A 144,179-nucleotide genomic window follows, 5' to 3' on the forward strand; every position below is an offset into this window, starting at 1 on the left:
TTGAGCTCTTACTGTATAGAAAATTGTATTTCTTAGATATTACCGAATTCCATTTACACTTTATTGATAAAATCTATTTTCATCAATGAACGTAGTTACCTACTGGATTTGACGGAAATACATTTGGATTTTTACTTTTTTCGCCTCAGAGTCGTAGCCTTCACCGTGACCCTAAGGCCACGTAGTAAATTATAATTAAGGCAGTTATAAAATGATGTTATAGCTGGCTAATTAAAAAACAATACCAACAAAGTATTATCAATATCAATTTTAACCTTTGATATTTGCATAACCAGCCAATACCTATACAAAACTATTAATGATTTGCGGCGTCCTAAACAAACGAAAATACGATAATTACTTATTTATTAATCAGCACGCGTAAACAACCCAATGAATTTGTCAAAAACATATGAAAGCTTCTGTAAATACTTACTAATTGAGGTTACCAAATATTTGATCTAAATCGTACTAATGTAACAAAATAATTCAAAGTTAACTACCTATAATAGTCTTGGACTGTGGAAATAAAATGATGTGATTTTTTTGTGTTGATAATACCAAATAAAGGTCTTAAATAATTTTATTTCAAACTAGCTGATGCCCGCGACTTCATCCGCGTGGAATTAGGTTTTTAATAATCCCGTTGGAACTCTTTGATTTTTCAGCATGTCACTTTGACAGCAAAGCAACAAACAAACACACTTTCGCATTTATAATAATAATATAATAATAATAATAAAAATATATTTATTTAAGAAAAAATATTTACAGGTTACACAAATTCAGGTATAATCATAAACTCGAAGATTCAGTTTTTCCGTATACCGAAGCCGTTAACATTAGGTATCTACACGTCACACATATCTTATTAAAAGCTAAATAACAATACTTATAACTAACAACATTGAACCAAATGTAGGATATTTTAAAAACGCAATTATTAAAATTATAAATGAATGTAGGTAGGCAAGTAAAAAGTTCGTTGCCGCAAAGCGGAGTACCTAGTTAGGGTGTAATTATCGTGCTACGAGCGTAAGACGCTCACTCACACTACTTCATGTATGGTATTTTAAATTCTGGTACAGGGTGATTATTTTATTTAAGTTTAATATTTAACTCTTATGATATACTTATCTCTTAATTATGTTGCTGATGTATAAGGGTACTGATACGTATTAGAATTCAGTGAAGTCAAGGATTAGGTAAACAAACGTTTTCCTACGAGCGCAGTTTGCCTTTGCCAAAGTTAGTGGTCCGCTTCAGTTTCGTTTACTGCTGCATAATAAACACTTGGCCGTATGTATTTTCCTTATTATAATATTATATACAACTACGGTTATATGGACAATAAATGTCGTTATTACCATAATTTTGTAAAGCATTTGTTTATATAAGAACAAGTTTTATGGCTATTTTTGTTTCAGATGTACTCAATGTTACAGTCAGTAGCTACCGATTTACAATTTAGGCGTGTGGATCTTCTTACAAGAGTCAAGAGACTTATGTTTTATATGACGTAAACATCCGCTAATAAAGGTTTTAGGTTCTAAAGGGGTACAACAGTGTCTTGAAATTTGTGAAGTCCACGCGGATGAAGCATAAGCATATGCGGCATAAGCTTGTTTGATATAAAGATTGAAGATTTGTTGATCTTGAAGACTTGACGCATTTCGTCGCCGGGGCACCGTTAAAAACGACATTAAAATTTGAGAATAGCTTTAACATGGAAACAATTTATCTACATAATAAGACATAAAACTCAATTTCCCGTCAAAGTTTGTCCATATTAATGCTGTTCAGGAATAGTCCAGGTGACATTGTTTCCACTTGTACAGTGATAACACACATACACACGTATTATTATACACCTAGCTACTTGAAACCATTAAAGATGTGTGATGGCTTGGATATGGTCACAGAATAATATAATAGTCCTAATAAATTGATGTTACTTAAGAATAATATGATCTTTAAAATAAAATCTTGCTTTGATAAACTGTAGACTCTACAACGTGAAATTATAAATATTACTAGCTTATGCTCGCGACTTCGTCCGCGTAGACTACACAAATGTCAAACCCCTATTTCACCCCTTTAGGGCTTGAATTTACAAAAATCCTTTCTTAGCGGATGCCTACATCATAATAGCTATCTGCATGCCAAATTTCAGCCCGATCCGTCCAGTAGTTTGAACTGTGCGTTGATAGATGAGTCAGTCCGTCACCTTTTCCTTTTATATAGGTATTTAGAATATTTAGAATTTAGATAACGCGTAAAATGTAACACCTCACGCGCCAGAACTTAGCACAATAATTGTATTGTGGCTTTTTATTATTAGTTTCGATTTTTACGATAATAATTATATTGTATGCATAGCTTTATGTGTTCTGTTATAAAATGAAATATTACGCGTTAACAGTATGGCAAAAAGCCAAAATTATTTGTACAGTCAATCTCAATATCACTAATCTGATGTGATCCCAAATCGATAACGAATTATTGAGTTCTGATAATGTTTTATCATTATTATCTGTACTAAATACGTACCTCATTTACTATCAGCCTTTTTCCAATCAGCCAGAAAAGATTTAATTTTGAAGTGTTCCGTACCCAAAGTTTGTTTTAAAGGCATGATGGTATCAAGTTCAAGGCTATCCTGTAATAAAAACCACTACGGTACCGTACTATCATACAAAAAATAACACTTTTTAATTTTTTTGTGATTCACAGTTTTCGGATTTTTCCTTTACTTGTGCTTATCTGCCAAATTTCATGATTCTAGGTCAACGGGAAGTACGCTATAAGTACCTAAAAAAATAAACAATAGGAAATGAATATGAAGAAGTAGATTCCTATCCATTTTCTGCTTCGTAGCTCCAGCCCGGCTCTCGCTGGACAAGTTTGTAGCGCGTTATTTAATGAAGTTACTTTATTAGTTGCCGCTCGCCGGTGTAGTTGATGCGATTTCACGAGCTTCTAGCTCTTCTTATATACTGGAAATTATTGCTATATTGTACTAAAAGTAACTACTTTAAGGTATCTTTCAGGATATAGTCATAATAGTAGCGTTAGAAGACCTCCTACCTGGATAGACAACGTCAAATGAGTCACAGTAGGAAGCCGCTGGATTCAGGCGACGCAAGACCGTGGCGTGTGGAAGTCTTTACAAAAGATCTATGTCCAGCAGTGGCTGCTTGATCCGTTGATACTTGATAATGATGATGATGATGAATTTTTGGTTACATTAAAGAGCGCCGACGTTACTAGGTTGTTAATTTTTACACTAAACATCGTTGATGTTATTTATTTCAACCCCCGAGCCTCTTCTAACCGTAAGGTATATGTTCACACCCCCAGCGATCAACATCAAACCATTCGAGTGGACTCAAGTGCTGTTACATCCCCCAGTTTAGCAGATTTCAGGGGTTGGTTTTACTTTTTTACAGCATAATAATATAATCCTATTAGGAAATCTTAATAAACTGGTGAATATGTTTAGTATGTATACATATGTAGCTAGTCTAAGTATCATAAATGCAAAAGTGTTTATTTCTTGGTGAGTTGGTTTTTCCTTCACTCACGTCACAATGGAGCAACGGATCGACACGATTTTTGCATGTATATTATGGTTAAAGATCTGAAAAGTAACACAGGCAATTAAAAAATCAAAGATTTCCTACGAGATTTAAAAAAAACGTGAATCTAGCAAACGAAGTCGCGGGCACTATATTTTGTGAAAAAATAAAAAAATACGCGGGACTTTTTTTACTTCTTGAATATTTTATTTGTAAATTAAATATTTACAATATATTATTTAGCTTGTGTTACTATATTTATCAATATTATGTTTCAAAATGTATTTCAGCTGTTTGGGATTGTCTTTAGTAGATTTTAAATACATAATATTATTTAGATAAAAATTTAATACCTAGCCTGAACCCAAAAGGCATATTAAAAAGAAATAGGCCGAAACAATGGCTAAAACTAAATGCTTTTTAAATGCTGGTGAAGTTTGAGGAATTATAGCTATTTTAATACTTTAAAGTACACTTAAAAACCGCACTCTCCCGGCAATAAATTCGAAAATAACATTCTCCGTGAATTCAATTCGCAGTATATCTTCTATTCGAGTCGCCTTCAAACTAAATCTTGACATATAAAGCGGTTGATGTTGGTAGGAGATTGCAATTTTGTTATATTTCTTGAAAATCTCTTTATGTTACTATTTGATGGTTATCCTATTCAACATTGTCTTCATTTTGAATTCGAAAGGGATTGGAACCTACTAGAAGACGATTATTTTATTTATTTTTATTAAATACCTTGTAAATACCTTTATAAAAGAAAAAGTTGACTGGTTGACTGGCTGACTAACTGTCTAACTGACTGATCTATCAACACACAGCTCAAACTACTGAACCGATTGGGCTGAAATTTGGCTTGCAGATAGCTATTATTATGTAGACTTCCGCTAAGAAAGGATATTTGAAAATTTAACCCCTAAGGGAGTAAAATAGGGGTTTGAAATTTATATAATAATAAATTTATATAATAATAAAAATACAGGTTTGAGTAGGTACCTAATTTTCTGATTTACCCAGTTATCCACAAAGGCACAAGTTCTGGTACAAAATAAACTCTCTACACACAGAAAATTAGCTACGCGCGACACACAATTCCGCTCTGATTTGCTTATTCTCGAACCAAAACATACTTAGCTGAAGCCTCTTCAAAGTTCAGCTACTGAAATTTTGAACATAAGTCGAATTTAAATGAAATTCTAAGAGAAAGCCAGCGCGTGCCAGACCTTCTTTATTTTATAAAAGCTGAAAGTTTCTCTGCGTATTGCCCCCAACAGTAGGAAAGGCATTCCGAACCAGTGGTAGATGCATCCGACTATTCGTACAGATCGCGCGGCGAGAGTTTGGCTTTGACCTTCGGGTGGAGGGGATTACTGCGCATGGGTACTGTCACGCACACAATACTTTTCCTTTTTTATGTACCAGGTTGGATATTTGAGTGGGTCAAAATTCATGTACAGTGGTAATAATGCTAGAAAATAATACGAAATAGATAAACTTCTTCATTTATTAAAACTATTGATAGTTATTTTACTTATATAAAATGTTTATTTCCTTTTAAAGTTTACAGAGACAGCGATGAAAATTCTAAATAATTGTTTTTTAATAAAATTATTTATTCCAAGATACATGTAAAATTGGTACATACAAACAAAAGAAAACTTAAAATAATTATTAAATACAAAAGTTAACATTAAAAAAAAGTCTTAGCAGCAGTGCTATTCAGATTCTTATATAATAAACAATTAACGAAAATAGCAATTCACTTGTGAACGTGATTGTACAAACAGAGGCAGGGAACGACTGGAGCAGTGGAGCGCCAATCAGAGCACCGCGTGCGCCTACACACCCGCCCCGCACCCCACTAATTGCCCGTTGATACCCAATTTCTGATTTCTGCGCAATAACGGTCAAAGCCAAACTCTCGCCGCGCGTACTGTAAGTGCTTGTAAAAGTTTATACGAATAAAAAAGATTTTTATTTTATTTATTTATTTATTTAAGACTGGGAGGAATGTTTGTTTGGATCATGGTGGCTTTGGGAGATAACAGGTAATGAAGGTGTAAAAAATCTTGCTTCAAATTATGAAGTATAATTTTTTTATATTTTGTTCGGAGTAGTATTAGAAATCGCGTCATGCATTGCCAGACACTTACCTAGTGTCGTGGGAACCCCTGCTAGACACCCTTAAACGTTAATAATAATCTATTAAACTACGTTTGTAATAAAGGAAAATAATTACTTAGCAATAAAAATAAGAGACATATTCCTCTGTCAAAATGTAGGTTTAACTATCTAGTACCTATCATTTCTGGGTTTCTGCACATGCATTTTACACAGGTTTGTCTAGTCTGAGAGCGGTATCTTAATACCAAGTAGACCTTCGTAAATTATGTGTATTTACATTATTTAATTAGTACACCCCTTCCGCTTTCTTTAATTTTTTTATTATATCCTCTACCCTAAGGTTGCCTGGAAGAGATCGCTATTTTAGCGATAAGGCCGCCTATTGTACTTGCAAACATTCTTGTTATATTTATATTGTTTTGATTTTGGTGTAATGTTTTACTTTATTTTTACCTTCCTAGCAGCACGGTATAGAATGTAATTTCCTCTATAAGGACGCCGCTCCGTTCTAAATGTATATTATCTACCCGTTCTAAGTTATTGCGCCTGTATATGCATATTACACAACTGTACCTTCCTGTCGTTTCTGAAATCATAGTAATCTGGTGACTTGTACGCCAAATTTAATTAAGTCAGAATTTAAGCAAGTAAGTAGTTTCAGCAGGCCCTCCCAGCCGGGGCCGTTCAAGAGGCACGGTATAGAATGCAATTTCCTCTATAAAGGGCCCAGCCCTGTCCGAAATGTACACGTGATTGGAGTATTTGACCGCCAGCGCTCGGATATTTCATTTCTATTTCGATTTTACTCTCTCTCCTCGCTTCTCGGGTCCTTGCAAATTGCTACAAGGATATCAAATATTTAAGCGAATATGATATAGGAGCTTTCTCTGTTTTCATTTCCTTATGAAGTTTTCCTTCGAGCAATAATGAAATGTTCGCTAAAGCCCGTGACGAGGTATTAAATATCCACAGATTGTATTATTAAAAGATTGAAATAATGATATTACCACTGTATGAAAATGAAAGAATATGAAGAAAATCGAAACCTCACAACTTATAGGTTGAACTTTTTGAATGAAACCTTAAAACAAGGGTCGAATATTCTCTTTAACTACTGGAAACTAAATAGGTAAATAAAATCTATAAATAGTTAATTGTGTTCTTTTTTCGGGCTATACACTACACAAATACTCATTCTTACTTATGTATTAACTTCTAAAGTATTTCTTCTAGTTTATTCTTATTTAATACATACATACCAGACTATATTATTTGCCTAGTGATCCGACTTGGCATCGCACGGATATAAGCTGCTACCCAAGTCGCGTTACAGTTTTTGTAGGGATCTCTAATTGTTTTAAAATAAAATGTAGGCTATGTCACTCAGGAATAATGTACCCAGCTTTCTGCTGGTGAAAGAATTTTCAAAATGGGTTCTGTAGTTCCAGAGATTACTTCCTATAAACAAACTTACAAACTTTACCTCTTCATAATATTAATATAGATCATGTGGTTAAGATAAGTAGTGATCGCTTTACTCCCGTAGAAATGTCAAAAAATCTACCTTTATTTCTTGTCTATTCCTATTGTAAAGGAACCCCTACGCAATATTTCAGGTCCATGGGTTTGTATTGAGTGTTGATGAGTCAGTCAGTGAGTGAGTCGGGACTTTTCGTTTGATATAGGTAGGCACCTATATAAAAGACCTTTATATAGGACGGCTTCGGTCATTTGCTTGTTTTAGTAAGTAATAAGAAGTTTTTATATCGCTTTTAAAGTTGATGTACCCACTATACATTGTAGCCATACCATCGGGTCAATCAATTTGATAAATAATAATCCCCAATCCAAAATCATTCCACACTAAACGCACAACTGAAATATTCATAACAATATACACTCGTCGTACCTGAACCATAACTTACGGGCTGTCAATTGAAATGAAAAGCCGAAATATTGATTACCCCCCATGGGTCAATGACCGTTGATTGCCCTCATTGAAGCTTGCCGGGTGTTGCTTATAGACACAAATTTGTCTGTCACTCCCCCCTTTTCAGTTTATATTCATCAAACTCTGTTTGACTGTATGAGTTTGAATTTATACTTCCTTATCATTGACTTATATATTACTACGTATTGGACAGGGTTATTGAACAAACAAAATGGCACCGACTCATTGGTGCTTATGCACCAATGCAACCTCAGTGATGTCTGGATTTCAAACGGGTCGTTCATTAGTGTCTAAGACCTCTTAGCTGATTGACGACGCTGATTTATTTGGTTTCTAAAGCGCGAAAATTTTTGTTCGCTTGACCATATCTTGTCATTTATATCGATGTCCTTTATGCACGTTTTCTATCGTGCTGAGCCGATGGCGAGATGCTTGGCCCTTAAGGGGAACTTGTAAGGTTGCACTGATACAAGACAAACTTAAGAGAATAGGCTCTGATGGTATAGGCATGTCATTCGAAGTGAGGACTACCCAGGAAGACCCACATGGTGGTCTAATTTCGAGAAGTATAATGGGCTGATTACACCTACCGAGTAGTGAAGCGAGACAGTAAAATGTCACTCGGCCGAGACAGTGCTGTGGTGGCCGTTTATACGTATTTCGAAATTGCGCCGAGCACTCGTAAGTGTTTACACCAACCGAGTACTCGGCCGAAGACACTGACTCGCCACTGTACTCGTTAGGTGTAATCGTACCATTACATCTTGCCATCTTGACAACTCAGAAATGAATGTTCAAGCACTTGCGTACAAGAAGGAATAAGCCTAAAATATGAAATGAAACTAAAATGCACAGGTGCGTCTGACTTATTATGCTTATAGCTTATACTGGCGACTTCGTCCCCGTGGACTATACAAATTTCAAACCCTATTTTACCTTCAAGGCTCAAACCTCTCGAATAACAATATTCATAAAATATAACTAGGTATAACCTATCTAATAGTCATTTTGAGTGTTACTTATTAGGGTAATAGCTTTCCCTGTCTACTATGGCATTACAATTTCAGGAACTCCCATTTAAAACTTTACAAAAATCAAATAGTTTCTACGAGTAATAAGTACCTACCTATCTACTTAATTACTCGGACAAGTTACGAGCCTCTTTCAGTTAAATTCCTATCTCTGTTTTTTTTAAATACAACTATAAGTATAATTAAACAATTAAAAACACAACTGCCCAGCCATACTGTTTTTGAAAAAAAGTCAAAATCAGTATCGATCGATAAAAAGTAAAGTAGATAGCAGATTTGTGGAGCATTTTCTCTGTCGTTGAGACCGACAAAATGTCATAGAGGTATAAGTGACAGAGACAACGCTCTACAAAGCCGAAATGTCATTCTAAAGGCCGATGAACATTACTTTCTCCCGCGTACTGTAGATACAAATTCTTCATCGAAGCCAATGTCACTCGAGATGATATAACATAAAACGTAGTGATTAGGTACATATTACTCTTTGATATAAGAATTCTAACGAAACCCCTAGTACATCCAAATCTCTTCAGGCATGTAGAAGTTATGGTGGAATAAAGAAACTAGAGCCTACATACATACCTACAACAACCTTGAAAAATTGGGTACAGGTACCCTCCTTTTTTAGGCAATCGTTTAGTTATATTTGTTCGTGACAGGTTGAAATGGCAATCGGGGAGGGAAACACCCGCACAACCCCCGCGCTAACCAGGTCCAAGCGAGCGCGGATGACGTCTAGGCACGGTGTGCGGGGCGTCCCCCCGCCTTATACCCCGATTGCCATCTCGACCTATCGCGGACTATAGATATGTACTATGGCAATCTTTAAGCTTTTATTTATTATCTTATTTTAAATTTTTTTAACAAGAAAATGTTTGAAGTTATTAACGTTATCCTATTACGGAACCACTTAATAGTCATTGTCTACAAAGACCGACTATTATCTAGACTTCAAAGTAAAGACAATGAGACCTATTATCCGCTATTACGCCACATTACAGGAGGAATTGTGTCACAGCAATTTGGATCAAATATTTAAAGTGTAAACGAAAAAGGTAAGGACATGAGTTGTTGAGAACTTGTAATTGTCACTTACGAATATAATAAAAGTGGCTAGGAAAAAAATGTTTTTAGGGTTACGTACCTGAAAAGTAAATAGGAACCCTTATAGGATCACTTCGTTGTCGGTCTGGCTGTCTGTCTGTCCATCTGTCCGTCTGTCCGTCTGTCCGTCCGTCCGTCCATCGATCCGCCCGCGCCCGCCCGAAAATCCGCCCGCCCGGAAGTCTGCCCGCCTGCTCGCCCAAGCAAATTGCAGTATTTAGTACTACGATATTCTCCAAAACACAGGCAATAACATAGCTGACTTCTCAAATCCCAATTCCCGGCTACCACTGAGAACATCTTTAGAGAAAAATCCAGTAGATAAGCTTGTGGCCCGACTTGGGAGTCGAACCCGGAACCTCATTATCCGTAGTTGAATGAGCTAGTTACTAGACCAACGAGGCGGTCAGAACTCAGAACTCAAATTTCAGTTAAAACTCCCACTAACATAAATATTCCACAAAAACACCTTATCAGGTAAGGTATGATTTATTTTTATTAAAATACAAACAAAATAAAATTTACTTTAACAAATCATTGCAAAATATTTCCCTTTTATGCATCGTTGATATCGCAATATTAAAGTATACCAATTGTTTCTGTATATCTTTAATTACTCTTACATTGGATAAATCATGAAACGTTACAGTGCCTGAGAATTAATGAACCTCGGCGAAAATGAATCGTTATTGAGAACGGCCAGTGAACGACCAATTAAAGACAATAAAATATACAGTGAAGCTTCAGTCAAACTGAACTGAATCCCGCACGGAATGCAGCAAGCAAACTTTTTTAAATTGGCGCAAGTTGCATACATTGCAATTTGCATAAGGTAGCGCATTCCACGCCAGATCTGCCACAGTTTGACCATGGCTTTATTTTATACATGCTTTTTTAATAGTGATTATAGATCACAGTTCATTCAGGATGTAGTGAAATAAGTTCTTAACTAATGTGCATTTATAATTATTTCGATTTCTTCTCGGTAGGAAAGGCATTCCGAACCAGTGGTAGATGCATCCGACTATTCGTAAGTACTTGTAAAAGTTTATACGAATAAAAAAGATTTTTATTTATTTATTTATTTCTGTAACAATAGATAGACTAACTTTTCAATTTAATAAGGAAAATGGAGATAGGCTGAAACCGACTAGCTTAGTACTCAAATAAAAGCTCAAAGTGCCCAAGATTTTACCTTTAAGAAATTACCTTATAGATGTGATTGTATTCTAACACATAGTCATTGCCTATACCCACAGTAAAAAGAAATCCTACCTATCTAGAAATAAAAGAAACCTTTTCTTAGGCAAAAGAAATACAGGTTGTTAGAGCAAGATCCAATTTACTTAGCACTGATTGCTAGCGTCGATCGATTCTAATCTAATTCAAGAAAAAACCTAAGCACACGTTATCGAGCTAAGTGGTTCCGCAAATATTGCCTTAATACACAGTTTCCTTCGATATCAAATAAGTCTAGACGCTACCAGTCAACCAAGACCCGTGTATCTTCAAACATTGACACCTCTCTTGGGAAAATTTATGTAGGGTAATCTGGAATGGCAGGTCATCATTAAATGGTTAGTTCGAGGCGACAAGGGTGCATTCAGATTAACGGGGAGATCGACAAAGAAATGCAATTAAATGTAAAATAGGGGCAGTTTCACACGATTGTTGACATGGTGTGACGAATGGGGATAGGTGCGTCTGTCAATCGCGTCGAGTTTCCACCCCCAATGTAAAAGAGGAAAATTAAAAACGTAAATTGAATATCTCAAGGAGATATTTACCGTCTAGTACTCGCTCATTGATCCCTAAACTGCATTTTAAACATAACAAGCGGTTTTCATTTTTTTTAATTCCATTTTAAGTTAGCCCTTGACTGCGATCTTGACTGAAGAAGTCGCGGGTAGGTATAATCTATTTGGATCAGAGATAGCTCGCATTCTGGAGACATAATATGTAGGCTACATTTTATCCCTGTAAAATCAAAAATTTCCAAGAATTTTACAAAGCCTAAACTTACGCGGACGAAGCCGCGGCCATAATCTAGTAATAAATGAATAATATATTATATATTTTTTTGAGTTGGAGACGAAAAGTTCTAGAGTGGAGACCGCGTATAAGTAAGCGTAGTGTGGGCATCCTTCAGCACCTTGGACCGACGATACAAAGAATCAGCACACAATATTAAATATTATATATTATATTATTCTTTTAATAAATTTATTATTTTATTATTTTATTAAAAGAATCTGGCGGGAAGTGACTGGATAAGGAAGGCTGAGGACCGGGTGTGGTAGTGTTCATTAGGGAAGGCCCATGTCCAACAATGGACGTCCACAAGCAAATGATAATAATTATGACGAAATAATACTTTATTCGCAGGACTGTGGGATTGGGAACACAAAAAGGTTTTATAGTTGAGATACACACAATTCTACTAGATACTGAGGTATATTTTGTAAGTCTTATCGTATCGAAATCGCATCGCTGAATCGAAACGACCTGGAATACTGCAGGTGTAATTTAAAATGCATAAATCTCCTCGGCTCAGGCGCTCCTAACTGGACTCCCTTGAGTTTTAACTTTGCGTTGTATGAATAGGTAACCGCTAGCTGATACGATACCGGAACATAGATTTTAAAATTTCTTACCTACTAAAATTGAGTCGAAACTTTTTCAATTTCAGAATTCTGTTTACTTGACTGCGATCTCAGGTAATGTTAAGTTAGTAAAATGAAAGCTAACTTAGTTCAGGTTGAACCTTAGAACGTCTCTATACAAACGGAAATTTCACATACTAATCTTTGACACTGCGTAACTTTGAAATCACACACGAGTAAGTATTTTACAGGAATCTAACAAACTACAATCTAAAATCGTAGTCCACACGGACGAAGTCGCGAGCATAAGGTAGTTCAAGATATTATTGTAGAACGTGTCTACAAAATTTTATTGAGTTTGCTGGTTAAAATTTAAATAGCAATCAAACTCCGTTTGTAACGAAAGTGAGTACTTTGAATACACTCCGCCCTCCGGACTCTTAAATTCAAGAAACTTGAAATTTTTGCTTGGTGGTATAACTTTGTTAGTAGAGGGGTAAACAAGTATAATAAGACGAAGTAGGCACCTCACATCAGATCAAAATCTTTTTAGGAATCACTAATTTCTTAAATAAAATCAAAAAGTTATGACTTAAATGTTTTTATACTTTTATGGTTCTTTATTATTATGGTCCCGGTCCGTATCTCCAGAGATAACAGGAACCCTCAGATTACTTCGTTGTCTGCCTATCTGTCTGTCTTGTGTGTCAAGAACTGTCAAGGGAATCAAAACCTTCAGGGTACTTCCCATTGACCTAGAATCATTTAAAGGTAGGCAGTACAAGTAAATACCTATGTAAGTGAAAAAATCTAAAACCCGTGAATTTGTGATTACATCACAAAATAAATTAAAAGGTGTTATTTCTTGTATGATGGTACGGAACCTTTCGTGTGCGAGTTGAACTCGGACTTAACCGGTTTAATTATAGGTAATGTCACAGAATATGTAATAGTACTAACGTAGTAATGTCTTATGACCTACATTTTAGGGCGTAATATTATAATACATCGTGCTCAATCGCTTACCCTTACCCAGCTGAAGACGGTCAGTGATTGATGGAGTGTCAGCAAGAGCGATGCAATGCCCACCCGACCTTCGACCCAGGATCTTCCATCAGCCTTGCATTAGATTATTGGGGAATCCAATATACAAGGAACTTTCCTCGGCCTTAATAGCATTTTGTACATAATCTTTCTTGCTCAAGGAAAGTTGTGACGTTGTTTCATCTTAAGCTTATTACAAACGACACCATTTTGTCCATCGTAGATAGAATATTTTAACACAGCAATTCATAGTCACGATAGGGGCTTCTTTAAAGGGGATTCAGACGACATATTGTGTCATATACAACCTTAATGCAATGCATAAAGGTTGAATATGACCATGTCGTTTGAAGCACTGATAAAATATAAAAATACATGTAGGTACGACCTACGTATCTACGCTCCGGGCCAAGTTTTTAGCGTAAAAAACTGCTCTAGTGCGTGTCAGAAACTCAATACAAGCTCAAAACCTAAAATACAAATAAAGTAGGGTTCCGTAGCGATGCTACAGCTTAATGTAGCAAAATTTACGTAATTTTACCCAACAAACGATTTAATTCCAACATTTTAAATGGAACTAAAACAGAAATTCTATTCAAAAGCTCAATTTCAATGTCATTATGTTCTCGTTTCGCTAAAAAAAAACGTAATTGGAAAAGAAAAAAATGAAGGTGTATTTACACGGGGGAAGTGATTTCGCTTAGCAAGAAGGTGAGGGGCAGATGCACCCCTTGTTCTGCGGGGTTGATATTAACTGGCGATGAGATAGCTGTAGAGCTTAGTGAGGATAAGGCAGTATGAATTTTTAGGCTAAGCGCGCACTACGAAAATAAATCGTTGCGGTACATCGTACAAGAAATAACACTTTTTTATGATGTTTGATGTATGTCAAGTTTTTTTGGAACGAATTATTTGTGTAGCTTAGCCTAAAGCTACGACCTCTTTGTGGTAGGTACTACGCTACACAAACGCTACGCTACTTTTTTTGCTTTGTCGGCGGTAGTGGAGCGGTGCAGGAGGGAGGGGTGACAGTTGTCACAAGTTGACGATTGTCAGTACTAGCTGGTGCCTGCAAGTCTGTATGCGTGGATTTAGATTTTCAAAAATCCCATGGGAACTCTTTGATTTTCCGGTATAAAAAGTAGTCTATGTCACTCTTCAGGTCTTCAAATATCCATGCAAAAATCAGGTTGATTCGTTGCTCTGTTGCGGCGTGATTGAAGGACAAACCAACATACCAACAAACAAACACACTTTCGCATTTATAATATGGGTAGTGATTCTAGAATATCCATACAAAGACATCCATTTCTGTCCGGTAATGCGTTGAGAATTACAGTTTGATTCACTTAGCTCGCGTTACGCTGTATAAACGCGCCAGCAACGCCAACGCGTCGGGGCTAGGGGCGGTTTGGGAAAGGGCTACAATTCATTCATAGTCTTGAAATTTCTGCCAAAATAGAAAAAGTAGGAATATTCGTGATTTTTGATAGGATCATTGATTTGCCTCCTCATTTCTAATTCGAACCGCTAAGATTTAGAACAACCTTCCAGCATCAGTTTTTCCCTACAATTATCCATCTTGGGCTGCATCATCACTTGTCGCCGGGTCTGATTGCAGCCAAGCGCTAGTAAAAAAAAAGGATCATAAGTGTGACAAATATTAAACACTTGTAAAAAATAATCTTATTTTGATAAAAATGCGCAGGCCAACCCCAATTCTAATTTGTAAAAAGACAAAAAAATGTTAAAAATAATAAAATAATAACCAGCACCAAAGGTTATCTTGATAATATTTTTATTGAAAAACAAAGGTTTCAATAGGCTATTGTAATAATTTTCATTGGTGTGTTTGGTTTTGGTAGAAGTTCTCATATAAAAAAAAATAAAGTACCTAAGTATGTACCAGGTATTCATTCTTTCGAAAGAAAAAGTACATAAACAAAGGAATTATTAAAATGAACATAAAGGTTATTTTTATTAAGAAATTTACTAGAAGGAATCGTAGTTTGAGTAGCACAAAGTGTGATTTCAAGCAAAAACATCCTTTTGTCGATACAATTTCATGTCAGAATAATCACGAACTTAGAAACAAAGGCTTGTTTGACAAACGTTTTTCACCAATTAAAAGACTGACTGTACGGTACGCAGACTAGGTGGTATGCAGTAAAGCTTGATTCACACTGTTTTCAGATTCAGGTATAAAATTAATTTCAATAGTGTGTTTAGTTCAAAATTATATTTTGAGCGACCCGGTCCAGCTTCGCAAGGGTCATCATCATCATGATCAACCCATCGCCGGCTCACTACAGAGCACGGCTCTCCCCTCAGAGTGAGAAGGGGTTTGGCCATAGTCTACCACGCTGGCCAAGAACGGATTGGTAGACTTCACACACCTTTGAGAACATTATGGAGAACTCTCAGGCATGCAGGTTTCCATACGATGATTTCCTTCACCGTTACAGCAAGTGATATTTTATTAGAGGACGCACCTCTAACTTTTCGGGATCGAACCCTCGACCTCTGATTGGAAGGCGGACGTCCTAACCACTGGGCTACCACAGCTATATTCGCACGGTAGCTTTTTACAATTTTCGTAGGGATCTCTATTTTTTTATTGAAAATAAAATATAGCCATGGCACTCAGAAATAATGTAGCTTTATACTGGTGAAAGAATTTTATTAATTCCAGAGATTACTTCCTACAAACAAATTTACAAACTTTACCTCTTTGTAATATTGCATTACCCCCCATGTTGAATAATTTACTATTACTCCATTCAACAGTACATACATCAGTTTTCGATGTGCACCTAGTATGCACCTAGCTTGAGGCAGACATCAACAGCAGAGAGAATCGCGCTCGCGGTTTTGCAATTTCGCCCGAACACTCCGCGCTGTCCGCAGGCGACGATAGCTTGGCGTCTATTACCTCCCAGTCGCTATCGCAATCGATACAATCAACTAGTTGAATAAAGAACGTGATTCGGAAGCACAGAAAATCCAACCTCAAGAGTACCTTGTTTTCATGCAACACCTTGTATATGCATACAAGGTTTTGCATGAAAACAAAATCGTAAAATGTTGGCGGGGAACAGGGAGAATGCTTTGTTGTGATTGGTGGACTCAAAAGTCACGTAATCAAGACAATATGCGGAATGAGGGTTCCGAACGGGCATGGGCCGACTTTTATGCTAAGCAACTACCTAAGCTTGGTTATCGGTGTTGTCCGGCTATTAGGCGTCCATAGGAAATCTGCATGCCTGAGAATTCTCCACAGTGCATAATGTTTTCCGCTCTTGACATGTGATCATCGCTATTGGTGGACGATGGCCTAAGTCCTTCTCACTCGAAGAGGAAACCCATGCTCAACAGGTAATGGGCTGATGATGACAATGACGGTTTCTTTAAAAAACATGCAGTCAGTATGAGCTGTATAGGTAATAGAAGCCTTTAGCCGGGTTGTCCGCAGGCGTGGATCGCTGGGCCCGTCAGCCGTGAAATCCTTTGGCTTAAATCGCTTAAGCGTCCAAGCAATGCCTCATCACGCCGCGGTCGCGCGTATATTTTATTTGTTCCGTGCCCTGAAGGACGGAACTGCCCGTCTTTGATTCTGCAGGGAATTTATATGGCGATTGAAATATAAGAAAAAAAAATCCTACTTTCAATTTATGTAATCGATTGTTTTAATATCATGTCAATATATATCGGTATTGAATGGCGCTTAAGCTTTTTTAGGGTTCCTCAAGATTTAAAAAAGTTCAGTTATAGGATCACTTCGTTGTCTGTCTGTCTGTCTGGTCGTGCCTGTCAAGAAACCTGTTGACCAGGTTGAGGTAGGTAAATTTCATGATTGTAGGTCAACGGGAAGTACCCTATAGTTTCTCTTGACAGACACGTCACACGACAGAGAGACGGACAGACAGACAACAAAGTGATCCTATAAGGGTTTTTTTTCCTTTTGAGGTACGGGACCCTAAAAACAAAAAATTCGGAAACAGTTAATGTAAAAAAAATAACTAAAAAGTACAAGGTTGTACAACTACAAGTATGATGAATAATGCAAAGCACTACAGTTTGTAGGCACTCAAGGGAAGATAATTAAAAGTATATACTCCTTATTAAGCTTTAGGCTCCTTATTATTAAGGGAGTATCTTCTACGTAAAGTAAAGATACATACGGGGAAACTTTCATGTGAACTAATTACAGGAAGTTAAGAAATTCAAGACTTCCTCAACTCATAGTGGAGGCATTACGGGCACTTAGAGAATTTATTTACGAAATTTAAGTAATAAAGACGTGTTTGAGTTTCTAGAGTGTCGACATACTTAACATTTATTTATTTACTTGCTGATGCCCGCGACTTCGTCCGCGTGGAATTAGGTTTTTTAAAATCCCGTGAGAACTCTTTGATTTTCCGGGATAAAAAGTAGTAGATGTCACTCTCTAGATCTTAAACTGTACTCATGCAAAAAATTACGTCGATCCGTTGCTCCGTTGCGACGTGATTGAAGGACCAAACCAACAAACAAACACACTTTCACATTTATAATATGGGTACTGATTCTAGTGTAGTTTTAGTGCTCAATCAAACCTATCAAAATATCAATATCCGGTAAGTAAAATTGCTACCAGAACTCCACATCAGCACAACCTATTTAACTTGCGTTCCATTAATACCAACGCAAACAGAACAATAGCCGAGGCGTTTACAATAATTAACAACTGAGAAACTGAGTCAACAGCCGCCTCCTCGATTAACAATAAGATATTAAATTGCTATCAGTAGGCTTAGTACAACTTTGCACATTTTGACAACGTTTATAGATTTCAAGGTTCAAACCACTGTACCTACCTATTATCAGAGTAAAATGAACCTTAAGAGTGATCACGCACCCATCCGATCCGGATCCGTGAAAATACGGATATAAAAAATATCTAAGTCAAAGGTCATAAGCTACCATACAAATATTTCTATGACTACTTCGGAACGTATTTTCACTGACTCGGATCGGATAAGTGCGTAACCGCCCCAACACTTCACTTCACTTTCCGTCAAGAGTAATTGTGGTCAAGCTTGTGCCTATAAATAATAAATAAATAAAAAAGAAAAAACTCCCTTGAGTTAAATGCACTACTTCACGACCATGTATTTGACTAGTGATAACCTTTTTAACGGACTTTCAATGAAGAGCAGGTTCGCAATTCGGTGCGAATTTTAATATTAATTCTATGCTCGCATCGCATTTTACTCTGACGTTATAGTGTTTCGATACTCGAAATCTATCGACGTTGTCAAGTTGTGCAAACTCGTAATAAGGGTACTGCCCTCAATGCAAACAGAAATCAATCATCGTTTCCTAGAAGAGGGTTTACAGTTATTCAAACAGAGCGAAAATTGAAATGTTTGGTCGAGCAAAAGTATTACAATTTATGGAGCTCTTTACCCGGAGAGCAAATATAAGAGCGTTCATGTACTTATTTGAATTTATTCTTTGCTGCGAGAGTTTCATAACCAGACATTTTAATATACTTACCTATTATAAAATTAGCTTTGCCAGCAACTCCGTCCGCGTGGACTACACAAATTTCAAACCCCTATTTGACCCTCTTGGGTGTTGAATTTACAAAAACCTTTTCTTAGCGGTGTTTCGTCATTTTATCTGCATGCCACAGCCCGATTCGTCCAGTAGTTTGAGCTGTACGTTGATAGCTCAGTCAGTCAGTCAGTCAGGTTTTCTTTTTTATATATTTTAGGTAAAAAGGTCACGGGCAAGTTGCTTTTGCACAATGTATCGTTTTCCTTGTTTCCACAGTAAAAATCTATCAGGAGTTTTTTTTGGAACTGAGTTTTCTACAAGTATGTGCTAACGCTTTAGAATTTTTGGAGATTTCAGAAGTGGCTTTCCCGAAAAACAGCCACTACAACGGTGATTTTTCAAATCAAATTTTGCCTCATAATAAATTTAAAATACCTATCCAACGGGATACTCCTCAAAGGGTTGCGACTTTTAGGCTTTCAATTTCCATATTCTGGAGGTACCTTGACACAATTTGAAAATGTGGTTGCGATATCGAGCATTGCTATGCTCTTGTTTAACTTATTCGTCGAATATGTTTATACGCGAGGTTTCGCCTTTAGCAATAAACGAGAATCGAGTATTTCTATGTTCCGGTATGAAGTTTGTTCGTCGAACATGTTTGTGCGTGGGGACCCAGCTTTGCAAGTAAATGAGAGCGTCCACATGACGCGCGTTAATTGAGATGGTGTCGGAGACAGGTGACCGCACGTTTGCGCCACACAACCACATGCGCATTGTGCATGCAATAGACCCTATCTGCCTTGCGGTTACTGCGTCCACTATGTTATACTTTGGAAATTAACGTTGTATAAGTCCCGCAAAATGCTATTGCGCTGAAACCATGTCTCGATAACATCGAGATGACGTCATTTTGACGTCAGCTGAAATAAAAATATTGCATCGAAACTTCAGTCTAGTGCTGACGTCACTAAAATGGCGGCCACGCGCATTAGCAATTTGCAGGACTCATACACACAAGAGCAGTGAAGGAAAACATCGTGAGTAAACCTGAAATCTGCAACTATAAAAGCAAAACATTCTCTTTTCATTATTTTTGCGTTTGTATCATCTTCATTATGATCAATTCATCTTTGGCCATTAGTTTTGGCCAACCATTGGTTTAGGCCATTGTCTGCTATGCTGGCAGTGCGGTTATTACCACTGAGTTTGACAAACTTTTTGAAAGATTCTTTGTTCATATTCATCACGGAGAAATTCACGACCTAAGTAGTCATTCATCATCATCGTCGGTATCTTTTGGAAGTCCACTGTTGGACATAAGCTTTTTCTAATGAGCGCCTCCCCGCCCATGTCAGACTCTCTCCAGCTACTTCTATCAAAAACTAATTATTTCATTCATGAAAATACATACTTCGTTACCTACTGTATGAACTATGAAGCCACACTCAAAGAAATAATCACATTAGTGTTATTGCGATGCAAGGCGGAAAGTTTGTCCATTAGGGCATTATTGATGGGTTTTAAATTGCATCGGGTCCGTTGGGAGCGAGACGGCCCTTCAGGTTGACATCGGATGGGGTGACAAGGCTCATATTTTTGATTTCTATGGCTATTGATTCGTGCTTGTTCGCACTTCGGTCGTTTGGCTATTAGTAGCGTTTTCTAGGTATATAAAAGGAAAAGCTGACTGACTGAATGACTAACTGTTTTTTTTATTGAAATTTATTTTTATTTGCAAGAAACATTGTACATAATCGATGTAATATTATTAACAATCCAACAAGTTTCGTCAATTGACATGCAAAATATGTTATAAGTTGTCTACATGATCATTATTGACCCATTAAGATTACCTCCCCTTTTTTGCACAATTTCGATAATTAGGTACATTGAATTATGCTCAAAGTACCTACACAGTCATACTGAAACATGTCGGATTTCACAATGCCATTGACTGATCTATCAACGCACAGATCAAACTATTGGACTGATCGGGCTGAATTTTGGCATCCGCTAAGAAAGGATTTTTGAAAATTCAATTCCTGAAGGGGTTTGAAACTTTGTAGTCCACGCGGACGAAGTCACGAGCATAAGCTAGTATATCTCTAAGTTGGGAGACAATAATATATTCTTAGTAACTTTTTATGCAAATATTTTGCAAAAATTTTTTTTGGATAGATGCAGGCGATACTTTGCGGAAGTTCATGATACAAGTATACAAGGAATCACAAGCCAGTTATAATACGCGGCAGAAAGTAATGTACGTCGACCTTTAGAAGGAGATAGGAGATTTTTAGAGCATTTTCTCTGTCGTTGAGACCGAAAAAACGTCATAAAGGTATGAGTGACAGTGACACACTCTACAAAGCCGAAATGTCATTCTAAAGGCCGATGTACATTACATTCTGCCGCGTACTGTACACAGGTGCTGTGTATATTGTGGACTAAGATTGTGGACAGCCGGGTAAACTCTAGTACAAAACGCGAGCGCAAAAGTGTGCTCATTTCATTTTCTTAGTGTTCTAAGATTGTGGAATAGCTTCAATCACATTTCGATGGCTTGAAGTGACAGTAGATGGTACAAAGGTACGAGTAATATGATACGGCTAATTAGTATGTATTCAGTATTCAGCGTGTATTGTTGCAGCTGTGCTATCTGTACCCGTAGTACAAGATTTTACGTCTCACCAAACCAAACCAAATTCGAGAGTCGAAATACTTCCGCGTTACAGTAAACTGGATCTTAAATGCCTTGTTTTAAAGCTCAAGTTTGTCTTCACTTCTACAGCCAGCGCTCCAAGCGGAAACATTGCGAAATTAAAATCAGTGGCATTGAATATTTGACTTCAATTCAAGGCTGTTTAGGTCTATTTTACTGTAACGCGGAAGTATTTCGACTCTCGAATTTGGTTTGGTTTGGTGAGACGTAAAATCTTGTACTACGGCTACTGGCTGCAAACTGCGCCACAGCTGCAATCACAGCCGTATGTAGGCTAAGAGGCTGCGTCAATTTCACGCGTACGAAGTATCATTTACTTGAATATTATTATTAACTAGCTGATGCCCGTGGCTTCGGATTTAGGTTTCTAAAAATCCCGTGGGACCTTTTGATTTTCCAGGACAAAAGTAGCCTATCTAAGGATATAACTTATATACTTATATATAACTTATATTAACTACAATTATACTAAGGTATAATCATCATTACCAAATTTCGTAAAAACATTTAAACGCATGATGAGTACGACGGTTTAGGAATGCAATCCCTTACAGCAAAGGGCTGAGGAGCTGGGTCCTCGAGTTCAAAAAGTCTTTACTTGGTAGGTAGGTACTTTAAAAATCAATCATTTATAACCGACAGTTTCTAAATCCCATCAATTTTGGTGATCAGGTCCCGTACAGCATCAGGATTGAGGAGTTGTTTGCGGCTGAACTGGCTTTGTGGTCGTACTGTCACCACTCAAACTCATATTATAAATGCGAAAGCGTGTTTGTTGTTGGTTTTTGTTTTGTTACTTTGTCATGCAATAATGCTGCAACTCAGTAACAGATCAGCGTGATTTTCAGCATTTCTTTCAGTGAAACAGTATCTTTAGAATAAAACAAGAGCAAAGCCATGATTTAAATATTTGAATGTTAAATATAATATATAAAAAGGATTAGCTGACTTATTGACTGACTGACCTATCAACGCACAGGTCAAACTACTGGACGGGACTGAAATTTGGCATGCAGATAGCTATTGTGACGTAGAAATCCGCTAAGAAAGGATTTTTGAAAATTCAATTCCTAGAAGGGTTAAAAAAAATTGAAAAGAAAAAATTTTTGGGGGGGTTTGTTTGCGGAGTCCAAGCGGACAATAAGCTAGTCTAAAGAATAAAACGCGAGCGAAACTGTGATTTAAATATTTGTATGTTGGTCATAATATTTTCAGGTAAGCGCGACGTACGAAATGGATGCACGCTACCTGCCCGCAGTAATCTCGGCTGAATCTGTGCCAAGTTCGCAATCATGCCTTATGTAGGCCAAGAGACTGCGCCACATTCACGTGTATTATATCATTTAAACTAGTTATATTTTATATCATTTTATTTCAAAATCCCACACGATTTTTCATGGAACTTATAGGACATCTGTAGCATAGCCTAAATACTTACAGTGAGACGATGTCCTTGATGTTTGCGGCCGAGCTGGCTCAGTACCCGTAGTATAAGATTTACGTCTCACCAAACGTTACTAGAATTCGAGAATCGGAACACAATAACATCAAAGTAAAATGGACTTAAGGAGCCTTGAATTGAAGTCAAAAATTCAATGCCACTGATTTTAATTTCGCAATGTTTCCGCTTGGAGCGCTGGCTGTAGATGTGTAGACAAACTTGAGCTTTAAAACAAGACATTTAAGATCCAGTTTACTATAATGAGGAAGTATCTATTTTGACTCTCGAATTCTAGCAACGTTTGGTGAGACGTAAAATCTTATACTACGGGTACTGTACTCCGCGTTAGCGTTCCGGTACAATGTCTTGTAGAAACCAAATTGGTGTGGGCTTAATAAAAACTGCCTTATCACTTCCAGGTTAGCCCGCTACCATCTTTGACTGCATCATCACTTTGTAACGTAGCGTTACATGAATTTATTATTTACATTATTATTTTATCTAATTTATTATTGTAAATCATATTTTTAAACGTAATTTAGTATATTTTTAATTAATTAGCATTCTTATTAAATTTAGGCGTTGCGAATAGCAACACCCATTTCCAAACGCAATCTTTGCTGTTGCTTGTTTTATACTTCAGGTCGAATAGAACGACTTGAAGTTGGTTTGATTGAGAGACCGCCATTATGCACCCGGCGCGTCTTGACGCTGGGTGTGTAAGTTTTTTGTTGCGTCCACCTTTTTTATGGTGGACGCGACGCCTTTAAAATGTGCGTTCTTGAAATGTTTTCTTTAATTTAAATATATTATGCAGTGCTCTTACGCTCCCGTTTACGGGTAAGTTTTGGATGGTACTCAAACATGTAAATCGTAATTGTTTCATTGTCATTTTTTTCACCACGTTTCATACTTAGTTATTTTTTCAAATTTCGATTATTCTACTTGCTTATTTTAATAATCATAACCTTAGTAGTTAATTTCAACCTTTGCATTAACGATTAGCGTAGTTTATTTGCCAATTCATTAGTAATTTTCAATCTAGATTGCATCATCATTGTAAAATTATTTTGACAACCCTCTTTTTTATATTTTTGTGAATAATTTCATTATTTTCAATATTTTGGGCCTTCAGCCGTATATTTAGGCAAATCATTGTAATCTCCGTTCTGATATCGCCACACCGGCAATTCTGTCATGTCGAAGTACTTACCTTCTGTGTTCGACACGGACCCGGGTTCGATTCCAGAACGGAAATTTATATGCCAGAGGATAACCCACCTTGGTTATCATTTCCAGGGGCGAAGTTTGGATTTAAAGGCGGGTTTAAACCCCATCATCTAGTCAGCACCGTCGGGTACCCACGGCAACATCTGCTGACACCGAACTCCCGGCCTCACACCATCTACGAGGCCGACAACACGAGGGGAGTACACATTACTGCCGCTAGGGCAAAGGCCGAAATCAACGTTACACCACGACCCTACAAATTTTGTGTGCCGACCCATGAGCTAAGCCGCGGTAGTTTTTCTGTACCAACATTTTTATATTATTAAATCCTACCTACCGTGTGCTATTTACGCAGTTTCATTTCAGTCATTTCTATCATAAATAATTTTTTTTAACACCGGGTGAGATTGCAGTCAAGGGCTAACTTTTATCTGAATAAAAATCAACAAAAAACCAACCATAAAATTGACCATAATAATAAAATATCCATACTTGAGCGACATCTAGCGAGGTTAGTTCCCCATCTATAGCCCCATAGTACGCTCGCATGACGTTCTCATTCATGGTTCGAGACCATCTCATGCGACGCTCTACACCACTACATGGCGGCGGGAGCAGTCCCAGGAGCACACAGCTCCTGTTGTTCCAAGCCATTCCGTGGCGGGCGTATTGCTCGTCGTCGAGGTCTTTGCTAGCAAGTGGTGAGTGCAAGTACACATCGGTGCTTGTGGTCGAGCGTGACAGAGACCGACTCTTACTAAATTTTAAATCCCACAGTGGCTTTATGTAAAATGACAAATCACTAAGTACGAGAGCCAGGGGAGTCTGGGTAGAACTCCCGTAGAGCTTAAAATAAAACCAAATAAAAGAACTCAAATAGTGAATTTCGTTAAAGCAAAAGTCCCTGATATATTCAACACTATGTGCTTGGGAATATATTAAAACATTCCTGGTTCGTGTTCTTACAGGGGTGTTGGCAAAGCCTTTTTTGCAGATATTTGTCGGCGAACCTGTCTCGCCGATCAAACAACATCTCCGATGGAATATTTGCCTGTGTCGCTCGACATTCTTGTATTATTTGTGACGTAAGTAAGAAGCGAAAGGCGAATCAAATTTATACAACGAACCAAAAGCCTTAATTTGCTATAATCCGCTGAAACAGATCAAATCTGTATGGTGCAACATGTAGTATGCGACATGCACTGTCCGCTTTCCCATGCTAAACATGCAGGAAAAGCCAGGCACCAAGCAAGCAATACGCATCACCACCACGCAGCATTCTTTATCTATACCCATGCAAAAAATCACGTCAATCCATTGCACCGCTGCGGCATGATTGAAGGACAAACCAACAAACCAATAATCCAACAAACCAACAAACAAACACACTTTCGCATTTATAATAAGAGTACTGACTAGGTGGTGCCAACAACTCTTCTGGAATTTTACTACACCCGGAAAAAAATCACGTCGATCGTTGCGACGTGATTGAGAAACAAACCAATAAACCAAAAAGCCATCAAACAAATACAAGCGCATTTATAATATGGATAGTGATAACAAGAAGAAAGAGATGCTTTAAAGAACCAACATTACTGATATTATGTGATAACGCTTAAAACATTGTGGATAAGTCAGGTGTTCGTATGTTAAACATGATCTACCGGCGATATAATATTCTGGCAAAAAATAAGATCATACGAATATGATTTAGTTCGTTGCTTTTAATGCAATAACTAAACAATTTAAGAAACAAAATATTTCATTTTTTTCCAACAGGAAAAAATAATTTAATTCAAATCGCTTGTATTTGTTAACTTAAGCCACAGAAAAATATAGGATCGTAGTGTTGAAAATGTTTTCACTTTTCTACACCGTTGAGCCGGATACCATGAATACATACGGGAAGTTTGAAAGTGGGAATCATCCGGGGCAACTGTATTTTGAAATTTTAACGTCCCAGCTTCAACTTCCGGCACTGCACGTGATGTTCCTTGAAGATGGAAATGGAGATTTTAAAGTTGTGTTCATATTCTTGGAAGGAAGACTCAACTATGTCTCGACGTGTACGCGTGTCATTTGAATAAACAGCAACGCTTACCGTTCTTTATATTATGTCTTTCGTGTTCGTCTACCTATGTTTTCATCTACATTATTTGAAACTACCTAAGATGCTATGTTATCTTTTTCGTATGGAACACTCTGTTTTCAATAGATATAATTTCACTACGTTTATTATTGCAATGCTCTTCTAATATTTTGTTATTGATAGAAATTACCATCTTTAAAAAAAAATCTTTATTTCTATTACTAAAATATTAGAAATTTAAAGCTTTGAAATGTTACCGTAGGCATGTAATATTTTTCTATCGTCCGTAAAGAAACCAGTCCTCGAGTCGGAAGGCGCACCTTTGTGTTCCTGGTGCGCCTCAGACGGTGTTTCGGGACTTCATTGGTCCCCTGAGGTGGGTCCTCAGCAGGCGCCGCTGGCTGGGTTGCGCGAACGTGTTTGGCCCCGTAGCCCAGCCACCAGGCGATGCGTGGAACATCGTGGAGGCATGTAATATTTCAATTATTCTTTCAGCCGAGTTGGCGTTGAGTCGTTTAGGTGTGTGACGTGCCTAATTTAGAACGAAAAGGAGTCATTAGTAAACTCAGTGGATAATGGGATAAACCATTGATTTATGCTATCACAATATATTACAATGTTAACGGCCTATATCATTGTAACAGCGTTAGCTAAGTTAGGTTTAAAAGCGGTAATAGCTCTCTAAGTTGCCAAGTAAAGCCTAATTTACGACTCCATTAACTGCACAATGTAGCTGTACAGGCAGTGTACAGGCACTGTACAGGCCACAATGTTGGCCCATCATCGTTTTTGTTGCCGTGGAATAACACGAGATAGCGGAGTGGTCCATTAATAACTTGGTTCAAGCTCAAATTATGCTTAGATAGACTAATTAGAACAAGGTAGCAGCAATAACGTAGGTCCATTATCGTAGATACCAGACCACAGTATAAATAAATACAAACTTATCTGTATAATCCTACTAATATTATAAACGTGAAAGTGTGGATGTTTGGATGTTTGTTACTCAATCACGCTTAAACTACTGGACGGATTTCTGTTTGTTGATCCGAATAAATAAAAATAAAATATAAAAAATATAAAAAAAGTTCAAAATGGTTGCCATGAAAATTAAAAAAAAAAAGTGTTATTTCTTGTGCTATGTATGGTACAAGATATAACACTTTTTTATTCCATTCCGAGTCCAACTCGCTCTTGACCGATTTTTTTTTGTTACCTAACTTCATTCATCAGACGAGTCGCAGGGAGCCGCTGGATCCAGGCGGCGCAAGACCGTGGCATGTGGAAGTCCCTACAAGAGACTTATGTCCAGCAGTGGACGTCTATTGGTTGATGATGATGATGAATCTCATTCTGTTTCAGTATTCAGTCGCTAGTCGCTCGCAGCCACAAAGTAGATAACACTCGACTAGACTTGGAACGCGTTCAGACTTTAGCGTTTAGATCAGGATCGTCACTGCAAACTTGTTGGACTGAAAAACTTTAAGGGTCGTTAAAAGAGCCGAAGAGGGTTACTTCCCGTTTATCTCTACTCTATAGGCCATTATACTTTCCGTGCACAAACATAATTAATTATTCTACAAAGAAATCTATATATATAAAAGGGAAAGGTGTCTGACTGACTGACTGACTGACTGACTGACTGACTGACTGACTGACTGACTGACTGATCTATCAACGCACAGCTCAAACTACTGGACGGATCGGGCTGAAATTTGGCATGCAGATAGCTATGATGACGTAGGCATCCGCTAAGAAAGGATTTTTGACAATTCAACTCCTAAGGGGGTGAAATAGGGTTTTGAAATTTTGTAGTCCACGCGGACGAAGTCGCGAGCATAAGCTAGTCTAAATATATGAAAGGAAAATGACTGACTGACTGATCGATCTATCAACGCGCAGCTCAAACTACTGGACGGATCGGGCTGAAATTTGGCATGCAGATAGCTACTATGACGCAGGCATCCGCTAAAAAAGGATTTTTGAAAATTCAATCCCTAAGGGGGTAAAATAGGGGTTTGAAATTTGTGTAGTCCACGCAGACGAAGTCGCGAGCATAATAATTGTAAAATATTAATTATATTAGGTATACCTATTTTCAGCCTTTTAAAAATCTATTCTGGAGCACTTCATATCAACACTAAACTTATTAATGGACAAAAGCAGATTTACATAATATAAGGTCCAATATCCATTTAAGCGGATTGGAGCGGAGATATTGTGTTCAAGAGACCAATCAGCTCGTGAGATTATCACGTCATCTGTCAATTAATATATGATTGGTTTGTTAAACCCTCTCCGTCCATCCCAGAAGACATATCCGAGATGTCTCTCAACAAGTCCAAAGTTTTCATAAACCTAAACTTATTGAAAAATCCTATCGCATTGTGAAGGATTATTTAAATGTTATGAAAGCTTGGGAATGAGCTGTTTAACAGCTTTGATAGTTCTAATTAGTTTAAGTGATTTTGTGAAGTAGTGATAGTAAAAATAATACCCGGCTGAGTATTGTTGTGGGCTCTTTTCAGACCTGGGCGCGTTTGGAACCCTCGTAACTTTAGTTTTAAGTTTACGTAATTAATTATCACGTAATTTTACAAGTCCAACAATTGACTATCAAAAAGTATACAAGGTTACCTGTTTTGCTTTGATGGATACAGGGCCTAGTGACCTAAACGTAGTTCAATAAATCCGAAGATGGATAAGGCATTTTATGCAAATCTTTTAAAACGCTTAGGTAAGCTAATTTCACTAATGCAGTTCTATCGATTGTGTTGTTTTTGTTTACACATATTATTTTACTGATTAATAATTATTATAGTGGTTTTGTAAATTAATTGATTGTGTACCAAGTGATTTATAAACAAATTCTAATTCTAATTCTAATTTATCAAAGTAAATTCTAAGTGTGGATTAAGTGTGTTAAGATGTGGATTAGCGTTAAAGATGGCCGCCAAATTAATTACCAAAATAATAAAACTAATTGGTTTGGTCAATATTTTTCATTAATTGTTATTTCACTAATAAAGTTTAGGAAAGAAAATAAAGTAAAGGGTTTATGTCCGACCATCATGCTAGAGCGTTGACCAATGGCCATTTGCATGACACTACATCGTTTGATCAAAAAATTGATTGGCACATACTATGAGATGTAGCGGTTATATAAGCGGTAACAGTCTAGTTATTCCTAGCAGGGGTGTTACGGATATCTGCATCCTCATCAATTAATGCGGAGCTTTTACGGATGCGGAAGTAACGACCTGCAAAGAAAGTGAGCGGGGCCAGAGTGGCGCGTGCCTCGCGGGTGTTTGCTATAGTTGATATCTTCGTTCGCTAATTGACCAATCAAAAAGTAACACCCAACAGGGGTGTTACGGATATTTGCATTCGCATCCGCGGCCACATCCGTGGATGTCTAAATATTGGCATCCGCAAAAACCCTGATTCCTAGTTAGGAATCAGGGTTATAGGAATCAGGAATCAGCCTAGTTAGGTAGTCGAAATTTCACGGACAAGGACGAAGCGATTCGCTTCCTCGTTTTTAATTTGAATATATAGATATAGAATGCCTTTTCGTCTTCAATTTCCCTCTGCACTTTCAAATTAAAAGTGTATAGGTATTGTGTGTGGTAAGTGTATAGGCAAGCATCTGCATCGCTGCATCTTAGGCTGCATCATCACTTGCGGCAGGTCTGATGCAGCCAAGCGATAGTGTTTAAATAAATAAAAAAAACTTGTACCACAGCATAATCGCCAATATTAACTGAAGTTTCTAGGTTTACGGCTTTATAACGACGCGCTAAGCAGTGAAATATGTGCCAGGGAATGTGTCGCATGATTATTTAATACCAGCAGTAGATTGTAAGAGGTATTTATTATGTAAAGTTTTTCCCTAACTCAGAAATGAGGTTAAAATGTGAAAGAGGGAAATATTACGTAAGTTTGTTATACTTGCAGTGATTTAGGTGCTTGAATGGGTTTGGGTAGAGATTTTACTGAATTTGCCTCATACGACATATTAAAGTGCTTCCCAAGGCATGTGTGGGGATAGGCTACTTTATATCCCAGAAAATCAAATAAGTCCCTGTGGGATTATTAAATAACCTAAATCCATCATCGCGCGCATCATCTAGTTATGCATATAAAACATAACTCTGTAAGTAAATGCAGAGATAAAATTTTGCATCCCCAACGTTGAGCGTTAGTTCACGTTCGCTGAAGTGCATTCGACAATTTCCACTTTATCGCCAATACGTGTATACTCGGGACGAGCCAAGGTAAACTTATCTCAACTTTCAAGTCAACTATCAGGCGATGTAGATTAGAACTTGTGCTAGCTTCGGCAATGTTTGGATAACTTTGGATTGTTATAGAAAACAATGCCCGAGATAGTGTTTGTTTGTTTTAGCCGTAACTCTTGTTAATTTTATTTTGTTTTAAGTTCATGTTTTTAGTTTTTAAATACTAGGTATCTCTAGGTATATAATCTAGGAATCTCAATTTGCTATGACTACTTCATCAGAAAAGGTGAGTGATGTATTCGCCAATGCCAAGTCCGTCCCAATCCATCCATTTACAAAAACAAAAAACTAAATAAACATGTTAATGTGACCTCTTCCCTACAAACAAGTATTGTCAACCGTATATAGTGTTCTACTGTCCTACAAGTTTTTTACTACCTACATAATTATGTATTTGTAACATTAATGTTAGATATTAAGTACAAGATTGTGATACTTAAATACCTACCATTGTGATTAATGTAAACAGTTGTAATTCTCGATAATATTTAAGTGAACTATTGTGTTCTTTACTGAGAAAATAAATGTCTTTAAACCGAAACCGAATCCAGCGGAACCACTGGATTAGGACGCGCGACGCGCGACGGTGCAATGCGTGGCGTATGGAAGTCCCAACAAGCTTATATCAAGCAGTAGACGTCTTTCGGTTGACGATGATGATGATGGTGTCAGTTGACCTACTTCATTCGAACTGTAATTAAGCAATATGAATAAATAACTTATTGTAGGTACCTACTGAAAATGGATTCTGAAAACTAGTTCAAAAGCATTCGCGTGAATTTCATAATGCTATCGCATTACTTTTATTTCAATAAATAGTTCTTTGAAATCAAATTAAAATGAGAGGCTTCTTTGTGTACAGCATTTCTACAAATTAATTTAAATCCTGCTCATGAAAGCTTTAAATATTTTCCAGAACAGTTCTTTCTATTATTATTTTTTACTCGTAGGTACAACTTTTGACTGCGGGTTTTTCTGCACTATTTCAAAGTTTCATCTGTCGAAGGCGAAGCTAACAATCACAATCATCATCATGATCAACCCATTGCCAGGTCATTAATGAGCACAGTTCTCCTCTAGAATCAGAAGGGTTCTAACAATAGTCCAATTCAATTAAATTGAGTAGCAAAATAAATGATTACCTGTTTTCAGTAAAATTGATAACTTTTTATTAGATCACAGCAGTTTTTCCCTACGTAAGTAGATTTAATAAGGTCTTGGACTGTAATAATGAAATGATGTGATTTTTTGTATAGCGGTAGTTTATGGGACTAGAATTTATTATCAAAGAGAATAATTTTAAAAAACATGTTTTTTATTTTTTTTTAACATGAACGTCACGCTTTACGGAAGGATAATTTTTTTCAATTTTTTAACGTAAAAATAGTGTTCTATCTGTCTGTCTGTCTGCTAGGCTTTTACAGCCCATCCGTTTAACAAATTTTGACGAAATTTAGTAAAGAGTTAGCTTACATGCCGGGGAAGGACATAGACTTTTATTCCGCAAAATCAAAAAGTTCCGTAGGATATTTTTGATTTAAAAACTAAATCCATGCGGATGAAGTCGCGGGCATCACCTAGTAATTTTTAAATGTCGATAGCAAGAAATGCTCAATAATGCATGTATAAGTACTTAAGCCTGATCATAAACAAACATTTATTAAAAACGCACGCGGTGTGCGAAAAATATGAAACAGTCCGAATATTGTTCCAATAAAGTAGACAAAGCGAATTGCTCGATGCGGTTTCGTTTATTGAACACAATAAGCGGAGTGTGTTAAAGGACCTAGGACATTTTTTCATTTTTATTTGTACGCGGAGGCGAGATGGCAATCGGGGTATGAGGCGGACGAACCGCACGTCACCCGCGCTCGCCCGCACCAGGTTAGCGCGGGGGCTGTGCGGGTGCCCGGGGTGTTCCCTCCCCGAATGCCATCTCGACCTGTTGCGTACTATATTATATATATTTCATTTTTCAATCATTCAAAAGCATTCTGTAAATATTTTATATAAGTACTTATGGACCAACTTTTATAATTCCACGCTCATTTTTTGCGCAACGGATCAGCCTGGCTGTTCAGCGTTGAAATGCAGCAAGTATTCATGACACTACTGACACACACTATTCCACGCGGGCATGATTTGTATAGAAATTAGATAAGGCTAGTTTTAAGTTTTATTGTAATATTTTCACATTAAAAAAAATCCACATGGGTCACAATAATAAGTAAAGCGCTATTTCAACTACCTACTCTGGTGCGGTTTGTTGGTTTGTCCTTCAATCACGTCACAACGGAAAATGGATCGACATGATTTTTTGCATGAGAGTGACATAGGCTACTTTCTATCCTGGAAAATCAAAGAGTTTCCACCGGATTTTGAAAATCTGAATCCACGCGTAGGTAAGTAAGAAGTTGCGAACATCAGCTAGTACTTAATAAGTAGTAATAAATTAGCTAATAATAAAATTCACTTCAATGGATTTTACCTTTTAAGTAAGTAAATACTATTTCAACTATAGGCTTACCAAAAATCTCCATAAACGTTTCACGCTAGGCATACGGAAATCCGTTTATTTGGCCAAGTAATCCCATCCGGGCTGAAGTACCTCTGGTAACAGGAGATTTACGACTCGAACCGCCAATATTTGCTCAGGCCTGGCGAAATATGAGATAATGTATTTGGACTGCAATATTAGTTGAGTTGAATAGCGGTGCGGGCTTTCTTCTAAATTCTACTTTCGGATAAATTGCACAAATCTGAGTTTTTGGATGAAAAAGATCGTGGAATTTGTTCCCTTCCAAGTTAATCCGTTTTCGTCTTAGGGCGTTTGTGCACTCATCCGTATTCGGTTCATACCTATCCGTGATTCTTCGAAGAACCTTCATACAAAAATATGTAGGTACTCATTCGATTCGTATTTTTACGAAATCCATGATTTCACGGATGAGTGCACAAACGCCCTTAGACTGCACCATCATTTACCATGGTGAGATCGCAGTCAAGGCTAACTTAAGTATTAAAATAACTTAGAAATGGATGGTGACGTGTTTATAATGCGTAAAAATGACGTCTTCTGCGCCATTTTCATTCTATGTGTCAAATTTCATGTCAAAAATACGATTTTAGTTTTTATTTTAAAGGTAAACCGTACTTTTGAGATGACAATTGACCCATAGCGCGTAAGAAGTCATTTTGTAAGGACTATAATATACTCACTTAATTTTGCGGTTTTACTATGTTTTTATATTTTTTCCTTAGCACCATGCTCGACCATTTTTACTTGAGAGATTATTTTGCAGACACGCTACCCTGGTGTTGCCACTACAAAATTTTAATTTAGGTCTTCTTCTTGATTTTTACCTAGAAACTTTACATTTCCGAATATTTAGCAATAACATTATTCCTTACACTCAGTAATACGTTGGGACCCCCTTGAACTGCAGGAAAAGTGTGTTAAAAATTGAAAGGCTTTCCTCGATGGAGTCTAAAGGGAATTAATTGAGTTTGTCTCAAGGGAGCGGCTTTTCCGCTTTGCATTAGATTAGACCCATTCGCGCATTGCTAATAAAATTATCTTCTCTTTTATGTAACCATAGAGTAAATATTATAGTATCATATTTTGGAACGAGATTTGTTTGATGGCATCTATGTAGCCTTAAATGCTATATTTTATAAATAATGCTTACGATTTTGTCCGAATGGATTTCGGTTATATATAATAGTTTCGTGGGAATTCTCGGTAGGAAAGGCATATTCCGAACCAGTGGTAGATATGCATCTGACGATTCAAAAATACTTGTAAAAGTTTAGTTGAATAAATAATAAATTTATTTCATTTATTTGTTTATTTATTTATTTTCCGGCTTGAAAGTAGCTTTTGTCACTTTCCTATATTCATGCAAAGAATCACGTTAATTCGATAAAAATAATCGATTGTTTTCGATTGTTCAATTGTTAAGTAGGTACTTAGCGCACGGGTCTAGGACGAATGAATCGAATTAAAAAGTATCGAATTTGAATTGTTCCCTTTTTTACCGGAGACACTGAATAATTAATTCCCAAATTACCGCGGCCGGGAATCTACCTACTCTGCTCTGCTCTCACTTTTGAGACCACAGCTCATAACTGCACTATGGAAGTCGTCGAATAACCAAGTTACCAACTATAACCTCGCAGCTGTGGTGAATGTATAAGTAATTAAGCACGGAGCAACGACAATGATCGATGGAGCTGTTTCATAAACAAGAATGTACATTGTACTTGCCTTTCTCCTATCATTTTTATTTTTCCTTTCCTTATTTTCGCTCAGAATTGTTTCGTTTGCGACAACCAGCTACGTTAAAAAAATACCAGCGCGGCGCGGCTGCTCGATTGCGGTAGAATGACAGCTATAATAAGGCTACAACATTATCATGACTCATGAGAAATGAGAAGATCCGTAGGAGAACTAGAGTAACCGACATAGCTCAACGGGTTGCGAAACTGAAGTGGAAATGGGCAGGGCACATAGTTCGTAAAATCGATAGACTTTTGGGTCTCAAGGTGTAGGAATGGCGACCTCGCATCGGAAGACTCAGCGTTGGAAGACCCCCCTCACTAGGGACTGACGACATCAGACGAATCGCAGGGAGCCGCTGGATTTAGGCGACGTATACCAAGTGGGGTATCATATGAAAAATTTTCACCTATGTGCATTCTAAAAAAGAGTTTTTTTTTTTGCATCATAGTTTTTGAATTATCTTACGAAATGTCGAAAAAATGCGACTTTAGTACGGAAACCTCGTTGCGCGAGCCTGACTCGCACTTAGCCGGTTTTTTTTTCAAAAGCGTTTGCATTCCAAAGAACTTCCTTACCGATTACCTAACGAAACGGAATAAGTAAAAAGCAAAAACCACTTTTAATTAAAATTTTATCATCAATACTTATAATATAATATAATTAATTAATTAATTAATTAATACTTATAATAAAACTGTAACAGGTCAAATTCTGTACATTCTGTACATTGAAGATATTTTGAAAATTTTTTTTCGAGGGCACTCTATAATCGATACTGAACACAAAACTGTAATTTTTTTCATTTTTGTCTGTCTGTCTGTCTATCTGTCTGTCTGTCTGTCTGTATCACGGCCGCGCATCACGCTGAAACTACTGAATGGATTCCAATGAAACTTGGTACAATTTGAGGTCATACTATGAGGAAGAATATAGGATACTTTTTATCCCGAAATTCAGCATGGTTCCCGTAGGAGAGGGGATGAAAGTTAAAATGTATACTGAGTTGTAATTCATTAACGCGTAGTCCGATTTCATTCATTCTTTTTTTGTTAGAAAGGGGATATTTTAAAAATTGTTCCGTAAATATTTCAAGGTAATCGGTTTTTAACCGACTGTCAAAAAGGAGGTGGTTCTTTTTTCTACATCGATTTTTTCGAGGTTTCTGGACCGATTTGCAATTTTTTTTAAATCAACAAAAAAAGTTTTCGTGGTGGTCACATAAAAAATTCTGGATTCAACTCCTTAATCCTGATGCTGCAGGGTTACTGCCCGCCTGAGTTATCAAGATTCAGGAAGTGTTCATAGTGAATTCATATTGTAGGTACCAAGCAACGACTTTATTCTCAGACTTCAAGTCTCAACTCCTCAACCCTGATGATGTAGGGTACAGCACTCCTAAACTATAATGTTTCAGGAACTGCGGATGATGCAAAATTATTTTAGGTACCAAGCATAGGCTACATCATTGAACTTCGGATCCTAACTCCTCAATCCTGATGCTGCAAAGTACTGAAGTCCTAAATCGTGGGGATTTAAAAAAAAATTAAAAAATTTGAATCGACTGTTAGGCGGAACGAAGTTCGCAGGGTCAGCTAGTTTTAAATAAAATTGTTATATAGCAATATTTAAAATGGCTAAATACACATACAGTGCTTACAAAGATAGGTACTGTATTAATTAGAAGTCCTGCTTTGAAATAAGACCGTACACATATTAAGTATCATTTCACAACGTTTTCATTCAAAACAACTCAACCATAAATGCTGTCTTATTTATCTGGAATTTATAGCATTTCTATTTGCTGTTAGAAACGTACATTTTCATATTGAATTTATGTTTCATAAACATAATTACTAGCATATTTCGTATTATGTATTCGCTACGGATGCACCTACGCTCTAAAGCGCGCTCTTACGGAAAATTGTAGAAACTCACGCGGGCGTGGAGTATGCACGTCGCGTCCCAGCAAACTTTTCGCTTGCTTATTTTTTTATGTTTTGAAAAAGGAACGTCTATTGAATAATGAAGCTGTGACGCTAGAGTTTCGAGCTCCAGTGCTTGCAAAATTTTTGAATTTCGAACATTCAGTGATATTTTATTGTTCGCTTGTTTAAAATGGCAATTATAGTGAGTATTTTTTAAATTGGTGTATGACAATCAAGAATAGGGTATTTACTCTTTTTTTGAAAGTGTCTTTATTTGATCCTAAAGGGATAATAAACCCCCAAAAATTATACGATCGATAAGTGCAATAAAAATGTAGGTAGGTACCTATTTACACTGTGCATGTCAAATTTCGTTGCGAAAACGCTACCAGCCAGTATGATGTAGTCGCGGTAAGTATTCGAACATTGTGCATTAAACAGCGTTTCGAACAAGTATTTGAACTGGTTGAATAATGAATTGTAACACCGTTCTATTAAAAACTAATACAAGTATAAACGTCAAGTTAGGGCATGAAAATTTGACAAAATTATGAAATTTTCATGACCGCCGTAGTTCATACTTATAAAATAATTCATAGTTGATACGAGAGGGCTAGGGTTAAGTGCGCATGTCAGCGACTAACTTGTTGGCTCAGTGTATCCGAACGGCGACGGCAGTGCGGCGCGGTCGGACACCCAGCGCGCGCTACGCGTTCGAAATTCGAACGCTTCCGAATTCGAAAACCGCGTTGCGAGGTTTCGTTAGTTTCAAATCTTTTTTTAATGCATTAATAAATTTTCTTGTTTATTTTTCAGATTTCAAAATTCTTATGTTTGTTGATATTATTACATATTTTTGTAATTGCTAAAACTTTAATGAAATGTTATTTTCTTATTATTATTATTTTTATCGCAACACAACACTTTCATAAAGTTGCGTTTTTTTTAATTTGTTTATATTCAGACGCGACGGTAGCAGATAAAAAGTTGCGGTATTGGACAGGAAAAAAAATGGATACTACATAGTTGGTTTTGAGTGGACGGTGTGAAAATGTATTCAAAAGTGAAACTGAAATAATCGAACAGTGTACAATGGCGTCCAAAAGGTTCGTTATCGCTTGGGCGGTCTGGCTCGCGTTGCCCTTGGCAACGGGCCATCTCAACGTGCTTATCAGCCAGGCAGAAGTTATGAAATTGTTAGGTAAGTTTTTTTACCAGTTAAGTATCCATTTTTACGACGTTAATTGAATTGGAACTCAGTGTATTTTTGTCAAGGTTGATTTTTAATTAAAATTGTTAAGTTTTTACTTTTTAGTTAGGTACTTAATGATTTTGTTAACACTACGGCCCTTATGTACCGTGCCGCCAAGCGATTAAGCGTTCCGGTACGAATGCCGTGCAGAAACTAAACGGGTATGGATTTAATATAAACTGCAATACCACTTCCAGGTTGGCCCGCTTCCATCTTAGACTGCATCATCACTTATCACCAGGTGAGATTGCAGTCAAGGCCTAACTTGTATCTGAATAAAAAAGTAAATATTTCTGACGAAAACATTTTGTTCATAATAAAGAGTTGTATGTAGCACAATTTAAGAAATAAACTTTTCTTTCTTTCTATGTGCATTTAGTTTAGTAATAATAAAAACCGGCCAAGTGCGAGTCAGACTCGCGCACCGAAGGTTCCGTACCCGGGTATTTTTATCGACATTTTGCAAGATAAATAAAAAACTATTAGGTATGCAAAACAATAAATAAAAATCTGTATTAGAATGTACAGGTTTCCTTGTACCCTTTCAAATGATAGTTGCTATAGTTATATTACTTGAACAAATAATTAAGATTGAAAATACTAATTATTTGTTCATGAACACATTTTAATTTTTTTTGTGATTTTCATGTTTTGTGAAACACAAATTCACGGTTTCAGATTTTTTCCTTTGATACCCTTTTAAATGCTACCGTGTTCCTATTGAGATACGGAACCCTAAAAATAAAGAAACCTACATGCTACACGTTTTCTTTACATTTTCATTATATTCATAGCCTTTACGCTCCAGCGGGACAGTCCTTTGAAAATAACTCCTGAAAATGTGACGTTTATATTATTATGGCTTTTACCATCGTAGGTAACTACGTACGATACTTATATTCAAGAGAAATTTACCTTTATGACAATATCCGTTACTTTAATATTGAAGGTACTTACAACTTCTTAACTGTGGGTAAGAAACTGTTTGTCTGTTTGTTTGGGAATCACTCAGAAACTATTGATTCGTAAATGCGTAAATTTTGAGAAAAGGCTCGTCGCCATATTTGCTCTTTGTGTCAACTGTCATTTCAAAAGTACGGTTTACCAAGGGCTTACCCTTAGATTAGCACTACAATCGCACTTTTGATATGATGGTTGACACAGTAGAGTAAAATAAGTAGGTAATGGTGAGTCCATCCTCAAAATGTATGCACTAGGTATATACTAACAACAATGCTACAATAATAGCCATTATTTTCTTTGAACATACTTCAAACAGCAAGAAAAACGCAGACTGTCCACACCAAATAAATAAATTATTTATTTATTTACCCACGTCCAATATCTTTGACACTATCAAAACACTAGCACAAAGACTTGACACTCCGTGTGACGTCATCCCCCGAAGATCAAAAAATGTAATTATCTACCCCCGATCTACCCTCAACCATTTATATATTTTGTTCTACAAATTCGACGTATTTCCTATACGCAATTGAGTGCATTTCTACTGTTGGACGACACGACTTTTGCTTCAGAATAATCTATGTGTGACAGAAAGTGTGCTTTTGAAAGTAGTAGGTACTTACTAAGTATTTGTTAGAAAGTAATTATTATATTAAATAAACTGTTGTACTCGAAGTAGATATTTTATTTTTAGTAGATATTGTAATTTAAAGTGATCTTAGTATTAAAAAAATACTTAAATTACTTATAAAAAAAAATATATAGGTACGTAATCTAACAAGTTGCGTTATTTAAATGCAGAATTAAAAAAATATACTGTACAACGAGAGTAGTCATTAAGTTACTGGCTGTTTTTTTTATTATTTATTTACTCTTTTCATTTTAATTTTTAATAAGTACTTTGGTAAATATTATAACTTAAGTACATAATATTAAGAAAGAAAATTTACAAATAACATGAGCAATTTTAGAAATATCTAAACGTTTCTACGTAACCTGATTAAAATGGAAAAGGAACAAGTTGCGGTACAAATAAATATACCACACTGCGGCTAGGTAAAGGTGGTCGACGTCCGTCTTTCTTATAAATTATTCGGGTCGCTCCGAGGAATGAAAACGTACCCGCACTGTACCAGTGGTTTATTACTTTAGGGAGGCCGCGACATGGATTCGGGATCTTATTAGAGATAGGACCTGTTTGCCACTGCAATGCATACGCGACGTAACAAGCTGTCGAGATAAAAAAAAATTTACAAAAAATAAACCGACTTCAATACACAAACACTAAAAATTAAAAAATAATTTAATTTATTACCGAATATATTATGTATACAAGAGATAGTTCCATAATAATACTTTTTGGTGCCGGTGCCAGTTAGCTTTACCTGCGCGAATCGTCTAGACTTCATATTATTTTTATGAGACTCCACAATGGCACCTCATTGGCACCGGCCCCAAAAAATATTATTATGGAACTATATTAACTCTTGTATTATACATAATATATTTTTAATAAATTAAATTAATTTTTAGTGTTTGTGTATTGAAGTCGGTTTTTATTTTTTTTCTAAAAAAAATTTATTTCATAATTTTTAGTGGCCCCATGGTATTGAAGTATGCTATGCCTGGTTAAAAACCTACTGATTCCGACAAATTGAGAACCTCCTCCTTTTTTGAAGTCGAATAATATGACGGACATGAAGAAAATAGTGAATTACCATCGTATAATTATTAAAAGCTGCTTAGGCTGCATCATCATTAATTGTTCCTACGTGTACGAGTCCAACTCTTCTAAGTTTTTGACTTTTTGGCTACATCTAATTACTGTAGAAGCTGTGGTAGCCTAGTGGTTAGGACGTCCGCCTTCCAATCGGAGGTCGGGAGTTCGATCCCGGGCACGCACCTCTAACTTTTCGGAGATATGTGCGTTTTTAAGTAATTAAAATATCACTTGCTTTAACGGTAAAGGAAAACATCGTGAGGAAACCTGCATGCCTGAGAGTTCTCCATAATGTTCTCTAAGGTGTGTGAAGTCTGCCAATCCGTACTTGGCCAGTGTGGTAGACTATGTCCAAAACCCTTCTCACTCTGAGAGGAGATCCGTGCTCTGTAGTAAGCCAGCGATGGGTTGTTCATGATGATGATGATGATGATGATGATGATGAATTATTGTCCGATTGAGTACTGTGGAATGTGGATGACCAAAGATGATTGCGAGAAAAAGTAGCCTATTCCGTCCCCGGGATACAAAATTTAAGATATAAAAGCTTTATTTCAGGTAAATTTCAGAAATATACCTACTCCTCAGACCGCAATGTAGATCAATGGAAGATAGTTACCTACCAATTAACTATAATAATATAAGGGGAACTTTTCCCTACATAGACGCTGAAATATGGGCTCATTGTATTTCAAAGTTATCTTAACAGAATAAGACATCTCATATTATGCAATAAATCAAAACCAAGTCTTGACTCACCCATTTCTTACTTATAGGTCCCTACTTAACTTTTTTAGATCGACTGCCTCATTTATATCGAAATTGCCTTTTCAACAGGAAAAATCCGTCTACAAATGAGCAAAAATAAATCACAAAAGGAAATAACGAAAAGCATGAGTCATACGAATCACTAACAATACTTTAAGTACACAAGTTTTATTGATTTCCTTCTCCGATAAGACTTTCTTCAGTCTGGCCCTGTCATTACATCACCCCCCAACAAGTGGTTGATATCCAGCTAGGAAATGACCTAATAATGTCTTGCTATGCTGGAAATACGCCATTCAATGCTTACTTTCACAGCTTTAGTGGGCAAATAGTTTTATGACCATCAGTTACCGAAACGGAAACTATGATTATAGCCTACCTAGCCCGACATGCCAATTAAATCTAACTTTGCAGTGTAGTTATTTATTTCTTGTAAATCGTTGCAGATGTTTTTATTAAAAAGTATACCGAGCATATATTTTATAATGACTTAAGATTCTCTGTTAAATATGTACGACTATAATAATAATAATAGACGAGTTATAATAGTATTATACGGCTAGTATTTATATTAACAAGACTTGAAATTAATTATATCGACTTAACTTTAAAGAACTGAATCCATATCCATGCTAATACATATCCATACTAATATTATAAATGCAAAAGTGTGTCTGTCTGTCTGTCTGCTAGCTTTTCACGGTCGAACAGTTTAACCGATTTGGATTGATTTGATTTGATTGAATTTGGTAACTACAGAGTTAGCTTACATCCCTGGGAAGGACATAGGCTACTTTTGATCCCGGAAAATCAAAGAGTTCCCACGGGATTTTTAAAAAACCTAAATCCACGCGGACGAAGTCGGGGGCATTATCTAGTTGTCTATAAAAGGCATTATATTAGCAATGACAGACACGCAACAAGATAAAAGAGATCGTAGTAAAAAAACATCTTTCTCAAGAACAATAAGTGCTAAGTGGGAGTCATGATGAAATGACTTAATGAACTATTGAAGATTTTCTTTTACATTCATTCGTTTTCCTTTATAGCATGGAATATAAAATATTATATTCTTTTACTAACGGATCCATCCCGACTTTGTTCGGGTGAAATTACCACGTACTGAAAATTCGCTCTTCCTTTACTTAGTTGCGATGTTAGGAAAATGTTTTCAATAGTCCGATTTAAGTTTCCCGGAAAAAATTCAAATTCTGGAATAACTGACGAGCATTTTTTGGTCATATAAAAGTTATCAAGAAGGAAACTCAGGAGTGTTTTAATGTAGATAACGGGTACATAAGTACCACCATTAATTCGATGGACCAGGACCCGTGCAATTGGGTCATTATCATGTAAAATATCGACAAATAAAATCATCAAATTAGTCGTGGTATGTATCCATTATCTATCTACATTAAAATAATATGTCGTCGTTAAACTACGAAATAAGTTTTAAATCATTAAAACTCAGGAGAATGATATGCTACAATACGCAAAACTAATTCTAGAGGGAATTTGGAATTTTAATTTGTATGGGACAGTTCAAATCCAATAAAAAATTAGTGGGGTCAGCTAGTTTCAAACAAAATAAGTTTAAAATTATTATCTTTTTATGTTTTTGCTAATGATAATGAGACGTAATCAGTACCCTTATTATAAATGCGAAAGTGTGTTTGTTTATTGGTTTGTTGGTTTGTCCTTCAATCACATCGCAACGGATCGACGTAATTTTTTGCATGGGTATAGTTAAAAACCTGGAGAGTGACGTAGGCTACTTTTTATTCCGGAAAATCAAAGAGTTCTCCCGGAGTTTTAAAAACCTAAATCCACATTCAAAACATTATTTTTTGTCATATTCATTCAAAACAAAATAAATCTCCAACTTGGTTTTATCTACAGCGTGTTTTAAATACAACCACAGCTCCGCAGCTTGTAAATCATAAAAACCATCTGTCATAAACACGAGATACTACAAATCACAATAGTAATTAATAACTTAACCGGAGTCAGACCAATTTGTATCGACTACAAACTCACTCTATAACACGTCGGTATAAGTTAGGCTGGGCACACATTGGCTTCTCTATCGCTTGAGTAGTTGCTCTGGCAGTAAATTTTAACGCTGATAAAAATCAGCCACTTCAGTTACTTTAAAGAAGCATTAATCTTTTCATAGTACTATAACTGGTTATTGCTACTAGTAAGACTACTTAAAAGTAGCAATAACCAGTTACAATGGCAATGGTACATAACAACTATTCTATCTCTTACGCTACTATCTACTTATGTTTTTTGTTGTCATATTTTTTTTTAGGCAATGCTTTTCCTAGTACGATAAACATTTTATGGAATTAGTAGTTAAACTAGGACAACTCCCTTATTATTTAGTAGCAATTCTAGAAAATGTCCCAATCGATTGCTCTTGGCGGTAACTGCCGGTATGCGCCCAGCCTTACTATGAGTTCAAAACGTATCAATCTGTCGAACGGTGTCCAATTAAAAAGCAACGTAAAACGTGCTAAATTGACGGGTATTATTCAAATTCTGGTGTGTCAGTTAATATTTAGTGTAAACTGTCATAATTATGACATGGAGTGTTTTGTACAACTCTACAATGTGGGTAATAGTGGATATTCTGAAATGCTATTCCGTTTATCCTATAACCCCAGTTATATAGAAATTTGGGATTTTAGGCTTTATGAAGTAGAAGATTGTCCTCAAATATCTCTACACCTCCAAATTGTTTCAAAATAATGTTTCTAGGTACTTGATTTTTTCTGACATTGAAATATTACTTATTTATGGGTAAAATGTAGAAATTAGGTTTTTTTGATACGACTTTATATTTGTTAACTTTTACCTACTTATCTAGATACAAAAGCAAAACTAGAATCAAAAATAAGCAAAAATAATTGCTTATTATTTTAGTAGTGAGCCAGTGATGGGTGGGTTTGTAATTTTTTTTATTGAAAATTATCCGTCAAAAATAAAAATAAATATCCTTCTAAAACATGTTCCGCCACAAAAAGCCACAGGCTGTCACACAACATGAGACCAACAAATCGGAATAGCTAATGAAGTCGGGCAGTCAAACCAATTTGTATCGACTACACCCACTCCATCATACGTTGTGATGAATTACGGGTCCGGATACGTTGCAATCTGTCAGCCGGGTGTCCAATTAAAAGGCAACGTAAAACGCTCTAAATTGTTGGACATTATTAAAATTCCTGTGTCAGTTACCGAACGCTAGGAAGGAAAGTGCGATTTCGAGGGTCGATTTCAAATAGTTACAGTAACTAATAGGTAGTACATTACATTCCAGGCCTGAAATAAAGCGAGATTAGAGAAGTAACTATTCTGTGGTGTTGGACTATAGCCACCCACCGCTCTCTTTATGAGAGTAGACCCGTATTCTGTAGGCAGCCGGCGATGGGTTGATGTTGGATGAAAATAACTTCTTAATCATCTGAGGCAGGTAGGTACCTAATAATTCTAAATCGATCATCATCTGGTAACACGAGTCACGGAAAAATATAATATATAGGTAAATCATTCTCATGCTCTTCATTCGAGACGAAAATAACAGTTGTATGTGTCAAAAATAATAGACTCAAGCGACATCTGTCGGGGTGGGGGAATTAATGGCAGTTCAAACATCAATTCGGGAGGAGTCTTATCGCGAGCCGCCAGTGTAGGGGTGCGAGATACCTACTTGTACTTGCACATGGGATTTTGTTTGCTGCATCTAATTCCCGCTAAGTAAGATATCGGGAGAGGAAACTGCTTTGTTCTCGTGTTTAGTGTTAAGTATAGTTAAATGGATTTGTCTGTGTGATGGTCTTTAGGTAGAGCTAGTTTTAATTAGACTACCTATTACATATCTTAGGCACATTAGTAGATATTTAGGGCCATGGCAATGGAGTACCTAATATAGTTTGACGGGTTTCTATCACAATACATAAGTACTTAGTAAGATTACAAGCTGATGCAAGTATTAAGGCCCAAGACACGGGTCTGCCCGCGAAATTCAAATTTAATTTGGTTTTTCACAATTTGTAAACTAGTGCAACAAAGTAAACTTATGGCATTCAAATTTCGCCCCTAGAAATACCATCTTCACAGGTTTATTTAAAAATCTTTACTTGAAAGTGACCAGTTTAAGAAATTAGTCAAAATGATGACTAATTTGTGAGTAGCTCACGTCAAACTCATTATTTTGACTAATTTCTTAAACTGGACACTTTCAAGTAAAGATTTTTATATAAGCCTGTGAAGATGATACTGCTAGGGGCTAAATTCGAATGCCATAAGCCTACTTTGTCGTATTAGTTTACAAATTGCGAAAAACCAAATTAAGTTTAAATTTCGCGGGCATACCGTGTTCCACCTTAAGTTAGGTCACCGATTCGATTCCTAAGCTCTTTTAACGGGGCTTTTATACAATACCTACGTATAACACAGTCCTTTTAATGTCCTAATATTGTTATTGTATCTACATTTCTATGTAGCTCGCTTAATATTTCAGAATATCCAATTCCATTTTATAAAAACAAAGATTTATTGACCGCCTATCAATAAAATTGAGTCAAATATTAATTATATTTATTTATATAAACATCCGTGACATGGAAAATCGTTTAGGTTGCCTCCCAACCAATCCACGCGAACCACCAACCACAATTTATAATTATTCGTACAATATTCAAACATAAAATCATGGCGACGCATTAATCAACGAAAGGAGATAAGTAATGTATCCCAATAGTCCTTCGTTAGCAAAAATGGCGTCAAAATACACGGCACGAAATAGCCCGTGAAATATATGGATGCATTTATCGCGCTTATCATTTTTGGAGCATACACCTTGTCCGTTGGGGCTCGTTTGATTTGACAACACGAATTATCAATGTGTTCGTTGTTTTTCTGTACTCATGCACTAAGGCTGCAGTTAGATGACGCTAAAATTGTCATGCGGCGGCCGCGCGGCTGCCGTTTGGCCGCTGCGTTCACGCATACGTTAGTGGCAAATGTGAATTCTATTGTTTACACAACAACATTTTAGTTGACAGGATTCACTTAATTATGGTTAAGTTATTAATTACAATAAAATATAACTTTCTACTGCTGAAAGAATTTTCAAAATCGGTTCAGCAGTTTCAGAGATCACCCCTACTAACAAACTTTACCTTTATACATTGTTAGTATAAATTGAAATAGTATCAGTGAAACCTATTTGTATGGAATTAAGAATTACCTACCGACTAGATTTATAAGTGTTTCCATGATAAAAAAATCAAGAACGCTTTCCAAAAGTTAAAAAAAATTTAAAATGTCTTATAGGAACCATAGTGGTGTACTGCCACTAAGATCTCATAAACAGCTTAACCTTAGCGCAAGATAACGCCGAATAGCACCATCTAGTACTTGAGAGGCAAATTAAATATTTCATGAAGCCACCAGATCTCTGGTTTGTATTCACATCCCATTGTACTAGCACGCTTAGTTTTTGAGAAAAAACAATAATATTATTAGTCCTGCGATGTCACGTGGATCGCAACATGTGGTGGCACTATAGAAATTTCTATATAACACTTTTATATCGAAGAGTATAAAAAGAATTCCACTTACAATCGAAATAAAGAAGAACTATACAAACATGAGAAATGAAAAGGGAATTTAGTTAATTGGACACATCTACACATGACACACTGTGGGGTACGCAAGCTGAATAGACTATTAACCCTATTATAAAAAGCACTGATGAGTAATTTAGAAGGCGTAAATTTTTAGAGTAAACAATAAACACACTCGACCGTTGCGCTAAATTTAACGAGGTGCAATGTTTACATTTACACCACGCCCGAGCAATACGATGCTCCCTAAGTTGACCAGAGTGCTTGCCACTGATGGAAATATTGCTTTGTTTAGTATGCTTGCACGTGCAAGTTCATTACAAGAGTTAATGCAACAATATACGAGTACCTCCCTACTTATAAAAAACCGACCAAGTGCGAGTCAGGCTCGCGCAACAAGGGCTCTGTAATTCATCGTATTTTTTCGACATTTTGCATGATAACTCAAAAACTATGATGCATAAAAATAAAAAAAATCTGTTTTAAGAATGCACAGGCTTGACCTTTCATATGATACCTCACTTGATACCTATAGTTATCTTAATACTAATTAAAAAATACTAATTATTAGTTTATGACCACAATTTTTTTTTGTGTGATGTAACCACAAATTCACGGTTTTCAGATTTTTCCCCTAATGCCAGCTATAAGACCCACCTTCCTGCCAAATTTCATGATTCTAGGTCAACGGGAAGTACCCTGTAGGTTTCTTGACAGACAGACGGACAGACAGACAGACAGACAGGCAGACAACAAAGTGATCCTATAAGGGTTCCGTTATTCCTTTTGAGGTACGGAACCCTAAAAAAGCAAAAATTGTAGCAAAGGGAAGCCACGATCCTCATAGGTGAAGTAGCGACGCAGGAAGATTTCTGTAGCTCCGGTATTCTTAGACAAACAATGTAATGTCATACTTTCATGTACCAATTAGGTTAAAGATAATTTCGGCTTTCCACCTGTTGCAAATGGACGCACTTGCGTGCGAAATCCACTTAACCCTGAAGTAATGTCATTGTCATCCCTAAAGCGGGAATGCTACGATCTTTTATTAGGAAATTAAGCGGAAATCCGATGGAATATCAATATCGGGTAATATCTTCGAGATTAATAGACGACTTTGGCAAATGTCGAGGTCAAAGAGGGAGAGTTTGTTTATTTGTCGATGGTCGGGACCCGGTACTGTGCGGTGAGGCGTAAATAAAAGCACGTACAGTATTTTGATGTCGTGGAGGCATTTCATTGGTTGATTGGACATACTTATCATTTTATAGATATTTATGTTAGATTTGAAGATAATAAACCGTATATTGAGTGTAATAATACTTAATATGAAAGTTAGTTTATGCAGTCTAGAAACCCTCGCGATTTTGTTCCAATATATGTAGGTACAATGTTTCGGTGACATCATTCGGTACTATAAAGCAGGCGCTATTTGATAGCACCGCTTTCTAGGAAACCAGGACTCGTGTAAAAGCTTGAATATGCTGCAAAAAATAACAAAGTAGGTATCTGTCGGTGAAGGAAAACATCGTGAAGAAACCTGCATGCCTGAGAGTTCTCCATAATGTTCTTAAAGGTGTGTGAAGTCTACCAATCCGCACATGGCCAGCGTGGTAGACTATGGCCAAAACCCTTCTTACTCTGAGAGGAGACCCGTGCTCTGTAGTGAGCTGGTGATGGTTTGATCATGATGATGATCTGTTGTTTGCGGTATACGAAAGCTTTCATGAACAATTCAACATCAAATGTAGTTGCGCGAAAACAATTGTAATATTTTAGTGGGTTCTAATATTGTTTTTGCTCGGTCACAAGATTTGACTAGTGGCGCACTAGTCGTGTACACACTTTCACGATACATTTTTCATGGAGTGTAAATACCACAGTTGATAGTTTATTGCCAGATTTATATTGCAGTACTGTCAACCTAATTATTCAAGAGCTGAAATTCTTTACGCTGCAGTAGTGACACTTTAACCAGTCTAAATGTGCAGGGGCTTTTTACACCGTAAATAACAACTGTCGGTTACTTGCGGTATGTATAAGAAAGCTTTCATAAACAATTCAACATCAAATGTAGTTGCACGACAACAATTGTAATATTGTAGCGGGTTCTAATAATGTTTTTGCTCGGTCACAAGATTTGACTAATGGCGCACTTGTCGTGAACACGCTGTAGCTCCCACGACTCTTTGTAGAATATAATTTGCGGTTCCTTGTACCTACACGGTGGGTTTAATTTTAATTTACATGACGCCATTTGTTTCATTTCAAACGGGGTCGCGATTCTAAAGCGAGATATTTGCGTGAGATGGCTTTGTATGAACTTTGCGTAGTTTAATTAAGAATAGAAGTGGAGAGTAAAGCTTTGGTATAAGTTGGGGTATGTTTTCAGTCATATAAACTTTATAAAAGCTTAGAGAATGATCGCGATTTGATTCTTACCTATAGATTTATGTTTTTGTGAAATCCCATGGGAACTTTTCGATTTCGGGTAACAACTAGCCTATGTTCATCTTCAGAATGTAAGCTAACTCTGTACAAAACAGATGGATTTAGGTTTTGAAAAACCCGAGAAAACTCTTTGATTTTCCTGGATAAAAAATAGGCTATGTCTGTCTCCGGGACGCAAGCTATCCCTGTACCTTTTATGAAAGTTGGTTAAAAGGATGGACCGTGAAAAGGTAATAGACAGACAATTCGCATATGGAATACTAGATGATGCCCGCGACTTATTCCGCGTAGACTACACAAATTTCAAGCCCTTCTTTTACCCTCTTAGTGGTTGAATTTTCAAAAATCCTTTTTTAGCGGATGTCTACGTCATAATAGCTATCCGCATGCCAAACCATTGAATTATTATGTACTGATCCGTCCAGTACTTTGAGCTGTGCGTTAATAGATCAGTCAGTCAGTTAGTCAGTCAGTTTTTCCTTTTATATGTATAGATTTGCAGGTATTTACATATAGATTTTCCGAAAGCGATGTTTTAGCGCTTTTCCATAATACTAAACTTGATAATAATGTAGGCGGTGCGGTGTGGCCAGTGCATTTTACGATGAATCGTGTAAGAATAGCAATTTATATGGAAAGTAGGTACTTACCCAAAAGTAGTTCTATTCGTCTTTTACATAGCATTTATTTGGTTACTCATGGATAGCTATGTTTCGGTAGTTAATTTGTTTAACTGATATCTTTTTGTCTTTTGAAATTAAAAACAAGATCTTTGATTGCGAAGTCAGGCCTCATGAGTACCATAGTTAATCTAGATATGTCATGATCATGTTCTAGGTAGATCATGGTCAGTTTAATCTATACTTCTATACTAATATTATAAAGAGGTAATGTTTGTAAGTTTGTTTGTAGGGGGTAATCACTGGAACAACTGAACTGATTTTGAAAATCCTTTCACCAATAGAAAGCCACATTATTCCTGGGTGACATAGGTTATATTTTATTTTCAAAAATCAGAGATCCTTACTAAAATTGTAATAATTTACCCGTGCGAAGCCGGGGCGGGTCGCTAGTAATAATAATAATGACCCTCGATAGCGGACTGAATTCCGAAAGTTGGCGGTTCAAACCCCACCCGTTTCACTACTGTCGTACCTACTCCTAGCACAAGCTTTTCGCTTAGTTGGAGGGGAAAGGGGAATATTCTGCTTAAAAAAATTACCATTTTCGATTAGGTACGGAACTCTTAAACATAGATACGCATAAATTTACACCAAAGCCAAAACAACTACGTACATATGCACATACAAAATACCTTCATCAGCATATTAAAAGAGAATCTAATTACTTAACAAAATTAAGCCGCTAACACCGCGATGCCTGGAAAGCGTTGAGTCATTTAAGAAATTAAAAGAAAGCATAATGCATACGTTATGAATAATCCATGGAATTTTAGGCGCGAGGTGCTTTCTTACACCGTTGGCAGGTTTCATTACAATTACAAACGTGAATACGTCATGAAACACGGTTTACACAATCTTTAAGGCTCTTTTTACACGTGTGAACCATTCAAACGTGCGCAAACAGTGTACAGTCATCATCATCATTATCATGAACAACCCATAGCCGGCTCACCGCAGAGCACTGGTCTTCTCTCAGTATAAGCGGGGCTTGATCATAGTCCACCATGCTGGTCAAGTACGGATTGACAGACTTTAGACACGTTTGAGAACATTATGGAGAACTCTTAGGCATGCAGGTATCCTCACGATGTTTTTCATTGCCATTAAGGCGAGGGATAGTTAATTTCATAAAACGCACATAAATCCGAAAAGTTAGTGTACAGTACCCGGCAGGAAATATTGAACATCGACCTTTACAAAGAGATAGCCTCAATAGCTCAACGGTTAAAGGTGCGGACTGAAATTCGAAAGGTCGTCGGTTCGAACCCCACCCGTTGCACTATTGTCGTACCTACTCCTAGCACAAGCTTCACGCTTAATTGGAGAGGAAAGGGGAATGTTAGTCAAGGGCCATGGCTAATATTCTTTTAAACGAATGAAAAAAAAAAAGAATGAAGATAGCGGTTTCGTAAAGCGTTGTCTCTGTCGTCGAGACCGACAAAACGTCACATAGGTATGAGTGACAGAGACAACGCTCTACCAAGTCGTAACCTAAAGGTCGATGTACAATATTTCTTGCCAGCTACTGTACAATTTAGATACATGTGAAAGAGATACCATGGCACGGCACACAGCCGTAGATGGCGATCGTATGCATGTGAAAAGCCCTTAGAGTATGTAAATTATTGTAACTACGATATAGGTTTATGTTACCTGAGATTGTACAGTTATGGCCTGACATACCATCATATATTCGTCCAATTTGCATGATGCTGAGGCTTGATCCAATCGGTAGTAGTCCAATGTATGCTTGTGAGACAGACTGATATTCCCACACGATTAAGATATTTGCACATTACACAGACTCCAATCCAACACCGTTCCAACTCGGTCCCAGATGACCGTAAGTGACACGTGTGGACCACGCTTGGTCCCCGTTAAGATATTTTTTCTCACTCATGCGATCTACGTCTGGTATTTTCAGGCAAAACTTTGTTCCTTTCCAGCACTTCCAGCCCAAAAACCCGGCCAAGTGCGAGTCAGACTCGCGCACCGATGGTTCCGTACTCAGGTATTTTGATCGACATTTTGTTCTATAAATCAAAAACTATTATGCGTAAAAATAAATAAAAATCTCTTTTTGAAATACAGGTAAAACCCTTTCATATGATTCCCCACTTGGTACAGTTATCTTACTTTGAAAATTCTGATAATTTGTTCATGAATACATTTTAATTTTTTTTTAGTAATGTAACCACAAATTGACGGGTTTCGGATTTATTCCTTTACTTGTGCTATAAGACCTATCTACCTACCAAATTTCATGATTCTAGGTCAACGGGAAGTACCCTATAGGTTTTCGTGACAGGCACGACAAATAGACGGACAGATGGACGGACGGACGGACAGACAGACAGACAACGAAGTGATCCAATAGGGGTTCCTTTTTTATTTTTGAGGTACGGAACCCTAAAAACCGACTAAAAAGTAATTAATACCTACAAAACAAACTTTTTTCGTTTGATGTAATTATGTAGCATGAAGTAGGTACTCTATATCTACAGGTAACAGCAGGTGTTTCGTACAAAGAGAAACTCTGCCAATTAAAAAAACAAAAAACACTAAGTACATTATTTTTTGTTCTGGAAATAATATTATAATCAATTTCCAGCTCTGCGGACTTCAAAAGGACTTTAATTTTAATAAAATCATCGTAACGATGGAAAAACTTTACAAAAGGCTTTCCCCGGAAGAGGCGATAATTTAAAAACAAATGGGAAGGTTGAAAGTGGAACGATATGAAAGCGCTTTTCTTCACTATTTTATATGGGGTTGGTTGGTTAATAACAAAATTGTGTTGTTAAAAAATAGTTTAATTGATACTTATTACATTTTAGGTAGGTATATTTTAGCGGGCGAATTTTCTTTGAATGTTAACAAAGTTAGAAATATTTAATACTAGGTGATGCCCGCGACTTCGTCCGCGTGAGTTTCAATTTTTTAAATTCCCGTGGGAACTCTTTTATTCTCCGGGATAAAAAGTAGCCTATGTCCTTCCCCGATATGCAAGCTATCTCTGTACTAAATTTCGTCAAAATCGGTTAACCGGATGGGCCGTGAAAAGCTAGCAGACAGACAGACAGACAGAGAGACAGACAGACAGACACACTTTCGCATTTATAATATTAGTATGGAAGTATAGATATAAAAACATCAGATGAGTCTACGACAAGTAACCGTTCCATCAAACCCTTCCATTCAAATGTACTCAATGAAATTTTGTAGACATTTTTATCCTTTAAAAGGTATTTTTTTAAATAGAGATAGCGAGCATACGAGCAGGCGGGTCACCTGATGTTAAGTGATTACCGCCGCCCATGAACATTTGCAGCACCAGAGGAACCGCCGCGCCGATGCGTTGCCGGCCTTTTAGGAATCTGTTGCGGTCCGCCCCTTGAATAACCCCATGTTGTTTCTAGTGGTATCTAGATAAAGAATTAGGCTGGATTTTTCGAAATTCTCATGAGATAGGGAATAAAGAGGATTTATATTTTCACCGCACGACGCCGCGGGTAGTCGCTAGCGGTAGTCTCGAAGTCAAGTCATCCATAATGCTAATAAACCATTATTTTCTAAGCTATAAATTACAAGTTTAGATTACTATCATTACTAACATTAAAGATAAAATTACACCCAAAATTTCTAAGGATACTACATCAAAATGTCCAAATTATAAAATGCCCGACCGCACAATTTATGGAGCCTACCGAACTCCGTTATCATCACGATAAATTTCAATTTGCTTTGGGCCTCATTTTCGGAGATAAATCCTTTATTTTGCGCCGTCTTGTACTTACTTGTACTGTAATTGAAAATTACTGGCGTAGTAACACTTCTAAGGTTGTAATCCAGCTGGTTTACGGTTATCTTATTCGGATAAGATAATTGACTTAAAATGTACGTAAATATTACTCGCTTATAATAAGTACTAAATCGATACTAATATTATAATTTATAAATAATGTGAAAGTGTGTCTGTCTGTTTATCTTTTCACGGCCCAACAGTTAAACTGATTTTGACAAAATTTGGTACAGCGATAGCTTGCATCCTGGGGAAGGACATAGGCTACTTTTTATCCCGGAAAATTAAAGAGTTCCCACGGAATTTTTAAAAACCTAAATCCACGTGGACGAAGCCGCGGGCATCATCTAGTATTTATAATATTTGGAAGATGAAGTGTGGATTGCTGTGTTACAATAAAAAAATACGACCGAATATAACAGCTAACTTAATTTTATTCGGATACAGTTAAAATTTCCATTATTTGCATACAAAATTTTGCAGCTTTTGTCACGTCCACCGAAACAAACTAGATAAACTCCGAAATGGTAAATTCAAACGCCCGTAAGCATTCGTTCGCGTGTATTTAACAAAGAACGAAACAATAAATACACGGTTATCGCCATTTTAATAAATGCCCCTGAAACTTTGCGGTGTAAATAAACTAGCGGGGTAATAACGGCTTATCTTTGAATAATGGTATATAAAGATACAGTTGTATATGATGTCTGGGATGGCTTTTGTATAGAGTAATAAGGGGCATTTATTTGAGAAGACGTGATTCTAATATTTTAAAATAAACATAACGTAGGTAGGTACCTTATAATAAAAAAATCGATAGAAATAAACTAGCGGGGTAATAACGACTTATCTTTGAATAATGGTATGTAAAGATACAGTTGTATTGTATATGATGTCTTGGATGGTAGTTGTAGAGGGTAATAAGTGGCTACTTATTTGATAAAACGTGATAATCCTAATATTTTAAATCAAATTTAAGGCTTATTAATAATATTTGAGGCTTATTAGTTATATAAAAATAAAATATATCTATCAGTGACAATAAAGTTTGTCTTTTATTTTCGTAAGAGATCTTGGAGTCTCCCAATATGAGCTGAGGGTGGCTACCGAGGTGGTTTTAGTAGGTAAAAATCTTACATAACCCGATGTCTTTCCCAGGACATAGAGTATCTTAAGACCATAATTTTGTCCTCCGTTAATAAATTGACTTTTTACTTCTATTTGACTTGATAGTGTGTTGGAACTTTTTTTAGCAAATATATCTAAAAATAATTAATTAAGTACTCTCGTAAATCTTGGATTTTAGTGACTTCCAGCTACTTCGAAGCCGTGCATAAGTAAATAATGTGAGCGGACTCTATTATAACATTGCCTATTAAAAGCGCGGAATAGTGCTCAGTAAAATGACCCAAATTACAGGCTCACTGAAACCGCACTGTCCGTAATTACGTGTAATGGCTCATTACACTGAAACCGGAGTGCGTGTCGCCGCCTGTTAAAGCGTATTTATGAACACTTTGCTCTCCACGGCTCTTGAAATTCACTCTTTTTAGATGTCTATTACCATTATATTATTAAATATACGTGTACTTGATTATACTATAGGAAAATTTTCCTTTGCAGCTAACATAAGATAGTAGGTTGGCGTGTGGACCACTAGGCTTATCACCGCTTCTATAGAACATATTATTACTTTATTTTGTAACAACTAGTGTAAATAAATGAGTTTGAAAAGTTTTATTTGATAAGATATTGACTCTAGTCCACACTTAATAGGTTGTATAAATAAGTCTGTCTTACTGTAAAAATAGGTAGCGTTGTATTTTTCAAGTAATCGGGTGCGTGCCACCTGTTTACCCACTATTAGAATTATACGTGACATAACTCGTGGTAACGAAAGCTAACATGACTCGATAACGTAAACTCGTAGTTAACGAGCAAATACACCATGAAAAATGTATGGAAAAACAAAACATGAAATGGGGCAAACATAATATCAAAACAGCGACTGTCTCCCGACAAAAAGTCGCTACGTATTATATTATCTTATTACTATATTATTATATTATGTAACAATATGTGGAGCACACAATGGTATTATGTTACAATCGAATACGAATTCAATTAAAAAAAATTGCTTTATTTGCTTTATTTTCCTTTAAAGATTATCTAGTTAAGCGACTGCCAAAAAAATGAGTACCTATAATGTTTACAAGCTTCATGTATTAAGTATGTATTTTACAATATATTTCTCTTTCTTCTCTCTTCAGTTTCTTTATTTTACTAAACTTCTAAATGCCTAAACAGATTTGGATGTACGGGGTTTTGTTAGAATCCTTAAATCATCCCGAATAAGACTGGCTATAATTTTTTTGGGATGTCGGATGTATGGCGCCATTTTCAAATGTGAAAAAAACTACATTTTAGTTCGTTTTTTGGCATAGCAGTCGTGTTTTTAGAGCTTGCTCAGCTACAAGCACGCTCAATTACTGAATAGGTACCATAATATAAAAGTGCAATCGTTGTTGAACTGAGCCGTCGCCGTCGCATCTATTAACATTTTTTAAGGACCATTTTATTTTGACGCTTTAGTATTTCGACGCTCAAATTCTAGCAAAGTTGAGGAGATGATCTTATACTATGGCTCGACGGTTATAATATCATAATTACCTCTTATGCCTAGCATTATGCCGTTCATAATGTTATTTTTTTTCTATACAATATAAAGAATAAATTAACTGACTGATTTATTATCAGCGTATACAACTTGAATTGCTGGATTTAAAATCTTGTGATTTTGTTTGTAGATTTTCTCAGTAATGTAGAAAAGTTTTTGTGTAATTCCAGTCGAGTGAAGCTGGCCCAGTATGTCAGATAGTCGTTTTAATACAGAATGAGACAGAAACATTTTGTCGTGCGCTATGTCGCTAGTCTGGTATTGCACTAACTGTAGGTAGATGTCTGTAAGGAGGGCGCGTTTTCCGTAGCACCCTGTAGTACTAAGGGGATCTCATTAACTAGTTCCTAGATTGAATCTTGTAACGAGGTGCATATTCGCGCTGCTAACAAAGGAATCGCCGCGGGGATGCTCATCTGTTCGTTAGTACGTTCCCATATAATTAGAACGTGATTGTTTCAAAGGATACAAATATTCTATTTAATGGGGTAATGTTTTTTTTTCTTAAGTTGTATAATTAACACGATGTTTATTGTGATTATTTTATTATTTATCTTACAGCGTTGATGTAAGTTTTTTGTATTTTTTCCTTGATAATATTTCATCATCATTATCATGATCTACCCATCGCCGGCCCACTACGAACAGGTCTCCTCTTAGAATAAGTAAGGGCATAGTCCGCTACGCTGGCTAATAGAATATCTTTCAATTTGATGTAAAATATAAAACCAAGGATACTTCCACCTAAAACCTACCTTTGAAACTTCAATTAAATGAAAAATTCTGTGTTGTTAAAGATTAACTGAAGTTTTATAGGACACTGATGATTAACTATTCATTACCAATGTTCTACATCTACAACATCCATAATATTTTGAGTAATTACTTAAGTTCTTGCTAAGACTTGATATTTTATAGCACAAAAAACAAGCCAATGTTATTAAGGTTGTTGGGTGGTTGTTGTAATGAATCTCTTCATCAACGATTAAAATGAAAGCACATTTTTTTTTTAATTTCTGTGAAATACAACAATTAAAGTGAATTAAAATTTTCTTATGGTTCTTAGGCAAGGAATTTTAAGTCTTGCTGAGTCTTTGAGAGGTTATTTATTATTTTCTTGACTTTTCGAGTTTACTGAGCATAGTCATTCATCCAAGAATCAAGACTGAGCACTTTTTACGTTGTATTTTTCTGTAAATCGTTTTTGTTTTAAATTTTATAACACGTAGAATTTTCTTTTTTCTTTGATGCATATATATTCTATAGTCGGCAGCAGGACGAGATGGCAATCGAGGTATGTAGACGCCCCGCACATCCGCACGTCACCGTGATTGAACATTATCTTACCTATCGATTTAATAAATAATAAATCGTATAATACAATTGACTGATTGACATATCTACATTCTACAGCGCATATATTTACTAACGGATCTAGAAACAACATATTTTACATGTGAGTTTTGTCTATAAAGTTGACCGCGGGGTAAGAACGGATTTTTCATAATATTCTAGACGAGTGAAGCTGGGGTAAGTCAGGTAGTCAGTTATAAATTCATTATCCCCCCCTTAAACAGATGCGTATAGTCGTACAAACAGATAAACAACGTCGCTCTCAAAGTGGCTACGGGGATGTCTAGGGTGTCCGACGTCTATATTGTCTGAAAGTATAAAGGAGAATAGGGTGCGTGCTGTCTAGGGTTGTCAACATTAGAAAATTTATTGCCCTTATTTTTAATTGGGTTTTAATTGGGTTCTATATAATGTGGTAGTAAAATTGACATAATTATTTCAATAAATAAATAGATATTAGAAAATTAATGATTTCACTATCACGATAGAAGAACATTGTTACTACTTAATCTGATTTTGGTAACTTATGCTATATCGGCACGATTTCTCGTAATGGCTTGGTAAGTATCAAGACACATTTTTCAAAATCCCGCGGGAACTCTTTGATTTTCCGGGATAAAAAGTAGCTTATGTGTTAATCCAGGGTATAATCTATCTCTATTCCAAATTTCATCCAAATCCGTTCAGCCGTTTTTGCGTGATTGAGTAACAAACATCCAAACATTCAAACATCCACACTTTCACATTTATAATATTATTAGGATAGGATTAGGATTAGGATTAGGATATTTACCTATCATTAATTATTGTTCCTTATAGGTACTTATAAAAATCAACTTATCATTAATTTTGTATAGTAATTAAATTAGGCTAGCTATAACATTGTCAATGATAAATTTTTAATTGTTGTTAAACGAACTAACCTCTAAATATTATTCATCAATCGATCAAAATTATACGAGAGGCTTCTGTATCGATATTTGAATATATTTTATTTTCCCAAAGTCGACAACCCTACAAGCTATATGTGCATGTTCAAAGTAGGGGTAGTGATTCATCAATTATTGTGCAAAGTGCCACTTCATATTCAGTCCGTTTGACAGTCGCGTCCGCTTTGCCGCCTCCAAATGAACGCTGATTGGATGATCCGCCATTTTAATTTTAACTTTTTTTTAATCCTAGGAATTTCAATGCCTGAGCTAATATTTTCACGAGCACTCTTGAAATGGATATTCTATACGTGGATTTGTTTTTATCAAATTTTTCGATTGCTATAATTGAAAAAGCTTGCTTGTATTTCTAACGTATTATTTTTACCATCGATCCAAACTTATTCTAGCGAAGTAGGTATGGGAGCAGGGCTAGCCTAGAATTAAGACGTTGATTCTGCTAGGGTCCCGGATTCAAGCCCGGGCATGCATTTTTTTGGGATTATTTGCGTTTTAAGCAATTAATAATATAAATATCTACGTAGTCTGCTAATCCGGTGGACCTGTGCTCAGTATTGGGTTGAGGTTTGAGATGATGACTAAGTATACTAAATTTTTAATTTTTTCAGAACAGATTTACAAATAACCTAGTGTGATTCACACTCCACAAAACTACTAGGTACCTATATCTGTAAAAAACTACGTTTAACTATCTCTACAAAATTGTTACCCTCTCCAAAGCAATTCACGTAGCAATTTTGTTGGACAAAAATGCTAAAGTACCGAAATTGTTCGGACGTAGGTATACTCTTTTCTTTTTGGCTTGGCAAATGGAGTTAGTTGGATAATTTGACGCACTACGCCCCCCGGGAATCGAACTAGCATCTGGGGAGGTCGACCATTTGTACTGTGCGTTCGTTCGTCTGCATTCAACCTAAAATCGCATAACATTTGTCAGAGGATTTTGAACTCTATGCTTAGTGGGTTTAAGGGGCTTACGTTTGGAGTATATTCTATCCATTTTCGAAATTAGAATAATGCAATTTTTTGAGCGAATGCATTTGAAATATTGATGAGTTTTATTAACATAATATAGAAATAGACGGTAGTTTTAGCTACCAACTTCCATTCCGATATTGGTAGTAAACTAATGATTTTAAGCTTATTTGGTGGTTTAACGACATATTTTAATGTATGTAACGGGTATCAGGGTTTTTGGAAATTCCAAGCCCACGCAGATTTTCTAAATTCCACCCCTGAGAGCCGGGGCGGATCAGCTAGTCTCAACTGAGTGTTGTCATTGTTACAGGTTTGGACGCGGAACTGTACTACGTGCGAGACGGGGTGGTGAACACCTATGCCACCGGCTTCATAGTTCCCGTGCCGGCTCACATTGCTGACTTGGAGTTCATGTGGCAAGCGCTTGGCAGGAGACCGGTAAACCTTTCATTTATAATGTTACGGAAAATATCACTAACTATACCTACTCTGTCCACGACTCAGAACAAATACCTGTAGAAGTACTTAGCCCTAATGTGACTATTACTGTTAGAGCGAGATAGCTTGCATTTAAGCTCTTATTAGAACGTGACGGAATGATAATTTTTTGTTCTTATCACCGTGGTCACTTTTTTTGTTTGTCTTCTCTTTGAACTTTTAAATTTTCCGGGGCCTATGTCTGGGCTATCTCTATCAAAATCGAGCTATCTTTATTCAAAATCTATAAAAGTTGGTTCAGCAGACGGATCGAAAAAAGGAAAAGACAGACAGACACTGTTCGCATTTATAATGTTAGTAGCTGATGCCCGCGACTTCGTACACGTGGATTTAGGTTTTCAAAAATCCCGTGCGAACTCTTTCATTTTCCGGGATAAAAAGTAGCCTGAGATAAAAAGTGGTCTTAAGCAATACCCATGCAAAAAATCGCGTCAATCCGTTGCTCCGTTGCGATGTGATAGAAGGACAAACCAACAAACAAACACACTTACGCATTTATAATAAGGGTACTGATTATTATGGATTTAGAGGTATTTCTTGGTTAGTTACTTAGGTTTTTAACGTTTAAATAATATCTGCATCTGCAGATAGCACTGAATTAGTCTTCCATTCAACAAACAGTGTTTCAAATAACAACTTTAATTGTTCCGATGTTGGTTCCGCACTTTCCAATTTGGCTGTAAAGCGATTTAATTTTACATAACAAAAGACCAGATTAAGTCGTCGTTTTTCATTGAAATTCTGAAGCGGACTCCGTGTCCCAACTGTGTTTATTGAGCGATTTATTTGATAGATTGTTTAAGTAACGAATTTAGGTACGATTGTTGTTTGTAATTACAGAACAAAACGATTGTTTAACTTAAAATAATACGTGTGTTTGTACTTAAATGTTTGTTGAACAATATTGGGGCAACAATGCAATTAAATGCGTTGTTGAATGTGTAATTTAGTTAGAATGTGGTATAGTACACAGAAAAGTAGTTTAAGTAGATTTTGATAAACATATAAAATTAAAATAAGATATATATTTTTTTAAAGAATATTAGCCATGTTAAATGACCAAAATTCCCCTTTCCTCTACAACTAAGCGTCAAGCTTGTGCTAGAAGTAGGTACGACAATAGTGCAACGGGCGGGGTTTGAACTTTGAACCGTCGACCTTTCGGTTTTCAGTCCACTCCTTTACCGGTTGAGCTATTTAGGCTCTTCACTTCACTTATTAATAATTAACTAATAAGCTGATGCTTATTTTCAAATTAATTGCTGATGATGATGATTTTATGCAGTTACTTTCTATCCGCGGAAAGAAGTAAGTATAGCGCTCTTTCTGTTACGTAATCCCATACAAATGACAGAGACAAAAATCCCAGTGGGTGTTAAGTTAACCATTTTCAGTCACCAACCAATCACAAACATGTTTTCAAAAAACATTCGAAATTCAAGTCGAGAACATAGTTTTGTTTATGATTGGTTGGTGTGTCAAAACCACAAAACCAATTTAAAATTGAAAGAAAGAACAAAAGAAAGAAAAAAATCGTAAATTCAATTAACACCCACTGAGATTTGTGTTTCTGTCATAGGCGTACGTAACAAAGAGTGCGCTATACTAACTTCTTTCCGTGGATAGAGTAAGTAGGTACATTGTAATAGTATGTACATTGATCCTATATAATAAAATCATAGAAATCTAAGACTAACAGAAAAGATAAATTAAAAGTAACGTCTAACTATACCTAAAATTTATCACAAAACTACGAAGTTGCAATGAAAATTCTTCTGACGTCTATATTATTTCGCGGCTAAATGCTCGGGGACTCACGTAGGGGATTATTCACTGCGTTGTTTGTAATTCCGAGCACTGAGCTGTACGTGGTGGGTAATCTAGACTCGCCATACTGCTGTGGCATATTATATACAGTGCGACAAGGCTCTTTTGGCGCGTGGCAAAAATCGGAACTAATATTGCCGTCAAGTGTCCGCTTTGTTCTTGTTTGAATAGTCTAAGCCTTTGTTCTCCAACAGCGCCCCCCTGTCAATTTTTAGCTCGGATTAGTGAAACTGATAGCACAGACCACCACCTATATACGCCTAATAGCCGGACACCCCCGATCACGCCAAGCTTAAGCAGTTGCTTAGCATAAAAGTCGGCCCACGCCCATTCGGTACCCTCTTTTTTTCTCCTCATTCTGCACATGGTCTTGATTACGTGACTTTTGAGTCCACCAATCAAACATTAACAACAAGCAACAACAATAACAAAGCATTCCCCCCTGTCCCTCGCCAGCATTTTATGATATTGTTTTCATGCAAAACTTTGTGTATGCGTACTCTTGAGGTTCAATTCTCTATGACTGATAGGTACAGAAATTAAGTCTAAGGTACTTAGTCTAAAAACAAAATCTAACATCAGGATATTGATTAATTTCGTTACTTAAATCATAAAATAAAAATACTGATATACTTTTTATGCATACACACAACATAATACTTAAAAATTAAACGTCTTCATTAAACCCCGTTTAATTGTTTTCCTCGGCTAAATGAATCGAGAGCTATGCCAGCGATGCGTTATTCATACAAGTGTTGTTTGTAATTCCGCACAGTTGCCATACGTGATGGGTATAGACTACGAGAGCCGGGGCGCCATGCTGCCGCCGCAAGTCAATATCTCCGAGCGGGGCTACGTGCCTACGACGCTACAGACCTTTAGGTAAGTTACGCTCATTCAAGGTCAAGTCTCCTTTCAAATCGATACTCTGGAATATGATAATTTATTTAATGTTGAGAAAAGTTGGGTTTTGTGAAGGATATGGTCTATGATGGCCGAGACACCTCATATATGCCTCACCTGTTATAATAATACTCGTATAAAGTATAACGATTCCGTAGGTACGTAGCCTCGCTACGTACCTACGAAATCGTTATTATTATGTACTTATTATATATCTTTTAAAATAATTCGAGAAATTAAAAGCGATTTGTAGACTGTTTTTTTTTGTCGTGTCTGTCAAGAAAACTTATAGGGTACTTCCCGTTGAATTGGCAGAGTTAGGTAGGTCTTTTAGTACAAGTACCTACTAAATGAAAAATCAAAAAACCGTAAATTCGTGGTTACATCACACACAAAAAAATTAAAACGTGTTGTAAACTAATAATTAGTACTTAAATATGTTCAACTTTCAAAGTAAGATTATTATACCACAGTTTAGAGATTGTGTATAAAATAATGAGTCAATTGTCGTATTTGTCGTAGTGGTCACACTTACGGTGCTAGCTTTGGGTAAAGGCTACTAAAATTAATGTATTTATTCAGTGTAATTTTTGTTCAGAGTTCGGCTGCCGTGTACGGGTTCAAGAAGTGCAGAAATCCTGGTGACGATGCAGTTGAATATATCTGCGCCTGATCGAATGCATAAGGACGTACGGTTGACTTTCAAAAGAAACAAGATTTGCTTGAAAGGTAAGTCTATAACACTTAATACTGTTTTAACCATTGAGTTATATATTACTTCGTATGGACAGGGTTATTCATCAAACAAAATGGCACCAACTCATCGGTGCTATAGCACCAATGCAACCTGAGTGACGTCTGGATTCAAACGGGTGGCTCATTAGTATCTAAGAGGTGACGCTGATTTATTTGAATTCTAAAACGTAAAAAGTTTTGTTAGCTTGGGCATATCTTGTTATTTAGTTTTAACTACCTATACCGTTTTTTTCATTTTTTACGAATTTTGTAATACTTACCTAAAGTTCGTCAAATAAATGAGAAAAATAAGAGAGGGAAAATAGTGCGTTGCAGTCAGTGCGACACCAATGGTATACTTGTATAATCGTAATGTTTTTGCCTCGACCTTGAGTTGCCGAAACTGCGAGAAAGTGTAGCCTCAGAGTGAACTAGAGTGAGGGAACTCTCGGCTTGATCCTCGACCATCAACGATATGGCTATGGTGACGTAAAATCATAGAAAAATAGGGCTACTTTAGGGCTATCTGCGTCAAATGTACTGACATTTGATGCCTAGTGACGTCTATGCCTCGACGTTTTGTTAGCAGTGCCCTAACTGTCATAAGCTGTGGTAGCGTTGCCATCGATACTTTTAAATACCTAAGTCCACGTTGAGTCACTGAAAAAATATAAAACAAAAAAAAATGCAAACTATGCTATGAAAGTAAGATTCGCTAGCCACCGCAGCAGACGTACGGAAATCTAATACATAACCATTATCGTATATCATTATAGGAAATAATGTATTCAAATAGAAAATATTATTACCATTTTCTTATCTCCGCAATTTGAAAAATGACAAAACTTATATTATAGGAGGTAATACTTCCCCTCGAATCTCCTTCTAACAACCAATAGATACACTAAAAACACATAAAGCAATATAAAACTAAAGTTTTCCCGAACACTTTGTCTGTGGCAATAATAATAACAATAAATTCTCCGGCTCACAATTGCCGTTGGTTCAATAAGAGGGCTTCTATCATCCTGTTTATTCAGAATAACTGGCGTACACTCGGCTACGAATTTTGAATGTGTGTCCAATGAAAAATGAAAAATTCGAATAGTTGGTGCCTTAGGCTCTTTCGTCTTGAAAATCGGAATATTTTTCAGGTTCAGTTCGAGATGGTCAGTGTTCCAATTCCAGAGTTGCGGAGTTTCGAAGATTCATTGAAAAAATTGGATAACCACATCCAATTTTTTTTTAAACATTTTCGAACACAATTTCGATAGTTTTTTTAAATCATTTATTTATTCAGATACAAGTTAACCCTTGATTGTAATCTCACCTGGTGGTAAGTGATGACGCAGTCTAACTTGGAATCGGGCTAACCTGGAAGGGGTTTGGCATGCCCCTTTGGTTACTACACGGCATCGTATCGGAACGCTAAATCGCTTGGCGGTACGGCTTTGCCGGTAGGGTGGTAACTTGCCACGGGCGAAGCTCTCACCAGATTATCATCATCATCGAAGTCATGTTTGTGATTGGTGCCTCAAAATGGTTAACGCCCACTGAGATTTTTGTCTCTGTTATTTGTATGGGATAACGTACCTATATAATTTTCAAAATTGCAGCGGTATACGAATGAAAACTGGTGTACACAAAAGACAGGACTGACAAATCGGATTGTCAAAATATTTGCATGTACTTACGAAGAAAACAAGCGGTGTCAACTTTTTAAAAGCCACTTTATTTCGAGTATTGCTGCGACTTCGTGTGTCATAAAATATGGACGAACTTTACTAGACTTCTTGTATAACAACTTTGCTTCATATTTAATACTAGATGATGCCCGCGTCTTCATCCACGTGTATTTCTCTATCTCTGTACCAAATGTCAAAATCAGTTACGCAGATGGGCTGTGAAAAGGTAATATAGAACAAACAGACTAAATATATTGTCCGTGACAGGTCGAGATGGCAATCAGGGTATAAGGCGGGAGGACGCCCCGCACACCCGCATGTAGCTCGCGCTTGCCCGCACCGGATTACGTGCAGGTATGCGGGGCGTTACCTCCCCGATTGCCATTTCAACCTGTCGCGCGCTGTACACTTACGCTTTTATTATAAACTAGCTTCGTGTGGAATTAGGTTTTTAAAAATCCCGTGGAAACTCTTTGATATTTCGGGATAAAAAGTCCCTATGTCACTCTCCAGGTCTTTATCTATACTCATGCAAAAATCAGGTCAATCCGTTGCATCGTTGCGACGTAATTGACGGACAAACGAAGAAACCAACAAACCAATAAACCAACACACTTTCGCATTTATAATAAGGGTATAAGGGTATATAGGTATAAGGGTATAATGGTATAAGGGTATAAGGGTATACGGGTATAAGGGTATAACTGACTTCATTAAATTTTGTATGGAGCTAATGACGGAGAGGTATAACACGCATAAAGGAACACGTTACATAAACCTTTATGACCGACTGTACATTACCGTGTCGTATCGAACGTCATCTGATAGCGTTCTCGATTTCTTTACAAGAAAAATCCAATACATATTTTCGATATTTAAATACTGGTAAAGCGTTCAACTTCGCACGTTTAAACCGTCTGACGGCTTTACGTTCTCTCTCGTAACAAAACTTCTATTTTACACTAAAATAATATGAATATCAGAATATAAGAATTGACTTGACAGTAACGCTTGGTATCAAATCGTCGAATAATGCCAAGGAAAATCAGTACCTAAGTACCCTTATTATAAATGCGAAAGTGAGTTTGTTTGTTGGTTTGTCCTTCAATCACGTCGCAACGGTGCAACGGATTGACGTGATTTTTTGCATGGGTAGGTATAGATAAAGACCTGGAGACTGACATAGGCTACTTTTTATTCCGGAAAATCAAAGAGTTCCCACGGGATTTTTTTTAAAAACCTAAATCCTCGCGGACGAAGTCGCGGGCATCAGCTAGTATATTATAAAGGAACATTTTACGCATGACTTCTTCGATAGGGTGGCAACTAGCTACGGCCGAAGACAGAACCAAATACTTAGAAATCATCAAACAACAAAGTTTTAACATAATCATCTCTTTTTTTTAGGGTTCCCGTATCTCAAAAGGAAAAACGGAACCCTTATAGGATCACTTTGTTGTATGTCTGTTTGTCTGTCGGTCTGTCAAGAAACCTACCTAAAAACCTACTTCCCGTTGACCTAGAAACATGAAATTTGGCAGGTAGGTAGGTCTTATAGCTGACATTAGGGGAAAAATCTGAAAACTATGAATTTGTGGTTATCTCACACAAAAAAAATAAATTGTGGTCATAAACTAAAAATTAGAATTTTCAATTTTAAGTAAGATGCTATATCAAGTGGGGTATCATATGAAAGGGCATCACTTGTGCATTCTAAAAAAGATTTTTATTTATTTTCATGCATCATAGTTTTTGAATTATCGTGCTAAATGTCAAAAAAATACGACTATAGTACGGAACCCTCGATGCGCGAGCCTGACTCGCACTTGGCCGGTTTTTTTACGAAGGTCAAGGAAGTCAAGTCAAGGAAGTAAATCATACTGTTTTGATAAAATAAGTTAGATTAGCTACCCGCTAAACTAAAATAGGCTAAGTAAGTGCCTTGCTCCTTGAAAGAACTTGTAAAACTTTTATTACTGAAGTCGTAGTAAGAAAAAGTAAAAGAGTGAAGAATTTCACTGCGCAAAGGCGCCTAAATCAGCGGACTCCGCAGACCGCATTGCGTTTTTATACAGTTAATACTTGTAGAGAGATTAAAAAGATTTGCAGAGTGACTCATTCTTTTGTACATAATCTCTAAAATGAAGGTCTGATTGCTATTCCATTCTTTATGCTCTCTTTGGAAAAGGATAGCACTAGATTTAGACCTATAGAAATGTACGGAGAGTAAGTATATTTGAGTATAAAGTCTACAGAAATAGCTTGCATCCTGGAGATAGCATGGGCAATTTTTTTGAGTTCTAAAACATATTTTATTTATTTTTATGCATAATAGTTTTTGATTTATCGTGCAAAATGTTGAAAAAATACGACTGTAGTACGGAACCCTCGGTACGCGAGTCTGACTCGCACTTGACCGGTTTTATTTAAATCAAAGAGTTCCCAAGGGATTTAAAAAACTCAATCCACGGGGATGAAGTCATAAGCATCATCTAGTGCCTAATAATTAATCAATTTATTATTAATGTCATCTAACATCAGAAACCTTTAAAAAATCTCCGATTTCTTTAAAAAATGTGCACCACGAAAAGGAAATGTTTTTTTAAGAAAATTTTGGTTTATAGGTTGGTTTACCTTTAAGATATTATTTATGTATCGAGGCGCCCCAAAAAACGGTTGATTCTTTCACAGATGAGCGGCTACGGGTTTACTCGAACAAATCACTCCCTCTGATTCTTTATTAGCATGTAGACGATCCGGTAGACGCATCACGTTGATATACAAAACCTTAAGATACGCCGTTCCTAAGATCTCCTAAATATTATACTTATTATCTTCCTGATTTTCTTACGCATTTTATATACCTGGTGCTTTTCGAGCTATCGTCATGATCAACTCATGACCGGCTACATACATGACAATAATTATGATAAAGAGCACGGGTCTTCTGTCAAATGAGAAGGGTTTTGTTTGGCAATAGTCTACCACGTTGGCCAAGTGCGGATTAGCAAAATTCAAATTTCTTACAATCAGTCCCTTTTATCTTTTGCTAGATGATGATTGCAATATCAACAGCGTGAATTTAGGTCTTCGAAAATCGTCTCTTGGATTTTTAACGAACAAAAAAAAAATCCTGTCAAATTCGTTTTTGAGAATAGCATACGTAGTACTGGAGTGATTTAAGTAGAACCACTTACAATTACTACAATGAATAATAATAAAAACTGTAGGTTTTTATGGTGCTTGCAGGGGTGATATATCTCTTTTCTCTGGTGGTTTACAGCGTTCTGCCCATAACAAAAATTTAAGCATATTATGATTTAAGCTTTCATTTCATGGGCAAATGGTTTTTATTTTATATGCCGGTTCAACTAGTCCCATTGTCCTTTCGTCAAAATCCTTTGGTGAATGTGCAGTGAAAAGGTAACAGACACATGAACACAATTTCGCATATTTATATTTTTGGTACCTACGGATATTTCAAGATTTTTTTTACGCTAATCTCTATATATAAAAATGAATCGCTAAATGTGTTGCTGATCGCAAATCTCGAGAACAGCTGAACCGATTTCGCTAATTCTTTTTTTATAATATTCCTTGAAGTACAAGGATGGTTCTTACGAAGAACAAAAATTTAAAAAATTCCTGAAAAAGAATCGACTGTTAGGCGGTACGAAGGTCGCCGCGGCAGCTAGTACGATATACATCAAGGTTTTTTTTACGTTGAAGTGTATATCTTCTTTTTTAATGTCAACGATGCAACAGGATATTTTGCAAGGGATGAAGACGTATTATGAGGGTGTACTCCGCGCCCCTCTTTAATGTGTTTACAAGGAAGTATCGATTGTTCTATTGTACTTTTATTTGACTTGGAAATTTACGTTCCCTCCGGCGTCAAGTTTATTGTGCCTTTTGTCAAATTCACGTTGCAAATGTAGCTAAGTATGGGAAGCAATTGAAAGAAGATTGGAAAATGATTTATTTAGATCTAGATTTTTTAATGATGGATTTTAGATATGATATATTGTGTTTTTTTCAAAGTTGTGTACCAATATGTGGCGACTAAATGTAGTAAAGCATTTCAAAGCGTATCTTATAATTATTATTTGTTTCGTCAACTTTTAAACCTAATGTATTAAATGGTTCTTAATGTGTTGCGGGTAAATTAATAAGTTCTATCGATTTACGGTTTCGTTCGTCCAAATAACCCTTATAGGATCACTCGTGTGTCTGTCTGTCTGTGCATCACAGAAAATTTGAATTTCTGTGACCTGAAAAATAGACGCAACTCGTTTGATGTCGTCTCAAGGTCACCATTCCAGCACCTTCGGACCAAACGTCCATTGATTATTCGAACTACGAGTATATGCCCTCCTACCCATTGCCTCTTCAGCTTCGTGGGTCAGTCACTCTTTCGTCAGAATATTTTATATGATACAAGGATGCCGTAGCGCCTTTAGGTGGAACAAGAGATACGACAAAAGTCGAAACTATGAGCTTATAAATTAATTTAGGATTTATAGCTATAAAAATCCTAAATTAACTTATAATTTAAACTCCTTATTAATATCAGAAGTTAGGCTCATAATGTGGGCAGTAAATTTTAATTGCACTTTCAAATTTTCTAACGGGATGCGCTAACTATTTTAGTTTTGTAAATGAGAAATTCCGTACGGAACTAGTTTGTATTGCCGCGTTTAAAAGTTTTGATATATTAACAGCTTCGAGAAAGTTCTAGAGAATATATTCTAGCACGTTTGTTATTATTTGTCACTGTTAAAAATACCCAAGTTAATACCTTGGATGGTACAGTAGTTACACGAAAAATATAATAATGTCATATCATAAAGCGCACGTTTTACTGATATAACATCATAACATTTTTGTATGCTCGTATCTCCTTTACATTCGTATGTGCACGCGCATATTAGAACCTAGCATATTCGTGAAAACCTTTGAAAAAATCAAAGTTGATTCGTTGAAAGACTTACGAAAGCAGATGAGACAAGTTAAGAAAACCGGCCAAGTGCGAGTCAGGCATATGATGACCCATATGATACCCCATTTAATGCAGATATCTTACTTCAAAAAATTAAAATACTAATTATTAGTTTATGACCACAATTTAATTTTTTTGTGTAACACAACCCTAAATTCACGGTTTTCAGATTTTTCCCCAAATGTCAGCTATAAAATCTACCTACCCGCCAAATTTCATGATACTAGGTCAACGGGAAGTACCCTGTAGGTTTTTTGACAGACAGACAGACAGACAGACAGACAACAAAGTATATGAGTATATAAGGATTCCGTTTTCCTTTTGAGGTACGAAACCCTAAAAACTGTCGAAAATCCATTGGAAAGATGACTTTGTAAGAAAGAAAGACAGAAAAACGTTTATTTGTTTAATTGTAAGCCATATTATTATTACAAGTTCCGCCCGCCCCGCCCGTCCTGCCTGCACGTTTGCTCGCTATCTCTATTAAAAAAAAGTTCCTACTAAATTAAAGGTATATCAGAAAGCCAATAAAATCCTCATTGTACCTACGCTTTCCTACTTAATCTAATCTTCAACTTGTAAAGTTTTCCGCTCAGTTTGAAAACGAGATGATGTTTAATAAAACCTACCTGGATAACTGCTATTACATCCCGTATTTCTCCCTCTTATTCTTCAAAGTTTTTCTATTATACCTAATATCTCATTTACTGGGTTTCACTTAATATTGCGAGGGATTTGCTCGGTGAATACTTTTCGCATTTATGAAAACAAATTAGGTGCTTTATTGACTTTATAATTTTTATAGGTAGTGTTTTTTTTCACAGAGCATGGGTAGGGAACCCATGCGCTGTGCTCACAGTGAGAAGGGTTTTGGGCATAGTCTACCACGCTGGCCATGTGCAGATTGGTAGACTTCACACACCTTTGAGAATATTATGGAGAACTTTCAGGCATGCAGGTTTCCGCCCGATGTTTTCCTTCACCGTTAATGCAAGTGATATTTATTTACTTAAAACACACAACTCCAAAAAGTTAGAGGTACGTGCCCGGGTTCGAACCCCCGGCCTCCGATTAGAAGGCGGACGTCCTAACCACTAGGCTATCACAGATTTTTGTTTTAATATGTAATAATAATTCACTATAAATCTTGTTTCACAGGCCTATCAACAATAGTAACGCACAACGAAACAGCAAGACTAGCGGGCGATTCTAACAGAAGCTCAGGTGGCGTGCTCTTCGCGGCTGGAGGCTGTGCTGCAGCTGCATTAGCTCTGCTGGCAGGGGCCGCTGCTGCTGGGACTCTGTACAAACGAGGGAACAAGGCTCGTCACCATGACTCCATACAGTAAGTATCTTTCTCTACGGTGGAAGTTGGTAACTTAAGGCCATAACTTGATAGGATTCATTAGTGCAGGTGACTCTACTTGCCGGTAGTGATTTAGAAGGATGCATAAGCGTTATCACACTTTAGTAGGTACTAGCAGGCAAAGTGAATCGCACCCTGTAATTTTGATGCAATCACAGACCACTAAGCCTGCAATAGAAGCTACGCACAACTTATGGATGCACATTTTATTTGACGATCGCTAGTTGTTCAAAAGATTGAACTAAGTAGGTATCTTTAATTTTGTAGCATCTATATGCCCACATAAATCATTCAAATAAAGAGTAGTTATAATACCTCAGCCAAGTAGGTACAAACAAAATGGCAAGACTAATATTATTAACAGAACTTATTAAAAAAATTGCGCCCATTATAATCCATACTAATATTATAAATGCGAAAGTGTGTCTGTCTGTCTGTCTGTCTGCTAGCTTTTCACGGCCCAACCGTTCAACCGATTTTGATGAAATTTTGTACAGAGTTAGCTTACATCCCGGGGAAGGACATACGCTACTTTTCATCCCGGAAAAATAAAGAGTTCCCACGGGATTTCAAAAACCTAAATCCACGCGGACGAAGTCGCGGGCATCATCTAGTTTATAATATATTTATCGTAGTTGTTAACATTATTTTGAATGTATTTTTGACAGAACGCGGTTTATTGGCAAAACGGTCATCCACATTTGCCGCAATTAAAATATACGTATGCTTTAATTCAACTGGGATAAAAACATGGCAATGGTTTGGACGGCTATAAAGCTCCAACCAAAATAATGACGCTGTTATAATAAAATTTTCACAAGGCGCTTCGCCCACGTCAGACTTTTTGTATAGGTTTGATTATTGGGCCGGTTTTGCCAACATTTATCACAGATTTTGTGGCCGATTTAACGCACACATCCGTCACATTGCCAGTGGATATCGTGGGCAGTGCATGTCATGAATTTACAGAGGTAGTGGGCTTACAGTGAAAGGTGTGTGTTTCGTTATATTTGAGGAACAGACGAAAAAAGAAGGTTCTGGGTTGATCCAATAATGTCTCAGTGATTATTAAAGCGGTTCGCACGTGCACGCGGTCGACTTTCGGCGAATAGTGCCTATGCGTTAGCGCATAGGTAAATTTCTGAACTTTCCATTTTCCACTTGTATTGGATCGGCCGGGATGCAGCGATTTCGTTGTTGACGTAGGACATGTGCGTTTAAATATTGTCTGTATGTTTCATTTTTCGCTGACAAAAATCGGCCACCAATTGTCGGACGTGGGAGGAGCGCCTAAACAGATTCCAACTTCACAGTTGCTCTAGTTTTCAAACATCTACAATACTGAATGTAGGCGCGTCAAAGTTAAAATGTATTCCGCTGAAAAAATACTTCGCATTTTATTATTTTTATAGAGAATTTCTACAGTGTATAGAATAAATATTATTTCAATATTTTTTTATAAGAAAACAAAATATTATGAACAGATGTGTAGACCTATAATAATTTTGCTATAAATAATAATAATAAGGTTTTTTTTTTTCATTTTGGTTCAAATAAAACTAAATAGATATACTTAGTACGCGACAGGTCGAGATGGCAATCGGGGATGGAACGCGTCGCGCACCCGCACAGCCCGCGCGCTAACCCATTGCGGGATAGCGTGGTGGGTGACTTGTGGGTGTGTGGGGCGTCCCCCAGCCTCATACTCCGATTGCCATCTCGACAAAAGACCTCGACTTTAAAGTAATTTTGTGAGATTTACATTATTAAAATCTTCTTTAATTGTTACTCTAATGATATAATCATAAAAAGATTAAATCGTTTCTTTTTTTAATAGGTATTAAACTTATTTCGGGGCTTTTGTTTTTTATTTTAATCGTCGACGTGAGAATGAGTTAAACTTATTTCTAAAGAAATAGAAGAGCTCTTGATAGAGTTATCTTACTTTTCAACTTTAACAAATTAATTAAAAGAACTTTGGGTAGAATCATCTTCAAAACGAGACGCTGTCAAACGAGAAATAATTAATGGAGAATTTTCACGAAGGTCCTGTAAGCGTTTTATGAGTTGTTCTTTATAGAACTATACTTATTATATTTTATAAAAAGTTTTTATAGCTTATCTTCAAGAACTTTTGAACGACAATTTGAAATCTTTATTTATTTATCTTCTGTTAACATGCATTTTTAAACGTACTTATTATAAAATTATCTTTTGATTCAAGATTACAAGGTGGGACCTCGTGGTTGGTCTTCTGAAAAGGATTAAGTAAATATAAATTCCATAATAGAAAGTGGGCAAGTCTAGGCATGCGCAGGAAAAAGTTTTTTATCTTATCTATTTGGAAAATTATTATCTTCATTCCAAAATATGCGTTCCTTGGTGCACGATCTTATTCCAATTCTTCAATCCATATATAGAAATATTATAAAGGCGAAAGTGTCTGTCTGTCTAACCGAGTTTGACTGATATCTAACAGAGATAGCTTGCTTGCATCTCGGAGAGGGATATAGGCCAATTTTTATCATGTTTTTATCTCGAAAACCAAAGAGTTCCCACGGTTTTTTCAGTTAGGCTGCACGTTTTCGTGTATGCCTGCAAAATACAAAAAAATATAAATAGTACACTGCATAGACCAGAGTCTAAAATTGTTTGAAATTTTAATGGCAACGTACTCTACCAAAATGAATGACTATTTAAATAAGTTTTGTACAAATATGCACTAGACATTAAATATACAAAAGTTTCCTTCACCAATAATCGAGTAGGTAGGTACAAACCATTTTTCATTGTGGAACACTAAAGCGGTGCGCAATTAAACGTCACTGGATAATTTATTATCTATCGATAGAGCCTTCCGTATCATCCATCAAGCATGAGCGTCGACCAATAATGTTTGTACGAGTAATACCGTATGTTATTCGATATTATAATGTGCAATTTTGCCCAGCTTTATTTAGATAGTTCACCGTGTACTTAGTAGTTCAGTTAGTTTAGTATCCTGTACATAGTATTATTATCCAGTAGATGATTAATTTTTGTCTATGTTGTTTAGTTCTGTTGTCCTAGTTTGAGGAAGAGAGAAAGAATGTCGTGGATGAGCTGGGAAGCGAGTTTGGGGTAGAGAGCCTTATAAATACAATGCTGGAAGAGAAAAAAGAAGTGGGTGATAATCCAGAAATATATGGAAGCCATAATTGAAAGAAAAGAGAAAGATGAAAGAGAAGGAAGAGACCACGGCAGTATTGTAGGCCAACACGGCGGGAACATTTATTGCTTGGAGAAAGGAGGGATTTTTAGTCAGTAAGAGTCCGGCGGAAGCTGTGGTAGCCTAGTGGTTAGGACGTCCGCCTTCCAATCGGAGGTCGGGGGTTCGATCCCGGGCACGCACCTCTAACTTTTCAAAATTATGTGCGTTTTTAAGTAATTAAAATATCACTCGCTTTAACGGTGAAGGAAAACATCGTGAGGAAACCTGCATGCCTGAGAGTTCTCCATAATGTTCTTAAAGGTGTGTGAAGTCTACCAATCCGCACTGGGCCAGCGTGGTAGACTATGGCCAAAACCCTTCTCACTCTGAGAGGAGACCCGTGCTCTGTAGTGAGCCGGCTATGGGTTGATCACGACGAAGAGTCCGCCACTATGTCCAAGAGGATTTTCCCCTCCTACGAAAAAAAAGATGATTAATTTTTAATTGTTGCGTATATGAGTATATAGGTAAATAATATTAAATGATTCCCGCGACTTCGCCCGAGTAGATTTAGATTTGTTAAATCCCGTGGGAACTCTGTAATTTTCGGGGATAAAGATTAGCCAATATCACTTCCCAGGTCTTTAACTATAACCATGAAAAAAATCCCATTAATCTGTTGCGTTGAAAGAAAGAAAGAAAGAAAGAAAACTAGTTTATTCATCTTATGCCTAAGGTAGGTACAAACAAACTTAAAATTAATGGTTAGTAGGTAGTAGTTAGTAAATAATAAGAAGTATTTAATAATTAATTTAATCTAAAATTAGTCCTTGCACCCACTTGGCACAAGATGAAATGGCCCCAGCTCAGCATTAATGCTGCAGGTTTTAAGAATAAAACCTGAGCGCTGGTATTCTGCCGGGACCAAAATAAAAGTTGCTCCGTTGTGATGTGATTGCTGGAATAACCAAAAAACACACTTTCGCATTTATAATACTAGATGATGCCCGCAACTTCGTCCGCGTGGATTTTGGTTTTTTTAAAAACCCGTGGGAATTTTTTATTTTTTCGGGATCAAAATGTCCTTCTCCGGGATGTAAGCTAACTCTGTACCAAATTTCATCAAAATCGGTTGAACTTTTGGGTCGTGAAAAGCTAGCAGACAGACAGATAGACAGACGGACACACTTTCGCATTTATAATATTAGTATGGATGGATAGTGACGGGCGACGCGTAGTGATGATGGGGTTCCCAAACTAGCAAAATTTTCGATATATTCGATATATTCGTAACAAAATATTCGCAAATATTTTTACATTGTACTTGCCTATTCCCTTTTCATTTCCATACATAGCGATAACACCACACACCACACCTCAGCCGCGCGGCTTGTCTGGATTTGGAATCTAACCTCAAACCTTGAAAGGTTTCGCGTATCGTTTTTCTTTGGCTGGTTTTTTTGCACACTACCTTTGCCATTATTTTTCATGTATATTTGTGGGATTACAGAATATACTTAGGTACTCGTATTAGGAACGTGTATTTACTAATATTAACTTCCATAGGATCAATAACTTTTCGATTCAGAAAAAACAATTTGGACCAAAAAAATAAACATAATATCTACAATCTACAATTATTTAGTCATGAATTTGGTGTGCGCTTTCAAACAAAGTAAAATTATATAAACATAAGTTACTCAAAATAACTGACAGGTTTCACAAGTATTAATAACATAATTATTATGATATATTCACAAAACAAGTATATACAACTTGCTTTAACGGTGAAGGAAAACATTGTGACGAAACCTGTAGGTCGATTTCGTAAAACCTGCATCAATCATTATTACAATCTCAATTGTTGTGATTGGCTGAATTTCTGCGATTCTTGTTCCAACAATGCATTGTAGCCAATAGTGAGCGAGTGATGACCAATCAGAGGTGATTGCGATTGTGACATTGTAGCTGTCATTCTGCCACAATCGAGTAACTGCATGCCTGAAAGTTCTCCATAATGTTCTCAAAGGTGTGTGTAATCTGCTAATCCGCATTCGGTGAGAAACCCTTCTCATTCTAAGAGGAGACATGTCCTCAGTAGACAGCGGCAATGAGCTGATCAAGATGATGACGATTGGTTCAGTAATTGGAAAAAAAGGAACTATACAACGTTCAATACAAGGTGCTAATTAAGTATCTTATTTTTAGTACATCGTATACTACCGCGGCATACGGCAGCCATCAGAACGTGCTGTTACGGCTAGACACCCTTGGCAGACCGCCTAGCTCCACGGGCTCCTATGCAACTATAGCCAGTCTGCACAAGTTTCCCTTCGGTAAGTAGCTACTTTTACTATTTTAATGTTTCCTCTTCTCATAATAGTTTTTTCACATTTAAAAACCAGCCAAGTGCAAGTTCTACGTACATAAGGTTCCGTACCACCTCATGTATCTTCTAGTAGATAAATAACAAGATAGACGCATTAGTAATAAAAAACAAAGCGCTAAAATGGTATGGTAGTGCTTGACAAAATCAACAAAAAATACAGAACCCTAATATATTATGTTAGCTAAGCTGATGTTTGCGAGATCGTTCGCGTGGAATTAGGTTTTTAAAAATCCCGTGGGAACACTTTAATTTTCCGGGAAAAAGTAGCCTATGTCACTATCTAGGTCTTCAACTATACCCATGCAAAAAATGACGTCAATCTGTTGCTCCGGTGCGACGTGATTGAAGGATAAACCAATAAACCAAGAAACAAACATATACTTTCGCATTTATAATATGGGCAGGGACTAGATGGATTACCCGCGACTTTGCCCGCGTAGATTTAGGTTTTTAATCCCGTGGCAACTCTTTGATTTTTCCGGGATAAAAATGTAGCCTATCAGTCAGTCAGTCTATCATGTAGCAGATCAGTTCAGGCCTAGTTTCAGGTAGTTCATACGAACCTACGCACAAGATTTGATATTTTTCCGAAGGAGTATGGTAGACTTATTACAATCTGACCAATTTTAAAAATTTGTATATTATATTACCGTTTTCGAGATAAAGCTGAAAAAAACTACTTCCAAAAAGGCAGAGATGGAAGGAGAATTAGGTTAATGGTGGCTTAATACTACGTGAATATTATGTTAATAGAAGTAGTGTAACTACAAACATAATTAATTTAATTTTTATGCGAGTGAAGCTTTTGGGAAAATTTATAATCGTATCAATGGATACGATTAAGAGTATGGGAATAATTTTGGAGTTGTGAAATGTCCCAACTCCAAAATTATTCCCATACTCTTTTAATACATTTTTTAAATCGCTATGATAAAGAGAATTTCCACTAGCGCTTTTCAAAAGCTGATTATGAATAATGAATGATTGCACAATATGGACCCCGGACTATCCTTTTATCGATATTAAAACGGGCAGGAATTAAATTTTTGTATTGCACCTTTATCGGCTTTCAACAGCGTCAGTTGGGTCTATTATTATTTATTCATTTGAGAACAATTTCACTCGAAATAATCAATTTGCATTTGTACGTAGTTCCTTTGTACTGGTTTAGCCCATTGCAAATTAATAAACGGCCTAGCTTAATAATTTATTTTAGTTGTTTCATTCAAAGGAATTTGTTTATTAAATGTGAAACTTATTTTTTTGTTGTTTCCATCAACCACATAAAATAAAACTTAAAAATAGAATTCCATGGGTTTATTTCATGGGTCTATTATAGAATGTTTTTTATCGAAGGTTGCAGCCGAAGCGATTGACGTATGGTTACTAAACACAACGAAAATGTATGGCGCCGCTTCCGAGCTCAAACACACTTTCGCATTGATAAAATAACATGGGTATTGGGTAGTGATTCGCAATGAAGAGGGCGACGCGACGGCAGCGACGCGCGACGGCGCGGCGGCCTAGTGATTAAAACATCGGTCTCCAATTCGGGGGGTCTGGGGTTCAATCCCCAGCACGTATTTTAAATCGGAGTTGTGTGATTTCAAAGTATGAGTTTCAAAGTTACACGGGCTCGTTGAAAATTGAAAACTACTTATTTTTTATGAAAATCTGACAAAACACAGATACAAACTATTATTTGTAGGATCCAATAATAATCTGTAAAATATTTTTCTAATATTTGTTTTATTCAAATATTAGTCAAACTCAAATAATATGTAGAGCGCTTCGAATACATACACTTGTCTTAAAACGTTTGAATTTGAATAAAATCTAAAATTCTAATATAGCAGTGCTTTCTGCCTATATAAAGTTTATGACAATATTTTTATCTCTTTTTCTTTTGTAATCTTTAGTAAGTAAATAAAAAAAGATGTTCACAAAACAATTTCTTTCAGGAAGTCGAAGATCTCCGTCTCCATACGCTACAACTCATATCGGCGAACACATCTATGCCAAGCCCGAGTCGAGGGTTTCCTACTACGCAGCTTCCAACCTAACACATGTTTCACAGGTCTGTGCATTGTGCAGCTTTCTTTAAACTTTACTAATTAGAAATGGACTTTGTAAAAAGACCTTTATCTTTGGGCGAGTTTGGTAAAAATATTCCGGTACAATGCCACTTGGGCCTACGACGTTGATATTAAGATTGTTGGTGATCCAAAAAGGTGTCGATATAAATTACATGACAGTAGTAGTTACTATGAGTAGGTTAGTACGGGCTATGGCACATCCCTATTATTGTTTCGATAACTTTGCCAACTATCTCCAATCACCTATATCACAGGTTTTTGTTCTAGACATCAAATAGTAGGTAGTGATATTATCCTTGTGGTTAAGACGACAGCCTCCCGGGCATTTCTAACTTTATGGAGTTATGTGCGTTATTTATGCAATTAAATATCACTTTACAATAAGGCTGACATATATAAATGTAAAAGCGTGTTAATATTTTTTTTAAATACTTCCTTTAACGGTACAGGAAAACATCGTGAACAAACCGGCATGTATGAGATTTTTCGTAATCTACATCTATACTTCTATACTATTATCTATATCTATATCTATACTATTATATAAAGAGGTAATGTCGTTAAGTTTGTTTGTAGCGGGTAATCTTTGGAACTACTGAACCGATTTTAAAAATTCTTTCACCAGTAGAAAGCTACATTATTCCTGAGTGGCATAGGCTATACGGGATCTTTAAAAACCTAAATCTACGCTGGCGAAGCCGCGGGGATCAGCTAGTGTTGTATAAAGTGCGCACTTGGCCGGCATGGTAGACTATGCCCAAAACCTTCTCATTCTTAGAGGAAGACCCATGCTCAGCAGTGAGCTAGCGATGGGTTTATGATGATGCAGCTTAAGGTACATATTATACTCAGCTGAAAAGTGATCCAATCGAAGTCATACTGCATTGCAGTCATTATAAAATGGAAAACAATACGCAGGAATACTAAATAGTCACTTGTATAATATAATTGAATCCTGATCTTAATAAACTAAACCATGCTTTAATATGCTGTTTCAGGAAAACATAGTAAGTTACCTAAACCCCAAATTAATCTAGGACCTGCGTAATGTCCGACCATTGTCCGACCTATAAAAATAGGTAGTTTAAGAGCCACAATTACGAACCAACCTTCCTCTATTCCTCTAATAAATTAGAACCTTACTACTACATGGCTTGTGTAGATCGACGCAAATAAATTCTTACTACAGAGTCCGTGGTAAGTGGAGTGGAGTCATGCTACGAAAATACATTTTGCAGTTATTATTATTATTATTTTTTTTATTTATTATTTAATTAGAACGGCCATAAAGCCCAATTACACTAATTAAACTACGAGTACTAACTAACATAATTAATATACTTACAAAAAATTGTTAAAATTATAAATTTTAAAAAGCAAAATTATAAATTTTCACAAAAGTGCAAGATCTGACCCATGAGGTTAGCCCATTTGTCCGCAAATATGTCACAGCGAGGAGACTCCTTCAGCAGCGCGTTGAGCGCAGCCAAAGTGCGCGGTATGGGTGACCTGGAGCGCGCTACCGACTAAACGGACTTACGAAAAATTTGGAGCGGTGGCGGAGATAGCTGTAATTAGAGGGTGCATAAACGCAGCAGAGCTTGTTGTGCAGTTCAGAGCAGTCGATCACAGTTATGTGCATTTTGAGCAATTAAGTATCACTCGCTTTATCGATGAATGAAAACGTCGTGAGGAGAGTTTTCCATAATGTTCCCAAAGTGATGTGAAGTTTGCCAATTCGCACTTGGCCAGTGTGGCCTATAGGCTATATGTCACGTGCATAGTATAATATGACTAAAACGTTTCTCACTCTGACAAAAAACCCGTGCTCTGTAGAGAGGCTGCAACGGGTTGATCATGATGATGATGAGCTTCACCACGCTGATACAATCATCGGCAAGCCAGTCATTATAGACATAGCTACAGAATACTTAATTACTTTTCAGGTACAGAAGGCTCACCCAATAGTATCTCTTATTACGATGCCATAAAGTGCAATTCAGCTCATGCAGCACTGCGGCCTAAGAGTTGATGCCATTTGGATTTCAGCTTTAACAATATCCTATCAATTTTTTTCACCTTTGTCAGACTGCCAATTTTCACATAGGTAGGTTGGTATACACTAGGTTCGCAGGTCTGTCTACTGTCTGGCTGTTCCAAAAGTATTTCCCGCGAGGGTAAACTTGTAGCACAACTTTCTATTATGAAGGGGAAATATTATAATGATATATATTTTTCAATAAAGTTACAATACCTACTCACGATAATATCATATTTTCCAATTCTGTTGAATTCAAAACAGTGATAATCCTGGTCTTCTTACCTCTTGACATGAGTTTCCCGAGTTCCAAAATGCAGTACAAAAGTAAACGGGCACAGAAACGTTACTTACAATAATATTATCTTTGATTTAAAACTATTTTGGTTCATGTCTGCAACTTTTCATACAGGCGGGTCCAAAACTTCAATTTCTAGATTCGTTCTCTATTATATTTTTTCAGTCATCATTCTCTTATAAAACATGGCTTGAAAAAAGAAAAAAGACATATTTTTTGCAGAGACTTTTTCCGAAATTTTTGTTTATTACAAACATTATGACATTCATCATAGGAAATTATTTCATTTGTGGAACTATACAATTTTTTTTTTAAAAGCCCACAAAACTAAATAGAAAGATTAGAAGATGGCTTTATTGTATATTTTATCCGACAAGAGCCACTTTCTTGAAACTTTTTGAGCGTCGTGGAAGATTGAATTGCGCAGAAAATGAGCCCTTTACCTCATTAAGGATCCAATTTGAGCGAGATGCAACCCCCTTCAGGTGATACAAACGTAATGCAATTAGCGATCTTCTTGGCTTCACTCTCGTATTGCTACACTGGAAGGATTAACATTTTCATTAAACTGTGTTTCTTGTGTGTTAATTAAATTGCATGGCATAACAAACGTACTTTCATAAAATTTGCAAGATTATAATAATGAAATATTTTGTTATTTTTGTTATGAATTTCTACAAAGTTTTTTTAATAGAAAATATTACATTAAACCTTAAGCTAGCCATATCTAATTACTATATAAATCATGCCCGCGTGGAATGGTGCCAAGAATACTGCCTGCATTTCTATGTAAAAAATCCGTTACAAATTATGTATTTCAATTCTAAAGTGAAGACTCAAACGTGCGACACTTTGATCACTTTTAAACTATGTGTTTTGTTCTCGTATCTTCTGTCTACTCATCAGCAAGCACGAATTTTAATTTTATATAGCATACAACTTATTTGCTGAATATGAGTACATAGGCTGTTTACAATAAATTATAACTAAGTATAAGCGATCTTCATATTCTACTACATATTTAGCATGCAAATATTCAATACTCATTAAGAAATCTACACGGATAATCCTACTACTGAACTATTACTTCTGAACTATTTATTGTAAAAGTAAATTTTAAGTATCTGTGTTAATTATTTTATTACATTCATAATATACTTACTTATACAGTGTTATCTTTATTTACTTTAACTTGTCCCTTCTAGCGAATTGATAACTCTTGATTATTAGGCTTGGCACGGAACGGCATTTTTAATTTGCAACCCCTTTTGTTCGTGAATTTATCGCGCCGTTGAAAGTCTTCTGGAAATATGAATTAGTGTCCTTTACGCAAGGTGCTAACGAAGGTGGAAGACGTAACTGGATACCTTTTTCTCACCAATTGCTGCTAATTAATTGCTCTTTCGCTGAAATCTTATTATATTTGAAAGTTAAAAAAATTGTTCAGATGTTCTCTTTATAATGTAAAGGCCAGATTTTTAAAAACACCTACGGATTAGGTGGTGGATTGATATTTTGTACAAACGAAGTCGCGATCATTCGTTATACTAGATAATTAATTATTAGATAAATAAACAAAAGATACAAATAGAATTTACTGATAATTTTTCTTTGAGAGACGTTTACGAATAATATTTTCGATAAGAATTATATCCGATAAATAGACAAAAGGTACAAGCAGAACTTACTAATAGTTTTTCTTTGAGAGCTGTTATTGATTCACCTGTAGTGCAGTTGTTATAGTTAAAGCATAAATACATTAGAGTAAGGAAGCGAAATCTGGCATAAGTCCAGAGATCTGCTTCACGGCCGGTCTCTTGAGTATATACATCTGCATTCTGCAGTTTAAAAATGCACTGCAGTTAGAAAACTGGAGTATCTCCTTGATAGCTTAGGAGATTATCTTTTTAATTAAAAAAACTAAATCTTTCCAAGAACTCTGTTATTATTATCCTAATAATATTATAAATGTGAAAGTGTGGATGTTTGGATGTTTGTTACTCAATCACGCAAAAACGGCTGAACGGATTTGGATGAAATTTGAAATGGAGATAGATTTTTACCTTGGATTAACACGTAGGCTACTTCTTATCTCGGAAAATCAAAGAGTTCCCGCGGGATTTTGAAGGGCAAAGTCGCGGGCATCAGCTAGTAATAATACAATGAAGCTCAGTAATGAATTGCGAAATGGGAACATCAGCTAGTAATAATACAATGAAGCTCAGTAATGAATTGCGAAATGGGAACATCACCCCATTACCAAGTTATTACTGAGCACGGGTCTTCTCTCTACCACGCTGGTCAAGTGGGGATATACAGACTTCACACACCTTTGAGAATATTACGGAGAACTCTCAGGCATGCAGGTTTCCTCACGATGTTTTCCTCCACCGTTAAAGCAAATTAAATTTAATTGCTTAAAACGTGCTTAACTCCAAAAAAGTTAGAGGTGCGACCCAGAATTGAACCCTCGGACCCCCGAATACGAGGCCGACGTCAACCACTAGACTATGTAACCTAGGAGACAAAAATCTATAGTATAAAACACTATTATTAAAAAGTTTTATTGCTATTAGCCCTTAGCTGGCCGGTTTGACTATAAATGGGTCCAATTTCTTTTTTCCACCAGCAAACCGTGAACAAAGATCGGATAACGGATCCAGCAGAACAGCTCCGTTACCTCACGACACCTAGGTCGAACATTCGCCTTGAGATTCTGGTCCATGAAGGCACCTTCGGCAGGGTCTACAAGGGCGTGTTTAAACGAGGCGACACCTATGAAGAGGTTTTAATTAAGACTGTTTCAGGTAAGTTGCCACATTACAAGAATTGAACGTGTTACTGTGCGGTTTTGTGGCCGCTATTTCAGTGACGTCAGCACTAGACTGAAGTTTCGAGCTGATGGTATATTTTTATTTCGGCTGACGTCAAAATGACGTCATTTCGATGTTAATGAGACATGGTTCCAGCGCTATAGCAATTTGCGGCACTTATAAGTAAGAGAATCTCGTTAATATCCCTGGAAAAAAGACAACACCAAAGTTTTTCAATAACAATATTCATTAATATATATAAGTTATTCCTTCGCACATTTAGAAGCAGCATCAGCGTTGCAAGCAGCACTGCTAGTGGCTGAAGGACTTCGACTTTGCGGTTTGCTTCACGGCAATGTTCTTGCGCCGATGGCTGCTTGCGCAGAAGAAGCCAGGAAACCTTTCATAGTTTATTGCTGTGTTTCACATTCTTCTAATCTCAAGAGGTGCGTAAGGTCCCAAGTATACTGTAACACATTGATAGCAGAAATTCTAGTCTTGCTCGATAGTATAGCGATAGTATAGTAACAAAACGTTCTACTGATAGTTAAATTAATTGCTTCGGCCTTGCTTTTCTTTTCCAAATTGGAATAATGATACAGGATTTAAGAACTTTGGGAAAAAATTCGCACAGTTTATATTATGTTTAAAAAAAAAGTAGATACAGGACGCGGCTGAAAGTGATGTACGTCGGCCTTTAGAATTAAATTTCGGCTTTGTAGAGCGTTGTCTCTGTCACTCATACGTCTCAACGACAGGGACAACGCTCTACAAATATGCTATCTCCTTAGGTCCCTTCTAAAGGTTGATGTACATTATTTTCGGCTGCGTACTGTAGGTATGTACGTTACTGAACGACATATTCCTTTATGTTTTCTTTTTCTAATTGACACAGAATCAGTGGTAAATAATTACCCAAATGATGTGGAAATTGTGAAATAATTTTCGTCCCTCAACAATATTCAAAATCACCGAAAATCCCGTAATGATATAGAATTTGTGTGCAATGAACAATAACCGCTCGTTGACCACGCTGGAATTATTAATAGGGGTCTTGTTCACGATTCCATATTATAAGGTACCTATATCTGATTTAAAAATTCATATTTAATTTGAAACAATTATTCAATCTTCATTATAATATTAACTATGCGCCCTAGATCAGGGTAGGTATTACGGATGAGGATAATTGAAGGTATAAGATACGGTATTAGAAATATCTAATTTAATTGCCAATATTATATTAATTGACTTCAAAAATTTAATAGTAAACAATTCATAAAATGTATGTTATGTATTTAAATTTTCCAATTAACAGCCGCACTCAGAGTCACTTAATCGTTACTTAAGTTTAGTTAAAACGAGACAGAGCTATATGTTTCACATAAATCTGTCTCGTTTTAACTCAATCTTAAGTAACGATTAGCGACTCTGAGTACGGCGATAAGATTCAAATATTTGCTTACCAACAAGTAAAACAAAAAATTAAAAACACGACTGGTCTGCTATACTATTTTTTTAAAATAATTTATAGCCAATGTCGTGTAGGATGATGATACCCCATACGTCCAAATCTGTTCAGGCATTTAGATGTTATGGTAGAACAAAGAAACTGACACACATATAGACGCCCCGCACACCCGCACAGCCCCCGCGCTAATCCGCTGTGGGATAGCGCGAGTGACTTGCCGATGATTGGGGTGTCCCCCCCGCCTCATACCTCGATTCGACCTGTTGGGTATTATACATTCAACCCTGAAAACATTTAATATATAAACTTTACTCATAATTAAGATTTTTTTTCCAAACTCAAATTATTTATTTAGATTTTTTTTTTTAAATGAAAATATTACAATAAAACTTAATGCTAGCCTTATCTAATTACTATACAAATCATGCCCGCCTTGAATGGTGCCAAGAATACTGGCTGCATTTCCGATGCCAGCCCTTCTGTCACCAGATGAGGCTATTAATCGCGGTAAAATGTCTCGTGAGTCGTGAAATTTTTTTAGCACTAAGACTCCATTAAGATTGTAATATTTAGTTCGCACATATACACAAGAGCATGGAAGCTATTCCAATATTAACACTCGTGTACACAGGTTTCTAACATCATGTCGGCTGGGCCATCAAGCAGCACCGGCCACTAGAGAGTTGGTAGATTTAGGAGCACAAGTCGCCTGTGGCCTGGCGTACTTACACGTACAACGGCTTGTACATACGGACATTGCAGCCAGAAATTGCATGTAAGTATCATATAATAGCGATATCTAGAACATGTAGAATTTCATTGTAAACTTACAGCTTTATTGATACTATTAAATTTTCTAGGAACATAGTGAAATGACGCGAAATACCATGAAAATAAAATTATATTGCAGATATCACAAACGAAATCTAAACTAGGTGTCTCACAAGGCACACAACGTGTACCGCTTAGTTTCTTTTTTTTCATTGAAGAAAATGCAAATAAAATTTTGAAGTAAAAGCATGCAAAAGCAAGAAATCCTTGAAAGCCCAGTACTATACATTAGTATTATCGAGAAAGCATTACAAGAGGCATGCTTTCTGGATAAAATATTTTTTTTGCTTCTTGCAAATTTTGACAAAGCTATTTTTTTGGTCTTTATAAATCCAAATTTAATTATTTCCTGTAACAGAGTGGACGAGAAATTAAGACTGAAAGTGGCAGACAACGGGTTGTCAAGGGATCTGTTTCCTGATGACTACCATTGTCTTGGAGATAATGAGAATAGACCAGTCAAGTGGATGGCTCCAGAATCCCTGCTTCAGAATCAGTATACGACCGCGTCAGATGTGGTAAGATGTTATTGGCAGTTTAGTACCTATTTACAAATTGCGTTAAACCTTTTCTGGTGAATTGTTCAGCACAAAGATGTGACTTCTTGTAGCGTATTTGTTTCTGTATGACTGTATATTGATTGGTATAATGGTTGTAATTATTAATAATGCTGTATCACCCCTTCACGTGTAAAATAATTAAATACTATATAATTTATTAATAATATAATTTATATATAATATTAAATAATAATTAACTAAATAAATTGACAATCTATATTGATCGTTATTTCTGCAGTGGTCGTTAGGAATAACTCTATGGGAACTAGCAACACTGGGAGCATCGCCTTTAGCTGAGTTAGATGCAGCAGATGTTGGAGCCTTCCTCAATGGAGGGTACAGACCCTCTCAACCTCACAACTGTCCTGATGAGTTGTAAGTCTATGCTAACTTATCTATTTTTATAACTTCAATTTTCTTGTCATGTCAATCATTATTATGTTGATTTCTTCTATTTCTCATTTTTCTAATTTTTATTTTAATAAAATTTTACACTGGTGTTCTCCATTCTGTCAGGTATGGTCTAATGTCGTGGTGCTGGACAACATCACCATCAGTACGGCCGACTGCTCCGCAACTTTTAGCAGCTCTTCATGATTTTAGACAAACGCTCAGTACATATATTTAATACTCAGAATCTTTAAAAGTTAATAAATTCTCTTTTATCTTTAGACTAATAAGCGAACTCTCTATCTCAGACTTTCAAAATTTATAAATATGAATGAATATCCAATTTTACTTAATCTTAATATTATAATCTCAAGATTTTATTATTAAGATTAAACTGGTAAGATCAGATCTTTTAAGATAATCTTCTTAACATAGGCCAATATCTTCTTCTTGCTTTACTAGTTTCATTCCTCTTATTTCAGGAGATACCAATGTGCCTACCATATTATTTTTAAACAAATAAAAAAAACAATTTTATTATATTTGGTGACGAAAACTTCAATCTAAATGTATCTGCTGAAAATAAAATTGTCTCAATTTTGAAATAATTCAAGTTTATTTAACGTCCAATAAAATAGGTTATTCAAAATGAATAGGTAAGCATTAAGTAATGAATGAAGATTAATTTATACTTATTTCAGGTTAGTCAAAACAATTGATGCATCATTTATTTACAAAATATTATTACAAAATAAACGATGTCAAATCAATTTAATTCTAATTAAACAATTTCTTGAGAAAACATACTGTGAATTTTTAAATGAGAAAGTGATAATGATGAAATATATTATGTAATTAGAGTAACAATTTATTTAATGGATGATGATTTTATGTAAGATAGAACTGAATTAAGATAGATAGTACCGAAAATTATATGACTCAAAGTGAATTCTTAGAATTCTCCTAATCACCAAAAGTGATAATATGCATTATATAAAAAAAACAAGCGTTTACATAGGAATCGAAGATGATCGATAGAACCTAAATTAGAATAAGCATTTCATTAAGTAAAATGGGTTAAGTAGAAAAAACGGAGAGCTTTGAAAAGTAAGAGGTCGTATGAAAGGGTAATTGAAATATAAAAAATCACAGAAGTGAAGTGTCCCATCGACAATGATGCATAATTTTTCCAAAGAATTTAAACTGAAAATATTCATTAAATTTAGGTAGGTGTACATAAAAATAATGTTTTATAAGTAAATGAATTTGTAACTATAGAGTAACATACTAAGGCAACATAACAACGTGTACATACAAAGTCGATGCAAACGGAATTAATTTTTTTATGAGATTAATTGAATAGTATTACGGAGTTAAATGTAATAGTTTCAATATATTGGTGGTATTCAGTAAAGTTAGTAATTGTAAGCTAGGTTAGAGTTCCTGAGGACATTCAAGTCCGTCCAGGCCGGCAAAAGGATTAACACCAAAACAGTAGTTAGTCATGGTATCATTATCGAATTGGTTTTGATGGATTATTTCAATAGCCTTTCCCAAAAATATTTATAAATATCAAAGTAATAAAACCATACTGATTTCGATAGGATTAAATGAGATCAAATTAAAAAGGAGACATTTATGTTTTAAAAGACAGTTATAAAAAGCCACAAAAATAATCCCTTATAGCCAAAGTTCGATAATAACCGTGCACAGAAATAATTGTCTATTAATCAAGGTTTATACATAAATAATATTGTCATATTACACCTATTTTATGTAAATGAATTACTGACAAAATAGTGAATGTTGTAAATATTAATTGATGTCAATCTGTTTATAAGTAACACATTAAAGAGTTATTAAAATTTTGTACATTAATATCTTTTACGCTATTGAAAATATTAATACATCAATCACAATTCACAATACAAATAGGTACTACCTACTACTAAAAATATTTAACTAATAGAACATATGGTACAGCAATCAACTAAATTACCTCAATCTCATAAATTATGTGGCAAAATCAAAATTTAACGCGAAAGTTTTTCGAAATGAACTTTTCAATTATAACTCCGCATAACATTACGGGAAGCAATTTCATCTAGTCTATAATGTATGTATGATAACTTGATCAAACTCTTGCCTGGCATGTTTGCCAAAAAGGGCTTCGAGTGTTTTAGAAGAGAGTAATTTTGCTTTTAATATTTACCGCATTTTCTTTTTGTTTAATATCTTTATTTAGAGGATTTTGAGGTGAATCATCCTAAAGAATGATAGTTGTAAGCTGATTTTCAATCGATTTCGAATTTATATGAGTAGCACGTGTAATGTTTCATGTTCATCTTCTGAAATGAGGTATTTTTTTTTCAGACTTTTTATTTCCTTAAACAACTAATGACGATATTTTAAGCAGTAATCCATAGACTAAAATTGTTTTAATTTCATAAAGTGTTTACATTTCTATAGTAAGTATAACGAGTAAGATACGATTATACAATAAGCGAATTTTATTTTGGTTGCTTAACCAAATTAACACATTAAGTTTTGTTTGCTCATTCACATACTACCTCTTAAATGTTTTATAATATTGAAGTCATGCACAGAAATATAATTATTTATAATTTCAACAATGTTTATGCAATTTTAATATTCTGATTTTTGTTTTGTTAAATCTAGTTGTTTGTTTAAACACCTCATTAATATAATTATGTCGTTATAGTTTCGATAGCATTGTATCTATCATCAAATTGTACTCTAAATAGTTTCTTTGAACATGCTTTTATAATGTTATATTTTAACGCGTTATGGAATATACAGGGTGTTATCGTGTAACTCCTAGGCATTTCATGCGAATGGTAGAACTAATATTTTAAAAGTTATTTATTAATTTGCGCTCTACTGAGCTTTAGTTTTAAGGTAAGTATTATATACGTTTCTTGTGAAATCGGTGTTTTGAATCTATGTACTTTCATCTCTACTATAAACTCTACGTATTTTTAAAATATTATAATTTAAAATTGGCCATAGATCGCTAGAAGCGCTATCCATTTCTAGCTATAAGTTCTACTTAATACTCAAAATGAATTTTAAAATTAAGGTCAACCAAAGAACTAATTATAAGTCCAATTTTTCTAATTAATCTGTCATTCTAATCATAAAGTATTGATACCAAAGATTAATAACAAATTGCTTTGGGTTCAGGGAATCTTACACTTTTAAAACATCTATAATAATCACCCAATTTTAACTAGTTTGATCTGAATTACGCAGTATCAACAGTTTTAATTATTGTAAATTCAATTTAATTTTATTGTTTAATTTAATAGGTATTTTAATTTGGGCTTATAGTACTATTTTCATACTATTTTTTTATTCGTATTATTGATTGTATTTCGTCACAGTTTATCTTTGTACTAGTGAAATCCTTTCACTAAAATCATTGTCTTTCATTTCAATACAGCTTGTAACAATATCAATTACTGTAATATCAAACATTTTCCTACTTAGTATTGCTGTTCATAGGCTTTATTACAATCTATAATAAAGGGTACAATACGCATATTGTACATTGTTAAATTTCATAGTAACAAAGTACTTACCTACACCGTATATTGCTCAATGTTCAAATGTTCATGAATTCCCAAATTCATCCTTGAATTACATGTGAATCCTAAATTAATGTATCTAATATTAATTAATAATGTAAGTAGAATTGCTATGTTATGCTTATTGTTTGAATATTTAGTTACTGTTATTTTACTATGTTTCTTCTTTGATTAACGTAAGATTAACTGTAATAACCTTGATATTATTACTAAGTATGTATTTTATTACAAAGTCCACAAATTATGCGCTATATGCTACCTAATATAATAGTTTATTACTGTAATATCTGTTTATTATGTAAGTATTTAAATTAAGATACCTACCCAAAATAAAATTTCGTTTAACTTTTTGTTTAATATTTATATTGATAACTTTTGTATGGTGCAAGTATCGAAATATAAAATTGGTGCAAGTTATCAACTTTTACGATATACTGACTTTATGCCCCTTTAGGGATTGAATTTTCAAAAATCCTTTCTTAGGGGATGTCTACGTCATAATAGCTATCTGCGTGGCAAACGGCCCGATTCGTCCAGTAGTTTGAGCTATGCCTATGCGTTGACCTAGATCAGTCAGTCAGTTAGTCAGTCAGGTTTTTGTTTCTATATTTTATAGATTTGTTAGGTTAATTTTGTTTATCAATATTGGAGGTCGGTAGTTTACACTTCTACTTGTTCGGACTCCGTTATAGCATAATAATGTATTAGTAATATATCAAAATATTATTCCATAAAAAGTAATAGTAAAAATACTTTATTTTCTAGTCTTCTTTCAAGCAGTGCTTTTTTCTGTCTTATTAAAAAAAAATTAACATTAACAAAAATGGTACGAAAATAGATATGAGTGATTTGAATGTCAGACAATTCGACGGTGAGTGCCAGATGATTGTGATTGTATTATGTCATATTAGAGAGAGAGCCAGCGCGTGTCAGACCTTCTTTATTTTATAAAAGCTAAAAGTTTCTCTGTGTATTGTCCCCAACACTGGGAGGAACGTTTGTTTGGGTTTTTGTTTGGATCATGGTGGCTTTGGGGGATAATAGGTAATAAAGGTTTAAAAAATCTTACGTCAAGGGTACCTGGCAGGGGTTTGCCATGATACTAAGTATCTGGCAATGCATAACGTGATTTATAGTACTATTCTGAAAAAATATAAAAAAATAGACTTTATATTTTGACGTAAGATTTTTTATACCTTTTATTACCAAAGCCACCATGATCCAAACAAACATCCAAACAACCGTTCTTCCCTGTGTTGGGGACAACACGCAGAAAAACTTTCAGATTTTTAAAATAACGAAGGTTTGGCGCGCGCTGGCTCTTAGTCCATATGTTACGTGTCTATAAAGTTACTAGGAGAACCCACTTATAAGATTTTTGAATTGTTGTCTAAAAGTTGGTTTACTTCCTAAACTTTCAAAGGCGACAATGAAAATCGCGTTAAGTGGGTTCTACTGTACGCTTAGTACGAGATTTTATGTCTCACCAACGTTGATAGTATTCGAGTGTCGAAACACTTCCACGTTATAGTAAACTGGATCTTAACTGTCTTGTTTTATAGCTCAAGTTTGTCTACACATCTACAGTATCCAAGCCATACTCCAAGCGGAAACGTTGCGAAATTAAAATCAATGGCATTTTTGACTTTAATTCAAGGCATTTAGGTCCATTTTACTTTGACGTTATTGCGTTTCGACTCTCGAATTCTAGCAACGTTTGGTGAGACGTAAAATTTTATAGTAAACGTACTGTATGATGATGCTAGTTAGGTAGGTGTAAGTGAATGTATGTATTATGTACGCAATATAGCTTCTGTGAATTATAAGAACGAAACAAGATGTTATTTTACAATAAAATGTGCAGTTTTATTTACTTCACCTATTTCCCCTCATTTATTTATTCCCAGATTTCGATTATAATTAATGACAAAGGGAAAATACCTATAATTTATTTCCTTCTTTCATATGAACACAGGATTATGAAAAAGTTCATGAATGAGAAATGAAGAAACGAAATGAGCTTAGTGATTGATTTGCCTGCAATTTATCACGTGCTTGCCTAGTGAAAGAAAGCATCGTGAGACAATCTCGCCAAAAAAAAGTGTTGTTAAATAGAAAGGTATACTTAATATCAGTAAAGTATATAACATAAAGTATGACCCGGCAGAAAATATTGTACATCGACCTTTCGAAAGACATAGCGGCAGAGATGTCGTTGAGACCGACAAAACGTCACATAGGTATGAGTGACAGAAACAATGCTCTACCCATAGAGCAGAAACAAAGAGGAGATGTTGTATTAAGATTTCCCTATGAAATATCGAGTGACATTTTGCGGGGTGAGGGGTTGTGGAACGCCGCCCACTTCTCAATTTTCCATCTGCGGGTTAGTAGCAAAACTACTCGCTTAGCGACCTAACATCGATATCCCAGCAGCGGGGTCTTCTCCGTTTGACCTAGGCCAAAACGGGGGGTACGGGCCTCGAGGCATGGCCTCCTTGCCCGGGTGTGGCGCGGGGAAGAACGCTTCCCCGGTAACGTCCTTTAAGCCGTTGTCGGCTAAGGCCTGCCTTCTTGGCTTAGGGCCTCGAGGTCTCGGTTTTGTGTTGGGTCCAGGGCGCCCGTACTGTAGGCTGTAGGACATCGATATATTGATGTCACTACATAGTTCAGCTATCTCACACTAGATGTCAATAAGTGTAGAAACAATTTAATAATTACGTATAAAATTACTTACAAATGAAATGTGATACCATTCATAGCATCAGAACGTCTGTCTGAATAACTTTGACACGATAAAACACAACACTTCATCCTTTTGTTCTTAAAAACGCGAAAACACACCGATAATACGAGTCTCAATATATGTGAACCTGACGAACGCAGACAGCATACTAACTAAGGCCCCGCCCACAGTGATGACGTCAGGACCTAGTTGAAAATCACAGTGCACAGTTGCTTAGGCCAACTCCTCTTTGTTTCTGCTCTATGGCTCTACCCATCCCGGAAAAGTGCACATTCAGTTAATACTTGTTACACGCGCAATAATATGTAGGTGTGACACAAGGTGCCAACAATTTCAAAAAATTCCCATTGAGTAACACTGTTACTCAACGGGAATGTTTTGAAATTGGTGGCACCTTGTGTCATAGTGTTACACACGGGGCCTGTGACTCAACGGGAATACGAAGCCGAAATCTTTGCAAAAAGGGAAAAGAGATAACCATTTTCGATTGGAACAAAGTTGTGAGGGATTACCTGGGTCGCTGGCGCGGGGATTCCTGTTCTCTCCTGAGGAATCCTTTGATAGGGTCTTCCAATCACTTCAGGACGCTGTGTTGGTAAGCCCTGTAGATACTAGGTGAACAGACGACAAACGAGTCTCGGAGAGATGCTGGATGGTGGTGAAAGACCGCGCGGGTAGAAGTCCGTACAAGAGACCTATGTCCAACAATAAACGTCTAATGGTTGATGATGACTATGACATATCAATAGAAATAACTAGTAAAGGTTACGTGTGTGGTTAGTGATTGTTGATGACAAATAGGATTTTTTATTGGAAAAGGACTGCAATATTACATCTTGAGGATCACAACACACTAATTTGGTGTAAGTAATAAACGTAATAAAAAACGCGGTTGGGGAAAAATAAGAGTGGACGTAGGTAAATCAGTGCGGCACCAGCAAAGACTCTCCAGCTGTCGGCAGAACAGTTTACGTAGTTTATCATATTACAATTAACACCGGCAACCATACCCACGCAGCTGCTGATAGCAAACCAGTCAACAGAAAAGCTGCAAAGCTTCGACAGGTTTATTCAAAATTAGTAGTAGAAAGTATCTTAACTCTGTAAACTCATCGCACTTGTAATTCTAAAAGTAAGTATCACAAACTAAGTATATAATAACAGAGAAACCTTCGCCGAAAGTGTTACATAGACTACTATATTACTTTATCCAAAAGGGACCTTTTTATGACGGCCCTGTCTCGTAGAGGCGGCGTAGCAGACAGTCTATTTGATATTGCATAAAGTATGACCCGGGCTCATGTAGTAGAGTAGACAATGTTACGGAATACGCCCGTATGTTATATTATCAATACACAACTCAATTTCTGCTTTTGCATTATGAAATGCAAACATTTTGGGAGCGGCGATACTTTGAATTTAGTATTCGTTCCGACTGTTATATTTTTCTGTTCTGAGTCCTTAGACTTTCATTATCATGTTAGTATGAGCGTGTAGGTAATTTTTTTCTTCTTCTCTTGTTTATATAACTTTTTTCAGTGCCAAATCAGCACAACGCACTTTGGCAGTCTCAAGTAAGTAACTAAAGGAGGCACAAAGGTTGGCCATTAAAAATCTTTCATTTAGCATGGATGCCCGTGGTGATTTGGTAATATCTCCACACATATTTGTCTGCATTTAAATCACGGCGAATCATGATTGTCTCACGTTTTATTACATGAAAATTCCCTCAAGATGATCTCTGACTTTGGCCATTTAGTAAAAGTTGACATCATAATAATCGCACAAATAGAACCTCAATATGCAACATGAATGCTTTTGTTGAGTACGTATCAATAATTAGCAGTTAGGTATCTATCTGTAAAGCCATGTTACTTAATTTGGAAAATTTGTACCAGTGTAGAATAAACTACTTTCATGTCTCTAGTTTTTGATGATCCGTATCTTCTAACTCGAACTAGTTGAGCGCTTTTCTAAAAAAGCACAATCGCTATAAACCGCTCAACATGTGAAAGGAATTAAAACGCTGCAGAAAAAAGCTATCGCTTATACCCTTTGGTGCTACGAGTGCGATGAAAATTTCGCCACGAGCCAAGTTCGTTAACCCAGCAATTCACTAAGCTAGGAGCCATTTTCTTCGCTTTGTGGAACTTTGAAAATTTCCGAAAACGTATTTTCCTGCGTCAACGCTAGAAAAATTGCAATCTCTCTGTGTACAAACAGCCCGCGGGAGGGCCCGCGACAAAGTGGCAATATTCTATCTCGACGGGGCTCCTCAAACAAGGGGATAGGAGTGAGAGGGAAATATGCAATTTCCGTTAACGCAAATGCGATAGAGTAGAGTTATTAATTGGAGAGAATTGACGGAAGTTCGGCTGGAGCCGTGTTTTTGACAAATTTCGCTTTGATACGGCGATTACTTTCACCTCAACGCTTCGAGGGTCGACTCTTTAAGTGAGTTGAGATAAATAATGTCTCAGACGACTTGCTTGCAAAAAGTGTAGACGTTTACGGGATAAATAAAAATTGATAGGGAGTTTGCCGTCAAAGTCCCTATAAATTAGTTAAATTATTTTGTTGACTTTGCTCAAACTTACATTTATATAAAACGAGACCGATTTATGTGTAACCCATAACTCTGTTTCATTTTGACAGGTAATGCCTGAGTAAGTGATATGTAGGTAGCTGGTACGTAAGAAAATGAGACAACCGTATAGCTCCGTAGCTAGTTTATTACTAACTGACTGTCATTGAGTGCAGACTAATATACATCAGTAAGTCAAGTAGGTTTATGATGTTAATATGAAAAGGGTATGGCAGATAATTAATTAAACCCATATCTCTATAATTAGATTTTACGCAAAATCATATTGTTCGGCTACACGTTTGTTGTCGGCCACGCCATGCACAGCCAAAAAATACTTAATAATAAATAAAAACCTTTTGTTTCAGACTCAGGTCCATAGTGTTAAGTTTACAAAAGATTTAAGTACCTAAGGTTGTATGTTAGTAATAATATTTCCTCATAATTCTTTAGTATAGTTAGTACTAAATGAATAAATAAAACTGCTTACTGTGCCAACAGCCAGCCAATACTTATTATCGAGCAGCCTATTTTATCTCTAATGGCGCTGTAAGAGTGAGGCAATCTTCTTACGGATGATGTCATAAAACCTATCAGATCTAGCCTCCATAGACATACCACTGGCATTACAATCCCTTGGCAGTCTCAATAGCATTCTGAAACTAAGTAAGTAGATCAAAAATATAAGTATTCAATGAAGATTTAAAAACAATTGGAGCATAAAAACGGATTTGGATGCATAACCCGTTGCGATGTGAAAATTTGAAAACAACAAATCGAACTCTCTCGTCACCCTTGCCCGTCCAATTCGCTTCGTAATTTAATTAATTTGATATAGACAAAGCTTCGTTGCGCTGTGACGTTCAGCGGCTCACGTAATCTGATTATTTTGATTGGTCTGCCGTTTAAAACCGAGCCTTTTTTGGTCCTCTGATCTCGGTTTGTGCCGTAATCATACAAAATGTCCAAATGCTTTAAAAAGTGGTAACTCTTTGATCTGCACACTGAATTTAAATCCGAAAAACCGTGTCAGTCATACACTTACTAGATGATGCCCGCAACTTTATCAAGGTGGATTTAGATTTCATAAAAATCCCGTGGCAACTCTTTGATTTTCCGGGATAGAAGGTAGCCTACGTCTTCAAGGTAGCTCTAAATCTCATCTTAAGCACAGATAATATTATACACCCTGACGACGTAATTAGGCTATAACCATTATTTATGAAATAGAAGATATGACAGTATCTATCATACAGAAATTGACTTATTAGTAATTTGCGAGTAAAAGATAGTACTTAACTAGGTTTTATATTATTATCATTTAAAACTGTTTAAACCAAATATTTTAGGTTTAAAATCTGTACTGCATCGCGGTTTGTAATTTCATCACATGACCACAGAACATGTAATTTTATATCTGCGATTATAACCACACAATACATCACACAACACAGCTTTTATCATTACTGGGGTGATAATAAACTGAACAAATGAAGTCTTAACGATAGGCGACAAAATCACGCGTATATTCCTCGTTAAAATATTAATGGCATACCGAGAGGTTATAGGTCAATAAAAAGTGTAAGTGTAACTAACACCATATCACGATAGGAAAAGTAAAACTTTAATGAATCAGCTTTCTTTATAGTCAAGGCTAACTCATATCTAGATATTATACATGTCTCACACCCGGCTTTACTGAGTCCCTGTGAAAAAGGACCCCGGAAGGGTTCGAAACTAGTCGGGCTAACGTCGACTAAAAACGTGAGTAAAGCCGGGTGTGAGACATGTATAATGGAAATCACTCACGATAATTTAAACGCTAGAACATACCTAGATATTTTTTTAATGAATTAATATTAGCAAGTTACTAATGTAATTTAAAAAATTCAAATCTACTGCTGTTTCTTTCTCTTAAATCTGTATTCATAATAATTTATGAATATAGTAAATATTACACACCTTAGTGAATTATCTAATAATTATAATGTATCTATATTTTGCTATAGGTACCCTTACATGGTCTCAAATGTATCTCATGTTATCCTTGTAAATGGATGCATGTGAAACGCAAAAGTAAAGAATAAAAGAAATAAAAGAAACCTTTAGACGCCACAGGTCGAGATGGCAGTCTGGGTATGGGGCGGGGGACCGGTGTGCGATCCGCACGTCATCCGCACTATCCGCACCGGGATATCGCGGGGGCAGTGCGGTTCCCACGTGATTTTTAAATATCCACGCAGACGAAGTCGCGGGCATCCTCTATAGTAAGCTATATTATGTGTGACCTTTTATGTTTTGTACAGATTAAAACAGGTTATTCAAGGGGCGGACCAACAAATTCCTAAAAGGTCAGCAACGCATTTGGTGCTGCAAATGTTCATGGGCGGCGGTAATCACTTAACATCAGGTGACCCGCCTGCTCGTTCTTGATCTCTATTTAAAAAAAGTACACTATGTTTTACACGCCATATAAAATTTTAAAATGTGTGTAAAGTACAGATTCTTTTTCAATCGTCTCTAGCATTAAATTCTGACACAGCTTCCGCGATATTGCTGTGGACCATAAAGTGGACAAACGTCGTCTTGTCGGCTTTGACAAAATCGCTCGTATTTCCCTCGTAAAAGCATTTATGACTCGGCTGTGGCTTTATGAGCTGCGGAATAGAGTTACAGAATAGCCGTACATGTGTTATGGATTACTTAAATCTGTAACGACTGACCTGAAAATATGAAGTCGGAATCTCCCTTTAAGAACAATATGACATGAAAGTTAAGTATAAAATGCTTTTACACACTCATAATAGGCACACGCTTGACCACAATCACATGTGATGGAAAAAGATAATGTGGCCTAGGATGGGACCCGTTTACCTAAATGATGACTCTTTTTTGAAGATACCCGGATTATAATTGATAGGAAATATAGATAGCCTGAAATTTGCGACTAAAGTCATTAAGCAGTATCCACACAAGGCAACTTTGCCAACCTTTGCAACATTGCGTGGCAGCGTCGCGTCAGAAGTTGACACACCGTGAATTAATCAACTGCGCATCTCCCTCATACACTGCGATGATTATTTTATACCTGTTGTAGAGAATTTAGTCTGTTTGTGCCAAATCTGCATTTTTCATTTTGACACATCTATTTTACGGATTAACGTCATCTCTCGTAATTAAATACAAAACGTTTAATTTAAACGCCTAGAGCCTACTGGGCAACCAAGTAGGCTCTAGGCGTTTAAAAATTTTGACCCAACAAACTAGTGATTAGCAGGATCCACATAAAACTTTTGCCAACTTATCACTTGCGTGACAGAGTGGTGTGGAGTTGACATACCTCGAACAAGGCAACTACGCATTTCTGCGCACTAACTCTTGACGAGAATATTTTAATCTGTTGATTTTTATTGGTGACCAAATCTTTTTTTTTTTATACCTTCATACAATTCTTACATATTAACGTCACCTCTCGTGTAAAGTTATATTTTTTACGTACGTACATGTTTCTCGGAGATGGTTTCTGTACCCATATAAAGCGGGGACTGTTAATAAATATTTAATATCTACATGTACACTCATGCAAACAAAAGATACATGCTCATTGTTCAACTTTCGAACAATATTTCATTATTGCCTTTCTGAAGTTCGCAACAAAGTTGGCCATCAGTTGCGAAGTTACAATTAAAACATCGGGAGCTGTGTCGTTGCGTCTATAGTCCGCGAAAGGTTGAGATGGCAATCGGGATATGAGGCGGAAGGACGCCCCACACACTCGCACGTAATGCGCGCTCGCCCGCACCGGGTAAGCGCGAGGGTTGTACGGGTGTGCGGGGTGTTCCCTCCCCGATTGCCAGCTCGACCTGTCGCGTACTATAACCTCTGTTTGCGTAGATAAACTTTGCAAGCAACACGGTAGATAATGAAGTCTTCCTGCTTCATTTTGATTGCCTTTCGCTAATTAGTTTTCTTTTATTTTTACAAAATTACAAAAAAATCTATCTTTGGACATCAGTTACTAAAAACATTGTTTTAGTAACTGATGTCATGTTGAACTGAAATGTACCTACTTGTTGCAGTCGTGGTCCAGACAAGTCGTCACGTCTCTTCTATTCTACTTGATTTGACATAGTATCGTCAGTTACCTTTACACTGAGATATTATAAAATACTAGATGATGCCCGCGACTTCGTGCGCGTGGATTTAGGTTTTTGAAAATCCCGTGGAAACACTTTGATTTTCCGGTATAAAAAGTAGCCAAGCAGTACTTAGACAAGTAAGCAGTAGGAACCTCGGTAGGAACGGGATTTTTAAATACATAAATCCACGTGAACAAAGTCGTTTAAAATATTAGTACGTATGGCTTGTTATAAATTGCACCGTAAACGGGTCACTGTGCTCGTAGACTAGCTACATTTTACGTAGACATTCTACGTTGTGCGTAGAGACATTCTGCGTCGCGTGCGTTCTATTATAAGTTTTGTGATAATCACCTAATTTCGTACGTATCTAAACTAAGCTACGCCACGTATTGAATCATACGTCATTGAATTGTACGTCATTGTGTAGGTGTGCAATCAAATACTATCACAAAGGTAATCTTGGTAATTGGTATGCGTCGACAATCAAAAGTTTTGCGTAGGTGTTTACCTACGCAAAACTTTTGATTGTCGACATCGAATTTCGATCGAAATCGTTTCGGTCGAATCGATTTTGATTGTTGACTTCGAAGGCAAAACACTAACTGACATGGGAATATTATTAATACTTACACAACAGTGATAGACTATTAGTAAGGCCTCCTGTTCGGGAAGTCTCGGGTGCAATCCCAGGCACGTAGCTACCTCTAGCTTTTCGGAGAATATCACTTGGTTTAACGGTGAAGGAAAATATCGTGACGAAATCTGCGTGCTTGACAGTTCTTCATAATCACAAAGGTGTGCGAAGTCTGCCAGTCTGCGCTTGACCCGTGTGGTAAACTATGGCTGAGCCCTTTTGATTCTCAGAGGAGACCCTTGCTCAGAGCTGAGCTAGCAATGGGTTGATTGATGATGACAATACAGACATACCTACAGACGGTAAAACGGACAGACAGACTAGACGAAACTATAAGATTCCTTGTTTTTATTTTATTCAGATACAAGTTAGCCCTTGACTCATCAAGTGGTAAGTAATGATGCAGTCTAAGATGGAAGTGGGCTAATCTGGAAGGGATCTGGGAGTTTTTTTAAACCCAAGCCTGTTTGGTTTCTACACGACAACGTACCGGAACGCTAAATCTACGTTTTACTACGGAAGTCTAATATGAACGGAACGTGCAGGGTCATTGCCCCGGGCAAGTAGTAAAATTTATGAGGACATCCTAAGGCGAGCCCATCAATTCCGGTTACCAGCTAATGGCGGACCACTGTACATTTGTCACCGCGAGGCGTTATTACCACCACGTGTTGACTTTAGATATGGTGGCGTGTGGTTTTTAAAATCTGTCTGTCAAAAGACAAACAAATTTTTCAGTAGCTCATAAATGGGTTTTTATTTCATCACTGTCTTTACTGTAAAAAAGATTTATGCAATAATAATAAATATTTTCACTTCTAACATTTCAACTTCAACTCGAACCTCTATTTTTACCCCTAACCCTAAACTTAAATCTAGTGCATTCGCGGTATACCGTAAACTGTAAAATTTATAGAAAAACAGACTGTGCAATGTGCATTTTACGATAGTGGGTGTACCGGCCCATAGAGTCGATGGTAAATTTATGACGCGTTCCGGCCGCGGCAAAAACTACCTGCGTAAATTACGCCCTGCTCGATAAAGCCTTTACGCCTTTACGCTTTGTGCGGCCGCACTGGGGTTAGATGTTAAATCAAAAACGCTTTTGTATAGAGTCTGAGAGTCGTAATGCATGAATTTGTATGAATTGCACAATTTTTAGGGTTCCATACCTCAAAAGGAAAAAGGAACCCTTATGGGATCACTTTGTTGTCTGTCTGTCTGTCTGTCCGTCCATCTGTTTGTCGTTCTGACCGTGGCAAAAAATACCTGCGTAAATTACGCCCTGCTCGATAAGGCCTTCTTAAACGCTTGTTTTACTATGGAAAAAAGGTGTCTATTGAAGAAAACTGTATTAATGAGAAACAAAAGGCACCTGTACAATATACCGGTTGGTATACAATGTAACTGGGAACAATCGATGCGTTACCAGGCCGTTGTAATATACCCACGTTTGAAACAAGGGCTGCGAGAGGCTTCTGTGCACGGCCCGAATAGCGTCGAACACATCAAACCAATTTGATTTTTTTAAACTAGTTGTATGGAATACCATCACTACGCATATTATAAATGCGAAAGTGTGTTTGTTTGTTTGTTGGTTTGTCCTTCAATCACGTCGCAACGAAGCAACGGATCGACGTGATTTTTTGCATGTGCATAGTTGTGTGGACAAAAATTAGCATATTATGTTACCTGGAAAGTGACATAGGCTAATTTTAATCCCGGAAAATCATAGAGTTCCCATGGGATTTTTAAAATCTTGAGTTTTTCATGCGGATGAAGTTGCCGAAAGCCGTATATTTTATTAGTATTTGTGATCTTTTTTGTTGTGTTTTTTTTCTGTACATTTGTTTAGTGCTGTTGTGTTTTGTACTGAACTTAGTGCTATGGTCCCACATAAATGATTATTTATTTAAAACAAAACTAATAAAATTAGCATGTCGGTGACGTGACCTTGAAGTTTTTACTTCAATAAGTAAATAGGTAATTTCAACAAACCCGCATGTTTCACAGCCTAGCGAAAGCAATCGTTCAACGCTGCAAGATCAAACGTTGCTAGGTCACCAAACATTTGAGAATAGACACTCAAACTTCTCTTATTTCGTAATGTTATACGACGACATTAATTTATTGTTTGATGGCGGCTCCTTCCAATTCTCTTTTATTTGATAAACGAAATACAAGGAAACTGTTATTGTTCTAGCTTTTTTTACGTTTTGCTATGAATTTAGAAGAAAAACAAAGGCTTTTGTTTACCGAAAATATTCTTGCAAGAAATAGACCGTATCTGAGGCTTGAATATAATATTGGGGCGTACTACAGCTTCAATATTATCGGACAATAATCCGCGATTCGCTGAAATGTAATGAAATGACTATCATGATCAATCAATGAACTAAATAGTCAATGTTGCCTCTATTCTCCCAAGTATTTGACATCAAAATAGGCGCCTATATATGTCTGTCAAAATGCACGCGAACAATTTTCTCACTTGTTGATGGACCGGCTGAAAATAGAGCAAAAAGTAATTAAAAGTACATCTTTCTAAGCAACACTTTTCTAGGCAAAAGCTTACAGTATAATATAGGTAATAATATGATCCAAGATCGCGTTCTACACGAACCTTTTTATTCGTAAGAGGGGAAAATCCTCATGGACATAGTGCCGGACTCCTAGCAACTAAAAACACCTCCTTTCTTCTAGCAATAATGTTCCCACCTTGTTGGCCTACCATTAGGTACTGCCGCGGTTTGACACATCTTCCTTCTCTTTCATCTTTCTCCTTTCTTTCCATTATGGCTTCCATATATTTCTCGGTTCTAAACGAATCTAGTGTTACAATATTGAGTGTGTAAATATGCCTTTAATTTTATAAGTAAACAAACTCATTACCAATAATAATTTGCCAATTTGTACGGATGATCGAATGTCGTATCATGATTTGGCAATTCGATATTTCGGCTTAACTTGGGATCTCGATTAGATTTCAACTTAATTTGGATTGAAACCGTCACAAATTAAGTTGAAGGCTTGTTTACTTGAAAACTTAATACTAATAAAGGTTTTGTCTCATGATTAAAGTCAGATTTAAAAATTAAGGCGTGATTTCAATAATGGTTGAGGAAAATGATTTCTGAATTATAGAGCTTTAAATTTGCGTCACTTATTATATTCTATTTTCAAATTGTACTATGCCTGTCTGGACTCCTGCAGACATGAGCAAACGCGTTCAGCGCATGATTCGCTAACTCAGTTGGTTGGTTAGGTATACATTTCTGCTTCACTGAGTGAAATTAAAATATATTTTCGTAAAAACCCTTCAATGGATAAAAAAATAACCTCAATGATGGCTTTCATTGAGTGGTGACCACTGAGTTGAACCACTCCGCTGAAGTGGAGACCGTGTACCGGTAAGCGCAGCATAGGAGGACCTTGGCTGGGCTGGCAACTATAAGGCTGCCTGACCATTGGTGCGGAGCGGAGATGTGTATAGTTGACGAATCAGAGTTTTGTCAGATGACGGAATAAAATTATAGCGTTATTTACCGACATTCTGATTAGTTTGTTCAACACATCTCCGCTCCGCTCTGCACCAGTGGACAGGAAGGTGAAGGCGGGAATTGAATGGCTGAGAAAGGCAGAGGATCATGTGTGGTGGCACGGTGTCGGGAAGGCCTACGTCCTAGAAAAATCAGAACTTTTATAACTTACCTAATTTAATAAAGGCAGTGACAATATTTACTTAGTTTACGTTTACATGAAATAATCCTTAAAGCTAACCGTTTCAAAATAAAAGTGATCTAAGAAAGTATCCCAAGAAGAGCACGTCTTGTAATTTAATATTTTATTTCATCAAAGCGTTTAAGCAAAAATAACAAAGGTCAATCCTATAATTGAGATCGACGCCAGGACCGTCCCAAACAACGCTTTATTATCTAAACAATAGAATTTAGATTAAGTCGCCGACGTGCATTAAGCTACATGGTAAGGAGAAGACACAAAACTCTTGTCCAAAACACAAAACAAAAAGTATTGGAATAACGTTTTTAGTACATCAACGATCAACTCTTTATCGAAGCCATAAACGCCTTTACGCATAATACACAAGGGTGTTAATCGTTTCAGTACCACATGTGAATGCGTCGGTATGCTAAAGCCGTAACCGATTACAATTCAACACGTACTAAACACAAATTATTATCATTGACAACTTATAAAAGGAGTTTATCAAGAAGAGAGTTTATTAGAGTATCTTCTTCTTATTTTGCTTTATTATTAAAATTATCATTATAATTAAAGTAAAAGTTGTCAAATCACCAACTCTAATAAGTGGTTTATCAAAAGAAACAGAATTTCTTAAAAAATGACGTTTGTTTAATTGTAAATTTAAAGTCGTGTTAACAATTGCAAAGTAGAATATAGATACAGATATAAAAGTACCAGAAATATGATGTCACGTAGAAGTTTATACAGTAATTATATTGTATAAATAAGCTAGAACATAATATAATATAATATGTTGCAGGGTGCGGAGGAAGGTGACGGCACTCGTAACACAAGCTGTCTCAGTATGAGTGTCTAAGCACTCTGTTGTCAGGATCACCTGTTAAACTAGCATAATATTGTGGCTAATTCCTTTGTACACAATCTCTAAACTAAACTAAAATATCACGTCTAAATCTATTGCTATCCCTTTCATAATGTTGCTTGCGGAAAAGGAACGCACTAGATTTAGACCTGTTAATTTAGTTTAGTTTAGAGATTGTGTACTAGAGAATCGGCCCCATTATGTACTGGAGTAATAGGAATTGTGTAAGTGTGTAATCCTTGTGACAATGATAAATTGAATTGAAAGTTTTTATTGAATTGTTATTGTTTGACCTATTGGTCCAGTAATTTGGTACATGGCAAAATTACGTACAGCTTCTCCTTCTTAAGAGGAAAAAGCCACATTGCTTATAGCCGGCGTAATAATAGTTTTGTTTACGAGCACTCGGTTAAAGTTTAATTGAATCCGGGTAAGTGTTGGGGAAGCGAACCAACGCTTGATGGAGATTTAACGATTCTGGTATAGGCCTATCTGGTATGAGATATGTTGTGGCCGTATGGTAATAATTAAATGCGGCAACGGTGGAAGATGTTTATTGAGAGCCGGCTTATGATCTACTCTCGCTTATGGACTAACAATACTAATAAAGAAATCTTACATACTATTGTCTTAATCGTATTGCTTAACTACCTAACCTACATAATTTTGCATCACCTCTCTTTCAATCCGATGTGCAGGCAACCTAATTCGATATATTGAGGAGTTGCATTTTTATGTTACTTAAACTGACAATTCGTACATATTACAACTCCCCTGAAAATGTATGCGGTTACCCCTCCCCTTAAAAGAAAAAAATGTTAGACGCTACATCGAATCAGAAGAAAAGATGATGACAATCACAAAAATAAGATGTAATGCTAAATAAAATTAAAATTATGTAAGGAAACATTTTTTTTTATCGTTACTTCCTGTGCTCAAGTGCAATTTATCTTATCTCTTACTTCGTATGGGCATACTTTCAACCTTACTAATAAATATGTAGAAAAATTGTAATCTATTAAGTGCACAGTCAAGGATTTATCTTTTATAAAAGTTTCGAAAAATCTCATCATAATAAAATAATCTCAAAATAGCATCATAGGTATTAGATATGTATAAGTTGAGGTATCGATTTCACAAATCGACTTCAAAAGATTCTTTGACCTATCTAATCGTCGTCATCATAAGTATACAGCTGTCGTATAGCATCGTCGTAAGACGGTAAATATTAGGTTTCTATTCTATAACCCATAATAATACCTATTATTAAGTAAACATCTCAGGTATTCATATTTCCTGGACAGTCAAAATAAACCTCTCCTAGTCTTCATCTTCCTTTCAAGTTACTTCTTCACATAATACAAATAAATAAACAAATCAACAAACGCGGCGCGTACTCTCCTAATCAATATTTAACATAACATGCTTGCGAGCATTTTTCATAACACTTATAATCTTCATCAAACTTATTTCTTTCAATAAGTATTTCAATAACATTCAACTTTTCATAAAAATTCTAGGTCTTTCACTAACACCAGCGCGGTAGATAATGATCAAGAGTCTAGACAAATATATAGTTGAATGAGGAGGTACTAAATATGCGCAAAACATCGCGTTTAAACAAATAAATAACAATCAGATTCCTACGTCAGTATGTCTCAATCCAAAATAAATATTGTATATTTTATACCTATAGCACTTCTACAGCCGAAGGGTGATCAAGCCTTTGGTTTGCAGAGTCCTAATTTGTTAAAGCCGAATAAAGTCTTAAATCGTCAAAACAAGCACGAAACTAGACGAAAAACGTCTGTAAGGAAAAAATTCACCTTATTTCATATCCATTTCCTTGTATTTGCAAATTGCATCTCGAGCAAAACCATTGTCTCGTATAACAATACAAAATGTTCGGGTACGCGTGTGTCGTTGACCACGCGATGACACCGTTATAATTCTCTGAATTATTATATTTCGATTTTAACACCGAATATTTACGAAAGAAGTAAGTATCTACTTATTCATTTATTAATTATTATCTATTATTAGTTTAAACTATCCTACACACTATATAAAATCTTACAAATAAAGTACGAATGGAACTTATTAGTAGATAGTGGAGCAAGTATTATTTATTATTAAAAAACCAATATTCACCTAACCTACGTACAAAATTAAATTATCTACCCAAGAGAAAAAAAAAATTATAATTGCTACATATTTTACCTATTTGCCCATTACGAGAGATAAATTGCACTTACTTTAACTGTTAGCGACGCATTTCAATAGTCAATTTCGTGACCGCCGTGTAGTCGCCGTCGTCGTCAGGACTGGTTTTGGTCATCAGGTCTGGAGGTCTGGAGTCTGCGCCTCTTCTTTACTGCATATTAATGGGCCGGGAAAACCCTGGACTCCTCGAACTGGGCCGGGAATACCCTGGACACCTCCTAGTTGTGGCCGGGATAACCCTGGACGCACGATGATGCTGGGCCGATCAATGAAGCTTGAGATTGTCTTATGTTCATAAGCGATTCATTTTTGAACTTATTTCTTGATGTTAGTGTTTTTTGATTTTTAATACAGGACGTGGAATTATTTTCTTCTTTTTGTTCTAATTGAGTCTTGAATCTTGATATTCTTTAGAAAATTGTGTAGTCTTCTTCTTGATCGGTGCCCAGCCGGTGCACGCACTTAGATTAGGCATGCACCGACTGGCAAGGGTCGCCATGAGATATGTTGTGGCCGTATGGTAATAATTAAATGCGGCAACGGTGAAAGATGTTTATTGAGAGCCGGCTTATGATCTACTCTCGCTTATGGACTAACAATACTAATAAAGAAATCTTACATACTATTGTCTTAATCGTATTGCTTAACTACCTAACCTACATAATTTTGCATCACCTCTCTTTCAATCCGATGTGCAGGCAACCTAATTCGATATATTGAGGAGTTGCATTTTTATGTTACTTAAACTGACAATTCGTACATATTACAACTATAATGTCGTCGATTCGATTATCACTTTCTTACTTGCCCCAGGGGAAGGCGAAGTTGTTTGTTGCGTTGCCGGTGGTTTCTGGTATATTCTACCATGTTAGGTTGGGACTGCTAAGAGCTTTTTAGTGTAGTAGTATACGAGTGAGTACAATAAGCAAAATGTTGGTTAATTAATCGAAATAGTCAGGGTACCTACTTTTCAACTAATACGTTTCGACTTGGCCATAATGTTGCTCTGTAAGTAATGACCCATTGACCTAAGTTGAAAAACACAAGAGTGAGGTATTGCAAATGTATTATGACCCTTTACCATTACCTCTTCTCGCGCCGGTCCCTCAATTTTGTGGTTACATCACAAAAAAAAATTAAAATGTGTTCATGAACTAAAGTTAGTATTTTCAACTTTCAAAGTAATTATATCAAGTGGGGTATCATATGAATGGGCTTTACCTGTACATTCTAAAACAGATTTTTATTTATTTTTATGCATAATAGTTTTTGATTTATCGCGAAAAATGTCGAAAAGCCGGGTTTTTGTCTTACAGTTCTTGTAATTCACGAAGGCGAGTGAAGTTTACTTGTGGTTACGTCGTTAACATGGGTATTGCGTAAGTGTGCGTACATGTCGGACCAATCAGTCGCGAGCAAGCGCTCGTAAACGCACACATTTAGTGTACCTTACTTATACCGATACGGCTTAAACACAAGCATGAGCCACTCGCCTTCGTGAAATGCATAAACTATACTGATCGTCGGGGACGAATTATGCACGCCGTGATATATGAACGTAACATGTTTATGATATAAATTTGTCATTGCTCTCTGCATCTTATTCTTCATTGATGTGGGTCGTGACCTCTTTCCATACCCTAAGACCGATTATTCTTTTCTTTTTTTAAGCAAGAATTAAACTTTGAAGAAACTTATTCTTTGGAACCTAAAGTCCGACTGCAAGGCAACTACTATGCCAACTATTTAACTAACTTCCTTCAAGATTTCAGTGTTACTGAAGTAACTGTACTATTTCTTACAAATTTTCGCTCTTGGTTGACCGTTATTCTTGTTAAGTGCTGAAACAATTTTCTAGTTCATTCTAACTTTTGCAGACGAATGAAAAAATAATACACATTTTTTTCTATTTGATTGCTGTATGTAAGTGTTTCAGTAACTTTCTTAAGATCCGCAATTAGCTACCTACCTGAGAAGATAAAGTTTAAAAAGTTTGTAAAGTCTTAATATTGCATAAACATGAATGATGTGAAGTTCTTTTTCTATGATCTTTTGTTTTTTCTTCTGTTTATTTGTGTGCAATAAAGATTTGAAATAAATAAATGGATTCGAGACACTAACATAAAATTATGTTATGATGATGATCCCAAATAATTCGCGACAAATATGACCTTAATACGGGTATTAAGAACGTATTAGTATGCTAAGTCATCCAAAATGACTTCATTTCCAAACTATTATCGTCTTAACACCTGAATAACATGCAAATTGCGTCCCGATCGAGAATCAAGTCGCTTTAAATGACGGATAAAACCGGTTTAAACCAGTTTGAGCCTCTCTAAACCGGATTACACCGCATCGAGGCGGAGACGTTCATTTATTATGTAAATACGCGACAAATTAAATCCAATGGGTGTTTCCTTTGACAAACGGGTAGGCTGTTAAATATATTGCTCGTGTTTGTTAGTTGTAGGTGGGTTCCTGTCTGGGAAATGATTTTTTAGGTAGGAGTTTAATTTGGGAAAATAAATAGGTAAGCATTTAAATGTTTATTTTTCAAGATGAAAGAAACCCACCGTGTGCCTCGCTTTTTGATTGAGGTTTTTTGTAAAGTATAGGAAAAATAAACCCCAGGTTTATTTTAGGTTCTTAGTATTGAGGTGAATATCCGAATGAAGTAGTTATCATCTTTTTTTTGGTAACTCAATTATTTTGCTATCCCTATGACTCGGAGCTAGGTCTCTGATATCAAGAGGTCCCGGTATTGGAACGGCCTTGGAGCATTTTTATATATCAAAAAATCCAGAATATAGGTACAACCATCATCATCGTACCCCTCGCCAGTCCACTACTGAGCACGAATCTCCCCTCAGAATGAGAAGGGTGTATGCCATAGTCCACCACACTGGCCAAGTGCGGATTGGCAGACTTTACACATCTTTGAGAACATTGTGGAGAACTCTAAGCCATAGGTTTTCTTCACCGTTAAATCACGTGATATTTAATTGTTCAGAACGCGTATTAACTCCGAACTCGAGGTGCGTGCCCGGAATCGAACCCTGTACACCCGAATAGCCTTCTATTTTTAATAACTACTAGACTCTCACTTAGCTTGAAATATACAACCATTAAACATGATTGAAAGATGATTTCATGAAGCATTATAAACCCATCATCATCATCATATGAGCCTCAATAGCTCAACCGGTAAAGGAGTGCACTGAAAACCGAAAGGTCGACGGTTCAAACCCCGTCCGTTGTACTATTTTCGTACCTACTCCTAGCACAAGCCTGACGCTTAGTTGGAGAGGAGAGGGGGATATTAGTCATTTAACATGGCTAATATTCTTATTTAAAAAAAAAACATGATCAACCCATCACCGGCTCACCATAGAGCGCGGGTCTCCTCTCAGAGTGAGAAGGGTTTTGGCCATAGCCTACCACGCTAGCCATGTGCGGATTGGTAGACTTCACACACCCTTGAGAACATTATGGAGAACTCTCAGGCATGTTTTCCTTCACCGCTAAAGCAAGTGATACTTATTTAAATAATTAAAACGCACACAACTCCGAAAAGTTAGAGGTGCGTGCCCGGGATCGAACCCCCGACCTCCGATTAGATGGCGGACGTCCGTACCACTAGGCTATCACAGCTATTATAAACTCAACTTCCCATAATATAATTCTTTGTACAAAGCGGACACGCACGGCTTCCTACAAATAATTAAAAACCAATCTCGGACACCTCTCAAAAAGCCCACTAATACGGAGCATTATTCCCTTGATCGGATCCCATTAGAGGTGTGGTGCGATTGCTAACGGGAACACATAATAAATAATAAATAAGAGTTGAATGTTATTTTTAATAATAACTGGCTGCCCTGGCGAACTTCGTACCGCCTAACAGTCGACTCTTTATCAGGAATTTTTTTAAATTTCTCTCCGTGAGAACCATCCCCGTACTTCAAGGAATATTATGAAAAAGAATTAGCGAAATCGGTACAGCTGTTCTCAAGATTTTAGCAACACATTCAGCAATTCATTTTTATATACATATAGATGAGACTGTGTCATCCGCTGACCATGACCATTCATTAATCTCCCTCTTATAACCTGTACTTAGAAAGTCTGATAACACGAATAAATGAAAGACCCCCAACTAAAACACGGTAATATGATCATGAAAAGAATAACCAATAAGTACAAGAGTTATTATTTCCTTTAATTCCTCTGCAAATTCTTAGGATTTTTATGCATGATTACAATTATATTATTATTCATGAATTGATATACTCGTCTATATTATGTTCACGGCATAATATTATTGCCGTAAAGGCAAAGCTCAAAAAATTCGTCACAGGAAGGGTTCCGGATCATCGTACAAAAAATTACACTTCTTAAATTTTTTAATTGTCATGGCAGCATAATTTTGTTTTTTATTATTTTTTGTTATATCGGCAATAAATAAATCAGGCCCCTGCTTATGATAGTTCACGAGATACAACCCGCTGACAGACAGGCGGACGGACGGACAGCGGTATCTAATAGGGTCCCATTGGCACCATTCGGGTACGGAGCCCTGGAAAGGTGTAGTCACGCATGCAGTAAACTTTTAATGTTTTATTTCTTACTATAAACAGATGATGCCCGTGACGTCGTCCACGTGGATTTAAGGTTTTTTAAAAATTCCCGTGCGAATTCTTTGATTTTCCGGACATAAAGGATATCCCGTTTCCGTACTTACTTAATATTAGTATAAGTAAAAACAAAACTGTTTCTTTGAATTATTTAAGAAAACAAACGAGATACTTATTGCGTTCCGCTACTACTGGAGCCGCACCACTAATCCTAATTGGATAGAAAGGACTCGGTAGGTGTGTAGTCTATACACGTAATTGAAACGATATTGCGTCGTGTTGTTTTATGCGAATTTAATGTTCAGGAAATTGCATTGCTTCTTAAAGCATTACGTTAAGAACAGAGTTCAAAAAGATTGATAAAAGTTTATGTAATAAAAGTAGGTTCTTATTAAATATATTAAAGGAAAAGGTAACTGACTGATCTATCAACGCACAGCTCAAACTACTGGACGGATCGGGCTGAAATTTGGCACGCAGAGAGCTATTATGACTTAGGCATCCGCCAAGAAAGGATTTTTGAAAATTCAACCCCTAAAGGGGTGAAATAGGGGTTTGAAATTTGTGTAATGTAAAATACAAATGAATTTTTCTTCACCCTTGCTGTTTATCTACCTACCTACTTGTAACTATCCCCACCGCTAACGATGAAACGACTAGCTATCGACGACTACTTTCTCTATGAAGAAAAGTTCAATCGATATTGTCAAACCGACTTCAATACCTAACCGTGTTTGTACACTAAAAATTAAACAAAAAAGAATTTTCAAAATCTTTGATTTATCGTGCAAAATGTCAAAAACAATCCCGAGTACGGAACCCTCGGTGCGCGAGTCTGACTCACACTTGACCAGTTTTTTTATTTAATCGTTGACGGTCCGAGTAATGCCTTCACTTGAAGGATTACACTTAGGACATCCATGCTCTGTTTTACTAAACAACTAAAACTTAAAGCAAGTCTATTAGAGACTGTACACCATCTTTATCAATATCAAAATTATAGAAGTTTGACTAGATATTCTCGGAGACCATTGTTGTACCAAAGTTCGATAGTTATAGGTAGTTGAGTCTAGTCTAGTTAATCGCCCAAGTACATTTAACTTAAGTTACTTTGCTATTGACATCAAAACATGATAGAGCATATGCCTTAGGACCTGCGCCCACTGACAGCACGGCACGAGGTCGTTCGGCATCTCTATACGCAAACGCACACTGGCAGCAACTGTATGGCTATGGAATCCTCAGACATTCTGCAGCTGGCCGCCGCGGCGTTCCTGGGCACGCCAAATCGTAGTACTGCCGCGACAACCCGAAGGCTGACGAAGATTTCGAACGCTGCCGACAAATTTAAAAGCCCTATTTTACCCCCTTGAATTTTCAAAATTGCTTTCTTAACGAATGTCTACGTCATAATGGCTCAAATAGCCATTATGGCATGGAAAATTTCAGGGCGATCCGTCCAGTAGTTTGAGCTGTGCGTTGATAGATCAGTGAGTCAGTTTTTCCTTTTATATATTTAGACTAGCTTATGCTCGCGACTTCGTCCGCGTGGACTACACGTCAACTTTCAAACCCTTATTTTACTTACTTAGGGGTAGAATTTCGAAAATCCTTTCTTAGGGAATACCTATTATTTACAAAAGAATACACCCTACAAATTTCATGTTTCTAGGACCAGTGGATTAGGCTGTGCGTTGATATAGAATTCAGTCAGTCAGTCAGTCAGTCAGTCAGTCGGTCAGGACTGTGAATTTTTTATATACAGACTATTAAGTTATATTTCTGCTCGTCACATGAAAATTCCCTGCCGTGCCGTGTCGTCAGTAGGCGCAGACCCTCACTTATTTGCACGAGCAAGTTTATAATAGGTCGTGTCAGCGTTTAAAAGCTTCTATCGCCTGAGGCCAGGAGCAAATATAAGACAAGACTGGATAACTAACTTAGTTTACTTCAAGAGTATAATACACGACAGGTCGAGATGGCAATCGGGGTATGAGGCAGTTGAACTCACCGCACACGCACATGTTATTCGCGCTGTCCCGCACCTGGTAAGCGCGAGGGCTGTGCGGGTGTGCGGGGCGTGCCCACGATTGCCATGTCGACCTATCGCGAACCATAGGTATATTTTAATATCGGACTAAGTTCTAATATATTTTATGTTTCTAGTTTGCCATAATTAATCAAGCAAAAGAACCATTAAATTAAGTACTAGCTTGTATAATCTTAAAGTTTCCAACACGCCCTCGGTTCCTTAAAGTACCTACTTACTTTGTTCTTATGGCAATCATATTACACATGTTTCCAATAAAAGCAATCTTGACCCAGCGTTCAGCGTCTGGAAATATTCCGACGGCGGGAAATATATGGAATCAATCATCGTCGCGAGCCGACGAGTCGAGAATCGAGATAAAAATCGAGCTATTCGAGTGTTCTCGAATAGTTTTATTCATTTCAGTAGATTTTACGGGTGATCGGATCGCAAATTGCGCTCCTCGTTGCTGCGCGTCGTAATCGATTGTGCTGCCATCTGTTGGCAAAATAATGACTTCGTCTGATCTCTCCTATTTTTAGTAACAGTATAAGGAAAAGCGTAGGATGCATCTTGTTAGATTCTTAACATTCTTAATCTTATATTAATTTAAATAAATATGCATAAACAGCTGTTTTTATTCATATTTTATTAAATTTGTATAACGCGAACTCGCCATCCTCACATAAACTTCAATAGTTTCTAGAGGATGGCGAAATGCGTATTTTAAATGTAATTTTTAAAAAACCATACCTACATTAGTACGGGCACACAATAATAACTATTACTACGTAAAAAAAAAGCGATAAAATCAACCTCCTTCCCCCCGGCCAATTTATCTTGGCACTGCCTCTGTTACTACTAGCTCTCGCTGCGAGTGGACAGGCCGGTGCTCGGTAGTAGTAATAGATAAATAAATCAGTTCGCTTGAACAGATCACAGAGCCATTTATTCCAATCCACACCTGTTGGTTTAGATTTTGAACCATAGGTACATAAAGTACGGGTAAACAATAATAACTGTAACTTTACTACTAGCGATTATATTATGTACGTATCTACTTAATAACCCGAACGCTAGCAAAAACTTAGCCTTATTGTTATACTACATGTAACCGCCATACTGAGATGTCCCCGTTGCAGTGGATGCACACCAGCTTACTGTTGTCTGGTGACGTCACCATGCGGATTATGAAGTTCTATAAAGCATATAAAGTGCTGAATTTTTTTGTGCTACCTAATGTATAGCGTGCAAAATTTGGGTCAATGCCCCGCTTACGACGTGGCATTGACTCCGAGTGGCCTGTTTATGGAACGTTTGTTGACCTCTAGCGTCAGTCAGATGTTTTATTTGCAATATAATATCGTGGATTTTTTTTCAAATAATAGGATTTTTTTCATTCCCATTTTTTCGCGCTTTTTTGTGGTATTATATCAAAGATCATCAGTACTATCACCTGTGTTCATTTTTGCCAACGTTCTGGTTACACCCTGTAGATACAATCTTTATAACATTTATAGACTATTAAAATAATTTTAATAAGCACAGCACGCATAAAAATCCCGTACAAGTTAGGTACAAGTACTAAAAATTCCACGCGATAGAGAATAAAGACTATTTCGATTTGTATCAAGCAAAACCACAAGCGGTTGCTAGTCTAAATATATAAAAGGAAAAGGTGACTGACAGACTGACTGGCTGACTGATCTATCAACGCACAGCTCAAACTACTGGACGGATCATGCTGAAATTTTGCATGTAGATAGCTATTATGACGTAGACGTCCGCTAAGAAAAGACTTTTGAAAATTCAACCCCTATCGGGGTAAAACTGGGGTTTGAAATTTGCGTAGTCCACGCGGACGAAGTCACGAGCATAAGAGCTAGTATTTAATAAATGCTTCGTAAAATTTCACATAGCCTATCAGATAGTAGGCAGCGGAAGACCAAAGGCCTGGAGTAATGAAACTATTTATCTCCGAAACACCCAACGGATGCCATTGCCGGAGTGATCACGGCGCAATACAAACCACCCCCTTCATTGGCGTAAAGGTTCTACCCCATAAATACTCATACGTAGAATATTCGCTGCTCTATAATCTTTGTATAAAACTAGCTGACCTGGCGAACTTCGTACCGCCTAACAGTCGATTCTTTATTTTTTTATTTTTTTTAATACTTACAATTTTTTTTATTATTTTATATTTTCTCTCCGTAAGAAGTACTTCAAGGAATATTATAAAAAAAGAATTAGCGAAATCGGGTCAGCTGTTCTCGAGATTTGCGATCAGCAACACATTTAGCGATTCATTTTTATATATAGAGATAAAATAAAAACCAGTCAAGTGCGAGTCAGACTCACGCACTGTGGGTTCCGTACTACAATCGTATTTATCGACATTTTGCATGATAAATCAAAAACGATTATGCCTAAAAATAAATAAAAATCTGTTTTGGAATGTACAAATAAAGCCCTTTTAGATACCCTATTTGGTATTATAGTAATCTTACTTTGAAAGCTGAAAATAGCAATATTTGTTCATGAACACATTTTAATTTTTTTTCTTGTAATGTAAATTCACGATACAGATTTTTCCCCTCATGTCTGCTATAAGATGTACCTTCCCGCCAAATTTCATGATTCTACGTCAACGGGAAGTACCCTATAGGTTTCTTGACAGACAGACAACAAAGTGATCCTGTAAGGGTTCCTTTTTCCTTTTTAGGGTCGGACCATAAAAAGGTTTGTTATTTTATAACACAAAAATTCTAGGATGGAGAATAAAAAATCTAATCAAATCAAAATGTAATCCTCTAAATGTCGCCAGACCCTTATACCGACAAGCTGAGAAAATAACCTGTAAATGAATGTTATTAGTAAACCAAATTTCGGCAATTCGGCAAATTGCCGCCATTTGAAATATAAGCAAGCAAGGTGTAATGTTGTGTTAAATAAAATAATGTTTCTTCATGTAATTTGTGTTTATTTTAATATTTCCACTCGGATTAACTTAGTAATTAATATTAATACAATGAGCTAGTGTGCACGGCTCTGGCCAAATCTTACAAGTCTAAGTCTATCAATTGACGTTGACACATGACAGGTGACACCTACGTACGACATTGACAATAATTGGTCACTTGTCTATGAGTTGTCTCTGCTACATCATCCCCTTTTATTTTTTAAAAAAAATATCTACATAATCATCCAGTTACAATTTTGAAAAATTACTTACATATATCATCCCCTTTTAATTTTACATAACTAATCATCCCCTTTTAAATTTACAATTTACATAATTATTACTTAATTAATTTTATAATATTATTGTGCCACACTTCTTAAATTTACTACAATTATTGACTCTTAAACTACCCATTCAACCAGCGATGGACAGCCTGTCTGATTGAAACACAAAGTCTACGCCGCCGGTCGAATATGAAACGAGGTTCTACTATATTGTACATTATTTTTGTCTATTATTACATATGCTCTATATCCATTATATCTAACAATTTCGCCTTCTGACCAAATATTCTTACTTGGCTCTTTTTTGAACCAAACTTTTTGCCCTACAGTAAACTTACTTTTAAATCGACTTGTCTTATTATAATTTTTTATATTTCTAGTTTGTACATCATTAAACTGTTGAGTTACATTCTGATTTAACTTAGGTGTTAGGTATTGTGAGCTAACAATCAACTTAGTTTTTAAATTTCTATTCATTAGTAGCTGACTGGGGGAAAAATTTGTACCAGAAACGGGAGAAGCCCGATATTGTAATAATGCTAGCCTTACATCAGTTCTATCTTCGTGGCATTTTGTTAGCATTTTCTTCGCAATTTGTACCCCTCGTTCAGCCATACCATTCGCTTGGGCATATCTTGGACTAGTATAAGTAAATTTAAATCCCCAATTATGTGCAAACTCTTTACATTCCCTCGAATCAAATGGAACATGGTCAGATATTATTTCTGCAGGTATTCCATGAGTACTAAAAATATCTTTTAATGTATTAATTACACTTGTAGCAGTTTTACTGGATATGTATTTTATCTCTAACCATTTAGAATAATAGTCATATACTACTAAATAACTTTTCCTTCTAAAGTCCATGATATCTATACCTAATTTTAAAAATGGAAGGTTGGGAACTTGATGTGATAATAATGGCTCTTTAACATTACTATTATGATGCGTTTGGCAAGGAAAGCATTTCTTAACATACTCTTCAATGTGAGAGTCCATATAAGGCCAGTAATACAACCTTCTAGCTGTCTGCTTCATTTTGACATACCTACATGCCCTTCATGTAAAGTTTTAATGACATTCAATCTTAAACTCTTCGGTACTATTAACCTATCATTATAGAAGACTAAATTATCGTCCACACTAAGTTCAGCTCTTAATTTATGATAACTTCTTATTACATCTGGAATATGAGAAATTTTGTCCGGCCAACCATTCTGTATAAATTCAATTATTTTTAATAACTCTTCATCTTTAGAACTTTCTGAGATTAATACTAATTTTTGTTCATCTGTGCATTCTAATTTCTGTGCTAACCCTATACAGTGTATGACTTCATACATATAAGAATCATCTGTATCATTACACTCCTGATACGACCTTGATAACAAATCTGCTATGTACATTTGTTTACCTTGTAAATATTTAAATTCAAAATTATATTTTAATAACTTTAACTTTAATCTCTGTAGTCTAGGAGACGGTACCTCATGTAAATGCTTTTTTAATAAACTTTCTAAAGGTTTATGATCATTAACTACGGTAATCTTATGACCATAGATATAATAATGAAATTTCTTAGTTGCCCATACTATACTTAACAACTCTTTTTCAATTTGGGAAAAATTACATTCTGCAGGTGTTAAACTTCTTGAAGCAAAGCAAACTGGTTTACCATTTTGAAGTAAACAGCATCCGAGACCACTCTTTGATGCGTCACACTGAATCGTTATAGGCAATTTACTGTTAAAATTCTGTAAAATGGGCGCTTGGCTTAATTTAATTTTAATATTATTATAAACATTTTCATGAACTTCCGTCCATAACCACTCAACATCTTTCTTTAATAATAACTGAAGCGTTGATGCAATATCAGCCAAGTTAGGTATAAATTTTCTTAAATAATTGACCATGCCAAGGAAAATCTGTAACTCTTTTTTATTATTGGGACTTTTCATATTAATAATTGCACTTACCCGCTCTGGGTCTATTTGCATACCTTTCTCAGAAAAAATATGGCCAAAATACTTCACCTCTTTTAATTTATATTGAAATTTATTCTTATTAAAGCGAACATTATGTTCTCTAGCCCGTTCAAAAACCTTTTTTAATATTGCATCATGCTCTTGTTCAGTTTCACCACATATTAACAAATCGTCACAGTACACTATCACGCCTGGAATATCTCCAAAGGCTGTTTCACTATATTTTTGGAAAATTTCCGGTGCTACTGATAAACCAAATGGCAATCTTAGGAACTTATAACAACCAAATGGACTATTAAATGTACATAAATCATTCGAATCTTCTGAAAGTTTAATATTATAAAAACCATCGGATAAATCTAGCACTGAAAAATACTTTTTATTACAAAGTTTAGTTATAATTTCATCAATGGTGGGAATCAAATGATGTTCTCTTATTAATACTTTATTAAGATCTTTAGGATCTAAACAAATTCTAAGCGACCCATCTTTCTTTTCTATAATAACCAAGTTGCTTACAAAACTTTTAGGGTGATCGACCTTCGCGATGACTTTGTGCTTCACCAGAGCTTCCAACTTGTCCGCAAGGCGATCCTTCAGTGCGTTAGGCACTCGCCGTGGGGGTCGCACCACAGGCTCCACGCCAGGTTGAATGCGTAGCTGCAGTGAGCTCTTAAACTCCCCGACTCCCTGAAACAGTTCGTTATTCATATTAACAATTGAGTCTTTACTCATTTTCATATTAGTATTAGTGCAACTTGTAAGTGTATTAATATTATTATTAATATTTAAGAGCCTAAGCTTTACCAAAGAGCTTAGCCCTAGGATCGGTCTAACCGGTTCATTAATAATTAAAAACTCAGTGTTGAACCACTCATTGTTATTAATATTATTATTAGAATATACTTTTAATGTGACCTTTCCTATAGGAAATAATTTTCCTCCACCAAAGACTTCTATTAAGGTTTTTGTCTCAGACATTTTTATTTTTGTCTCATCATCGACAATTTTTTTAAGGTCCCGCAAACTCAAAACATTTATTTGGGCCCCCGTGTCACACTTAAAACAGACCCTCTTATTTTCAACTTGCAACAACGTATTCCATTCATTTTTAGTAAAATCTATTGAGTATACTAGTCATAAATCATGAATGTTATTGATATTATCCAGCTTTTGATTCTTAGACATACATCCTACCGGCTGCGCCATGTAATGTTGTGTTAAATAAAATAATGTTTCTTCATGTAATTTGTGTTTATTTTAATATTTCCACTCGGATTAACTTAGTAATTAATATTAATACAATGAGCTAGTGTGCACGGCTCTGGCCAAATCTTACAAGTCTAAGTCTATCAATTGACGTTGACACATGACAGGTGACACCTACGTACGACATTGACAATAATTGGTCACTTGTCTATGAGTTGTCTCTGCTACACAAGGAAATTGTTAACATAAATAACAATAATTAATTTTATTAGATATTCCTTTATTGTTAAATGTGCTTTTAAATTATCTAAAATAACTCATTAGGTGTCAGTTTATTTCAGCACAAATGTGCAGAAATAAACTGAATTATATAAATAGGTGCCGTGATAGCCAAGTGGTTACGTGACGTCCTAAGTCTGCCTCCTTTTCATTCAGAGGGTCGGGGGTTCCATTCCAGGCACGCACCTCTAACTTTTCGGATTTAAGTGCGTTTTAAGAAATTATATATCACGGTTTAACGGTGAGGGAAAACATCGTGAGGAAACCTGCATGCCTGAGAGTTCTCCATAATGTTCCCCAAGGTGTGTGAAGTCTGCCAATCCGTACTTGGCCAGCGTGGTGGACTATGGCCAAACCCTTCTAATACTGAGAGGAGACCCACGCTCTGTAGTGAGCCGGCTATGGGTTGATCATGATGATGATTTTTATGATGATGATAAAAATAGGTATTACTTAAGTTCTTCTTTCTTTATAGCCATTTATTCCTCATTGTTTAACTTAAATCCATTAGTCACATAATAGTAGGAGATTGGGATCTCTTGGGATAATAATTCAGTACGATCCCGACGTGTTTTTGTATTGAATATTTTTGGCGAACAATATTGGCGTGAAAGTAAGATCTGGCTTTGCCCAAATTACATAAGATAAACATGAACCTGAGACTTCAAGCTTCCAGGGCAAAATAAATACTTACTTACTAAGCCAGAGAGTAAGTTGTAAACAAGTAAATACATAATGCAAATTTACTGCCACCAAGTGGCAATATAACTTTTGATTAGAGTTGTTTACAATACACGCGCTCCCACAGGCTGTAGGTATGTTATAAATAATAATCATTACTGTTCATTTGGTTTTGGTTACAATCATTAGGGTGAACGCACACTTCATTAGGCATCAAGCCGAAACGCTAATGTTTGCTTGGTAGCTGACCTTGTCACTAGGATTTCAATCTTTTGTTGAAGCTCACGCCCTTGAAGAATAAAACTAACTTTCAAAATAAGATTACTATACCAAATGGGGTATTATATGAAAGGGCTTTCCTTGTACATTCTAAAACAGATTTTTATTTATTTTTGGGCCTATTAGTTTTTGATTTATTGTGCAAATATTGTGTATTTATGTCAGTCAGTCACCTTTTTCTTATATATATTTAGATGTAGGTACATGAACCTTTATTCGTCTCCCCGGCGGCGGCGCCTTGGGGACGCAAACTGTCTGACCCCAATACAAAGCGTTTGATCTTCGTCGAGAATCAGGCAATGAGTTAATTAAACATCAATTTGACATCGTTTCGTCGTATTCTCGAAAGGTATTCGTTGAGACGTAAGTAACCTTGTTAAATGGTCTGTTTACTCAATCAACTCTATAAATACGAATACCTTTCCTATAAACAAGGTTTTGGGTTACAACAATTTGATTTCAATTGATATTTTACTGTGAAAATCGGAGGTGAAAATTTACGGAAGCATCTCCTACGACCTGTAATTACTATTGATAACACTAACGAGCTAGTATTGGTTCATAATTATAATGGTAAATACCACCAATTTACACACAATATAAATTAATGATAACTATCCTAGTATTAAATAATAACCACTTAAAAATTAAAAATTGTGATTTTAAACTTGCGGATGTTTTTATTAGTTTCACAATATTATAGGTAAATAACCTAAAGTCATTCTGACTTAATCTTAGATTTAATGAAAAACCGCAAGTTCTAGAGATGTTAAATAAATCCCTTGTTTAGTTATCAGTGATGAAACAGCAACAAAATGCTGCATAAAGCATACATGTAAACTACTTTATAAAATAAAATGGGTTACGGTCAGTGATGTTCTATAAAAATTCTGTCGCTGTCCTATGCTTTGTAAAGCAGAAAAAAACATGAGAGGAGAGAAAGATTTTCTGTGGCACTATTTTACCTATTTACCTAAATATTGTCCCCCTACTAATATCAAAAATGCCAGTGTCTGTTACCTTTTCATTCACAGCCCACCAACATAAACGATTTCAACGAAACGAAAGACAGATAGAGATAGCTTGCATCCCAAATACAAACATATCTAAATATATAAAAGGAAAAGGTGACTGACTGATCTATCAACGCACAGCTCAAACTACTGGACGTATCGGGCTGGGCAGATAGCTATTATGAGGTAGGATCTGCCAAGAAAGGATTTTTGAAAATTCAACCCTCAAGGGGATGAAATAGTGATTACAAATTTGTGTAGTCCACGCGGACAAAGTCGCAAGCATAAACTAGTTAAGTATAAAAGGGTTCCCAAGGAATTTGGAATTAAAAAAATTAAAAAAAGTTATAATTTTAAGTCCGCGCGGTTGGTGACGCAGGCATCATTTAGTAAATATTATGCTTAGGGCACCTAATGGTACTGCTATACGTACCACCTATTTTTCTTTTGATGCGAGGATAAATACACGCATATAATAGCTACAGCCTCATCATTTAAAAAAAGTGCCAAGTCATTTCCGTAGTCACCACCCGTTTAAGGTCATTGAACCGTACCTCCCCAAGCGAAATTTTTACAAACGACCGTTGTAATTAGTGATAATCAGAAGGAATTTGCAAATTCGCCGGCCCCTTTTATAATTTTAACGAGAAAACCTTCGGTTTGTCAACTGTTTTGGCGCCTGAAGAGTGATTAAGGTTTCCTTTATTGTGAGATCGGCGTAGCGTTGTTATTTCTATATAATCATCACCATCACCATCATCAACCGATAGACGTCCACTGCTGGACATAGGTCTCTTGTAGGGACTTCGTACCGCCTAACAGTCGATTCTTTACTTTAAATTTTTCTCTCCCTAAGAACCATCCTCGTACTTCAAAGAATATTATAAAAATAGAATTAGCAAAATCGGTTCAGCTGTTCTCAAGATTTGCGATCAACAACACATTCAGCGATTCATTTTATATATAGAGATTACAGTATGATCACCTATGTGAAGCCGGGCTAGTCAACTAGTCTCAATAACTACATCCCTATTCTGTACACCATCCTGTACCCGTAGTACAAGATTTTACGTCTCACCAAACCAAACCAAATTCGAGAGTCGAAATACTTCCGCGTTACAGTAAAATGGACCTAAACAGCCTTGAATTGAAGTCAAATATTCAATGCCAATGATTTTAATTTCGCAATGTTTCCGCTTAGAGCGCTGGCTGTAGAAGTGTAGACAAACTTGAGCTTTAAAACAAGGCAATTAAGATCCAGTTTACTATAACGCGGAAGTATTTCGACTCTCGAATTTGGTTTGGTTTGGTGAGACGTAAAATCTTGTACTACGGGTACTGTTCTCTCTCAATCGTGCAACAAAACTAAGTAAATCGAGGGATAAACACTTTAAGGGTGAAGCAGGCATTAAATTGTCATTAAGTAAAAGCCTGAAGCCGGGTATCATTTAATTAGGGCCCAGGAGGTACACTGATTAAGATTTATTTCGTATGCCTGATGCATTCGTTTAATTGATTCGATACCTCACTGGTGAGGCTATTTCCACTAGAAATGTGCGAGGTATCTGAAGTCTGAGAAGTCTGAAGAAGTCCGCTAATCTGAACTTGGCCAGCGTGGTGGACTGTGACCCAGACATTTCTCATTCTGAGAAGAGTCCCGGTCTCAATAGCGATGGGTGATAACGATGATGATGATGATGATGCAGTCACGCGATCCAATTCACTCTAACCCGTGTATGGTCCATGGCAGAGTGAAGAAATGTAAAAATGGGCTGAACTTAGTCCAACTGACTAAAAAGCAATTTAAGTTTTACGCTTATTGGAAGAAAGAGGTAAATACAAATACCTATACAAATTTAATTTCATTTTATTAATTTCATCATTCATTCATTTCAAAAACTTTTGATAAACACTTCTTCTCGAGAGTCTCCCCCCCCCCCCCCCTCATACCTCGATTGCTATCTAGATCTGTCGCGCACTATAGGTACCAAGTGGGGGTGTAAAATTGATGAATCACCGATGACCCCTTAACCGCTCCCGCGGGACACCCTGTTTGCAGACATCCGATACTGCACAGCTAATGCAATAACTGTGTGCCATTAGAACATCTATATTGTATTGTATCTATAGCATGTATACAATATATACAGCTTAAGCCCCAATGGTTTAGCGCACAGAATTCAAATCAAGTATAGAATGGTAAACGTATATGAGCTGGCAGATGACTAGCGAAACATAAGTGCACCGCACAGTACTGTGCGCTTTAAAGTTATTTTTGTACTAGCTCGAGTGGAATTTTTGAAAATCAGTTTTGGGTTCGAATTTCTGGGTGGTCTTTATTCTGAAACAAAATCCTGATGACCAATTATCATGAATAAAATATTGGACTTTTAATATATAATTTTAAACTCTTAGGAATGGAATTTACAAAAATCCTTTCTCAGTGAATGGGTAGGTCATAAAAAACAACTTATTGTAAAAATTACAAGTATACAGATGAATTGCTAGAACTTGTCGGCATCTAAAATTATTACGTTCGACACTTTTAATGCAAATGCAACTAGTGCTATTAGTGGGTGAACGCAACGCAACGCCGCCGTGTACCTTAATATTTGACATCAATCTATGAAGCTGGCAGATGATGTTTGAAACCCAGCTTATAACCGTATAACATTAATATTATTGATACCTTTGTACCAGGTTCATCCTAAACGCCATACAGGGCTAGGTTCCAATCAAATCATTTCCATGCAAATAAGCCCCCGTCCGCCATTTTATATTATCGCCCCGGGGCATGCACTAAGTGAATTAAACGCTGATGGGACACATTTCCGTACCATCTATGAATATAAGATTTTTATATCATAGAAGACATTTTCTTATCATACTCGAAGGTAGGTAAGGAAGGAAGGAAGGTACGCTATCGTAATATTATTACAGCTATCGTTTTGGTATGATGTTATTTCAACGCTTTAAGAGAGATTCGAGAGATTCGATCTATTGATCCAGAAAGTGGCTTAGGAAATTTAATTTAAAAATTGTAATTTTGAGGGACGTGCAGCGTAGTTGCGACAGTGCATACCAATTGGTAAAGCTAAGTTATCAACCTAAAAGCCCATAGTTTCTCAGCGGGCAATGGAGAGAGCTATACTTAAAGTTCCTCTACGTACTTACTCAAATCAGAAATGAGAAGATCCGTAGCACAGTAACTGACATAGCTCAATGGATTGCAAAGCTGAAATGGCAATGGGCAGGGCACATAGTTTGAAAAACCGACAGACGTTCGGGTCCCAAGATGCTAAAATGGCAACCTCGCACCGGAAAGCGCAGCGTTGGAAGAGCCCCCACTATGGACAGACGACATCAAACAAGTCGCAGGGAGTAGATGGATTCAAACGCTGCAAGACCGTGGCATATCGTGTCTACCCACAGTGGACCTATGTCCAGCAATGGAAGTCTATCGGTTGATAATCATGACGATGGGAAAAACTAATAAAATATACGGAGCTAAAAAATAAAACTAGAGATTTTATTGCGCTGCATAAATTTGTTAGTCAAATTGAATTAAAAAATTCAACAAGCCACAACAAAACTGTTTCGCTCAATTGTTTGCTGAAAATATTATAGCATTTTACCTATTGTAGACAAAATAAAAATTATGAATTTACTAAACTAAGGGCCTATTTCACAATCTCCAGATAAACTTTATCTAGTGAATAAATTTAACATTATGACAGATTTAGTATTAAGAATCTGTCAAACTGTCAAATTTACCCGTTAGATAAACTTTATCTTAAGATAGTTTTTGTGTTAGGAATCTGTCGGATATTATTTTATTTTTATTTTATTTTATATCTTATTAGAACGGCAGTGCCTTACACTAACTAGATAATTAATAATAAATTTAAATACAAATAAAGGTACAAGAAAAAAGACATAAAATACAAAACGATAAAAAATCTAAGGATTTTGAATATGTACGCTGAGAACATTGAATGACATATTATATAATATTAATTAATGCTGATAGGCAAAGGCAACTCTAGAGTTAGAAAAAATAAAGGAATAAGAATAGACATCGATAAAGTCATGAATGGGAGAGTAAAAGCTGACATTATATACCAATAAATCGAAGCTCCATACTCCATAGAGGGTGCTTAGAAAACACATTTTATTCGAGTGTCTGGCTAAGTGGCTATCTTAGACCACGGCCAGAGTGCTGTTGTGGACTCACCGTAATGATATTTACTTGCCCATCCATGATACCACATCAAAACATCATACAAACCATCGACACTTTACTAAAAAAGCAACCTTAGAAGTGCGAAATACAGTTGATATTCAAAAGGGAAGTAGCTATCAAGTGTAAGTCACCTCCCAGGCACAAGCTACACTTTAAGATTTCTTGCAGAAACTCTACAATTTAGTTGTTTGAAATTCATTCTGACGTCCAAACTTTGGTGAAGAACTAAATAAAAGTTTAATGTTGCAGATTGGCGTTGACGGCGAAATGTATTACCTTTTGAATATAGTTTGCATAATTTAGCAATTTGTGTTCATTTCCTAGTTATTTTGTGTGTAACTTGTGAAGACTTTTCTGTTGGAATAGTGGAAATAGACTGTAAATTAGTTTCCCAATAAGTATCCAGGATTTAGGTATTTGTAGTGAAAGAAATTTAGGATTAGCTATTAAATTTCAGACTTTTTAGTTTTAGTAGGTAGTTGGTGGCCAGCAGTTGGTGGATTATGGCTCAAACCCTTCGCATTCTGAGAGAAGATTCTTACTTAGTAGTGAGCTGGTGATATGTTGAAATGATGACGATGTATACAGTGGGTTTTTAGGGTTCCGTACCTCAAAAGGAAAAAAGGAACCCTTATAGGATCACTTTGTTGTCTGTCTGCCGGTCTGTCAAGAAACCTACAGGGTACTTCCCGTTGACCTGTAATCATGAAATTTGGTAGGTAGGTAGATCTTATACCAGACATTCGGGGAAACCGTGAATTTGTGGTTATATCACACAAAAAAAATTAAATTGTGGTCATGAACTAAAAATTTGTATTTTAAATTTTCAAAGTAAAATAACTAGATCAAGTGGGGTCTCATATGAAAGGGCCTCACTTGTTAATTCTAAAACAGATGTTTATTTATTTTTAGACATAATAGTTTTTGATCTATCCTGCAAAATGTTTATAAAATACGTCTGTAGTACGGTACCCTCAGTGCGCGAGACTGACTCGCACTTGGCCGGTTTTTAATTCATTATATTTACACGCTTAAAAAGGTTTTAGAAATTTCTAATAAATAAAACACAAAAAATGTTTCTACCTATGTCCGTTATACTTGTACTTAAAACCATCTTATCGATGTGCTCCAAACCGGTATCATTAGAAAGGCAATAATGCGAGGATGGTTTTAGAAACACAAAAACAATGCAATAAGTACATTCTTTGTTTAGCGTAGTATTACACGCCGGGTATCTTGTAGGATCTACTACATTGTAAAGGTTCTATTTTCCGTTTTTCTCTACATATTATTATCGCAATGTTATTATTCATACTTTGCGGGTTGAAAATACGAGTAAGTTCTTTCTCTAATATTTGGGATGATTTATTAAAACACCTACGCCGTCCCACGTCGCTACTGCCGGAAAACCCGCTAACGACTTCCGCGGTAAACGACACCGAATATAAAGCAAAACATTTACTTATGGTAATACTTTTTTACACATCTCTTTTGACTTCGTATCCCACCTTCGTGTATCCCACCTTCGTGATGTCTAATTTGGAATATTACATATATCTCACACATAAATCTGTCTCGTTTCAATCTTAAGTAAAGTTAACTAGCGACTCTAAGTGCGGCTGATAGGAACAGTGATTTAAATAGGTATCTGTTATCGTCTTTCCGTACGTTTCCGTCTGTAACGCACAGCAGATGGAAACGTTTAAGTGCCGAAACCAGCCCAGAGAGAGAAGAAGATCGTCGATTTTTATGCTACGTGACCGTACTGCCTAAAGGCGGAAACAAATTATCGGACTTGACACTGAACTGCGTAAACTATCGGACGTAAGTCGCGGACGTAACCTTGAGTGCTCGGAGAGATATCCCAAACGACTGTGCACGCCTATCAGTCGTGGCTTCCGGACGACGTAATTTTTAGGATACTAAAGTCTAGTGAGATTTTCTATGTTATCAAGGACTTAATTAAGAACAATAATTATTGTGATCGTTCCTAAGTCAATAACTAAGCTAGACATTACACATTCACCATAGGATTTTCTTCTCTGTGGCCCTTTGTTGCCCGACTACTGATGTTTATACTGCATCATTATTAATCACGCAGTCAAATAGTAGTAGACAGTTATTATAGGGCTTCTTTTTAAGCCAATTCAAAGACATGAAAACTCCTGCACTGATTTTAACAGTTTTTGCATCAGGTTTATAAAGACATGAAAGCAGATTTCCTTACTTTTTTTAACTTTACGGTTAAAAAGCAAGCAATTAGTAATTTTTTGTAGATAAACAAAGAAAACAGAACCAAAAACAGATCCTTTTCAAAATTACCTCGTTACCTTGCACGTTATGGCGTAGTAAGGCAAACTCATTGTACATGAAAGCATTTTAATTTATGCCACTAATGAAGACATTCCAGACATCCAGGCATTGAGGGAAGACGCGACGCAATTTCCGGTTTTTAGTTTCAAAGAGCACGCCGCGCCGGGGCGCCGACTTCCTGTACCTCTAAGACGTTGATACTATGGTTTCTCGATCGATAATAAAGGTGATCGTCAGCCGTAAGAGCCGCAAGAGGCCCAAGTCCCTCAAATAATACATTTTGTAGCGCCGCAGTACTTGTCAGCTCCAAATAGATGCATCCACCTATATCTGATCACTCATCCATTTTTCAATGTTACTTTCGTGTTATGTGTGGCTGATGCGCCCTTAATGGCTCTTTCTGGTCACATATATTCGTCTCAGGACTTGTCTTGCAACGTGAGATTGTGCGCGATATGTCGATGACATCACCTGCAAGCGGCATCACGAGTCTCCATGACGGATATGTAAATGGAGGGTCAGCGCGGTGGTGGGACGTGCTGATCAGCGAACGGAGATATAGGTGAAGCAGTGAAAGAAGAGGCGAGTGGGACTCGTGCGAGTTCAGTCTGCACTACTGCTAACACTAGGCAAGCCACGCGTACAGTATGATGGATACACATGGATATGATTCACTAACCCATGCCCGTGACTTTGTCCGCGTGGATTCAGGTTTTTAAAAATCTCGTGAGAATTATTTGATTTTCCGGGATAAAAAGTCCTACGTCACTCTCCAGATCTTAAAGCATGCAAAAAAATCACGTCGATCCGTTGCTCCGTTGCGGCGCGAAAAACAAACATACGTTCGTATTATTGATAGTGACGAATTTGTTTTAGCTGCAAAGTACAGAAAAGTCGTAAATAAGCCGCAAAAAAGTGAAATAAAAGTGAGTTGAATATATTTCGCGTCAAGAACCGTTAGTAGCCGTGCAGGAAGCACTTTGACAAACACGGATGAGCTCGCAATAGGTTTCGCTGTTTAGGCTACGGCTGTTTGCCTCCTCGCCTTATTTGTGAGAACATAATTGGATGTAGGTAATTTTGTGATATTATGGAGATGAAAACGTCATGCTTATTAACTTTTAATAAGCTATTAGATACGAGGGCACTTATCAGAAAAAAGGTAGAGAAAGAAGTTCGTACCTACTTTGTACCTAATTCACTTAATTACAAGCTAATTTCGAGTTGAAATAGCATACCTATTCCACGCATAATTACAAACTGGGTTAATATGGGGGCGCGTGGAATGATAACTACAGTGTGACGATCGCAAATACGTTTGATTCAAATTCAAATTCAAATTCAAATTCAAATTTCTTTATTGCGAATATGGGTAAACAGTGCAGATATTACAAAACAAAAAGGTACAGCCAAATTCTGCCTATTAGCATGCAATATGTTGTGACTTATGATATACCGAACAACGTGTACATAGTTTTGATTAGTCAAATTAAATACTTAGTCACAAAAAAATACAAATTTAAATGATAATGTTACAAATGTCAAAAATTAAAATAAAACTAAAATTTCTCTACAAGGTAATTGATAGGTTGATTGGCTGACAATGCTGACATTCGCTCACTATTGGCTAAAATTCATTGTTCCAGAAATCCATACAAATATTATAATGCAAAAATGTGTCTTAGTGGCCGCTCCTACTTCCCACGGCATCAGCCAATCAGCCAAAGGGATGCCTTTGGCTGATTTTGATGAAATTTGTTACAGAGATCATAGCTTGCATCCCAGGAAAGGCTAATTTTTGGCCCGGAAAATCAAAGAGTCCACACAGGACTTTCGGACATCATCTAGTGCAGCCCTGGAATAATAATAACCCTAGAATAGTAGAGGGGGCTTCCAACATCAATGAGTGAAACCATATCAGCGAGTCACCACAATCAGCTGAATATGTAATAATAACCAATGCAGCTCTTCCGTAAGTAACCAATAGGCTACTTGACTCATATCTAATTCCGTCCAATAAATGATTATTTATTATAGTATTTTGCTTAAGACAACGAAATATATCAATAACAATTATTAAAAACGCAGGATGGATATATAAATCCAATTTTAAAAAATACAGTTTTTATTTTTATTTGAAACGCAGAAAACGCTGTCAGCCATGATGTGACGTCATTAATATGTAAACAAAGAAATGTCATCCCTATGTCACGCGGGGACTAACGTAGTATCCATATATATAAAATTTAGAGTCCTGACTAACTTATACATCAACGCACAGCCTAAACATCTAAACAGCTGGTTCTAGATACATGAAATTTTGTGCGTGTGTTCTTTGTAGGTAAAGAGAAGGTATCCACTAGGAAAGGATTTTTTGAAATTCCACCCCTGAGTGGGTTAAATGGAGGTTTGAAATTTATGAAGTCCACGCGGGCGAAGTCACGAGCATAAGCTAGTTTTTATATATTTCTAAAAACTCATAGTAAACGTAAAAAAATATCGTTTTCTCTTTATAAATTGAATAAGTTATTAAGTAAGACTTACAACAAAGTGATCTTTGCAAAAATAAATTTGGGTTGAAGTTGTTAGTCATATAGGATAGGATCCCTTTAAGCAAGTCTTTGCGTGTTACGTATATTTATTTCACTGGGCACTCTAATCCACAACTTTCCTGTGGTCTTTATCGATGCGTTTTTTACATTCTCGGATGATACAATAACGATAATTACTATATTTTTCATGTAAACTATTATAGAAGTCATGTTTATTAAACTTTGGGAGGTTATGCTGTTGTTTACAAATGCATGACGTCAGAGCACAGATAATCTATCGGCCAAACATGGCCGACAGTGTTTTCACGTGGCTAAGAAAAATATATTTTTAAATTAAAGTTTTACGGTTTTTAGGGCGCAAAAAAATATAGTGTTAATTTTTTTTATATAATAGGACAAATATTAACCATTTAAGACCAACTTAAAAAAAGTGTCAAGTAGCCTATTGGCCTCATAATCATAAATATCTCATAATAATTTAAAGAATATTTGAAATAAAAATCTTTTTGAAAAAATCACCGAAACGATGCAGACGATTGTACCGGTAATGACAAAAATTGGGAATAGCTTTGCTTTGCAAGTAGAAGATCGATAGCCCGCGGCATCGCCGAGATTACAATCAGGGTGCTAGGACATCGGTATCCCGTTTTTAATAAATGGAAAATGTGCCTTAGGGCTACACTTTGCTCGGTTACTCGGCTTACCTAACAGATATTGCGCTATCTATTCATAAATACTTAAATTTTGGGTATGTTGTAAAGATTTGAACATAACATTGAACTGGCATGATGCCCGCAACGTTTTTAAAAATCCCGTTGGAATTCTTTGGTTTTCCGGGATAAAAGTAGCCCGTGTCACTTTTCAAATCTTTAACTATAATATCCATGCAAAAATCATGTCGATTCAGCAAGCAAGGAGCAACTCCATTGCGGCGTGATTGAAGGACAAACCAAAAAACCAGTCAAGTATGAGCTCACACGAAGGCTTTCCTACCATCGTACACGAAGTAACACTTTTTAATTTTGTTTTAATGTAACCACAAATTCACGAATTACGTATTACTCGCTTTACTTTTGCTATAACACATTGCTACCAGCCAAATTTCATGATACTGTTTTGACTCCCTTGACAGGTCTTGACAAACACGACAGACGGACAGACAGACAGCTTCATGTGGAAGAGAGAATTTATGAAGCGGGGGCATTTTAAATGATAACCATAACTAATAATGCTTTATTGAAGACCACATTTTGTCCAGAAAAATGATATTCCTACCTAGTATCGAAAATTTCATTAAGCAGAAAGTAAATGGAATGAACGCGAATTTCACACTCGAGGGCGTTTCAAAGGACTCTCTCGAAATACTCAATATTCCTTTAAAAAGAGACCGCATAATAAAATTGTGTTTAACCGCCTGTCGCAGCGCTTTGTGTATAGATCCTGTTTCATTTCAAATACCTATTTGTATTTTTTAATTCCTGTTTGTTCAGTTAGTTGTGCAATTTTGTTTCAATTTAAAATGTTTTTATTTTTTATTTCTGTCCAAGTTTTATTATAATGAATGATAACATTACTTAAATATACATAAAATACCTTTATGTTTTATCAAACTACGTCATTCAGTTCGTCGAATACGAACAAATTAGATACTACTATAGTACGCGACAGGTCGGGGTGGGGACGCCTCGTACCACCGCACATCCCCCGTGCGAACCTGATGCGGGATAGCGCGGGCGACGTGCGGGTGTGCGGGGCGCCTTGCCGCCTCATACCCCGATTGCTATCACACTATAGATGACGCCTTAAGCTTCGTCCGGATTTAGGTTTTTATTAAAAATCCCGTAAGAGCTTTTTGATTTTTCCGTATAGAAAATGCTTTTCAGGTTTTTCATTATCCCGCAAATTGCTATTGCGCTGGAACCATATCTCATTAACATTGAAATGACGTCATTTTGACGTCAGCTGAAATAAAAATATACCATCAGCTCGAAACTTCAGTCTAGTGCTGACGCCACTAAAATGGCGGCCAGGCGCATTAGCATTTTGCGTATTGTATATGCTTATATCCGTATGCATACATCGATCCGTTACTCAATTGTGTGACGTGACAAACCAACAAATAAACATACACACTTTTGTATAATTTCATTCGCATTCATAATAAAAAGCAAAGATAAAGTACGAATAAAGCTACGGGCAAATCTAATAGGGTTTCAAATGAATTTTTACGCTTTCCAAATTTCATTAGATTTGTCTCTTATCCCTATAATAATTTTCGAAATATAAGGTAAGAAAAGATTTCAGAAATTCCAACGGGATCTTTAAGACCATAACAACGCGGACAAAGTCTGAGAAAAAATATGTTTATTTGCATAGAAAAATCTGATGGCCATCAAAGCATCAAAAACAGTTTCGGAGGGTCGAGTGAAGTTTGAAGTTGCTAAGAGGTTTCCCTAAATTAGCATTTGGGACGCTGCACTGGGAAAATGTTAAGAAATAAGCGCCATGTGTCACGTAGAAGATCGGGTTTAGGCTACACAAACTTGTGAAGTGTTGAAGTTTGTAAAAAAAATATTGAAAAACTTCTGAATATGACACGTCATATTAGATGATGGCCTGCGACTTTGTCTGCCTGGATTCGGTTTTTTTTTTAATTCCGTTGGAACTATGTCGCCTATGTCTGTCGAGACCTCACCTCTACATGCAATGCATGCAATGGATGCAAGCTACCTCTTTATCAACTAGTTGACGATTCAAAAGCACTCGTAAAAGTTTACTTGAATAAAAATAACATATTCTATTCTATTCTATTATTGGAAACGTGAAATTTTTTCCATCACTTTCATCATTAAAATAAACAAGCTAAACTTTCAATTTAAAAGCTCAAATAACGTTATAAAATGTAATTTAGCCTTTGATTTGAGTAAACACTTCAATGGAGTGATTAATTAATTATACATTAATATTAACTAAACTTTGTTCTCGTCAAGTGAAATAGCGTGTCGAAATAAATTAAAATGCTTTTAGCTTTCCTCAAGTCGAGACTGACGCCTGTGAATAATTATAACTTTTCAAGTTTAATAATAAAGATTACAATGGTATTATCATAATTTTGGAAATTCTTTGTGACTTTGAGTAGGTATTATCTTTTAGACCAGCATAATCAAATGATTCTCCTCGTAAATTCAATAGATGATTGTGAAATAATTTGAATGAATGTTCCATATCACTTAACATTTTCTTCTACTTTACTAAACTAACGGATTTTCTTATTCAAATTAACCTTTCATAACTCTGGCAATATAGGTAAGGTAAACATTTCTAATTAAATTGTTCTAGTAATTATTGAAAACTTAGGTTCAGTTGCATGAAAGGTGTTTAAAGTTAAGTTACAGTTAGATAAGTTAGGATTTGTTAGCTTTAAACCAATATTTTACCATGCCCTTTAACCTTAATCTTAGTGTTATGACTATTTACTTACTTGTGCGTCCTTTTTTGTTTTTATTGGTGAGCAAAGTTTAACGCTAACTGTAATTTAACCGTCCGACTTGATCCTAGTGTGGACTCGTTACTAAGTTTAATTGGCTTAAAATCGTTTTCTTTCTCTCATTGTCTTGGTACGCTTTATAGTTAGCTGGTTCAGCTACAATCAGATTAGCCAAGCCACCAACTATAAATTGTGATTAATGATTAATAATGTTTTCCAAATCGACCAAAGTGGTCGAAATTCGAAGAAAATTTATTCGAAGTACCGTATCACCAGTCCACAGCAACTAGAAAAGTATTTTTTAACCAGCATACCAGCACTTAAATATAATCTGTCATACTAGTGCAAGCTCATGAATATACAATATTCTCTTCATTACTTTCATTAGAGCGAAAATAATCACAAAAACCTACTGCATAAAACTAGACTCTGAGCACCGCTAAATAAGTTCATTTGAATAAATTTTCTGTCCCTTGACAGTCAAGGGTTGCCGACCTGCAGTAGTGTTTCATTTTTATTAGGTTTTAGGCAATAATTGAAACACCCTTAAATGAGTATATGATGAAGGCAATTGTTACGGAGGAGTGGAAATGGATAGGCAGGCGATCCAATACCCATGAATTGCCTTCCAAGAAGTTTGAAGCCTGAAGTATTTATCTCTGTTTCAAGCGGTCGACTACAGTCTACTGTAGCTAGCCGTTAACATCAATGGTTGTCTTATACGGTTTTAAACTGTCCGTGTATGACTGCTCTAAAAAGACAAAGAATTATTGCTGCTGAAACAAACAAGTAAGAAAATAATAAAATATAATATGAATTGCATGGATAAATTTTGATTATAAATAAATAAATATTGTTTTATTAAAAATGGTAATTAGTGGCAGCCCTACAACATTTGCATTTTCGTTCGATTCTTAACGCAAACATTGCATTAATTCGCTGAGAAGCGGAATTAAAATTCCTATCAACTTGTTTGTAGAGCAACTTCAGCGATGAAATATGAGTTCGATGGCTTTGCTATAATTAATTTTGTGTGACGTTCGAATTCGGTATAATTTATAGACTAGCGCTTGGTTGTAATCAGACCTGAATGAGAAAGGCTGAGGACTGGGTGTGGTGGCACTCATTAGGAAAGGCCTAAGCTCAATAGTGGACGTCTAAGACTAACGATGATGATGATGATTCATTTTTTTTAAAGGAATAGTGTTCTGGGCTTGCCGAATTTTTAAGAACTTTTTTCGGACATTTTAGTTATAAGCTAAAATGTCCGAAAAAAGTTCTTAAAAATTCGGCAAGGCCAAGTGCGAGTCAGACTCGCGCACTGAGGGTTCCGCACTACAATCGTATTTTATCGACATTTTGCACGATAAATCAAAAACTATTACGGCTAAAAACAAATTAAAATCTGTTTTAGAATGTACAAGTAAAGTTCTATCATATTATGATACCCCACTGAAAGTAGCAATATTTGTTCATGACCACAATTAAATTTTTTTGTGTGATGTAACCACAAATTCACGGTCTTCAGATTTTTCCCAGTCAAGGGCTAACTTGTATTTGAATAAAAAAAAAAAAAAAAAAGAAACCAATAGCTAAACGAGAATATACCTAAAGGTTTTCGACGCTTAGTAACTAAACAATCCAGTTTGATGCGTAAAAGTTGTTTAATTAATTCTGTAGGTACTTTCAGGAAATTAAACTCTTGTACAAATGATTCTAGCAACTGGTGAGAGTAAATATTGGAATTAACTTTGTTAGCGTCCAACAAGCCGATTTTGTTTTATGTTATTCAAATTTCGAATTATTATTCGACTCCAGAGTTTGAAAACGCAAAAATTAATAAATATAATAAAGGGTTTTTTTTCTGTTTATATTGATTATATCTTATCCTAGAGCACTCGATCGATATCAAGGTCACGAATGTCGATCCTTACCTGGATCAGGATCTTAGCTAAAAATCAGCACTGTATGTTCTATTTCGATATCGACCTTCGTTACCTCGACATCTTCCTTTGTTACCTCGTCAGTCGACATCGACCTTTGTTGACTCGACACTTCGTTAACGAAATATCTAGGTAACGAAAGACGATATCGACTTTCTAGGTTTCGAAATAGAAAGAAAGAAAGAAAAAGTGTTTATTTGGTGCCACAGAGAGTTCACATTAAAAAACACACAAAATAAGATGCATGGTGTGTGGTATCAAAATGGACTCCACTCAGCATTTGCAAATGTATGCTTTGTACAAAGACGAGACCATACAGCGCTGATTTTTAGCTAGGACCCTGATCCAGGTGATGTCAAGTGTTAAAAAAAATTACAAAGTTGACTGAAGAAAGTAAGTAAGTAGTACATTAATTACAAATGGGAAACCAAGAACTTGAAACGTAGACGGCAAGTAGTCCCGAGGTGTAAATTTAAAGGAATGTAAATTACGTGCGGACAGACAGAAAGGGCCACGGCGCAGTCACGTCCAAGTTTTATTAGTTCGCCCGTTTGTGCGGACATCTTAGAGCAAGTTTGCGCATTCGTAACTGCCCAAAGAGTGATTATCAAGTGGTAATAATTTTATTTAAAGGGTAGATTTTTAAGGGAGACTTTATTAATAAGAGCTTCCTTAGTTATTAGCTTCCTTAGAGTTTTTTAAGGCCGAAATTCATAATTAACAATCAATATAAGTAACAAACTTTAAAATCTATTGGTAAAATGAGTTACTTGGCTTCACTGTTATTTATGTTAGTAAAAAAATGCCTTAAAATAAATAAAAACCCTTTTCAGAATATACAAGCAAAGCCCTTTCATTATATTATGGTACCGCATTTGGTAGAGTAATCTTACTTTGAAAGTTGAAAATAGCAATATTTGTTCATGAACACATTTTAATTTTTTTCTTGTGATGTAACCACAAATTCACGGTTTTTAGATTTTTTCCCTTATGCCTGCTATAAGATCTACCTTCCTACCAAATTTCATGATTCTAGGTAGTACCCTACAGGTTTCTTGACAGACAGTCAGACAACAAAGTGATCCTACAAGGGTTCCGTTTTTCCTTTTGAGGTACGGAACCCTAAAAATACCAATTTGACAATTGACAATAATAGTACTTTACTGTCCAGTCATGGCCTATTCAAAGCAATTACCAGACGAGTAATATTGGAAGGACTTTTCAAAGTTATTACGAAGAAAAGAAGAAAATAAACTAAAACTATTACCCAACTCAGCCTCAGAATTAGTTTCGTTATATAACTAGTAGTCGGGTACTCACGTATACCTATACATTATAATATAACGTTATATACTAGCACTGCGACATTTGGCCGTTATACCGTGAATTACTGTTGAAATACTGCAGTACGTTGTACCTAATACATTTTGTATTTCCCGGAGAGAGAAATGAGATTTTAGAAAACACAGCATTATTTTGTACAACAGCTAATTTGGGTAATAAAGATAATCTAATAGAAAAGCTGGCCACAAAATTGTAAATAGGAAAATGTAGTCTATATTATTGTAAAACTAGCTGATGCCAGCGACTTCTTCCGCGAGGATATAGGTTTTTAAAAATCTTCTTCTTCATCATAATCATCATCATGATCAACCCATCGCCGGCTCACTACAGAGCACAGGTCTCCTCACAGAGAGAAGGGTTTTGGCCACAGCCTACCATGCTGGCGATGTGCAGATTGGTAGACTTCACACACCTTTGAGAACATTATGGAGAACTCTCAGGGATTTCTTTAATATTTCGGGATAGAAAGCAGCCTTTGTAGCTCTTCAGGTCTTTAACGATAGCAATCACGTTGATCCGTTTTGCTCCAGTTTTATCAATACCAATCTTATCTTACTTTGCTCGTGGCACATTACACACTCGTAATTTGATGAAAAGGCTACCAGACATACTGCTAAAATACGCTTACTTTAGACTATTAATTAAACTACAGAGTCACGTGTAATCGAACACAATTAACATAGGTACGTAGGTATACATTATTATACAGTTCGGTCGAAATTACAGCATGTGATAGCGTGGGCGTGGCGGGACCGGACTCGTGCGTTTGATGTCACGGCCTTATTGGAAACTGTGGAAATTAACCTTAGAGGGAACTAAGAGCTAGCGTACACCACGGTATATTTCCGTTCCCGCAAAATCTGTGAACTATAGAACTACATAGAAGCGCGCGCATTGCAGAATTAATTCCGCACCGGATTGCGGATTTTAAGAACGCACCGCAACTCGCCGCACCGTGGTAACTCTGTGACAATTACATTGTGACGAACAAGGCTCTATTACTAATTACGTGCAGAGCAAAATATTAGAAGCAAAGAGTGTGTAGAGGACACTAGATGGGACATTCCAAACAAAAATCAGCCTCCTCAGCAGCCTCAAAAGTGGTACCTTTTATTTATTGAAGTGAAATAAGAACAATTTTGCAAGCCAGAAATGGCCAATTATATTGATACTTACTTACATTAAAAAATGTACTACCATTGTTACATATTGTATTCTAGCAAAATAAAGGATTTATCATTTATGACTTAAAGGAAAAAGGAACCCTTGTAGGATCACTTCGTTATCTGTCTGTCGTGTCTGTCAAGAAACTTATAGGGTACTTCCCGTTGACATAGAATCATGAAATTTGGTAGGTAGGTAGGTGTTATAGCACACATAAAGGGACAAATCCGAAAACCGTGAATTTCTGGTTAAAATTTAAATTTGTTCTCGAATAATTAGTATTTTCAACTTTCAAAGGAAGATTACTATGCCAAGTGGGCTATCATACGAAAGGGCTTTACATGTAAATTCTAAAACTGATTTTTATTTATTTTTATGCATAATAGTTTTTGATTTATCGTGCAAAATGTCGAAAAAATACGACTGTAGTAGGTACGGTGCGCGAGTCTGACTCGCACTTGGCCAGTTTTGTTTCCATCTTGAGAGACTACTTACCTCTGCTGGAAAAACGAGGTATAAGATCCATGCATAAAATCTCATTGCCGTAATGGAAACTGTGGAAATTAACTTTAGACGGAACTAACTCTGTGATATTTATATTTTGTGAACAAAACTCTATTACATTTAAAACAAAACGCTTGGAGCACTATATACGCACTAGGCGGATCGTTCAGAACAAAATTGATTGCGAGCTGCGGCCATGTTTTTTAAAACTTGCTTGTAACTTAAACAGCATTTATTTTTGCATTACAATACTTTGTTATAATCATCTAAATACTTTCCTTTAAATAAATCACGTACAGACTTATTCCTACCAAACGCAATCTATTCAGTAGGTATATGTATAAATCGAGAGCTTGAGTGAAAACAAGAAATTTCTTAATTCAGTTTGTTAGTTTCCGATAGTCGTTAGTTACTGAAATCCACAACTCAATTAAACTTTAAAGGCTCTTGATAGAGCCTTAATGAAAACACCGCTGAAACAAGCCCGAAACCTCGCAAATACACGGGAAAATATAACTTATTACCAAGTGGAAACCTGCAAAGTTGCGTGAACAACCTTTAAATAGAATCGAAGCGAGAAATGTGTATATTAATTATTATGGGAAGTCCTTTAAATTTACATGGCAAGTGTAATTATATTGAATTTTTTTGCCACCGACAAAGCTTCACTTGTCGTCACGTTCCTCTCTCGTTATACTAACAAGGCCAGAATTTTATCGCACTTGCTGTCTAAAACTTGACTATTTTAAAATCAGTTTTTTAATAACATAACTACTCATTTTTAAACAATATCAAAAAAGAGGTGGTTCTCAATTCAGTCCGTTTCTTTTTTTTTAATGTAAGTTCACCGATTTTTTCGAGGTTTCTGGATCGATTTGCAAATTTTTTTTAATCAACAGGTGATGTTTCCGTGGTACTCCCATAAAAAATTCTGGATCCAACTCCTCAATTTGATATACTTACTTAATAACGAGCAAACGACCAGGTAGGTTGCCCATGTTTAGTAAAATTACCGCTGCCCAGTGTCCATGAACATTTTTAGTACCATGAGGAAGGACTTTGTTGATTCGCCACTTGAAATAACCCTATATTAAAATCTGGTGGCAACACCGCTGAAGGGAGTTGGTTGCACGATATAGGTACATGAGCGTGGAAAAAAGATCTAGTATAGTCGAAAAACTCTAGGCATCTATATTCTATAGGTGATGAAGGTTAAATTGCTTTCGGTGATAATTAAGTAATTTAAAGACTTTTACAAGTGCTTTTAAATGGTTCATTAACATTTTTCATTAAAGAGAAGTGATTTTAATACCTATATTTTCGTCAACCTAATACTAAAGCTACTGGTACAGAGCAGGTTTATCAGACTCATCTAACTCACCATGTCAAACTAATTATAATATGATCTAATATTTTGTGTAAAGCACGACCAAAATTAAATAAATAATGTGGCTAATTCCATTGTACACAATCTCTAAACTAAACTAAAATGTCACGCCTAAATCTATTGCTATCCCTTTCATAATGTTGCTTGCGGATAAGGATGGCACTAGATTTAGACCTGTTAATTTAGTTTAGTTTAGAGATTGTGTACAAGAGAATCGGCCCCTGCGACGTTAAAACATTCCTTTGAGTACAAAATTACCAAAATGAGTACCTAACAATTTTGCCGCAAAACGCCAGTTGAAGACAGCTTTAATAATATTACCCCAACTTTTATATATTTGATTTTAAAGCAAGCAACGAAAATAAATCTGAACTCGTTAGCGTCATAACGCAAACGAGGTAGTTTAAATTTGCATAGAGAAATGATAATAGTATGGCATACTAGCGTCAGTTATTACTCCACTACGACTATTATAAAAACTATTCGACGACATTTACATTTTACCAGATTAGTAACTATAGTAGTCGGCAGGAAATATTGTAGGTACATCGGCGTTTAGAAAGAGATAGCGGTTTCATAGAGCGTTGTCTTTGTCGTTGAGGCCGACAAAACGTCACATAGGTACGAGTGACAGAGACAACGCTCTACGAAGCCGAAATCTCGTTCTAGAGGTCGATGTACAATATTTCTTGCCGGCTACTGAAAGTATGTTTAAATCTGTTAACTACACATTCTTTTATAATTATTTTTCTTTTTGCCATCAGCTGTGTTTCTTGCAACGTATTTGTATGTATGTACATCTATCTATGTAAATAAAAGGAAAAGCTGTCTGACTGACTGACTGACTGATCTATCAACGCACAGCTCAAACTACTGGACGGATCGCGCTGAAATTCGGCATGCAGATAGCTATTATGACGTATGCATCCGCTAAGAAAGGATTTTTCAAAAGTCAACCCCTAAAGGGGTAAAATAGGGGTTTAAGTTTGTGTAAAAGTCTGACAGTTTTGAAGTGTCTATCAAGAAGTTTTGTAGTTAATATTTTTGCAATTAGCA

General features: G+C 36.3%; 1 protein-coding gene and 1 long non-coding RNA gene across 4 annotated transcripts; both read left to right on the forward strand.

Annotated features, from left to right (window-relative positions):
• The first annotated feature begins 23,781 nt into the window (after nt 1-23,781).
• On the forward strand, nt 23,782-24,724 carry LOC138404400 (uncharacterized). The gene is made up of 2 exons (XR_011238358.1): nt 23,782-24,014; nt 24,456-24,724. It is a non-coding gene; the product is annotated as an uncharacterized lncRNA (long non-coding RNA).
• Nucleotides 24,725-37,644: 12,920 nt separating this feature from the next.
• Nucleotides 37,645-93,759, forward strand: Drl-2 (Derailed 2). Of its 3 annotated transcripts, none has more exons than XM_069507238.1 (14): nt 37,645-37,736; nt 37,940-38,176; nt 60,522-60,649; nt 63,312-63,418; nt 64,038-64,168; nt 72,017-72,203; nt 77,623-77,750; nt 79,765-79,880; nt 84,865-85,042; nt 85,332-85,494; nt 87,151-87,294; nt 87,709-87,868; nt 88,149-88,285; nt 88,427-93,759. In XM_069507238.1, the coding sequence occupies exons 2-14, from the start codon at nt 38,068-38,070 to the stop codon at nt 88,536-88,538; spliced, it is 1,800 nt and encodes a 599-aa protein (XP_069363339.1). In that variant the 5' UTR covers nt 37,645-37,736; nt 37,940-38,067; the 3' UTR covers nt 88,539-93,759. The 3 variants fall into 3 exon arrangements, with proteins under 3 accessions (XP_069363339.1, XP_069363347.1, XP_034831820.1); XM_069507246.1 differs by having other exon boundaries at nt 37,646-37,731; XM_034975929.2 differs by lacking the exon at nt 37,645-37,736 and having other exon boundaries at nt 37,744-38,176.
• The last annotated feature ends 50,420 nt before the right edge of the window (nt 93,760-144,179 follow it).

This window comes from Maniola hyperantus, chromosome 2, assembly GCF_902806685.2.
Source record: "Maniola hyperantus chromosome 2, iAphHyp1.2, whole genome shotgun sequence".
NCBI lineage: Eukaryota > Metazoa > Arthropoda > Insecta > Lepidoptera > Nymphalidae > Maniola > Maniola hyperantus.

Coding starts and splice junctions, on each gene's coding strand:
- Drl-2 (XM_069507238.1), top strand. CDS start 38,068: ATGGCGTCCAAAAGGTTCGTTATCGCTTGGGCGGTCTGGCTCGCGTTG. Junction 60,650..63,311: donor AAGCGCTTGGCAGGAGACCG/GTAAACCTTTCA, acceptor AATTCCGCACAG/TTGCCATACGTGATGGGTAT. Junction 79,881..84,864: donor ACCTAACACATGTTTCACAG/GTCTGTGCATTG, acceptor TTTTTCCACCAG/CAAACCGTGAACAAAGATCG.